This window comes from Numida meleagris, chromosome 11 (assembly GCF_002078875.1).
Source record: "Numida meleagris isolate 19003 breed g44 Domestic line chromosome 11, NumMel1.0, whole genome shotgun sequence".
Taxonomy (NCBI): Eukaryota; Metazoa; Chordata; class Aves; order Galliformes; family Numididae; genus Numida; species Numida meleagris.
In genome coordinates this window covers 19,603,979-19,743,995 of record NC_034419.1, presented here as the reverse complement: position 1 = coordinate 19,743,995, position 140,017 = coordinate 19,603,979, and the positions used below count along the sequence as shown (strand labels likewise).

The window sequence follows — 140,017 nt, the reverse complement described above, 5'->3', positions numbered from 1 at the left end:
CTTCAGAAGCTGGGAAGCATGAAGAAGGCTTCTGTCTGAGTGCTGCAATCCATAAAGATCAAATGTGGTGCTGCATCTTGGAGTGCTCTGGGTTTTCTTGTTTTGGGGTTTGGTGTGTGTAATGCAGTGAACGATGACAAAAGAGGCTGGTGCATGCAGCCTGGTATCAGGGAGGTGTTGAACTGGCAGCTTTTTAAATATGATTTTTTGCTGTTCTGACTGTGCAGAATGTATTGTCAGGAAGTAGCAAACAAACTGCAGATTCAAATTTTACTTCAGGTGAAAAAGCAAGAGCAAACAGCTTCCCATGGAGTCAGTGACCTTCAGAAAGGAATAGGTAGTTTTCTTTGGTCTCGGTTAGCCTTGTAGCCAGGTGCTGCTGTGTCACAAGCCTCAGTTAACAGTGAGCTGTATTTCCCCCACGTTTATTAAATATTGAAGAGGAAACAGTAAGGACTTAGAGACCGATCTCTGATGCAAATAGAAGATAATTCTTTTCAAGTTGTTGCAATTAGCTTTCCCTTGTGTTGTGACTCCAGCATTTTGGGGAAAGAAAAAAAAACAAAAAAAAACCACCCAGAAATACAGGGTGCTGATGTTATGCCTTTGCCATAGATGGATGTTGGCCTGAGGTTTCTTATCTGCAGAAGACCTTGAGAAATTGTATCCTGTTGCTGTTGTGTTGGAAGCATATATGTCTAATCACATTTGTTTAATATACTTGTTATATTCCTCTGGGAAGACCTGGATCTCCTATACTGGGATGTGTACTTGCTGCATTCATCAGTTTCCATAATGGAAGCGATGCACAGGTGGCTCTTAGGCACAGCTATGTTGGAAATGCAGAGATGAAGTGCTTCAGACAACAGTGAAGACAGAGGACAGTAAGAAAGAATGTTTTTTATTTACATTCCATGTTTCATTTTGATAGATCTGTGTACTCTGCGTCTTGGTATCTGTAACATCAGGCTAATACATCACCTCTTGAGAGCTGGGGAGAGGAATAATTAAGATAGGGAACTGCGTTCTTGCCTTCTTCATCAGATCTGGGCAGTTTGCTGTCACCGTAGTTGGAAGAAGCTTTTGACATTGGGTAATGGAGATGCTGCCAGCAATGTGTGTGCTGCCATCAGTACGACATGTCTCTAGGTGGAGTTCAGGAATCATGGTTTTCTTAATGGAAATATTGAGAAGAGCTGATTTTGGTATTCACTTAATCCAGTGTTAGGTATGGACCAGGACTCTGTTGCCTTGTTCTGCTGGGTACCCGCTCTCTCCTCCCTTCAGTGCAGCCATCTCATTGTAGTTGCACTGCATACAGTTTCCCTTCAGATGCCAGAAGGCACGTGCCACATGCTGGTCCATTGCCTGTGCTGCAGCAGCTGCCCTTCCTACATTGCTGCTGCTTGCATGTTAAGTTTGCTGCTTCGAGCAACATTATGGGTTAAGTGTAGGAGTGCCTTTGCAGCACTTAGGGCTGAGCAGCAGGCTGTTTGAACAGGAAAGTAATCTGTGGGGCCAACTCTTTTGCATAGCTCTCTAGCAAGAGTAATATTAGCTATGTGTATGTTACATTAAAAAGGCTTAAATAAGGGAACAGTATGTCAAGAGATTATATGTGGGAATGACAGAGAAATGCGTTCATAGGAAACATGAATCCTGCTGTTGTGAAAAGTTTATCTTTTACTATAAAATGTTGTTGAATCAACTTTGAAATACCGGTTACAGTCACACTGTGCTGTATCTTCAGAAAACACAACTGAAAAGTAAAAAGAAGTGACGGTTGTGCTCAAGTGCATGAACCCTTTAGTCTAAATATGTTGTGGTGACTTGCATGTTAGCTTTTAGCAGAGAAAAATCACTTGAGAAAGGGGTGAGTCCTTGCTCACAGTACAGCAGTTTTGTGCAGAGTGGTCATGGAGAGATGGTTGTCCTCCCACACTCCAGACATGGGTTTGCTCTGTTGCTTTACAAGTCAAATTTAACTTGCAATCTGAACAGTCAACTCTTTTCTTTATTAATGAATATGTAAGATGCAATAATAGTCTCTATTTATTAGTTAGCAGCTTCAAGCATGAGAAAAATAACTGTACTCTCTGGGAAGTGTTAGCAGTAGTTTTGTCTGTAAGTTAATGAGATGTAATTTGAACATCCTGGGGAAACCAGAATGTGTTTATAAAGGGAAGGGAAAAAAATCATTTTACATAGTTATTTTCAGATAAAAGCTTGTGTAAACTTGTTTCTAAATCTATCCTCTCCTCCCAGTCCCTATACTTAACTTTTTGTTCAGCTTTACCTCATTTCCTATCCTTATTATTGTAACTTCTGGCCTGATTGGCAGTCTGCACTTGATTAAAAGTCTGCAGCTGCTAAAATAAACATCCATTAATATTATTCTGGCCATATTTTTGCTGTGTCGTCCTCTTTCACCTTAAAAATCAGGTTCCTGCAAGCCCCTGTGTATAGTTCAGTTCCTTCCTATTTTTCTGTTCAGATTGTGTTATTCATTCCTGTGGACTTGCCTTGCCCATAATGCCGTCATTGTCGTCCTGTTTACTCAGCTAGCACTGCTGATTTTCTTCTTGACTAATCTGTAGCTTTGGAAAACCGTTACTGAATTGGACTACCAGGCTTTACTCTTTTTGCATTCAAAAATTTACTTTCTCAAAATTTTGTGAATTCAAGGTTAAGAAGGTGAGGTCTTTGACAGCAAGTGGGCTTTAAAAAGAACAGAAGAAGGCATAGATGTATTGTGACATGTTGCTCTGCTGAGGTTGGTGGCTAGCCCTCCTGCCCCTTCTTAGTGATCTGCCGTCTCTTCCCCTTTCTACAGTGTGCAGATGCGCTGGCCACTCATTCCTCAGCAGGAATGCTGAGAGCCACATGTGTTGCCCCAGGTTGGCAGAGGTAACGTGAGTGCAAATGTTTTAGTAATCATCACTCATCATTGTTTAACTGCTATGAGTAAGGTGTAAAGCCATTTCCTCTTGGTGTTACCAGTGTTGGTTCCTTGTTCCAGTTGTTATCTTAGACTGGCAAAGAGATTGGATTGGATTTCCTTATTGTATTTTTTCAGGGCCATTTTTCATTTTTGCTTTCTCATTGCATTTTTTTTCCCATAGCTAGGATGTTCTTCTCACCATCTTGAGAATTAATTGCCTGAAAGCAAAGATTGTTTATGTCTTTCAGAAATCCTAATTATGATCTAACCATTGAGCTGCAGGAAAATACACAGCGAGACTTCCTTGAGCTGTCCATCTGTTCTTATGCTTTCCTTAGCCAGTTTTGATTGTGTTTGGATTTAGGCACTGCTCAAAACTGTCAACAATGACCAGCAGTTTTCTGTGAATGAGTAAAATGCAAAGCTGCTGTGATTTCTGAAGATTTGGTCAGCCTATAAAATTCTGCAGGATAACTGCATGGTGTGTCACAAGGAATCATGCTGGACCTCTTCTTCATTGTTTTTCCTTTGTATTCTTGTTGGCACCAAAGCCAAGGCAGAAGGTGTTTTACATAGCATGGGAGCATGTGTGCATACTGGGCACTTGCTGTGGGAGGTGGCAGGCTGTAGTTCTCTCTTCTGTGAATCCACACGTGAGTGATCTGTTGTGTTTCTAGGGGTGGTTCAGTGCAGTAATATTTGCCTCTTCTGTTGGTCTTCAGTCTAGAGGTGAATGAGCAGAAATCTTCTCCCTTACATCTGCTATTACATCTAGATCAAGAGACTAGATCAACCTAGACACAGGATTTGCAATGGTATAAACATACATTTTGCCATGAATAGTGAACCAAAGAGTTGGTAGTATCAAATGTGTGGCAGTTTTGCAGCAGGCTGATAAGAAGGGTTATAAGCCCAAGCTTTTATTACCTTCATAGACACATCAGAAAGTGTAATATGTGGTTGTGGAGTCTCCATCCTGGGAAATGCTCAGAAACCACCTAGCAGTCTGTACTGGGTGGAAATTTGGACAACCTCAACCAGTCTGTGAATTTGTAACATCCCTATAAGAAGCAAAGCATTAGAAAAAACTGCCATAACCATGGATAATAAATGACTTACGACACTACCAGAGTAATTTCTAGTATTTTTTTTTCCTTAATTCAGGATCCGCAATAGATTTTGCAGTATTCTGTCTTTATAGTGTCCCTACAGGATCCAGTTCACTGTCTACTCTCCTGACAGTAGGGCTGACAGCACCTTGACAAAATGTCTGAAGAATCATGTGCTGCATGTTTTATGCAGGGGAGGTGACGTATGACTATCGAATGCCAATTACATTTAATTTCATATGTTGAATATGCCTCTTAGTAATTCATAATGTTTATATGCGTCTTCACTATACCTCACAGGGATTCTATGCATGGTTTCATAAAAACAAGTATATTTAAATGGTTTAATGCAGATGTAAAATCATATTGTGGCCTAATGGAGGTCAATTTTGCACTGTGCAAATAGTGAAGTGGAGGGAAGTGAGGGAAAACACGGGGCCAAATACGTGTAATTACGGGAAACTGAGGTTAACACCTCTGTTTTTGTATCAAGAGTTGAGGTTTCTCTATAGCTGTTTTCTGTCAGATTCTCAGTCTCATACCTCTTAAAAATACAGCTCTCTATAAAGTGCAGGACTCCTGGAACTAATGTGAAATTTGAGCTTGTTTCTAATGCAGCAGAAACTGCAGCAGCATCCAGAATATTGATTCTGCTCCATGTGACCCATGGTTAGTTGAGCAGATGTTTGTCTTCTGCAGTTTGACTCCCTGCCTTAAAGAATAAAAGCTATTCTGCTCCTTTTGAATCCTCAAAATAAGAAATGTTACCACAAACATACCGGAGTGGAAACAAGAAAGATAAAAATAAATGTAAAGAATCATTTGTTTTAAGTGATCTCAAGGCCCTTTGGTGCAGATATCTTCCTGCTCATAGAATTTTTTGAATCTCAAGGGACTTGATCCTGAACTTTATCAAGATATGTGTTCTAAATCTACTTAGTGCAATTTGCCATCTATTTGGTTTTAGAAAGAAAAATGGTATACAGTATTCCACGTTGACATATGCAGGAATAAGCTCATTGGAAATATGAGAATTTAGTACGTTCCATTCACAAGCTATGGTTTACAGCAAAGTAGGAAGGAAGAAAAACCAACAGACTCCTTTTCTCTGGCATTTGGTTTCTCCATCAGAAGCAAATAATGAACAAACTTTGTGCAGAACAGAGTGTGACACTGCAGAGTACCTCTGACCCAGCTGCTCCAAACATAAGAGAAAATGTCCCAAGTAACAGCAATGGTAATTCTCTCCAGCAGATGTGACTGACCCCTTAATGGGGTGCCACAGAGCACATGCCTGCTGTAGGATCATGGACTTGTGACTTTTTGAAAAAGTTGAGTATTAAGAGGTAGGAACTCCTAGCTTTTTATTTCTTTTGATGCAGCTGAAAATCAATCATCAGTGTTTCTTGTTTACAAAATTACTTTATAATGGCAATGAAATGGCTTACCCAGCTGGACATCAGCTGCCGGAGATCAGTTTCACTGATTTGTAACTACTATCAGATTATTTTTAGAACTACATCTTGGCATTTCTGTGAGTAGTTCTTCCAGGCTTACAAGAGTGAAATCACAAAATATCCGTTCTCTTTGTTGAAGTGTTTTTAAAAATTTATTAGAGCAAGCAACAACAAAAAGTGAAGTCTTCTGGTACAGAACCTCTCATGACTGTGTTTGCATGGGAGCCTGCATCAATTTTAACACTCGAGTATGATATTTTCCAGAAGAATTTTGATCCTATTTTAAAGTAGTGCTCTCCAGTTCCAAGATCCACTGTTTTTTATCTTTGTTTTTATTCTCTAGAGATTTCAAGAGCTGTTCTGTTTGTCTGCATCGGTTTGTGGGTATTCTTTTTTTCCCTTAAAGCTTACCTTTTTGGCACAGAAAATATAATTCCAAAAGTGCCTTAAAACAACCTTTCAATTTGGTGTTCAGACCCACTACTGAGCATATCAGGGTAGGAAGTAAATAGCTTTGTATCCAGCTGAAAATATAAGGAGACTCAGGATAGGTCAAAAGTAATTACCTACCCCAAGCATGTAGCTAATAGTTTTAATAAACACCTAGCATGTTGTGGGAGTTCAAAGGACAAGCAATGGGGCCTCACTCACCGCCTCCGCTCAGGACGGCGGCTCCGTGCCTCACCATGGGCCCACAGCCCTGGCTGGGAGGGTGCAGGCCAGGCCCATGGGTTGTGGTGCTGGCGCAGGCCTACCAGGCACTGTAAGCTGGCAGACATGGTCAGCATGAAAGGCGATCTTTCTTTTTTCTCCACTCTGATTTATTCCCACAAGGTGTTTTAATTACAGGTCTATTTAGTAAGAAGTCTCTTATGTCTGTCACTGCAGACTGCTGTCCCCATACTGCTGCCTGAGGCAGGAGGTTTCTGTCCCCTGCTGTGGCCCTCCTGCAGCACCCGCAGCACACTGTGCCAGCGCTGTCACATCTCCAGGCAGGGAATCCAAGGTACACAGCTTTCTAATTATATTACTTGCAATACTTTAACTACAGCAGGGTGGGACAAACACCCAAAATTTTTAGCAATAAGTTTATACTACGATGCAGTGCTCAGTCACTGAGAGATGACTAATGGGCATCTCGGAAGCTGCCCAGCACCCTTCCAGGGCTGCTCTCGGCTCTTAGGGTCCCCATTCCCTTCTCACCTTGCCCTATGTACTTCTATACCAAGTAGCACAGCGCTTTGCAGTCATGCTTTTAAATCTCCACAGGAGGGAGGAGAGAGCAGGAGCAGAGTATCTCCCTGAAGCAGACCTGTTGAAAGTGCTGCTGTTTGCCTCAGCCAGCTGCCCAGTTTGTTCTCAAACAATCAAAGAATGAGCAGAGAAAAACTTTGTAAAATCCTGAAGTGGTTTCTATAGAAGGGTGACACATCTGAAATAAACGCTCGTGTCTAATCTTCATCAAAGCCAAAAGGCAAAAACATAGGTTCTGTGTGGGCAGTGATTGTGAAACAGACATGTAGGAATGCTTGTACAGAAGGGAAGACTTGATGACTTTGGAAGTGCTGGAGGTTCAATGGGGAGGAGGAGAAAGAAGAGAGGTCCTCCGTGACTCCGTCTGATACGTGCCTCAGTGCCACAGCAGCCTCCAGCTCCCTGCTGGTGGGCAGCCGGTAGGCCTGCCTGTTTGTACTGACTCAGGGTACTACCAAACTGTATTGCAACGGAGAATTTCTGATTGGACTGTAATGCCTATTTATATACAAACATTGGCCATTACAATATGTTGTTTACCAGCGTACTTTCAGGACAGATTGCCAGTCATCCTCAATCAATAATGCGTCACAGCACTTCCTGGTATGCTGAGGGACCTGATTGTGCTGAGTCTTCCCTTCCCAAAGCCCCAGTTCAGATCCAGAACAGAGCTCTGTACAGTACTTTGCTTTTTAATTGGAAAAAGCTGCTCTTGTTCATCCAGAGTAATGTCCACACAGCTGATAATTCTAAAAATAATTAACCCAGGATGTTTTATTCTACCACAGCTCTTCCCATTTATTTTCTGTCATGAGTATAGGAAAACAACCCGAGAAGATACGCTGAAGTTAGTTGACTTTAAAAGGGGGAAAGAGAACGTTTCTGCAGACTTTTTCCTCCCACAAAATTCTTGTCTGAAAGGATAGGGTATACTGTTGGTGTAATCTATAATTATTCACAGATGTTAATTAGACCCAACTTGCAGTAAATTAAGCTGGTAGAAACTGCTTATTGCAAAGTGGTGTTGAAGTCCCATTTAGTTCCTCAGCACTGGAGTGTTCCAGCTTTAGCTTGGAGCCAATCTGTGTCATGGATGAGCTCCCAGCCACTGGGGTCGACAGTACTGGGCATGGGATCAGGCACTCACCTGCATTACTAAGATCAAAAGAGCTGCTGTATGAAACAAAGGGTTACTTCAAATTACTTTTTTTTTTTTTTTTAAGCATCAAATTGGTGGTTCTATTTCTTTTATCAGCTTTTAATACTAACATTTACTTCTTGAGTAGATACAGGTCTTCACAAATAAGTTGGTAGCTTTCTTTTTGAGAAGTCAACTCATTTTGTGAGGCAATTAAGAGGAATAATAAGATTGTGGTGGTGTACTGAATAAAGAAGCCTGCAGTGTGCTGCTTTTGCAGCTTAGGGCAAGCTGGGAAAGTAGAAAATGGAGCAGTGTACTACTGCTCATAAGGATCTGCTGACAGGAAGCTAAGTGCTGCCACGTGGAATTGGTGGGTACTGTCTAGATTGAGCATGCTTGATGCACGCAGATCTTTGTTTCCTTCCAGACCGTAGGAAGACACTGGATCAGTGACAAGCTGAATTCCTCTAGAAAATGTCAGCTGAGTGTTCCATGCATCCAGTTGGTTCCTCTTGGTGAGACAGCAGAGAGTCCCAGTGCCAAGCTGCTGGGAAGGACCCTCGCTGCACACAGCGTGCAGTGCTGCTGGGCTGCGGGGTGCTCACTTCAGTGCAGGGAATAGTGAACGTAAAATGTTGGAACTGGAGAGAGGAATGCAATCAATTCTGATACTTGTTGTTATTTTGGAAAGCATATATTCACCAGACAGATACGGTAATGTGTTCTGCATTTGGGGCTGAGCTCTGAACCATCTCGTAGCCGTGTATGTAAAATAGCTGGGGTGTTGCCCAGTGCTTTGATCTGGCTGCTGGCTCCAAGGAGACAAATAGGTAGCACTAACACTTGTCTGCCGGACACGTAGGGAGAGCATGGACCAGCCTGTTTATCCAGCATGCTACAGAGCTCCTTACTGCATTTGCAAAAGGCAAAACATGTACTTGCTTTTGCATCCTTAAAGAGAGGTGGTACAATAAGAGACATCATGTTAGAGTCTGCTTTTCAGAATACCGCTAAGCTATAGTAAGCACAGCTGTCCTGTAGATGAGCAGGTTCTGGGAACGCGACCTGGAACCAAAAGTGAAATTGTTTTTAACTGGACGAGTCCTAAGAATAAACAGGGAGAGGGAGGCGCGTCCTCCCCCCGCCCCGCCGAGCAGCCTGCGGGCCGGGCCGTGCCGAGAGGGCCGCGTGGTGTTTGTTTCCCTGGCACTGGCGGGTGCGCGACCCGCAGGCACTGCTGCTGCCCGTTTCCGCTCGGCCGAGGGCCTTTCTCGGAACCGGGCTTCCCCCACCCGCCCGGGGCTGCCCGGCCGCTGTACCTTAGGCCGCCGGGCCAGATGGGCCACCGCCTCCGCGGCGGGGCGGGCGCTGCAGCCGGGCGGGGCGGGCCGGGGCCAGGTGGGGCGCCGCGGCGGCGGCGGAGCCATGCACTGGGAGCGAGCGCTGCTGCTCCGCACGGCCAAGGTACCGGGGCCGTGGGGCGAGTTGGGCTCGGGGCTCGGCGGGGCCGTGGTTAGTGGCGCCGAATGAACCGCATCGGAGAACGGAAGGTATCACGGCTCGGCTGGACTGCTTTTTTTTTTTTTTTAATCCCAGTCGAGGGAAAAACTTCAGCGCTTACTCTGGTTCCTTTGCATAGTTCCTTTGTGGTGAATAGTTCAACTCTTATTAGAAAAAAAAATCGTCCTTTAAAACTCATTGCCTGTTCTCCTCGCACTTGTAGGCACCCACTCGCTCCTGTTATTGCTAGCGGCATGCACTGCGTGCTGAGAACCTGACTCAGAGTTTGTTTTAAGCACTGACCTTAGTAGATCCTTTGCTTTTCTGATAACTTTCGTTACTGTCTTGCTTTCTTGAAAATACATAAAGCACTGAGAATAACTTGGACTCGCTGAATACTTGAGCTGCATAGTTTTTCTCTTTCACAGTTGCCTTCTCTCCCTTCCTGTTCCATTGCTGTCTGAGCTGTAGCTACACGTCAAAACTTTGTAGATACCGGCCTGCAAACCTGGATTCTCCATCTTGCTTTGTGTCTGGCTCTTTGGCTGCTCAAGGCCTCTGAGCTGACTTAAGCATTTGAGAGTCTGCCCGTTTCCTCATCTTTTGTTGGATGTCTGTAGAACGCATGAAGCTTATGTTTTACCTGTAGAAGATCAGTTTATTGATGCTGTACCCTAGCCAGCTGAACACAGGTGCATTTTTGCAGAATTACATCCACTTGTCAATTTGATTGGTACAAAAAAGGACAGATTTCTGCATTAGTAAAGCTGGACTTCAGTGCTCATGTTTATCTCTCTCCTCCTTGTCTAGATTGAGCGACTGGAAGTCAGCAGCCTAGCACAGACCTCCAGTGCAGTGGCCTCAAGCACTGATGGCAGCATCAACGCAGACTCTGTTGATGGCACCCCAGATCCTCAGCGTACAAAAGCAGCCATCACACATCTGCAGCAGAAGATACTGAAGCTGACCGAGCAGATCAAAATCGAACAAACAGCCCGTGATGACAATGTGGCAGAGTACCTGAAGCTAGCCAACAATGCGGACAAGCAGCAGAGTGCCCGCATTAAGCAAGTGTTTGAGAAGAAAAATCAAAAGTCTGCCCAGACGATCTTGCAGCTGCAGAAGAAGCTAGAACATTACCATCGAAAGCTGCGAGAAATTGAACAAAATGGAATCCCTCGGCAGCCAAAGGATGTCTTCAGGGATATGCATCAGGGATTGAAAGATGTTGGAGCGAAAGTCTCTGGCTTCAGTGAGGGAGTAGTAGACAGTGTTAAAGGCGGGCTTTCCAGTTTCTCCCAAGCCACGCATTCAGCAGCAGGAGCTGTGGTTTCCAAACCCCGGGAGATTGCCTCTCTCATCAGGAACAAGTTTGGGAGTGCAGACAATATTGCTAATCTGAAAGACTCCTTAGAAGAAGGCCAGGAAGATGGGACAGGAGGCAAGGCTCTAGGTGTTATCCAGAACTTTCAGTCAAGCCCAAAATATGGCAGTGAAGAGGACTGCTCCAGTGCTACTTCAGGCTCAGTGGGAGCCAACAGCACAACAGGGGGCCCTGTGGGAGCTTCCAGCTCCAAAACAAACACTCTGGATATGCAGAGCTCAGGGTTTGATGCAATATTACATGAGATTCAAGAAATTCGAGAGACACAGGCAAGACTGGAAGAGTCATTTGAGGACCTTAAGGTTCGCTATCAGAGGGATTACTCATTAATAATGCAGACTTTGCAGGAGGAGCGGTACAGGTAAGTACTTTTTTATTAGTTTCCATATTAAGTACTGTGACTGTAGAGCATGAGAGTCCTGGAGAGTAGTACTCGGCAGCCTGGTTCAGGTGCGATGCTCTGCGGTCAGTTGGGGATTTTGGTCTCCTAATATTGTCTTTTGTAAATATCCTTATTCTACTGCTCATTTTCCTCTCTCTACTAGAAAGGAATAGCGAGAATAAAGGTCATTTCATGCTTTTTTCATCATAAAAAGTCAAGCCAAAGAAGTTTAGAAAGGTGTCCCTCGGAAACAGGAGTACATTGATTACTGTTAGCCAGGCAATGCTTTGCCCATTGAAAAGCCTGTGAAGGTCTGGGGCAAGGCAGGGTTCAGGAGGATTCCAAGTGAACACTATTCTGACCCTGACCCCTCCAATGCTAAGAGCTGCATCTACAAGGGAAAAGTATATTCAGCTTTCTTAGGCTCTATAAAAAGGCATGCTCTTGCCCTTATACCAAAATTAGAATTTACATTCTTGGCTCTGCTCTACAGTGGCAAAGTTCAAATAAATTAAGGTAAATGAAATGTTAGCTGATGGCAGTGTTCTTGTCATGGAGGTAACATGGCTCTGGAGGTGGACCAACTCCATGCTTTGGTCAGCCTTTGCTTTGCTGGAAGGATTGGGGATGCAGTGAGGCTGCTGCCACACTGCCAGTCCCCAGCAATGCTCCCCAACATCCACAGGAGCAGGAGAAGGGAACAGCTAGAGGCTGCCTCTCTGCCAGCCCCCCCAGGACACCACAGCCTAAATTCAGTGTGGGTCTTCTACTGCACTTTAAAAACTTTAAATGAAAAATGTGAGGGACCCAGCTCCTCATTCTGATGGAGGACAGCAGGCTTTTGTGAAAAGCTTGTTTGCGGCCTTCATCACTCAGACCAGACTGCAAAGCACAGCCTATGAAGCTCAGCACAGCTGCTGGGTTTGGGGACAGGATCTCTGAAATACTCTGTGCCATTTGCTGCCTTGATTTGGTTTGCTCCGTGCTATGTAGTCACTCTACAGATTTTTAGACATGCTGGTGCCAGATCATTGGAAAAACATTTGAAAAGGCTTAGCCTGCTGGGATCTTGTAGTGACAGAAAGGTTTCTGTGTGTTTTGCAAAGCTTGGCTAGACAAAGCCAAACCAACATCACTTTCTAATCCCACATTGCCACAGTCAGCAATTTGACTGAAACCAGAGCCCAGCACAGCAACTTTGCTTCCTAGTACCTCACTGTCATCAGGTCACATTGCGAAGCAAAGGGGAGTTAGATCTACCGCTCCACAGCAGAGAGGGGTCTTGTTGTCTGGTGCTGTGTGGGTTGTTGTTTTCCACATACAGCAGCAGCCATTCACAGTGGAAAGCTATATGCAAGCACTATGCAGCTGAAGGAGTGGCCTGAAACTACAACAAAAGACCTTGGTTGAGGACTAATGTATGTTGGCAGCTAAATGGACTACTTATTCCCTGACAGCGTTCAGCAAGGTACACATTGGTCCTTCTGTGAGTCCAGCATGAAGACCTCCCCTGAGGGTGAGCCTAGCATCTACCCACTAAGGCAGCCTGGAGTGAAGAGCTTTCAGGAGAGTCTGTATTTGATTTATACAGACATAAAAAATGTAGCGATTGAGACTTGCCATTTGGAAAGCTGATGCAAATTAGTTGAAGGTGAGACCTCTAGAGAGGACTGGTTGAACTACGCTAAGTGCTCTTGCCTCTGCAGGCTTTCAGAGATGAGTAGGTAGCACAAGGAGTGCAGAGATTAAACACATTGAGAGAAATTGGACGAGTCTAGATTCTTGTTTGATAGTCTCCATCTCTTAAAATATTGGGAAGATAAAAGCCAGGAGGGTGATGTGATGTGTGAGGGCAGAGAGGATGCTCCTGCCCTGTGTGGGAAGGCTGGCACTCTGGCCAGTAGCCCTTTCTTTTCTTCAGAAAAAAAGGAAATATGGAAATGGAAGCTGACGTTCAAGGCTGGGGATTCAAACTAATCATAACCTGCCTTTAAAAGCTATTAATGCCTCATAACTCTGCTGTGTTTCTGGATGCTTTCAAGAACGAGCACTGAGTCCTGGTTTGAGTTTTTAAAAATACGTATTTTAGAGAAGCCTTCGCTTATAGGTCTACAAGGAGTATTTGTATTGTGTCTGGAAACTGGAACAAAGCAGATGCTGTGATGTTTTTTCACCCAGTATTGGTCCATTTCCTTGTTCTTAGATTTTCTGCTTTTCTGCAGGTTCTAGTCTGTTTTACCTTCATGCTCATTTTGTTTCTGCTTATCAGCCAGGGCCTGCCTCACAGGTGTTCCCCCACCTGCTCCATTTGCCTCCTGTCCTCACTTCCAGCTCTCTCTGTCAGCGCTGCTCTCTGTCAGCCATCTCCGCAGGCCCTGCTGGTGCAGCCACTCCAGCCCTTGGCCCACAGGTTGCTGGGCCAGCCTGGCAGCACCCAGGGGCACATGTTGGCGAAGCGTGGCCCCACAAGTCGTGGAGGAAGGAGGACTCTGGCCTGCACCTTCGCATTCATCGTGTTGCCTCCACGCTGGGAACAGGCCCTGGAGCAGCCTGCAGCTTATCTCAGCAGTTGGAAGGTGGCAGTTGTTTACTGATACGTGCAGGGACTTTCTGTGCTATTCAGACTGACATAAAGTTCCTGCTGAGTGTTTTCATCTTTCTTGTCCCTTCAGGAACCTGTTTGTACACAGTGAAAACATGAGCTCACACGCTTGGAGTGTGGCCAGGCTGAGGTCTTGGGCTTCTTCCCAGCCCAGCATCCTTGGAAAGTGTGTTCCAATCCCCCATGTTCCTGTCAGAGAAATCTGCCAGCCGAAATGCTGGGAGCTCACACTGTCCTTTTTGTTGTCATTTAATTGTTGGGTTTCAGTCTGTTCTCATTTGTTTTAAAATAGATCAAATGTGCTAAAACTCTGGGACTGGAGGATTGAACAGTATAAGCCAGGGCAACAAATGCTGTGTGCTTGGCATAGAAGGATGTTCACCCAGGTATGAAGCACTGAGACGTTCCCACAAAGCCATTTTCTCTCACCAGAAGAGGTCTTGGAGCTGAAAGCACAGCATAAATAGTGGCACAGGGAGCACAGCTCTGTGTCACCCCTCGTGTATTGCTTAGATAGAAGTCTTGGAACATACTGCTAATAGCTAGTGCTTTTAGCTATATTGCTCTGCTGTTGGAAGCAGTGTGTTCAGCAGCATGAAAAACATATTTGAGAAATAAAAGTCAGGTGACATTCTGTAGGACATAGCCCCTCCCCCCGCACAAAAATATTATCCTGAGAGATGTTTGAAGAGAGAGATATTAAACTCAGTTCAGTGTGTACTGTAAAGATCTTTTAGCATTGGTTCAGTCCGTTTCTTCGCTTGCCAGAGCACACACTGAACATAAGCAAAATGTCTTCATCATGGCTCTCCTATGCATATGCTGTATTAGCTGTGTATTTTGCAGCTATTAAAATGCTTGAAATGCCTCAAAGCTCTTCAAAAATGAGATAGTTGTCATTCTTAGTAATTTTCAAGTCAGTTCCCTGATTTCCAAATAACGAGCCTCAGAAAATATGTGGAAATCTGACATGGCTTTTCCAAACCAGGTGTTTCCATGTGCTTTACTTCGTCCAAGCACCCCAGCAGCATCCCAGCTGCCTTCCGTATGAGCGTCTTTGATGATGAAGTAAATGCAACAGTTGTCTATTACGTAGAAAAGTTTCTGTGTTATAGCTTGTCAGTCTAGACTGTAGTAATTTTAAGGAGGGGTTTCACACTGATAAATTAGAGATAAATTAATTCTTAGACTTTAACGAGGAATTTTCAGTACCTGGAATGCAGTGTGATTTGACCAGCTGAAGTACTGCTGTTTGCACACTGGCGCTTGTAGAATGGGAAGTTCTTGGCAGATGTCTTGTCCCTTTCATTTTTGTGATACCTCAGAATTAAATCCAAACCATCCTTCAACAGAAGAATTGTATCTTCAGACCCTCGGAGTCGAGTGAATCCCTCTTAGCTTTTCAGACTTGAACAGCTGTGTAAAACAGAATGGGGGAAAAAAAAACAACAAAACCACATTTTCTAATTTGTAGATAATGAGACAAGGAATGAAAAGGAGATGAACGGAGGAATTTCAAAAATAAGTGATTGTTATTATTATTAGCCCAGTTCTGCCAGTTGCCTAACACATGGTTTCTGTCTGTGAAAAAGCTCAGGTGGTTCTTGGGTGCAGACTTCAAAAGCTCTTGAGTCAGGCAGCTGGGAAACTGGAGCAAGCCAGCAGGCTGCTCTCTGTGCTGTGCAGCCAGCCTTGTGCCAGTCATATTGAACTCCTAACTGTACGGGTTTGGAGGGTTTCCTTATGTTTCCTGTATACAGGTAGATTTGAACTTACTAAAACACAGTTATTTCTTTTTAAAGAAACAGAATTTAAGCTGCCTGGCAACAGCTGTTTTGTGAAGGGTGTTTATGTAGGAATAGGTTAAAATATATAATCATGACGTTTTCAGAAATGGCCTTTTTATGTAAAAACCCACTGGAGGTTTTTAAAATACATTAACAAATGGAATATGTTTCAAGTAATTTGTGCTGCCTTTGGACTCCTGAGTGAGTTTAGTTGTGCTTTCTTGGTTGATGGCAGGATTTTTTATTTTTTTTTTAAATGAGGTGGAAACAAATGGCAACGTTAATTATCCGGGCTCCTCCTTCATTAGCCAGTCTTCACCTGGTTGCTCTCATGCTCAGGAGCTTGTAGTTCCTGGGAAACCAGTTCCTTCGTGTGCCCTGCTGCAGTGGTACAGCGGCAGCCCTGGCACCTCCTGGGTCAGCTGGTGGCTGTCTGGGGCTCACTGCTGCTCAGCCACTTGTTGAAAACTGTTCTGCTGTGCTCAACTCCTCCTTTTTACTTTAAGTGGTTATTACATTGGGACTGTGAATGAAAATTCTCTTTAGACATTTCAGTTAAAAATAAAAACCCAAAGGCATTGTTAAATACTAGCTTATGCATACAGATTCTGAATATTTAGCTTGTGAAGCACCAAAAAGCCTGTGGGAGAAAAAAAAATCAGGATTTACGTTTTAGTTTCAGAACTTGTACTTAAATGTTCGTTTATAGGGAAATACTGCTTATTTGTTTTATGCATGTATATACGTACATCAATTAAATTAGGATGGGGTCAGAGGGGTACAGAAATTAATGAATTTTCTGCGTTGAATTGCTTACAAATTTCTCAGCTAGTAGTATCAAGAGTAGATGATAACAGCTGTACTTTAAACTTTTTCCAAGCTGTTACAGTGAGCACATAGTCAGTGGAAATCAGAGTGGGAAGAACACGGTTGCCGCAGTAGTTGTACCTGTACCTTACTTGCCATCAGAGCATTGCTGATAACGGACCAGGAATGAGGAAGCAGCGGGGAGCACAGAGGAGAAGGCTGGTGTGTTTAATGACTGGCTGTTCCTCACCCCTGGGCTAAGCTCTCTTCATGTTTACCTTTTGGAAACAAGACAAATAGTTGCCTGATTTTTAAAAGGTATTGAAACATAAGTTGCTTGTAAAGGGCTTGAAATTCCAACAGTGAAGTGCTGCATACAAATACAAAGTATCCCTAATGTATTGTGAAAGTTCTGAAATAATGTGAAGCTATTGCTGAAGCCCATTTAAAACTTCAGTGAGAAACAAAGCTTTCTCAGAGATGTCATGACTCCTTTTTTTGTGCAGCCCTCTTCTGCCAGACTGCTCTCAGTCTGCTCACCATAACAAACCGAAAAATAAGCCTGCAGTTCAGTGATTCATGTGCCCTTCTTGTAAGTAATGCAGTGGTCTTTGCTAGTTCAGCTGAATCATTCACAAGGGATTAAAAATACGTCAATAAATCAGACCTCCATGCAATCTCATGTATAAAGACTAATGTGCTATCATGTTCTCCAAGGCATCAGTTGCAAATAATTTCATTGACATTTTTATTCCAATTACTTTTCCAAGGGTAGAGGAAAATGCTTAAGAGTTTATAGTATTAGAAGGGAACTTATTCTGGTTAAAACAAAAGTTTGGAGAATAAATATGCTAATTTTGAACTTGATTTCTTCCATCGCTTGACAATTGTCATTTCACCTCTCTGCTTGTTTTTCCCTGGCTTAAAACAAGACTAATGCTATCTTAACTGGTAGAAGGGCTTTCTTGAATTCCCACTGGGAGGGCCTCATGTTGTTTATAAAGCAGTCTTCTGTAGGCACAGTCATTTTTGAATAACAGGTCTGTGGTATTCACTACTCAATTGTTACTGGTCTAACAGTTGCCTTCCTCCTCTCAATAAAGCTGCTGTACCATGTCATCTCATTTCTAGATGTGAAAGACTTGAAGAGCAGCTAAATGACCTGACCGAGCTCCATCAGAATGAGATCCTGAATCTGAAACAGGAGCTGGCCAGCATGGAGGAGAAAATTGCCTATCAGTCTTATGAGCGAGCCCGGGACATCCAGGTGGGTGACAGAAATGGGAGCACTCAAGTCCAGTCTTCCACCAGCTCCCTCAGGAACTGATTGTGAAATACTTCTTTGACTTAATATTTGTTTTAAATCACTGTAGATTTATTGCTAAACTTTACACTAAGGATTTCTGTAAGGTCTTTTTTCAGTCTCTGACCCTCAGGTATCTTCCCAAATAATTATTTTGTAATGAAAGGCTGTGCACTTTCAGTGAGCAAATTCATCCTGAGGGGACCTCCACTTGTTCAGAGAAGAGTTTTGAAATGAGTGATAGCACAGTGGAAGCCTGCATCCACTTTTCATACTGGCTCTATTTGCAGGGTTTTGTTTGGGTATTGGAAACTAATGGGCACTGATCTGAAGTTTGTTTTTTTTTTTTTTTTTTTTTTTTACAATAGTGTCCCAATGAACTCATCTAGGATGCATTTCTGTGCCACAAACTTTAGAGCAGCCACCAAAGATGTCTCAGGAAAAATACAGCTGGCTTTGCATATCTGCTGCATTTTTTCAGGAAACAGTTATTTCTGTTGGTTTGCCCAAATACAGAGATATTTTAAAAAGAAAGGTTCCTTCAATGTTTTAAGGACCAAAGCTAAGGAAACAGAGTCTGTGCAGTGGGAGGGTCCAAGTAGGCACAGAGCAAAGACCTGGGCAATGATCTGAGCTTTGTCAAGGCCTATTCAGAAACAAATCTGTCCTCTGTTTTAAATTCTTGTTGTCTTTGAATTAGCACGCATCCCAGAATAGATAACTGAGATGAGATATTTATAACATGAGTGGAAAACTGTAGGTTCTCCCTCTGGGGAGACTACTCTGAAGGAGTCCCAGCCAGGTGAGTGCCTCTGCAGACAAGGCACGCCTGGCTCGTGGCACATGAGCTTGTCTCTCACCCACTCGCTGCCCGTTGGCAGAGGGTGCTCTGGCCAGGTCTGGCAGCAGCCCGCAGCTACTCCTCCTGGTTGCCAACTGGGAGGAGCCCCAGCCCTGCATCCTCGGAGCCTTCCCTGGGCTTGTTCAGCTCACTAACCAAGCAGGATGCAGCTGAGCTTTTTCAGTTAGTCATTGCTGTTGAGTTAGTTTTGTGCCAGGTTGAATAGAGGGTTGAACAAGGGGGCCAGATGAGCACAAACCAGAGGAAGGAAGTGCTGGAAAAGAGAGGTTCTGGGAACACACAAAATGAGGGAGGAGGAGTGCTGTCAGAACAGAGTGCCTTCATCCCCTCAGGGGTCTCTTGAAACTGAAACTGAGCTGAGCAGCCCTCTGGGCAGCCCTCCTTTCAAGCAGGTGAAGGCTGTACGCTTGCAGAGGGCTCAGTGTCCTCCTCCCTATGGATCCATCCACAAAACAGGAAGGATGGTAAGGCCTCTGCCCTCTTTACATGCAAGGGCAGACAGCTTACGTGCAAAGTGTTGTGACGAAGCCTGGCTTCTGCCAAAGCTGTCACCTTACTCCTTCAAGCCATTCTCAGGGAAGTGAGGTCACACGGTGTCTGACACACTGCTGCACTTAGTTGACGAGGACTCCTCAATCACATGAAGCAGCACCTCCTCCTGCTGCAGGATATGAAATCAGCGTCATGACTTATATCCTGCAGAAGGTGCACGAGAAAGGCGGTCCTGCTTTGGTCTGGTCACTAAGATGAGAACCCTGGGCTGCTGCAGGGTCAACCTGCTGGGTGCTGGAACCAAGCGGTGTGTTCTTGTCTACAGGAGGCCCTGGAAGCATGCCAGACCCGCATCTCCAAGATGGAGCTACAGCAGCAGCAGCAGCAGGTAGTGCAGCTGGAGGGTCTGGAGAATGCCACAGCCAGGAACCTGCTGGGGAAGTTCATCAATATCCTCCTGGCTGTTATGGCCGTCCTCCTTGTCTTCGTCTCCACTGTGGCCAACTGTGTCGTGCCCCTCATGAAAACTCGCAATAGGACGTTCAGCACTTTATTCATAGTGGTTTTCATTGCCTTTTTGTGGAAGCACTGGGATGCCATCTCTGGCTACTTGGAACGGTTCTTGTCTCCCCCCAGATGATGCCATGAGGAATCGGCTGCGTCGCCCCCTCCCAGCACGCTTGGTGAGCAAGCGTGGCAAAGATTAGTCAGCAACTACTCCGCTGAAGTTTTAAAGTGTCTGAGTGAATTTGTTTACATTTAGGATAACGTTTTTTCTCTGCGAGATGCATTGCAATAGTATTTTTTAGATTTTATTCAAGAACTCTTTTTGGCGAGAATCCCGGATAATTTTTATGTAGCATGGTTCTCTTTGGATGCAAATCTTAAGATTCTTTAAAGTGTACAAAATAAGTAAATAAAATACAGAAATTTGGAGCATACCAATGGGCAATTTAAACTGTGGCTTGAACTACTGTACTAAACCTGTCAGGAAGAGGAAAATGTGATTAACTTAAGATGAGCAAAACTAAATGTAGTGCACACAGCCTTGAGGGATGGTACCACAGCAAACCTGTAACACTAAACTTTTACTGTGAAGTCTGCTCACATTCCATGTCCAAATGTATGGGTTCTGAGTGGTTTCTTTTCTTAACAAGAAAACAAAACAATGCGTGGATCTCTTTCCCAACTCAGCATCTGGGTTTGCCATTTGTGCTAACCTGATTTAACAGTGACTTTCTATAAGGCTGGTTAACTTTGCTAAGCATATGAAGTGGAAGCCTCATGCCATGTACAGTAACTGCACAGTTGTGCTACAGTATTCTGAAGTAGTCCTTGAAACACTTATCTTTAAGCAAAGCCCTTGGTCGCACTTTTAAGGTTTTTTTTTAATGTATGTATATTCACAGATTAAACAAAAAAAAATCCAAACAGCATACTTGAAGAGTGTTATACTCAAACTCTCAGTGCTTCCTTATTGTTTCTAATAGGATTTTATTATTATTATTATTATTATTATTATTGGGTTGTTGTTGGTTTTGTTTTTTTTTTTGAAGGGGTTGGGAGGGTCATTACTTTTTTTTTTCCTTTTAAATAAAGAAGTGATGTTTTTAAATGAAGAAATGCGTGAATAATTGTAAGCTGTCTTGTCCTGAAACAGTTTTGAGGAGGGCAGAAGGTAGTTTCTCGTGCCAGCCTGTCTGGAACACAGTGCTGTTCATATGCCATGTATCTGTCCTCCTGTGCACACAGACGCAGCATCAGGAAGAACGTCTATCCTCTCCGCACGTTCTCGTCAGGCAGGTGTTTGTTTCTTTTTCCAAATGTGAAAGAGAAGATGTTTATATTTCTCATTTCAACATCATCTCTCATTCCTGGCCTTGGGATAAGAATAGGGAATTTCTTTTTACACCTTCCTAGGCAACAGACAGATTCTTTCAAGAAAAGAAATGCTGAATTGACAGTCTGCTTACAGGAATGATTGCCTCAGAAATATCCCCGATTCAGTTTTTAAATAAGCTCCTAAAAAGTGAAACCAAAGTTTTCCTCCTGTCAGGCTCTAATAATATCATCTGTGTAGAGATTTTGTAGACTGTATCTGTGTAGTGTGCCATAGACAGCATCCTCTTCTTCGTCTGCGAGGGCAAGCACTTGCTGTAGGTACCTTTTCAAAGCTCTGAAGGAAATGTCAGCTTCATCTGTAACTGCCCAGGCCCAGCAACACTGCTGTTGCTGATGGATGTTGGTACTAGCAGGCAAGGCTGTGTGTCCAAGGAATCTGGATTCGCTCTTGTTTTTTTTTTTTAATTTGGTGCCCCTTTCTAGCGTAACAGTGTCAAGATACAGCTTCCATCTCCATGAAATGTCAAAAGACTGCAGGACTCTCTTTCAGCACCATTTATGGTGTTTACTCAGATCTTGCTGTTTTTCCAGGTTTATGTTCTCTCTAGGAACTAAATGTTGCTCAGGTGCCCTAGACCAGTTGAGATCATACATATACATACATGGAACATGTGCATTATATATACTATATTTGTATATGTGTATATGTGTGTATGTATATATGTATATATATGTGTATATATATATATATATATATATATATATAATATATGCCGTGATGCAAATTCTGGACTCTTGAGAGATTCCCCTGAACTAGGCTAACTGATTGCTGGCCGAGGCAAGCCCTCCACAGTTCACCCATCCTTCAGAGATTCTTTGATTTTTTCCATACTCACAGAAAACTCAGGTACCCCCTCCAGGGATCGCAGAACACCTGCCTTTGTCACCGCATGCACTAATCCGCTCCTATTGTACTTAAAACACAAATTGCCAATTGCAACTTACTCAAGCCAAAAAGAATCATTCTTCTCACAGAGCTGCAGACAGAGCAAAGGTTGCATAAATGTTCCCTCTCTGAGCCGTTCTTCTAGCTCAAGTGAAACTGCATTCTGTTTACCATCCTTATCTGGCTGGTACAGATTACACGGATAATCATCTCTCATTAGGTAGGTTTTGTCAGAAACAACAGCATGGATCACAGTAAGAAACAATTTGGTACATAACTGAAAAGTGTTGTTGCCTTTATTTGTGGTACCTGGCCTCTGTTCTCCTCGGTTTTGGTCACTCAAAAAGAGCTCACGGTAGGTTTTCCTGTGGTCAAAGCAGGAGGCAATTGGAAGCCAATGGATTTGGAGGCTCAGTGCCACTCATCTGTAGTATCTGAAGGAAATGATTTGTCTCTCTTCTTTATATCCTAATTTCATTTAGCGTCTCAACTGTGTCACTTTCGGTAAACGCCATTTGCTAATTTGCCAGGTGTAGGCTTGACAGAATCTTATCACCTCAAAACTGTTTGGCGAAGGCCATGTGTATATGGTTCTAGACAATGTCTGTCTGTCTGTCTCTTTCTCTCTCGACACTTTTTTCCATTCCAGAAAGTCATCTGCAGTAATGCCACATATGATGCTGCATCCACTTTCCTTATCCTAACAGGACTGCCATGTGTTTTGCCTTTTGCATTAGCAGAATGTTTTGGGGCTTTCCTCCCTTTTCCATTTGAAGGTCTGTGACAATTTCTGATAGATTAACAAGGATTCTATTATTGGAAATGTGATTCTAGCTTTATGGCTCCCTTTCCCTGTAAGTGGCTGTGTTTGCTTTCTTGATGAAGCATTCCTGGATGATGCGTAGAAGAGTATCCGCTGTGGATGTGGGTGTGCATGTGTGAGTACTTTATGGACCTTCCTTACAGATGTACGCTATTTTAGTGACCGTCTCTGAGTTGCAGAATGTTTCCCTAAACATTTCATATTTGGAGTTGGAACAATTCTGAAATTATTTGAGTATGTTTAGCACATATCAACTTGGCATATGAAAAGGGCAGAATATAATGGACTGTGTTAGTTGGAAAAGCAGCAGCTCTTCAGAGAAATTCTAGGGTTCTAGTGAGGTTCATCTGTTTTTCCCTATTTGTTTTCTCAATGTAAAAAAAAAAAAAAAGCCGTCGATGCAAAAAATAACTGGTTTTGATTTTACGAGTTTCCTTTTCCTCTCAGCTTCATTAGTTTAGTTTAATGATACTGAGCATGCTCACAGCAGTGATTTCATTGGTTTATTCCAGTCCTGTGAGTTTTTAGGGTCTGATCAGATTAATTATTGAGTTCTGTACGTGTTGCACTGGGACAGAAAAGCACTGTCTTTCAGCTTTGACAAATATGCATTTTTTAAAATTAAACAAAATGGCAGCATTATAACAAAATAAGCCAAGCTACAAAGGGGTCCGAGATTGGGTAGTTCTGACAGTTCTTAAGTGAATTCTGAATGTGGCTAAAGAGTTAAAACCCTGTGTGTCTGTGTCGTGTATGCCAGGTGGTATAGTGGTAGGCAATTGACTTAGCTGTAAGTGTGTTTTAAAAGTGTAAAAAAATAAACAGGAAAACTCACTTGCACGGATTGAAGAGTACAGAAATGACACTTGTGAACGTAACACTGTAGTTTGTAGATCTTAAGCTGCTAATTGTTGAGAGAGATTTACATTTGTCTTGTCTGATTGTTGCAGATTTATCTGTGACACTTTTACTGTATATAAAAAAAAAAATTAAATAAAGACCTCAGCTATTAACACTGGACTAATCTGAACGTTTCCATGGGGCTGCGGGAGGGGAGTGGAGAAAAATAAGGAGGTGGGGAGAGGGTGGAAAGTGCGTTGAGCCCTAATAGCTCAAGTTTGATCAAGCCCTTCCCTAAGAGTTTCAAGTTTGATCAAGTTCTCCATAAAGCTTCTTAGCAAGCTTCATCCTGTGGTCAGCCATGGTGAGAATGAATGGGCCATCCTGTGCAGCACCACATGCTCCATCCTCCAAGACGCCGGCGGTTCAGGACAGCCGCTGGGCAGGGGCACTGTGGCTCCCATGAGTACCAGACCCATCCGTGCACCTCTCGGTCTGTGTTTACACTCCTGGCCTGCAGAGCTCAAGGCTCAGCTTGGAGGTGGGTGCTAAGAGGTGACTCGCCCAAGACGTGCTGCCTATCTTCAGAGAGCCGGTACGGATCCTGGCTGTAGGCCGGACTGCGCCAGTGGGGAGAGGGCTGGGGCTGGGGCTGGCTCTCACATGTTTGGTTCTTTTCTTCATGGGTTGGCAGGATGAGCTCAACACTAACCTGCACATGCAAAGGGGAGTGCACTTGTGGCCACAGCTGTGCTTCACGTGGGGCTTGTGATGGAGCAGGCCCTGACTGCATCTTGGCTTTGAAGAGGAAAAAAGCATCTGGAAGGACCATATGCACTGACCAGAACCTATTCCCTCTTCCTCTGAGGAAAGGTGAGAGCCTATACAATGTGGGCTGGGCCACCACAGTAAATGTAAAAGTGTTGTCTACCGATTGTCATACTGTTTTTCAATTCTTCAGTATTTGTACAAGCTGGGAGTGGACAGATCTCTCACTGATGTGGAGAAAACACTCGGTCCTATTAGGTTTGGTGAGCTGCCTCAGGAGGATGAAACCAAGGGAATGGTGACAACATTAAGGGGAAAGAGTTCTGTTTTCACACACACACACACACACACACACACACAAGTAAAAGCAGCAAAAGATGAAAAAGCAGAAATGGCAGTTATTTCTCCCCACAGTATCCCTGCAACTAGAAGGCAAATCCAGCAGCTCATGGACGGAGCAAGCGCTTGGAGCTGCTGTTTCTGGAACTTTCTGACTCAAGATTGGACGGAGGTGTTGGCTGTGAGGTTCAGTGTTTCTGCATTCTTTCGGGGATCACCTGATAGGGGCTGGTTATGGAACCTATTGCGCGTGGCTCCAGATGAACAGGAGGGCATAAGGACTAAGGTTGAAAGCAGTGGTTTTCTACCCCCAGGTCAACAGTTCCGATCCTGTCATTTAGAGGGCTGGGAGCCATCACTCAGCTCTTTGTTAGCCCGTGGGAAGTAGTTTAACAGCTCCACTCAGGTCCCGGGGAGCAAACAGGAACGTAGCAAGGGTGTGAGCTTCGCCGAGTGTTGCCCTGGGAGTGGAGAAGTGTGCGACCTCTGACTGGAGGGTGCGCTCCTTTGGGTCAGACGGCAGCTCGCGCCCAGCGGCGGCCACGGTGATGAGAACGGGAGAGCAGGCAGCGCAGAGCAGCAGCGCGCTGCACATCGCCACGTGTTTCTCCAGCCACACCCCACAGAAACGCGAGATCTGGGTCCGGACAACTCCCACGGACGCTGACCTTTAGGTGGCGTCGCGTGGGGCTCTGCTGGCGCAGGTGGGCGGGCCGAGGGCGAGAACCCGGAGCCGAGTGGGCGCCTGCGGGGAGAACGCCCGCGCACGTGGGGGGTGGCAGGAAAACCCGGGCTCACGCGGGCAGCGCCACGCGCCGGGACGCGCCCCTGTGGGAATCTGCGCAGCAGCGCCGCCCGGCGGTCACCCCGCGCCATCACACACCGCCAGGCGGCTCCAACGCGCGGGACGGGCGCGGTGGCGGCCAGGACGAGAAGACCCCTCCGCGCTGCAGGGCGCGGGCGGCATAACAGGACTTACGCTGAAGCACCTGGGCCCCGGGTGCCCAAGACTCGAGCGGGGATGTGAACCATTCTCACTTCAGTTATTTTAAAACTAAAAGATTGTAATCGTTCTAATCTGATCTACGTTCATCTGAAAAAAAAAAAAAAACAGGCACAAATCCATATTGCAGCCCGCCCGTAGATATGGATGCTGCCGGGGCAGGCCGGGGAGCGGCGGAGCGGCCTGCCCGCGAGGCCTCTGATCGTGCGGGTGCGCCGCCTTCGGTCTCTGGCGCCACCTGGCGGCCGCGCGGCGGCACCGCGCCCTGTCCCGCGCCGCCTTGCACGGCCCCGCACAGCCCCGCGCTGCCGGTCCCCGGCCCGACGCTGCCGCTTCGTCCCCGCAGAGCACGCGGGATTGAGGCTCAACCGAAGGCCCCGGCCCGCTCGAGGGTGCCGACGCCGTGCCGCTGTTTCCTCGGGCTGGGCTCTGGCGCAGCCCTGCCCGTACCAGTGCCCAGCTCGTGGCTGGGCTGCGGGCAACACCTGCGGCGGCGGTCAAAGAACTCGAGCTACTTCCGTTGTGCGTTCCCCTCCCGTGACTGCGGTCGCTGCAGAAGTACCGCGGCGGTCGCTGTGCACGCACCCGTGTGCACGCGGGTCCGGGAAGGGCCCCGCTGCAGCCCCGTGGAAGCTGCTCCGCGCGTGGCGGTGCCCCGAACGCGGCTCTCCCGACGCGGTGAGGCACGGCCGCGGTTGTGACCGCAGGGAGAGTCACTTGCCTGATCCCGAGCTTTCCTCTTCTCTCAAAGCGTGCCTGGGGTCTCCTAAGAAGTGGCGGCGCGCTGCTCCCTGCCTCACCCGACACAGCCGGACCGGGCCGGCCCCGCGCTGCGTGCATGCCTGCCCTAGGGCTGGCCCCGTGCGGCCGTGTCCTGCTTCAGACAGTGCATATAAAGGCGCCCTTGTTGCGGTGCAGGACGGGCTCCCGGTAAAAAAGGAGAAAAATCATGAGACTGGAAGGTTCTCTGGGGACAGGATGGAGAATGCACAGAACAACGGCCACCTTCATAGAGCCCCATGTCCTGCCGCGGCTGGGAAGGAGGAACCCTCTCTGTGGTGTGGGGCTTGGGGCGGCAGCGAGTGTGTGGGGCTGCAGGGATGCTGTAAGGCTGTGCAGCCCCAGGATGCTCTCTCCTGTCAGCAGAATGCCCCTCATCTCCCTGCCATGTCCCTCACCCCAGGTGCTCCTTACTGCTAGTGCCTTCTGCCAGGTGCTCGCAATGCCACTAATTAATGAGGACAAAGCCAGCACCTCAGTGTGGGAGGTGGCACTGCGTCCAGGGCGAGGATGGGGTTCAACTGGGGCTGCAAAATTGGTAGGAGCCACCTTTGACAGGGCACTGGTGGGGAAACACCTCATAACAAGACACATCCCTCTGAACTCATGGTGTAGTGCGATGACCAGAGAGCCCCAGTCCCGGTGGCAGCACCCAAGCAGCCCTGGTTGTGCTCCAGGAGGCTCTCCAGCCAGGGCTTCACCCCTTGGGCTCATGGGCAGAGCTGCTCTATTTGCCACACTTTCCATTTCTGCTACTTGTGGCCATCCCTGCAGACCAACACCAGCTGCAACTTCTAAAGATGCCATTCTCATTCACCACCAGCAGCTCCAGCTCTGACTCACTTCCTTTCCCACCCCGCACTGTATTTTGGCCGGTGCTCGAGGAAGTTCCACTGTGACCAGCCACAAGCACACTCTGGACATGTCCTCCAGCAGGAACATGTCGCGTAACGCTGGGTAATGCACACCGCTGAAGCTCAGGCTCTGTGTGTGCCCCCATAAACCCTATCTCTGCCCCTTGCCACTTCGTAGGAGCAAGCCCACGAGGATCAGTTCTTGTATTCATTTCTTTCTTCTTATTGCTGGCACTCAGCTTGTCTGCCCTGCCTTGGAGTGTTTGATTTTTGTCCGGAGCACCTGGAAACACTCAACGTTTCAGACAATGCAGGTTGTTGTCACCACATAGTTCACCCATTGCTGCTGCACTTTCAGAGAAGGATGATCTGGGCAGGTCCTGGGGAGGGCTGCATGTTTTACACCAAGGAAGCCCCTAACACTCTCTGAGCTTTGGCTAAGGATGCACCAATGAATCCTCAGGGCCTCCTGCCCAGTGGCCTGGAAGAGCAGCCCTCCCCCAGCCCAGCACCGAGCTAGAGTGGCACATCTGAGGGGACAGACCACAGCTCTGGGAACTGGGCCCTGAGCCATTTGGGCCACCGGCCTGCAGCCAGGCTGCCCCCATGTGAGGGCTGCACCACTGCCCAGGGTGCGGGGCAGGCTCAGACTGCCCGTGTTGGTGCCCCTGTGGCACAGCAGGAGCGTCCCCACTGCTCCCAGAGCCGCAGAGTGGGAGTGGTTCCGAGGAACACGCCACCCGGCACACTCCTGTCCTTCAGGCTGGGACATGGAGTGGATCTTGTCACATTCAGAAAGAATCCCATGAAGCCTGGTTCCTTTTTCACCCTGATTTACTATCGTCTTTCGCAAGCTCTGTCTTTTGGTTCCTCTGGCACTGCCAGCCATGGCTACTGCTGTTGATTTGATAATATATCTAATCTGGCTTTCTTGAGAGCGGCCATACCTCAGAGCTGCTGTTCTCCTGCTGGAGCCATCTTCCTTCCTCGTGCTCTTTCTCTCTTTCCCAGCTGGGGCCAATCTGTCTGGGAAATAGTCCAATTTGCTTCCATCTGATGGGAGCAGATCCCAGCTCCATTCCCTTCATCTACGCCGGAGTTGAAATCAGCCAAGGTCATTATTCTGAAATCACTCATTTTCCTCCTCTGCATTTTTACTGCTGCTTTTTCCCCTCTGCGCTGGGCCAGGTGGAGAGTGGAGGCACTGCTGAAGATCCCTTTCCCCTTGGGGTCTGCCCTCTGTGGGTTTGGTCCCTAACAGCACCCCAGCCCCAGTGAGATGTGCCCCAGTTTGTAGCCTCTCACGTGGCCTCAGGAGCACAGGACAGTGCTGGCAGAGCTCAGATCAGGAGGGCCCAGTCCAGGCCGCAGCTGCTCCGCAGTGCTTGGCACCTCCACCATGCGCTGCCCCAGGGCTGCGAGAGGTGCATTGCCACAGGAGCTCCATGCTCCCCCTGAGCTCCATGCCCAGTGCTTCCCTGCTGCAGGCCCACTGCAGAGTGCTATCTCCCACAGAGCTCCCAGTGATGGGCATAGGCCAGCCCAAGTTGCTGGGGGTCACTGGGGGCTGCTGTGCCCAACACTAGGTTCACACCTTCATGGCCCCGAGCAGTCACACCAGGAGTCCCCACTTGCACCTCAGAGCTCATTTGAGCCCAGGGCTTAAACACACGGGAGATGGGCTGTCCCCAGAGCATAGGGTTGCATGGTGCTGAGGCCTGCATCTGCTCTTAGCTGCCCCGTGCACTGCTGTTGGCTGGGGCTTTGTGGACATATCCGGCATTAAACAGTCAGAGCCCAGCTGTCAGCCCCAGGAAGCACCATCAGACGTGACCACAAGATGCTGCTTGCACCTGGCTCCAAAGCACAACTGAGCTGAGGGGTGTGCAGCTCCTTGGGCAGGTAGTCCTGCACCAGGTGCATCCTGCACTGCTGCAGGCATGCGGCAAGCTGCAGGGGATGCCCTCCTTGCAGCGGGTCTGTGCTGGGAGTCAGCTCGCCATCACTTCCCAGGGATCTGGAGCCAGTAGAGCTGAGGGAGCGCTCCCAGCTCTGCAAGGTGGCACGGCTGTGGGGCACTGGCTCTGAGGGCTGAGGGGGGTGGGTCGGGCCCTGCAGGGGTGGGCTCAGCAGACGCATCCCTGCCTGTGGGTGGGCGCTGGGTAGCTGCTGTCTGGGGGGCTTTAAGCGGTAAGCTTGTAAACAGAGTGCTCTGTATTTGTAAACAATGAATGCAAACTCTGGCGGAGCCCAGCCCTCCCAAAGGAGACAATAGCAGGGCGTGGGGTGAGGAAAGCAGGGCGGGGTGCCTGGGTGCCTGTGCCCACTGAAGCGCTGAGGGGGCTCCATGCTGCCCATGGAGGAATCGCGTGCAAAATGGTCACTGAGCCTCTTGTAGTGTGATGGTGGTGAAAAGAGAATCGCTGCTGAACTGTGTCATTTATAGAGCCACAACATTAATTAACTGTGATTGATAAGCCACTGCCAGAATGAACTATGCTGTGGGCTTATCCGTATAATCCCCGTTTGTGTGTTTAAAGACTGATAGAAGAGCCAAAAAAACCACATCCAGATGAAAAGATAAGGCTGAAGATGCATGGTGATGTCTTGGAAATCTAATTTAGTGTAGAAAATATCCCTTTTAAAAATACATTATTGGCTGCTGGCAAGTGACAGCCGCTCGGCCTTCACGTGCTCCAGATGAATTGAGCCAAGTTGTGTCAGAGCTTTTCTGAGAGCACCGCCTGTGCCGCTAACCAGGCTCCTTCCCAGCATGCTGCCTGCATAAAATCTGCATGGCCGTTTTGCGATGGGGCTTGTCAACAAAGCCTACATCTGGGTCGTGAATCACTTCCACTTGTCACGTGAGCTGGTTTCACACCAATATCTCTGGAGGAAAAGTGCTGGAGGGTTGGGGGAGGCAGGGGTGGGGATGTCAGATGCAATCCCCCCACCCTGGTTCCTGATGGAAATGTTTCTCCCCCTCTACCAGCTAATGAGTGGTTCTAATGTAATAGAATGGAGTGAAGTGGCCGACATAAAGTGCACGTATTCTGTTTTCGCATCTGAGCCTAACATGTCCACGAGTCATAGTCTGAAATGATTGGGGGTGTTAGCGGTCACACAGCCTGACATTTTGCCAAAAGGTCTCTTTTGTCTCTTCTCTGAAGTGTGAAAATGAGGGATGCTATTTCTTGTGTTCTGTAACAACAGAGGCTTAAGGGGCTGCTGAGGCTTAAGGAGCCATTAGATGAGGGAAACCGGAGAAGGAAGAAGATGGAGGAGGAGGATGAGAACACCACCACCCACCAACAAAACTCAGACTCCTGATAATCACACAAATGTTGGACCTCTAGGGATGCTTAATGGAATACATCTTAGGGAGTACCTGAAAAAATGCCATGGAGATTTCCCAGCCCAGACTTCATACCATCTCTTGTATCCTTTACCAGGATGATCTTGAAAACTCAGTTTGATTTTGCTTGGTTTTATATTTATTTATTCAGTTGTCATTAATATCAATGAAAATGAAACTACCCACCCCTGACTGAGTTCCCTTGGCACTCAGTTGAAGTATACAATTATGCAAAACAGCCAGACTCCCACTACACATTCTCCCAGGCTGCGAAACACAAACCAAACATCAGCCCCTCCACGGAGACAAATTACTCACCCACCAGAAGAATTACTCACTGTGGACAAGGAGACTTTTACAAGGTTGATTTAAGTGTGCAGATGAATGTTACAGCTGGTGAGAGTTCATCAGTCAATGAATGTGCAGCAAAGGAAGAAAAAAAGAGGAGATAAGGAGATGCAGATTTGTTTCTGAGTGGAAGCGGTCCTGCATTGCGCTGCTCGGACTGAGTACCCCATTCTTTGCCTTTCTCGGGTCAGGAAGGTATTTGATCATATGCTAAAGTTTACGCTCTCGATTGTCCCTAACAAAAGTAACCATTTTTCTTAAATACAGTCACATTGCCAGACACCTTGCAAAGAAGGCTCTGCTTCCCAAGAGAGGAGCAAAGAGTGAAAAGGTGTAATACCAACGCCTTTTTCTGACACTCTCAGAGTGCTCCCTTTCTTTCCATGCTACACACAGAACCAGGGATGTAGACAGCCATCTGGCTGTTCTGTGGCTGCTGACACTGGCCAGCATCAGGGCTGGTTAACACGCTCTCAAACCATCCTCTCCTGGTCCTGAGCAGCCGCTCCAACCCTTCAGCTCTTCCCTGCACGTCACAGATCTGGCCTTGTGACAAGCAGCTCCCCACAGCAGCCATGCTGCAATTCTGGTAAACAACATATGTGGTGATGTGCTGCTGTAAAGGCATGGTATGCTTTTGCATCACTGCTCCTTCTGCACAGACCTGCTGCAGAGCAGAGCCCACCTGTTGGCAGCAGAAATGCAGAGGCCAACGCTGCATCTGTGCACGTGCCGTGGCTGCAGAGCACCGCAGTCCTCTGGCCAAGGGTGCTCAGACCCCACCGGAGCAGAGCACACCCGGGCACCCAGCTGCGTGCCTCCAGCAGGCGGCCTTCCCGGGCTCTGGTGGCCCTTCCCCTGAGTGCCGCATGGGCGCAGTGTTAACCCAAACCGCGGCGGGACGGCTTCCCCAGCTACTGGGCATTTCCTAAACCTCTTGGTTCCGCAATTGTTTCCTGGGATGCTTCCTCCTACCCTTCTCCTGTCTGTCCGCACTGAGCACGTGAGCAGAGCGAGGAGCTGGACTCTCCCACCAAGCACACGTTGGCTTCTTTGGTTTGGGAACAAGAACTACAGCCGGTTGTTGGGATTCAGTCTCGGTGTGACACAGATGCAAAGTTTCATGCAGTGAGTGGAGTGGCAGAGGAGACCAATTGTACTGCCCTCTTTCCCCATCTGTTGTGTGGGATCAGAGCTGTTAGAGCTGCAGCTCTAACAGTGCAAGACCCCAGCATGGGTACAGAAGCGATGGCCACTGGTTCCCCGCGGTTGCCTGGGAGCTGGGACGCAGTGCTCCCCCTAAGCGCAGCCTCACACATGCTCCTGCCTTTCTTCCTTTGCCAGCCCAACAGAGTAGAGAGAAGGAAAGAAAACAGGTTTGCTAATAGTGCCAATCTGGAGGCAAGAGGTGCGTTTACATTCCAGACCTGGCACAAATGTCCAGCTGCAGAAGTCCCAAGCAAGGCGACAGCCAGCAAATGAAAGAAGCCAGACAATTGCAGCCATTTTTCTGCCTTGTTTTCACTGAAGTAATTCAGACAAAGCCAACTGTGTTACTTGGATTCTCTAAGGTATAATTTAGGCATGAGATGTTTACAATCAACTCTCATTTGCATCAGCTGGGAGGAAGGCATGGGTTCTGTTGGATATTCCATGGGGTGGGTTAATGGCTAGTTTAACCACTAATATTTGTTCAACCTTCTGCATCTGAGCAGCCACCAGCTGGGCCCTGCCACTCGTGCCTCTTCGCTTACTCTGCGGATTTCATGCAAGCAGCAGGACAGTGCGGCAGGGCCCCGCAAGTGTGGCTTCAATTTTGCTGAGCAGAATTAGTGCTGGAGATGGGTTGTTTGACTGAAGGCCCTATGAACGCTGGGTCTACTGGGAATAACATGCACTTCCTTTCTGCAGTCCCGAGAATGACCTCAAAGAAAAATCCTGTTTCTGTGGGCCACCCTGTCGTCCCTGCTATTGAGCGGCTGAGTGAATAGCATGATGGAATCACTGGCACCGCCTGTGGGATAGGAAACATTGGTGAACTTGGGGTCTGTTTCAAGGTGTGTTTGGATCCAAGATACAGGATGTCTCAGGAGCGGAGGCAAGCAAACTATGCATTCAGAGCAGCACAGAGGGTTACGAGTTTTATTCTACACACAGAGGCCTCCACTTAGATAACCCTAGTAAGCAGCAAGCAGAAACTCGCTAAGCAAGTGCACTATTACTTACTGACCCTTGAGAGACAGTGGAACACCGAGTAGGAGCAGGAGAAGGACCATGCCGGCAGTGGATGCAATAGGCAGTGCCAGCTTCAGGAGGCACTTTTCCTCTCCCCCATCGCAGCCTCTCTCCTGCTTTGATTCTCCCCAGGGTCTGCAGGGTTTGTTCCATTGCACGCTGTACCCGCACAGCCTACGCGTGATACAGAGCCCAAGTGGAACACCTGCTTGCAAAACATGTTCTTTCAAAGCAAGATAAACTACCAAGGTCATCTCTCTCTACAGAGCAAGATATTTGTGGCTACAGCCAAAAACACCTCCCTTAAAACTGTCAGAATACTTCGTTCCATCCCAGGATCATTCTTTGGTCAGGGGCCTTTAGGTCCTCGACACGGCCTGGCCCCCAGGCTCCTTCCTTGAACGCTGTGCAGAGGAGGCCAGATGCTTCTCGACAAGGCTGGAGAGAGTGGGGCAATTGATTGACAGCTTTGATTGAAACCAGAAGCAAGTTTTGCTTTTTTTTTTAAACCCAGGCTTAAATAGACATCACTTAGAAGAACAACACTGATCCGAAGATAAACCCAGTGCATTAGAAGACCTTGAAGGTGAAAAGTATTATTAAGAGGGTTAAAGGAGTCTGCCCTCTGTGACAAGCCATTCTCTATGAGGACAGAGAGCATCGAGAGGGAGATAAGGAGATTATGAGGTTGGATTTCAGGTTATGGAGACCTCGGTGCCTTGCTTCATCCTGAGTCACTCTGTGGGCTACAAGTGGGAGCCTACCATGTGCCAGATGCAGTGGGTCGGTGCCACTCACATGGCTCTGGGATCCGGCCCAAAGCCATCGCTAACTCTTGTGTGCCAGTGGCTCCCAAGGTGGGAGCAATGTTGGATGTTCAGCTGCCTGGCCTGGAGGCTGGCAGGAAGGGAAAGCCCCATATTTCCTGACAAGTCCCCCAGCAAGACATGTGCTCTTCTGCCCTAACCCATCCTGCCAGCTGCTGGCCAAGGCACCAAGAGGAGCAAGGGCATGGGGCCACATCATGCCTGGTGGGAACTAAGCAGCTGAGTGTGCTGCAGCGCTGCAGGTGGGGTCACGGCTGCAGCTGCAGGGGGACACAGAAGCTGCCAGAGCCTGGTTTGTGCCGGTCCTGGTGAACAAAGATCCATGCCACCTGCACCTGAGGCTGCCACCTCCAGCACAGAGCCAGCACCTGCAGCTCGTTAGTAATGATGAGCTTTAACATTAAAAAACAAGGGTGATCTCTTCAGGTGAACTCCATGAATTTGAGGGTTGTTGCCATTTTGGTAGCCTTCCCAGGGCTAGGCAGGCTGCAGTGCAATGAAGCCACTGTCCTGCACTCAAAGGTAGGCAGCTGCATCATTTGCACTAAGCTCAGGTTGGATGGCAGTGTTGTTTGCGTGATTCGTTCTGCCCTCCTGGGGGTAGAAGATCCTGAGAGAGGGGCATCCCCTGTGGTAACCACAGCCCCTGAAATATGCCTGTATACAATGGGACATGTGGATGTGAAAATAGCAAAAAGGTCACTGCTTAGCTAGAAGATGGAGTAGCTGATGTTCAGGTGACAGAAGTATTCCAGTTTCTATCTGTATGGTGTTTACATGTTAAGGAAGAGAGAGTTTTGAAAGGTGATTTTAATTATTTAGGCTGTTTGTTTGCCTCTCCTTTTTCCCTTTCCCAGCCGTACCAGCAGGTTGCCCCATCTCTTTGCTGTACCACTCCTGCTGTGCAGGTTCAGGGACGCAGTCACTGGTGGGTGCAGCAGTGAGGTGCCCATTCTGCCAGGCTACCCCAGTAAGCCAAAGACAAAGCTGTTTTCACTGCTATAAAACGTCACATGAATGTTTATACTGGTATGCCATTTTCAACCTTTGCATATTTTACAAGATTGATCTTTGTAGTGAGTTCACATGCAAATATATTTCTGTGCACATGGGCATGCATATTATATGCTGTCTCTCTGCAGTCTGAACTGCCTGAGAGCTCTCTGTCTTGGAGCTTTTCTGCTACAAAATCCAAAATGCTACAACTGGTCCAATATAGGACTTGCTGATACTTTAAATGTGTACTTGCATCTGTCTTTTTTTTTTTTTTTAGGTATGAATGTGTATGGTACATACGTGTGAGATTTTTACATTTTGGCTTAAGGTTAATGGATGTGTTGACTGCATGTAAGAAATGTGTAAACCTCTGAGACTGTCGGGGCCACCAGGGAAATTTCAAGAATGAGATTGCACTGTTTACGTTATGTCCAAAAATATACAACACCAGATGACACCCCACTGGTGACACTACAGTGACAGACAGCTATTAGTGTCAATGCAAAACACACGCTGTTGGACTCCACATACCATAGATTTATCTCAAAGTTGCAGAGAGTAGGCCTCTGCAAGGTACAGGTATGCAAGTGTTTTAGGTTACCTAGTAAAAAGTAGTGGATGAGTGATTTGTAACTATGTTTGCTGATAAGATACCTGGTGCCTCTATTCCAGCACCAGGCCACAGTGAGAGGACTGAGGGACACGATCAGTCCCTGAGGAGAATGAAGAGGTCGAGGAGGACAGGAGGGCCTCCTCCAACAGGTGTTGTTTGCCCTTGTGTGGGGTGGCATGGTCATGTTCTGGGCAGAGTTTGAGTCCAGGCAGGGCACAGGGCAGGGTCTGGCAGATGATGGTTGGCTGGTGGGGATCTCTGGGCCTCAGGCACAGGACTGGGTGAAGGTCAGGGCACTGGAGGTTGTGGCCAGGGTTGGAGATAATGCCAGGAGGGCCCCGGCAGGATCAGGGTCAAAGGTGATGATGAGCCCGGTTTATATCAAGCCGTGATAGTCACTGATAGGGTAAGTTATTTAGGTGGTGCTGTGGGGCGATCTGAACAGGGCTCCCAGCTGGGGCTGGCTGATGAGAGGGGGCTGAGGGTCAGGCTAGCAGAGCTGTGAGCAGTGTTACAGCTGGGTGCAGGAGCTACAGGACCGTGCCTGGGGCTGGACTAGCAAGGGCTGGGCACCTAACCCGCAGCTAGAGCAACTTACAGCTGGAAGCTGGAGCTGACCACACAGGAGCTTACGGATTCGCATGGCCCTGGGTCCCACAGTAGCTGCTGGGCAGTGCTTAGTGCAGCAGTGGCCTCACGGGGCTCAGTGCAGGGCTCGCTGCAGGCAGGTGGCTGCAGCTGCATGGTGCCAACGTGGTGCGGGCTGTGCAGCTGGCAGGGCTGCAGGGCCAGGACGTCCCTGGGGCTGACCAGGGTCTGCTCCGTGCGGCACAGTGGAGAGCAGAGGTGCCAGGAGCTGGGCACGCCAAATGGAGTTGACTCAGAGCTCAATGACATGGTACGTCCCTTAAAGCAATGTGAGATGTTAATCAAAATGCATGGGTTTGTACTGAGGTGTGCAAAGCAAATGATATCTGTACAGTTAAACAAATTTCAGTCCTTCCATTACGTGCTTTTAAATGAGCATCAACACTAAATCCTGAACAAGGTCTGCAAACGTGGGAGAGAGCAGTGCTGAAGCTACTGAGGTAAGTCAGATTTCTTTGAATTAACAAAGGGGAGTGCAGACTGCAGTAATGAATTTATGGCCTGATGGTTATACTGTGGGAAAGAGGAGAAGGATTTAAATCCCTATTAAGCTTAAGCTGCATTTTAGTGCAGCCAGCCCTTCAGCAGTACGCAGTTAGAAATGCAGTCTGTCAAACCCCGCTGACATATTTTGGGAATAGATATTTCCTCTAATTGAAAGCAATTGTGTTGTAAGCCTTCCTCCCTTCCCTTTTGTTTTCATTAACGGGTAGCGGTGGCCTGTCTGCCTGAGCACGTATTGAGCAACTGCTCACTGGAAAGTCAGCATATTGCGAGGGGAGCAGCACGATCCTCCTCACTTCATAAGGAAAAGTTTCCTGCGGGCGCTGGCAAGGGCTCCTGAACAAAGCGGGCAGGGCTGGCTCCGCTCCGCCTCGGGGTCTCTAGCGCGGCCAGCACGGGGCCTCACACGCCAGCCCCGCGTACAGACCAGGCCCGCTTCCAGCGCTGCCCTGCTTTGTTGGGAGCAATCAGCCCAGCCCTCACCGCGAATCCCACGCGAGGATGCTCTGCTTTATGTTGCGCTCGCTTCCTCTGCTGGGAGCCAAGCGCTGCATCCCACGCTGCTGGAGCTCGGTCAGGAGCAGCAGGGCTGGGCTGGCGGCCCGACGCGGTCCGGCAGTGCCGCGCCTTCCCAGCAGCACGAGGCCGGCCCGGGCGAGGGCTGCCAGCACCGGGGCTGTCCCCGGCCACTCCGAGCCGAGCAGCGCCCGTGCCCCCGGCCGGCTCCGACGGCGGCGACGTGCAATGACGGGGCGCGGGCAGGGAGGGAGGCTGAGGCCGGAGGGGCGTCACCACTGAGCGTCACCGCTGCCAGCCACAGGGAAACCTCTCGCAGAGCGCAGCTGGGCATTTGGGGCGATGGGCGTTTGGGGCCCTGGCCACATCGCCAGCCCCGGTGGGTGCGGGCAGCGAGCACTGAGCCAGTTCTGAGCTTCGGAGAAATTACCGAAGACAAGCAGCAGGTCACGCGAGGACCCGCAGGAGGGAGGAGCCTGGGACCTCTGCATCCTGACGGACAGCCCCACCTGTACAACCAAAACTCCGTTCCACTCACAGTGCGAGTGTCAATTCCCAGCACAGGCTGCAGAAAACAGGGTTTTTTATTGCCTTGTGACAAACCTCTTTGTCTGGAGGATCCTGTCATTATGTGCGTATGAACTTTCACCAGCGCCGAATCCATCACTCACCCAGCAGGGACCTCCTCGTGCTCCAGCCTCTGCACAGCTCTCTCTGGAGGCAAATCCCTCACGATGCGCGCCAGCCGCCGCGCGCCGCCGACAAGGTTATGGCTGCGTTACATACTCAGCTCTATATTATGCTGGGAAAGGTTCATCTCTGAAAACAAAGAGGGTAAGGAAAAAAGCATGACTCTCCTCAGAAGGCACAGCACGTCCCATAAATGCCTCCCGCCCTCACTTGGGCTGGCAGCCGGTGGCACCGTGGCGGCAGAGCACACGAGTGTCATTCCTGCTGCAGCCACCTGCAGTGGAGCCTCAGCCCTCACCACCGCTTGTGCTGAAAGGATGTTTGGGAACGGACCTTGCCTTAATCTTTCTGCTAGGCACCTAGCAGAATCCCCATGTGCCAAATCAGTAGTAATAAGAGTAATGACAGCCTAACCTCCTTCTCCATGAGCTGCAATACAGTGCATGCAATACAGATCAGTAACAACAAAATGGGAGCAGTCCATGTTCATCCAAAGACTCACTGAGGATTGCCAGTCAGGTTTGTTTCCACACTCTTTGTTATTTCTGAGTGCCCTGAGGTGTGTCTGAGCGCTCTGCTGCCACATCCAGCTCGATGCCAGCAGGCACTAACACCAGGCTGGCAAGGTAGGCAGAGCTGGCGAGCACCAGGTGAGAGCAGTGATTAGGGCTGCTCTGGAGCAGGCAGTGAGTTCTATGTCTAAGTGCATCTCTGATTCCCTTTGGTTCCCTTGGTGCATGGCACCAGGGCAGCCCTGCCTTGCCCAAAGCCCCCGGCCTCACCTCAGCTCCTCCTGCAGCCTCTGGGGTGAGAGAAGTACGGCTGCTGTGCCCCTGCTGTGGCCCAAAGCAGCTATCCCTTTTCCATTGTTACATATTTGAGAGGCAAAATGTAGGAGAAATGCTAAGTCATGGCCAGAACCAGTGATGGAGCATCTGGTGGGAAGGCAGGGCCAGCCCAGGGGAGCTCAGGTGCATGCAATGTGTCTGAGTGACCAGGAGGGGTGAAGCCAGGATGCACCCCTTCCCAGCCCTCATTTAAGGGTTGGCAGTGGAGGTGAGGGTATTTCTCTGGAGATCCCTGTGTACCTGAGGCCTTCCAAAGGTAAGAAGTTTTTCTTTCTTTGTTTCTGTATCCATGGCTGCTGCATTTGGACTTCTTCTCCTTTGCTGCAGCCTAGGATCGTGCCACTCTGCTATTATTGCTGTACTTGCCAAGTGTAATGCTATAATGTTATAGAAAGTGTCTGCTGAACGCTGGTGAATGTGCCCTATCTTCTCCTGCCAGCCTGCCCTGCCATCATTTTAAAAACGAACAAAAGCTCCACTTGGAGGCACAGCAGGAGGAAGCTCAGCAGGACTGAGCACTGCCTGGCCTGGAGCAGCGCACGTCCTGACCCGAGCGGTCCTTGTGCGCCCATCCTGGGCTCAGCTCAGCTCTCAGCTGCTGTGTCTGACCCCGCTCACCATGTGCAGCTCTCCTCCAGATCCATGGGCAGTTACCTTGCAGGAAAACCCCACCAAATATGTAGGTATTTATGCTCCCTGTGGTAAAGCGCTCAGATCCCGTTTTTGTCAGTGTTGAGTCAATATAACGTGAGCAATGGCATGAGTACCTCATGCTTCCCCTAAAGGGAAACTATTCTCGTGTAAATATATTTATTAATAATTGAAGTGTTTCTGAGTTCTGACGCACATGGCCCCCTCCCCTGCAGAGGCAGCTGAAAGCTGTTATCTTTGGTCCTGCACAGGGGTCGCATGGGAGGGGATTTGGGGGGTGATGGTCTATTACAGGAGGCAGAGGTTCAATTGTGATGCTTTTTTTCTTTCCTTCCTGAACAAAAGAAAAATAATGGTGAGAACTGTGTATGAGAGATTCAAACCCTTTACTGCTCCATTAGGAGTATTATCCTGAAATACTCTAACAGCCCAGATAATAGGGTGGAAAATCATTTCTGGAAAATATTCCTCTCAAAGCATCTTACCAGAGGATTGCTTCCTAACAGCAAAGAAATCTTTGTCAAACAATCCTTCAATACCACAAATATTTGGGCTTTAATTGTATCAGTGTAGATAACAGCTCAGCATAGGAAATGGGCAGCGGGGCTCCCGGGGGGATTTCTCTCTGACAAAGCCAGGGCTGGATACCTTGGGCAAGTCACACGTTTCTCTGTGCTCTTTGGCCTACATATACATATGTTTTAAAGTGACTGTAATCTGGAACCTAATTTGATGTGCTTTAAAAGGCCGATTTCTCATGGAATATGCTCTGCTATCAGGATAAGCAGCCATAAGGAATCCCAAAATAGGCAGATTAAGGGTTTGGGCTTGTGGAGGTTTATTTCTATGTAATTAAAGACGTGATCACATTTAAATATTTCTAACTTGTAGTTTTAAAAAGACCAAACAACTGGGAGCCCCACATTCACAACTAGCTAATAACTCTACTAATTACTGACATGATCAGCAGAGACAACGAGTTAGATAGGGTGAAAGCACAGCATTTAATTCAATGCACATTTTTGGTGGACGTGGCGTGGCTGAGGCAGCTGTGTATTAACCAGTGCTCTGATGAGGGTGAGGAGGACCGGAAGGGGGTGAGGGAAATTGGCAGGTGTAGAAATGAGATTAGACAACAACAGAGGATTTTCCTCTCCGGAACAGAAGTAGTGCAGAATCCCCATCAGCTTCGCTAACGTGTTTTGTATAAATGGAAATAAGCACCGCGAGGAGGGGCAGGGCGGCGCGGCACGGCACGGCACGGCCAGGGGGCAAGACGAGCGAGCTCCGTGCCGCGCTCCCCGGCAGCCGTGGCCACACGCCAGCCTCGGTTTGCCAGCCCTGCGTTAAGTGCTGCCGGCTGCCTGTGGGCGGCGAGGTGCCCCTGCTCCCGGGTCACCCGTGCCTTAGCAGCGGTACAGCTGTCGCTGTACGGCGAAAGCAAAACCTCAGTCTTCCCTTGGGCGTCCCTTTGCTCAGCTCTCCGCGGGCGCTGTGCTCGGACGAGGACGCGTACCCGCAGCCATTCCTGCCCCCAGATCTGCTGCTGCTTCGGCTACCGGCAGCCGCGGGGTGGGTGGCACGGCCCTCGTCAGGGTACGGCGGCGCCCACCTGTGCCACCCGCACCCGTCTGTGGCGCCCGAGGAGCCGCCGTCCCTCCGTGCGGGGCCTCGCTCGTTTCCCACCTACAAGAAGACGAGCACGGCGCGTGGGCGTCTGCCGCGGCCCCAGGCCCTCCCGCCCCAGCGGATCTCTGCAGAGCCCCCGGCTCCGAGCATCCCCTTCGCGTGCCCCGGGCGGGGGAAGAAGCGCGGAGGTGCAGCTTTACACCTTCAGCCGCCCAAGCAGAGCGTTCCCACGGAGATAAGGGAGGGTGGGTCAGAGGCTGCGCTATCTCGGAGCCGTTTCCCCCGCTGTGGGTTTTCAGTGGGTGGAATTCGGGAGTATTGACGCTTCTTTCTCCTTTTTCTTCCCACAGTTAAAAAAGAGCCCGATGGAGGGCAGAGGAGATGCGCGGTCCTACTCTGAACTCTTGTGTTTGGCAACGCGCGGGCAAAGCTTTCTCCGGGGGTGGGGCGGTGCTCCCCGAGGCGGCTGCCGGCCTTCGGCAAAACCGAGCCGAGCCGGGGCAGCGGCGGCGTGCCGGGGCCCCACTTCTCCCCAGGGCTCCCCTGCCCGGATGGGACGGGTCCGACAGCCCCCAGCCCTGCGGCCGCGCTGCGGGGAGGCGCGGAGCCCCGGGCGTTCTCGACTCCGTTCGTCCGCTTCGTGCGCCGCCCACCCCGGGCTCGGGCACCGCGACCGCAGGGCGGGGGAGGCGGCCGGGAGCGGCGGGGCCACGTCCCCTCCCGCTCGCCGCGCCGCTGGGAAAGGGCTGCTCCAAAAGCCCCCCCACTCCTGCGCGAAAACGGATGGGAAAAGGCGGGGAGGGCGGAGAAGAGCCGCCGCCGAGGCAGAGGGCCACCGCGTTTGCGCCTCTGCCCGGTGCGGGGAAGACATCCGCAACTTAATCACGTTCACATGACAAACCCCAAATAAGAAAGAAGTGAGGAACGCCAAGAAGGGCGGAGACGGGGGCGGGCGGAGGGAGGGAGGCGCGGCCGTGAGCGCGCCCCGCCGCGCAGCGCCGCGCACCACCGCGGCCGCCACTTCCCGCGGGCGTCGCTCGGCGGCGGGCGTGCTGCCCCCGCAGGAAGCGGCCCGGCCCCTCCCGCCGCTCGCCGCGGGCTCATGCAGTGTGCGGCGCGGCGGGATGGGCACGGGGACGGGGATGGAGCCGGCGGCGAGCGCTGAGCCGCGGCCCCTCGCGCTGCTCCCACTGCTGCTGCCGCCGCCGCTGCTGCTGCTGCTGCTGCTGCCCGGTCGCGCCGCCGGCCTGGAGGTGCAGCGCAAGTTCCTCTCGCCCACCCCCACCAACAACTTCGCGCTGGACGGCCCCGGATCCCGCGTCTACCTGGCGGCGGTCAACCGCCTCTTCCAGCTGTCGGGGGGCGAGCTGGCGCTGCAGGCGGAGGCGGCGGTGGGGCCGGTGCTGGACAGCCCGCTGTGCCACGCGCCGCAGCTGCCGCAGGCCTCCTGCGAGCACCCCAAGGTGCTCACCAACAACTACAACAAGATCCTGCAGCCCGATCCCGAGCAGGGCGTGCTCGTCGTCTGCGGCTCCATCTACCAGGGCCTCTGCCAGCTCCGCAGCATGGCCAACATCTCGGCGGTGGCCGTGCGCTTCCCGCCGGGCGGCAGCGACCCGCTGGCCGTGTTCCCCAGCATGCTGAATGTGGCCGCCAACCACCCCAACGCCTCCACCGTGGGGCTGCTGCTGCGGCGGGGCGGCGGGGAGGGCGCGCGCCTGCTGGTGGCCGCCACCTACACGGGCTTCGGCAGCCCCTTCTTCCCCCGCAACAGCAGCCTGGAGGACCACCGCTTCGAGAACACGCCGGAGATCGCCATCCGCGCCCTCAACGCGCGCGGCGACCTGGCCAAGCTCTTCACCTTCGACATCAACCCCTCCGACGACAACATCTTCAAGATCAAGCAGGTCGCCAAGGCGCGCCACAAGCTCAGCTTCGTTCGCGCCTTCCTGCAGCGCGCCGCCCGCCGCCCCTACGCCTACCTGGCACTCAACAGCGAGGCCAACGCGGTCGACAAAGAGAGCCCCTCGCACAGCCTGCTGGCCCGCATCTGCCTGGGCGACGCGGCCGAGGCCACGCTCAACGGCAGCGGCGAGCCCAAGAAGCTGACCGAGTCCTACATCCAGCTGGGGCTGCGCTGCGGCGGCGCCGCCGACGCCTTCACCCGCCTCGTGTCGGTGTTCCCGGCGCGGGCGGCCTGGGGGGGCCCCGCCGAGGAGGAGCTGCTCTTCGGCGTCTTCGAGCGAGCCGGGGCGGGCGGAGGGCGGCCGCACTCCGCGCTCTGCGTCTTCCGCTTCGCCGAGATCGAGGAGACGATCCGCGCCGCGCGCAACTCCTGTTTCGTGAGCCCGGCCGCGGGCATGGTGACGGTGTTGGACAGCGTGGTGCAGGGCACCGGGCCCGCCTGCGAGAAGAGGAACATCCAGGTGGGGCTGCGCGGGCACCTGCCGGCACGGGGGGGCGAGCGGCTGCGGGTTGGGACGGGACGGGCCGGGCTGTGGGACGCGCTGTGCTGCGCTGTGCTGCGGTCCGGCCGCCTGCAACTGGAGGGCGGCGGCCCCACCCGTCCCGTTGGGCACCGCCGCTGCCGGGCGCCCCGATGGCTGCGTCCGAGCCGGGCGGGCTCCTTCCTCCCGTAGCCGAGTTTGCGCTGGAGGAGAGGAGAGAGAGTGCGCGGCGCGGCTCTGACCGCTGCGCCGGGAGAGGGTTTGATTCCCACGGTCCTCGTCCCCAGCGGACGAACCCGCGGTGACTCATGGCTCTGCGCGCTCCCGGCGCTGGCGGCTGCGCTGCGCGGCTGGGGATGCGGATCGCGGAGCACCGCCAACGGCAGCCGCTCTCTTCCCACGGGCCGGTCCTGCGCGCACCGGCGGCCGTCCTTCGTTTGGGGTAAAAGTTTGCTGTGGTCACAATTTGTTACCGAGTGAACGAAAACGTGAAGGCCAGATAAAGACGTCTGTTTTCCCTTTCACTAAGGATGTATAATGCTTTGGGGAAAAAAAAAAAAGAGGAAAAAAGGGCTGTTTTAACACTGCATTTTTCCCGCCCTCTGGGAAGGATGCATAACTCAACTCCATCAAAGATCGTAAAAACATCTGTTTGATTTCAAAAGCAAGATCGAGTATTTGGGCTGAGGCTTCTCTGAGCAATGCCAGTGGCAAAGAGAAAGGTTTCCCATGGTAACCAAAGTGTTTAGTGTGGCATCTCCATGCTGTGTTAAAGTATGTAGTCTTAATGCACTGGTTCATGGACCTGCTCTGGCAAAGTTGAATAGTTTTTCCCTGGTGGCAAACTACAAGCTGCCTGACAGCCAGGGAATCTGGTAGCTATCCTGTCTCCTGAGTTTGTACCGCTAAGACTCAGTTCATAAAGCTCTGGGAGCCCAGTCTCCAAGTCCTGGCATGGTCACGGCTCTCCAAGGAGCCACGGGCAGTCAGGAATCCCATCCACAGCGCAGGAGGCACTCATGGGTCTCACTGGCCGTGGCTGCAGCTCAGTGCCAGCTCAGCACCTCACCGGGCTGCGGCAGCTCCATCAGATGGGCTGAGAGGAGGTGGGAACTCTGCGGACGTAGTGGCTCTGTTTTAATTGAACCTCAACAGCTGAGACGCCTGGTTCCCCAGAGCTTCTGTGGCGCTCATGCACAGTCAGAAAAAGGCTGTATTTTTCTAATTTTTGTTTAGTAAGGGAAGTAATTCCAACATATGAACATTTACGATACCAAGTGAGGTGTTCAAACAGCTCATTCCTAAGAGATTCAGCAGTGAAATGGGAATTCTCTCCATCTCTGGATCTGTCCCATGCTGTTGCCCTGAGGTGTGCTCCTGGCCGCTTCCCACCAAGTGCTGTGTGGGCTGAGGATGACCTGGAGGATGTGGCAGTTCCTCCCGTAGAGGCAGTGTGCCGCTGAGGTCTATGCCGGGAGGGGTGGCTGTCAGGTGCGTGCTGGAAAGTGCTGAGCCTCCAGTCCTGTAGAAGCCAGCAGACATCTGCTGTGCACAGCTCTGCGGTGAGATCGGGCTGCAAGGAAACTTGTTTACATGGAGACAGCCGCAGGGCTGGTGGGCAGGGAAGCTGGGCTCTGGCCCTCACCGGCACTGGTGTGGCCCTGCTGTCCCCCAGCAGTCATGTCACCGTATGCCCTGGTCTCCTGATTTGAGGCACACTCCTGTATTTATTACTCTTATTCAGAAGCCTAACTCACGTGGAATGGAAGATTACATTTGTAAAGCTACTTTGAGATCCTTTGAAGTCAAGTATGGCAGGGTATAAATGAAGCATACTATTAATATTCGTTCACGGCTAATATTTCTACGCTTTCCACTTATTTGAAGCATATTCCTCTAAAAGCGCTGACCAAGCCTACTGAAGCCTTCCTACCGGGCAGAGAGACTGCCTTTCACTTGTTTTGCCTTATTTTTTTTTGCCTTTTCCTTACTCATCAGAATTGCCAGCAGGTTAACAAGCAGTTCTTATTTTCAAGTCCTAGAGTGGCAGTGTCAAGGGTTGTAGTGTTGTGTTTCTTTGTGGTGCAAAAATCTAACGTCAATTTCTGCCTTGAAGACAAGGAGATACTCTGATACATTTTGTGTCCCGGCCCTGGGAATGCAGCAGGAAAATGTTTTAAAGCGCGCTGGTTCAGCTGTGCAGAGCCACATCTGGCTGCCTTCCCATGGTGAGCTCTGCCTTTTCGCCCATGAGCGGGTTCCCAAGTTTTCCTTTGTGCATGACTGATAGGTGCCGCGGTGTTATCAGAATTGCGGTTCATTAGCTCTTCCTGCAGTCTGGGTGGTTGGGGTTTAAGCTCCTTCTGGAAAAAAAATAAATCTAATGATGGCCTGATTAATTCTGAATAGGCATTGGGCTGAAGTAGCCGGTTGGTACTAATAGGAGCACGGCTGTTAGGCATAATGCTGTGTGAAAGGAAAATCATTGCCCCCCTGTGTGCAGTTCTGTCTAATTGAATGCTCCTCTCCTGCAGCACCCCGCCTGGTGCAGCCGGGGCTGAGAGATGGGTGTGGGTGCTGCAGTGGCACTGCGGGGCTCTGTGCCAGGATATGTGCGGAGCAGCACGGTGTCGGTCCGGGGCGGCTGGTGGCTCTCAGGGAGCACCACAGAAAAGTCAGCGAGAGGTGAATGGCAGCAGCAGCTCTGGGGAAGGAGGGTGCCTCAGGGAAGGGTTTGGTTTGGTTGCGCTCCTGCTGTGCCAAGAGTGAGCGGGTGAGCTCTGGGATTGCTTTCCCACAACAGAAATAGCTTTCTGTGAGGAAGTTTGTATCAAATAGTGGGCTGCTCTCTAACACGTTGCTACAGGGAACCCCTGTGTGAAGGCATGGCTGCTGCCACTGCCGGGGAGCCTGGGTCAGACCACCTGAGCCGCGGGAGGGAGGAGGAACGCAGACGCCCATCAGCGCCTGTCCACAAACCCACAGCACCCACTGAGTGTGCCCCGTGGGTTGGGCCTGGCCTGCCGCACCCTGCAACCCCCTGAGAGGCAGCGAGAGGAGGCAGAGTGGTGCTTGTTAGGGTTAGATGTGCTACCCAGGGATCTGCATCTCTCCTGGGAAATGCTGGACCCCGCAACTCCAAAAAGGCTGAAAATGCTGTTTGCTTCCTGTGCTGAAGAACTCGGGCATGGCGGCATGGGATAACAATGTGTTTCAGTGCGAATTCTCGAGTTTCTGGCTCTGTGGCTTTGTGTCAGATCCTGCATGCTTGTAAAGCACAGTGCTCTGTGGTGCGCTGATGAGATACCACCAGTGAGCTTTGCTGTGAGGGGTGGTTAAATAAAACCAGCTCCTTGGCAGACTGTGCAAACAGCCAGTGCCTGTGTGCTCGGGCAGGGGACAGCAGTCTGAAACCAGTACAGAAACGTTCCCAAAGAAAAGCTCATATCCACATGGGAATATGACAAAGCATCCACCGCCATCCAAACACTGCAACGTCTCCGTGGGACTCGGTTTTATAGGAGCTGAGCCACTTTGAAGTGCTGGTTTATACTAATTTAGAAATTCCAAACATGAAAATAAATGTGATCTAATCTTCCATCTACTCACAGAAATCTGGAGGATTACCCACAGAGAGGAAACTGGAAATTGGCACTTAAATTTGTGCATTAGGAGTGAGGAGGAGCTCCTGCAGCAGACTGGGGTGCTGCTGTTGGCAGAAGGAGCTGCACGTGGAGCTGCTGCGATCGCCCGCATGGAGCGCGGTGTCACACAGCGTTGCACCATGGTGCTGTGCTGTGACCTCTGCCTGCTGCTGACGTCCCACGAGCAGTCACACCCTGCCTGTCCCCATTTCCATCCCAGCCTCCCTGGCCTGAGCAGCCGCAGCCGAAGGGAACTCTGCACCTGTGGGCGCTTGGGTCAGAGCGGAACCGTACTGAGCTTTGCGCAGCTTTACAGGACGTCAGAGGAGATGAGTGGGGATGAGGGCAGGGGTGAGTGGGGCACCTATGGGTGTGGATGGGTGCTACAAAAACACCTCACCCCGCCTCCTAGCTCCTGGTGGGCATCTATTTAGACTTGTAGGCAACAGCAAACTTGCGACGTTCCAGTCCGACGGCCTCTGCCAGCAAGTCTCTGGAAACACAGTAAGGCTGAGCCCCGAGCCCCCAGCTGTGGTAATTTACTGCAAACACAGGGCAAGCCAGAACCTGTGGTGGTTGGAAGAAGTCAATTAGAAGCACCTGAGTGCTGCCTCACGCTACCTACAGTAGTGCAGCCTGGCCCAATGGGCTGGCACTTGTAGCCACCAGCAGCAGGGCTGTGTGTGCATGACCGGGCCTTGGCACGCACTCACAGCACCGAGGTGATGGAGGGCATTAAAGCTCCCAGCCACTGTCTGCAGGACAGGGTGTGGCAGGAGGAGACCTGGCCCAGGCACTTCCTGCAGGGCTTTGCTTTTATTTATTTTTATTTTTATTTTTATTTTTATTTTTATTTTTATTTTTATTTTTATTTTTATTTTTATTTTTATTTTTATTTTTATTTTTATTTTTATTTATTGCTGGATTGGTAAAGAGAAGGTTGCAGTCCTTGTTTTCCTTTCAAGTGGGAATGTAACACCTTGCAGTAAGTGGAGGAGGTGGCAGACTGTCAGCAGCAATCTCCCACTTTGGAGAGAGTGGCAGAATTTATTTCTGAGTGGAGGAACAGCGCTGGGTCGCGCACATGGGCAGCAGCTCTGCAGGATGCTGTGTGCCAAGAGTACCTGCATCTGACCAAGCTGGGAAGAGCCCACGTGGATGTGTTGTGCTGATATGGCCACCTGTCCCAAAGCTGTGATGGTTGTGCCTCACGGCCTGCCAGGCATCAACAGGGCTTGTCCTTGTGGGGAGCACACGGAAGCTCCGGTACAGACCTGTGCTGGGGGCTGGAACTGCAGTGTCCTGCTTTGTCCTCCCATCGCAGCATGACCTTGAGCAGCAGCGGCCTTGTGGGGCTTGGCTGCTGCTGGAGCTGGGCTGCCCCAACTGCGGGTCACTGCTCTCACAAGGTGCCAGTGGCTTAAGTGTTCTTAGTGGCACTGGAGCACTGGCATTTCAGTTCTAACCCAGAAGCAACATTGCCTTGAAACCTGGGTTCTACGTGTACATACCTCTCTGCTATTTGAAGGACATTTAGGATTTGTGTTCCTCTTTCTGTTTCATCTCTGTTTAAAGTATTATGGTGTATCATATTCCTCACTTCTGGAGGAAAACCACTCCAGCCCTCAGGTTTTCATCCCGCTGTTTGCTGGCCACCGCCAACCTTTAACGGGCTGTGAGCTGCCGGAGGACAGGAGCCATCTCTGGTGGATATCCCAGAGACAGCGAGCTGCTGAAACATGGAGTGTGCTAGAAAACATCTGTGCAGAGCTATTGCTTTAGGAAGGAGCTGGTAAAAGTTTATAGTACAATGAGAAAGAGCACTCAGTAAAGAAAGGGAGATGTGGAGGGTGAAGGCCTTTTAATGCAGCATAAAATAGCTACCAGAGACGTTGTACCCATCATCCTTCAGTATTTCTCACAGACCAGGGTTGGGCTGGAAGCAGTGCAGAGGCACTGATGCTATGTGCTGCTGCACAGGGTTCTGGGGCTACTGTGTGGCAGAAGGAGAAGGTGGTGGAGCAGTGCTGGGGGTGTCCGCACCTCGCAGCAGCTGACACTTGGGTTCCCTCTGCGCTGTCCTCTGGGATCCTGGGGTGAGGGGCACGCATCCCTGCAGGGACAGACCGTGCCCCCCGGGGCTGGGGCCTGAGGGCCCTGCCTGGAGCAGGCTGCTCTGGAGCGAGGGCTGAGGAAGGGCTTTGTGCCTTTTGGAGAGGTTGGTATTGTGCTGCCAGTCCCTGGCATCTCTGAGCTGTAGTGTCATGTGCTGAGGTTTGGTGTCACAGTGAGTTGCAAGATGCGGTGGATCTTCCCAAATAGTTTTGGAAGTGTCAGTTTATGCAGATCTCGAAGACAGCAGAAAAAAACCCATAAAACTGGAGAGAAAGAGAAACCCTTCTGTGCTTTGACCAAATAAGAGAGGTCCTCAATTGCTGAATCCAATAGGACAAATTTTGAAATCATTCTCCTAATTGCAAATAACCTTGCCATTAAATAGGCCTTGCAGAGAAGATGGGGATATGCAATCCTGGCAAGTAAAAAGCACAGTGCTTTCAGAGAGGTGCCTGGAGAAGGCGTTTTGGGTTACACCAATGCTGTCTCTGCAGCTGCGTGTCCGGAGATGCAGACCTTAGTCCCTTCTCACTTTCTGTAACCATCCATCCAACTTGTTACTTGGATTTCCTTAGTCCCAAAAATGCAGGCGGAGGTTTCTGCCTCATGTGCAGGAGTGTAAAGGCGTGCCTGTGAGCAGCATGTGTCTCTTGCAGCATGGTTTTTCTAGAGTGGGGGCAATGCTGAGTGTGGGAGGAGCGCCCAGGTTTTACTGAAGATGTGTAAAAGAAGAATGAAATTCTGCTCATTATCTCAGTGCTTAATTGATTTGGCAGAACTAATTAGAATACAGTGAAACATTTACTATAAGCTATTGCTGACTGAAATAGATTTGAACTGACACATGCCAAAGGCTGATGGTGTTAGGTAGAAGTTGTTACCCTAATGGATGCTTTTTTCAGCACAGCCGCGCAGAGCTGTGTAGATGTGAAGTGCTGAGTGTGAGCAGCAGCTATAAGGAAAAGTAACCTCTGATGATCGAGCGGCCAAACTGCTCAGCCCAGGCTCCTTCCTGTGGAAAGGAGCTCAGATATTTTGAAATTGGCTCCTGAATCCAAAGCCGAGCATAAATGAGAAATACAGCTCGAGTGGTGGAAGGGATCCTCTCCCAAGGAAAGAGCAGCTCATAACATACAGTCTGAATAAAGCAGATGTCTTATTCCCAGTAATTTAGCAAGGACCTTCAGCCGGGCTCAGCAGCCAGATGCCCAAGGGCAAAGGCAGTAGGTGATGGTTTCTCCTCCATGTCCCTGCAGAGCAGGGCAGGGGAGCAGCACCCCCAGCGGGGGGATCTGACAGCCACGCGCCCTCCGTCTGCTCTGGCACTCGCTGCTCTGACTGTGACAGCCTCTCTGTTGTTCGTTAATCCTGCTGCCTGCCCCCTTCCATGGGGATTTGGTTGTTTAATCTGCAGCACTGTATTCAGTGCAGGATGAGGACCAGTGCTATAAGCCTGGCTGGCCTTCCTGGTGGCACCAAGGAGGTGCAGTTTGCAGCCTGTGTTTCTCTGCTTCTTGTAGTGTGTGGGGCTATGGTGCAGGGGCATGGTGTTGTCTTGGGGTGGGTGTGGGGTGAGTGCTGCACAGAGCTGGGCATGGTGGGCTGCTGGCGACCTTCCACCTCCTGTGCCAGCAGTGGGGCCCTGGGGTCAGCCCTCCCTCCTCTTGAAACCAGCGAGAGGCAGCACTGGTGACATTGGCACCTCTTGCTTCTCCTTGTAACAAACCCTGACCGATTCTTGTGCAGCTGCAGAGCAGATGTAAGGGGATGAGAAGTCCCAGGAGAATGGCTTGTCCACGATGCTTGTTGCACCCTGCCTTTCCCATGGCGATTGTCACTGTGCTCACCTGGTTTCACTCATTGTTTGCTCTGCTTCCTTGAGCTGGGGGACGCTACTCTGAACTCTGCGGTTGTCACACCCTGAGTGACACTGCAGATGTCAGGAGCTGGCAGGAAGGAGTCAGGAGTGAGGAGAGTGGAGAATGAGGAAAATAAAAGCTTTCCTGAAAAAAAAAAATAAAAGAAGAAGAAAAGAGGCTAAAAAAACTGCTAGGCATCAGGAGCTGTGCAGGAGCCAAAGGGATGCTGTTTGGTGTGGGGGTGACATTTGTCTGCTGCAGAGGGCAGGAACTGGGGAACTGATACAGTCATTTATGTCTGTGCAACAAATTCTGCATCTATTCTGCTGGCTGCCGCTGGCTTTGGTACAGTGAATGCTCGTTTGTCAAGGGAATGGTGATTCATGGGGGTTTGACAGAGGGAATCTGTTGATAGCTTTTCATAAGCAATTACTGCAATTCAACAAGCCGTTAACTTTCCCAACTCATGGCTGGAAAGCTGCTGGGGAGGAGCAGCCTGGGCTGTGAGCAGATCTGGTGGAGCTGAGTGTTACCCACATGCTGCAAGGGCACAACAGCACAAGGAATGTTCCCTGCAAAACATGGGGCAAAGCCATCACCGAGTGGGGCAGGAGCTGGGGGCTGGGGTCCCGTGGCAGCAGCTTGAGGGCTGTCAGCCCTGTGCTGCTGGTCCCAGGGCACAAACGGGCGCAGGGGTGAGCAGAGGTGTTCCAAGAGCTGCACGTGGCCTCTTGCATGCTTCAGACCTTGGGGATAACACCTGGGCAGATATTACCTGCCGGCAGTGGTGCTGTGCCAGGTACGGCACTGTGGGGCAGGTGGCATCGCGCAGAGTGCAGCAGCGCTGCTTCCTTGCTGTCAAGACTTGCAGGCTGTGTAAACAGCAAAACCAGGTGCAAATTTCATCTTAAGCCTTTTTTAAGGACATCTGTGATGCTGTGGGGATGCTGATTGCTCAGTGTGTGTGATTAGTGCAAGTGCAGTGAGATTAATTTTATGGGTGATGCTCGGCCCAAGTGCCCCCACTGGTCAGGAGTGCACTGATTTGCCTTATTGACTAAAACCATGGTGGGAAGTCACAGGAGCTGAGAATGGCCTTTGCAGCAGCACCACAATTAGAGACCGCTTATGTTTCAAGTGCCTGAACAGTGGAGTCCTCTTCGGAGGATGACATTTTCCTCCAGGCATCCTACAGGCCTGTTTCTGACAGCTCTGGTTGCAACACTCTGGCAGATAAACGCATGATTGTGTGTACAAACTGCTGGCGGTGCCGAGAGCACTCTGCCGTGAATAGCTGTGCCTGGGGAGGGGCACTGGCCGAGCCCAGTGCTGCTGGACACAGACCAACACTTGTGCTTTCTGTCCTTGCAGTGCAGCTGAGAGCTGCACTCTCCGTTGTGGTGTCCATGCAATATCTCCACATTGGTTGTTAGCTTCTCTCCCTGTTCAACTCTGAATCCGTGCCCTGCTATTCTCTTTGGACATATCCAAATTATTTTTGGTGTTCTGTCTGCAGTCAGAGATTTCCCTGAGTCATGTGTACATGTTCATAAGAGCCCAGTGGTTTATGTTGAGGAAGACGGGAGATAAGGCTAGAGCCCTTTTATCACAGAATGTAATGGCCTGAAAATGTCAGTTGTGTGGAAGCAACTGCCAAATTTTGAGCCTATAAAGACGGTTCTAAGTCCCACAAATCAACAAGTTTGGAGCGGATTATCGGATGCTGGCTGTGTCATTTTCCCAGGACTCCAGGCATGTTGGGAGCCAACACTTTAATCCACTCTGATACGATGCTCGAAGGGGTGGGCGCTCTCCTGCTGCTGCCGCACTGCGAAGTGTTCAGCGGCTCTGCGGTGCAGTGAGGAAGAGTTTTCTGCTGAAAGCAGAAGCTATACAGCTTTTTTCTGGTTTTGATTCAGAAATAAACTCCATCTTTACTTGAGAACTATTTTTAAGGTCACAAAGACAGGATACAGAAATCAGTACATTTCATAGATTTCCTGAGCGCTGCCTCACCACTCCTCTTCCTCCTTCTGTTTCCAGCAGACTTCCTTCCGAAACTGACATCCTGTGAGCCTGCCTCTGGGGTGCAGCACGGGGCTGGGGCCTGGTAATGGAAGGCCTGGTACGGTACATTGCTTCCTTGGTTGGTACTGGTTTGGGCCTGGGATAAGGGGCTGAACTTGCACCACGAACACAGCCGAGCGCCTGAGCTCTGATGTGACTGGAGATCGTTTATCTCTGCCCTGCTTTGGCTTTCTGGTCACTCTTGGGTTAATCTGACAACCCTCATCTTAGATGTTGCTCCTTGGTTTGCATTAATTTGCAGCAGTTTTGCAGTGCTGTAGGAATTCCAAGCATGCCCTGCTCGGCACAGCTCAGCCTGGCTGGCTGGGTGCTGGTAGCAGCTTGCGCCCGGGTGGCTCCTGCGAGGCACAAGAGTGGTGTGGCCGAATAGCTTGGGTGTGGAAGGAGCTGAGTCTTACCTCCCCCAGCACTTCTGTGAGTTACTGAGGACAGCAGTGTAGCAGAAAAATGGTAGAAACACAGTAAATACTTGTGGGATTATTTGGAAATGCAGGTGACAGAAAGGTACTGGCTTGGGAAGAAAACTTCTGTTCCTCCTTTACTCGCTGCAGTGTAGGTCAGGTTGGTTTAAGATGGAGCAAAATTTCACCCATTCTGTATCAAGAATCCTCTCCAGCACAACTTCAAAGTGAAATTTCCCAAGCTGCAGTGATTATGTAGTGTGATTGTCTGGTGCCTGCATGAGGATGTGACTTGGTCATATCCTGTTTACCCTAAAATGACGGAGCGAAAATATCTCCTTGGTGCTGCAGTTTACAGACAGAAGCGGCATATTGTGTCACTCCACCCGGGAGCCCAAGTGAGGGAAACACCATCTGTCTCCTCCTGTCCTTCAGAAGAGCTGATGTCATCAACAGAAAGGTGTTTTAGAGGAAGGATGTCTGTGACCAAAATAATGCTTGGCCTGCTTTACAATAGTTACATCCTGTTTACCACAAGAAACACTTTACGTTTATATTGGGTCTGTAAACGTGATTTATAAACAGGTGGAGGTGACAGATAAGGAACTTCCATTGGCTGCAGCCGTCTGCACGCAGCCCAGTCCCACTGCGCCCCACGAGGCTGCTGCAGCGACACGGCCCCGGAGACCAGCAGAAGGAGCCCATGGAGCTTCAGTTCGCAGGCATTGGTAATGAGTAGTGAAGAGGAGCTGGGAATGTATCCCCAGGATAAATCAGTAAAACCAAGTGCCTTTCTAAAAGTTTGGTGAGTGAAAGAGACCATTAAATCAGAAAAATGAATGGCTTGCCATACTCTGCACAGAGCAGAAAGAAATTGTGTTGCCCAGTTACAGAGAGAAACATATACACTTGAGAATTTGGGCTGCAGTTTTATTTTTTAATGGAATGAAATGCCGTCAAACTGCAAAACACATTTAGCAGTCGCTTGCGTCCGCCACTTGATCCTTTCGTCTCGCTCCCATTCGCGCCAGGCAGCAGCTCCGGGTGCATCCATCCCTGCGGGGCTGTGCTCGCTGCGTCCCCCAGACCGGCAGCCGAAGCCAGTCCGGGGCGGGGGGCTCTGAGGCGGGAGCTGCAGACAGCGGGATGTGATCACAGGAATTCAGGTACTGGTGCACTCAGCCCAGGAAGGAAGGGATGTGCCAGACAGGCCAGTCATCAGCTTCTGCCTGATAGAAGCACGCAGTCCGGTATCCCCGCATTTGTTCTGCCTCGATGCCACTCCTGGTTACTGTTCTGGGTGGGATATCCACAGTATGGCTGATTTCAGCAGGGCATGAAACGTGCGTGGCGCCGGGCTGCAGACTGAGCTCCATCGGCACTGCCCGGCACGGTGTGTGTGCCTCTTGCAGGCAGGGCCGTGGTTGCCACTGCTCCTTGGCTGGCACCAGCCTGCACATACCCACGCTTGTTGGCCTGTAGCTGTGTGCCAGCGCCTGTGAGGGTGACAGCTCAATTGCAGCTTTCGAGATGAGCCTGAAACGACGCTGCAGCTGATGTGGTAATGGTCCTCACCGTGCCTGTCACTGAGCGGCGCCGGCTGTCCCCACAGTGCTTCTTCACAGCTGCCGTGGGAGCGACAGCAGGTAGATGGTCGGCAGCCAGACTGCTGTGGTATTCAGACGCTGCTGAATCCATTCACGTCGTCTGAGCAGAAATTATAAGGAGAATCTCAGAGGACACAGGGTGAGAGCAGTCATAAATCTTGGCTACATCTTGACGGGGAAGGAGAAATATGAAGCGTCGGTCTGCTTGGTAGATGCTGCTATCACACAGCAGTGCCGCTAATTAATTTAGCGCAGGGTGGTCAGGTCGGTTGTGTGCTGTGGGCTGTGGACGCCAAATATCCGCTCACAGACTGCATTCGTAGATAAGGACTCCTTACCATTTGTTCTCCGCCATCGCTCTTTCACACCTGACATGGGTGCAGAGCCGCGGTACCGACCTGGTGGCTCCTGCGGCAGTGCCAGGCACCCAGCTCCACGGGAGGGCTTTCTGCCAGGACTGCAGCTCCTGGCCCCACGATACCTTCGGTTCAGCCAGTGTAAAGCAACCACCTGACAAAAGAAGCTGGAGGTAGATAACGAGTGTCTTGTGAGTGGCTGCAGCCCCGTGTTTCCCTGCTTGGTGGCGAGGTGCTTTCTGTGGGCCTGGCGGTTTGTCCCAGCCGAGTCCTGGCGGGCAGGAGCTGCTGTGCTGTGCCACTGACGTGTGTGTGTCCCTGCAGCTGCAGCCGGAGCAGCTGGACTGTGGAGCGGCACACCTGCAGCACCCGCTGGCCATCGTGAACCCCGTCACTGCCACCCCCGTCTTCACCTACAATGGCCTCACTGCCGTGGCGGTCGCCAGCGTCAACAACTACACCGTGGTGTTCCTGGGCACTGCCAGCGGAGGACTCCTGAAGGCAAGTGTGGGAGTGGGTGTGCAGGGTGGCCGCTGCCGGTGCGGCTGGCCCACGATGGGAAGTGCATGTTACCAGGTTTCTCTTAGCACCTGCTTTCATTTGGCAATAAAGAGGTAATTGGATGCTGCTGTGCTATGCATAGTGACGTGCACTGCCTGGTGACTGGTGGCTGTTAATTACCGTTCAAGGCTGCCGCTCGAGCAGGATGTACTTGATGAGACCTGTGCTGAAAATGTTATTGTGCAGCATTTAATTATTAACGGCTCTTCTAATAAACTTTCCCTGTGAGCTGAGGGCCTTCGAGGGCTCCATGTGGGCAGGGGAGCACCAGGCGGTACCTCACTGAGTCCTGTGCAGGTGTGCATCACTGTGCCTGGTGGAGCCAAGGTGTTGATTTTACACCACGTTCCAAAGGCAACGCAGAGCAGCACAGTGCCTGGAGCCAGGAGGCAAGCTGGGGTTTCAGTAACTTCAGGGCTTGAAGTTTGCCAAAAGAAGTTTTGATTCCAGCCAGACACAACAGTTTGGTGTGTTCTTAGCATCAAAAGTCCATAGAGGAGGAGGGGGGAAGCCCTGGAGGCGAAGCATGGCTGACAGATAGCTGCTGTGTGTCAGTCCAGAGCAAGCAGTGCTTTATGTGGACTACAGGATCAGAATGCTTAGGGAGAAGAAAACGGATCCCATATCTTCCCTCGCTTCCAGTGCTCCCGGCAGAAGTGTGGGAGGGATCAGAGGGAATGGCTGCTCTGACTCCTGCCTGAAGTGGCTGTTGGAGCGGGCACCCCGTCAGGTGCTGGGCTAGGGGAGTGCATGCCACATGCAGTGCAGCGCATTCATGCAGCGCTGACAGCTCTCCTTCCATTGCCATTGCAGAGCAAGCAGCCTTATCTACCGAGCCTCCATTAGGGAGAGGCTCCTGGCTCCCCTTTGCTGGGATAATTTGCTCAGATAGCTCTAATCTAATTCTGCAACACAGCTGCATAACCAGAAGCCCTTTTACCTTCGGGGTCCTTGTTATTTGGCATGGGATACAAGATACTTTGCGTGAGTTATCACTTAGATTTGCTGCCTGAGAAAAGACAGCAAAGGGGCAGAAAATAGTGCTTGGCCAGCTCCTGCCAGCAGCAATTATGGCTGCCAGGGAATGGGGAATTAATCAGATAGTCTGCAGGCGGGCATCTCACAGGGCCATTATCTGTGCCATGGCCAGCAAAGTCATTAAGGGAGCAGCAGCTCCATGTGGTGCAGGGCAGGGTCCGGGCAGAATGAATGTGGGATAACTGCGCTCGGAGAGAGGGAGCTGGGGCAGCACCTGGGAGCAGCGGGTGCTGGAGGAGAGCTCAGCGAGGAGGGAAAGGGTGGCACAGAGCTGAGGTGGGCACCAGGGCTTGGTTCCTGTGCGCTGTGGGTGATCGCAGGCAAACTGTTCGGCTCCGAGTAGCCACGTTTTGAAAGTGACAATGGTAGCTCCCTTCTTTCTCTGTGGCTGCTCGCACGGGAAGCACTCTGCATTCAGCCTGTGCTAGCTGTCTGACCAGGACGTGTCAGTGCAGCTCTAGTGCAAGAATTAATTAATCCTATGTTAATTAATTAATCCAGACTTTAGAGAGAACAGGTGTGCTTGGTCCCTCCAATTACTGCCTCCCTAGCAAGGAGGTAGGAATTTTCCTCACTCCCTTTCAGTTTTAAGCTGAAAAGTGACTGTCATGCAAAATTGTGTGGCCTTATTGTTATTTCCTCTGAGCAATGCCACATTTAATTTGCTGAGTTCTCAAGTCAAATGCCAAGACATTCTGGGATCAGAAAAGCAGGCTGACACTGTGCAGCCTTTTCCATTGCTGCCGGTGGCTCGCGGGTGGTTACTTAGGCAAGGTGGGTTCAGCTCTCTTGCTGCAGCTGCTGTGGTCCCCTGGAGTCAGCAGGGATAAAAGCTTCCAGCCACGAATGACACACTTATGTTCAGATAAGCAGGGAGTAGGGAATGCCACGTTACATGTCCGCATTGCTGATTTCTGCTGCTTTTCATTAAGCCCTAGAAGTGAAATGTTCTTTGTAACAAAAATGCACGTATGTATGTCGTGAGGGCTGGAGGCTGATGCTGCTTACATCAGGGTGCAGCGAGAGCAGTGCTCGGCGCGTGCCCTTGTGGTGCTGACATGGGAACGGCCTCGCAGCCATGTAGCCAGGCAGTGCTGCAGGCAGGCCCTGAGGCTGTACGTGTTCCAGGAGGTCCATCACTTCAGATAGAGGGACTGAGGGGCGGGAGGTGTGTTCAGCACGAGGCATTTCTCCTGGTGGAGTGGCTTCCCTGTGCCACAGAGCTGGCTTTGCCATAAAGCTCTGTGTCTGCAAACTGTAAAGCACTTAAAGGTCTGCAGCACTTGAAGATATGGAATGCCTTTAGATACCCTCTTGATTCTTGTTCATAACTGAGGAAAAATAATCTCCTCTCTGTAGTGTTTGAGAAATGGTCTCAGTGAGTGGCTTCTTCTCACTACAGATTAACCTGGATGGTGCCATGAGGGTTGTCAGCAGGAGATCCATCTCAGTGGCTTATGGGGAGCCTGTCCACCCCGTCATGCAGTTCGACCCCTCTGATCCCACCTACCTCTATCTGATGACGTCCTATCAGGTGAGCTCTGCATTCACTGCCCATTAAACAGCGTGTCTCACCTTGCCTTGAGCACTGAGCTGAGAGCAGGAAGGAGCATTATGATGTGCTGCAATGCTGATATGCAGAGTAGAAGAAGCTGGGGGCTTTGGCTGCTGTCGTAGCACCCCTCCGTCCTTCCTAATGCTGTGCCCACGCCTGCCATGCTGCTGGCAGCAGTCCTGCAGTGGATGGGTTCACCTGCTCCATTTCCTCCATGCCTCCACCCTGAGCAGTGCAGTGAGGCTGGGGCCAGCACGCTGGGATGAGGGTGGTGGGCAGTGGGCTGTGGTTCTCTCCCTGCTGCTGTGTCCGTGTGCAGTGGTGAGGTGTGGGCTGGGTCTCTGTGCCTTCTGGCTGGGCAGCAAGCCGTGCGTTGTGGTTTGCTGGCCATGTTTCTGGAGCAGTGTGAGTTCGAACACACACAAGCCTTTTCCCTGCCTTGTGATGATTCGCTACTGTCTGGGGCAGGGAGTATTCCCGTTACTCACATTGGCTTTCCTTTCTTTGTAGTGGTGAGATGAAAGGAAGAGTGAAAGATATCTAAACTGATCCCACTTGTGGGAGTGTGGAGATAAGCCGAGGCTGTTCTTTATAGAAAACTGAGAATTATGGGATGTGGTCTGTGCAGAGGCTTTGGGGAGCCCCAGCAGAAAGGCTGCCTGCCAGGAGGGCTCTGCAGAGGCAGCTCCTGCACAGCCGCCGGCGGAGCGGGGATGGGGCTGTGTGAGCCTGCAGCAGGTAGGAACAGACGGGCTTGTCTCCCTCAAGTGAGCAGGGGAGGAAGATGAGAGCTGAGCACTCCGGGCTCTGGTGATTTGTCCTGAATTACATTTTAATCTGTTGATGTGCAGATGCACAACCACAAACGATATGTGTTGCATTTATATTTCTAAGCCCTAATTCCCCGCAGATCGGTCATTATCATTTCACGAAACACACCCAGGATGCCTCTCCGGCTGATACTTCTGACTTTCTCCTCTCAGCTCTCAGGCTGTGCTGAGGACATTATTCCTGACCGGATAAAGCTCCGAGAGCAGCACCTGCTCTGCTCTTGTCTGCTCATTGCTTTCCCAACAAACCAAACACGTTAATATGCCAGTGGACGTGGGGAGGCTCCCGGGGAGCAGAGCATGGCCAGGGCACTCCTGTTTTAGGCCTCTGAGTCACCAAACTTGGTTTTTCCTTCCAAATGTTCAGAAATTGAAGGAGGAAAAGGCAGAAACTAATGTACACTTTCCCTTCAAGTGTGCCTGCAGAGCAAGCCTGCAATAGAACTGTGATCTCTTTAGAAACTAAGGTTTTCAAGTGTTGCTTTCAGGTGTTGCTTTCTGGTCAGTTTGTAAATAACCAAATACCATTCGGCCATGTTAAGAAAGGAGCTCTCTGCAAGCCTGAGGAGCTTTTCAAAGCCAAGGATAAGCCACGAAACCAGCCCCAGCCATCTCCTCTGAGGCAGTGGAGAGGTGTCATGTCACTCCCCATCACTTCCCCATCACTTCCCCATCACACATTGGTGTGGAGGAGGAGCAGCCCAGCCCCACATGGCCATGGCACCATGCCGGTCCGGTCACGCTGCCTCCAGTGCCTGCTGTGTGCTGGTGGCTGCAGCAGTGCTGGGCTCTGTGCCTTGCTGCTGGCCGCACCACCACAGCCAGGTGCAGCATTTCTGTGGTGTTGTGAAACATTTGGATGCAACCATGCTGTTGTTGTGCAGATGACACGAGTGAAGGTGGCTGCCTGTGAGCAGTATTCGACGTGTGCGGAGTGCCTGGCTGCAGCCGACGCGTACTGTGGGTGGTGCACGATGGAGACCAGGTAGGACCTGTTGTGTCCTGACGTGGGGTGGCAACAACTTTGGCCCTTGAGGCCACAGATGGGCATTGTTGGTGGCTTTGTATTTCCACCAGTCTTTGTTTTGCCCTCACAAAACAAATACTTTTAAGACCAATCACATATGCCCTCCTATGAGATGCACTTTTGAGCCAGCATGTAACAGCAGTGGTATTGCTACGCTGCAGGTAGCTGCCAGTGCAAGGAACGTCTTGCAGGCATCCAGCCATGGGACTGCCAGCCGCAATGCCCTGCTAGAGAATGTCTATGGCCCTTGCAATTATTAGTTATGAGTAGGAGACAATGCTCAAACAGAAGTTTACAAATTTAGACTGGATATTTACAGGCTGAAGTCAGACAAAATTTTACCTTTCCTTCCCTGTTCTCGTCTGAGCATGGCCCGCTCTCACTTTCCGTGAAACCCAGTGGTGCTGGTGGAAGCAGTGGCTCTTATCATGGCACCAGGTGCTCAAATGTGGAAGCAGAGCTTTCTCTTTAACTGGATGGATGGAGGAAAAAGGTGCAGACACAGGATTTTCTCAGGCTCTTAGGTCACTGAGGTGTCAATGTATTTATCAACTGTTTTGAAGATAATCAAGCACCGATTGTTCCCCTGTGTCCTGCAGGTGCTCTCTGCAGCATGAGTGCATGAACTTCACAGAAGCCAATTTCTGGGCGAGTGCGAGCGAAGGAGTGCAGCAGTGCCCTTCCATGACCATTTTGGAGCCTGAGATTAATATCGACAAAGAGAACCCGGTAGGTTTGATGTTATACTGCGTTCACAATGAGCAGCATCCCATGGGATGGTGTGCAGGGGCTGGGCAGGCAGGAGCTGCGGGCACATTATGTCAGCTGATAATGCACCAGCTAGAGTGTTTTTAGAGCTCAAAATGCACAAAATGGAGGCAAACAGCTATCTGTGCGCTTGTTTTGGCATTGCTAGCCTATGAGAGCCTTGTGAAGCACTGACAAATGCTAAATATGATTTTCTAAGCAAATAACTGATTTTTTTTTCCCCAATCGTAGGTCCTGATAATACAAATAAATGGGACTATCCCAAACCTAAACGGAACAAACATTTCATGTGATTATGGAAATAATACCCACACGGTAGCCAGAGTTGCTGGAGATTATGCAAACCAATTTATTTATTGCAGTTTACTTCCACGCGAGAAATACCCTGCATTTCCAGCCGGCCAAGGTATGTGAAGTAAAATAAGCTCAGCCCATTCTTGCCACTGCCATGGAAATAGATTTTCATTGGCCTTTTTTCCCTGGTTGTATGTGCAGATAATGCATATGGAGAAAAAAGACGCAAGCTGTTTCTGTTTCGTAGGGCGTATGACTTTAAAGTGTGGACATTCCAACATCTTAACACGAATTGACAATATTTCAAACCTGTCAATTTTTGTTGTAAACAGTGGGATTTAAAAGTTAATTCCCATGCTTATTGTATTGAGATTTATCTGGTTGGAGTTTCTGCGTTAGAGTCAGTAAGTACCAAAACAAAAAAGGTTTAGCCCTATGGAAAGGAGAGCAGACATGTACCTAAAGATAGTTTAGAAACTCTAACCCTGTTTATGCCACGAAAGGCCAGTCTGACATCTTCCAGTATTCCCCGTTTTCAGACGCGGCCGCAATCTGATGCCCACCCGCGGCGCAGCCCAGCTCTGGCTGGCAGCAGCCCAGCCTTGCACCCGAGCTCCCCGGAGCTGAACGCCCAGGGACAGAGACAGCTCCGCTTCATAGCTCCTCTGCAAAGTTTGATGCTTCCTTCCAGACTCGAGTGTTACATTTCTATCTTTCAAGCTTAGAGTGAATGCCCTATTGAAGATGTCTGACTTCAGTAGGAGAAGAATTAGCTAGTTCTTTTGAAAGTCCTACTTTTCATAAGCAAGTTTATAAAGCTGCATTGTTTTTCTCTCTAGCTATCCAAAGAATGGAAGATTATTAACTGTTTTGTATTGTTAGTTACAGCAATGTCCAGATGAATTTCTGGAATCCAGTGCACTGATTTATTGTACATATTCTGAAAGAGGCATTGTTTCTTGCCCCTCTGCTTATATGGCAAAATTACGGGGGAAAAAAAAAAAAGAAGCAATTTTTGTGTGGGGGGGAATCTAGCATAGCAGCACAATGTAGCCAAAAAAGGGATCTCCGCTCTTTCTCCGGGTTTGTTGTCATGGGGAAAGTGAATGGGGGTTTAAAACACGTTAACCAACATGTTTTAATTACCACATTTTTTTTTTTTAAGATATTATTTAGCACCTACTGTAAGCGAAGACAACAATTAACTCCCTAGTTAATGCTCACACAACACACTGCAATTTTCTGCTGAAATTTGCAATGTTCTTTTGGCTAGGGTGTTGTAAAGTGTTGATTTAAGAGGGAAGGGTTTGAAGTCAGAGGGCACAAGCTGAATGGTCCGAGCTCTAAAATGCAGCTTAGAGGAAGCCCTAGAGAAAACAAATCAGATTTAGCTGTTGTTTTCCCAAGGGCCTGTCTTGTCTTCTAAGAGTGAGCTCAAAGGAGCGAGGCTCTTGCAACCCAGTGTTCTTTGGCTTGTTTCTCTCAGACCATGTGACTGTTGAAACAGCTCTCCGGGTCAACGGCAAAAATATTATCCAGGCCAATTTCACCATCTACGATTGCGAAAGAACTGGAGACATTTACCCAAAGAGAGCGTGAGTGATCCATGTTTGCGTGCGGTGCTGCTGCCCGGGGCTGTGCTGGGGCGAGCGGTGGCTGGCGTGGGCAGGATGCTGGCGGCTCTGGTGCCTGCGTCTCCTGCTCCTGTGCACTAGGGAAACGGGGACGAATCCGGCAAATTGAGGACAGAAACGTGTGCCCAGGTGGTGAAGGCCTCCAGCCTGGGGTTAATTGGGTGAGCGCAGCCCCTGCCAGCCCGATGCTGGGGGACTGGGCAGGATTTGGCATGAAGGTGGCTGCTGTGCTGCCAGGGACTTACAGAGGAGGGTCCTAGCGGCATCTCAAGCCATCTGGACGTGCTGGCTTTTTTAAACAAGAATAATATTTCTGTATGAGACTTGTTCTGTTAACCCTCAGGCAGCCAAGCCAGCCTCCCTCACAGCACATTGGGGAGGGTGGCTCTGTGCATGTCCCCAGCCTGCTCAGGTGGAAGGAGAGAAAACGCCAGTGCCGGCAGTGGGAGGGTTTTTCCTGGGCACATTAAAGGTTGAACAGTCTGTGAAGATTTATTGTGTGACTCCGGCTCAGCTCTGCTGACACCCCCACATCTGCTTTTCACTCCACACCTTTGGCATTGCAGGTGCACCAGCTGTCTCTCAACCAAGTGGAAGTGTTACTGGTGCCCCTCCAGGTACATGTGTGTCTCCAACGGCTCATGGTGTGAGGACGCGCTGCAGATGAGGGTAAGGCCTGGCAGATGTTGCTGCTTTATGAGATCTTCCCATGCTGCCCCATTGTTGCTGTCATCTTCCTTCTTCCTCTGGGGGATGCAGGCTGATGGCCTTGGTTTAGCTGTGATGTGTGGGCCATGCTGTGCTGTGCTGTGCTGGACCATGGCTCCTCCTGGCTCCCCAGCCACCAGCCCAGAGCCCTGTGTGTGCTGGGGACAAGAGGGCTCAACTCCTTGGAGGCGTCACAGCTTCCATCCCTTGACTCTACATCACTTTGCAGGTCCGGAGCAATGCTGCTATTTGTCTGTGTCCTGGGATGCCTGGATCTGAGTACTAACATGAATGTAGCAATTCAGTTAGCTTTGACTTGGCCTTTGTGGTATGTCAGTAATTTGCTAGAGCACCACTGGCAGTACTCATCTGAAGGAGAAAATCGCCCCTTTCCTTTTCTGGGTTAGCTTTTGCTAACCCAGAGCCTCAATGTGTTCCCACTTCTGAAATTTAAATTGAAGTTAATTCAAATAGAATTGGCTTTTTAGTGATCAATCTGCCATAGACGCAGGCCAAGCTTTCGCACTGTAAATCAAATCTTTTACAGTGGAGTGCTGAGCCCCATCTCAGCTCCTCCAGAGCTCCCTGTGCTCGCTGTGCCGGTTGTTCAGCCCCACCAGACCCAGCAGGGTGCTCCAAGAGCCCGAGTGGGACGGGCAGACACTACAGCACATGGCAACCCAACGCAGTCCTGCCTGATGGGAGAACAATATGGAATGTTTCCTGCCACTGCTGGGTCGCAGCTGGTGAATTGTACCCTGGGAAGGCAGGACGTATTTCTTCTGCTTTGTGAATTGTTTCTGAATGGATTGTGCTTTCTTGTAAATGCCGTAGCTGTTTATAATGAGCAGTTTAGGAAAGCGCCCTTCGTTTAGCGAATGTCCTGTTTTGTAACATATCTGGTGTTTTATCTTGCTGTCTGGATGGGGGCTGAGCAGCGAGCCGCGGTCTGGCCAGGCACTGCGCTGGTTTGGGCACAGTCCCCTTCTGTCTACGACCTTCCTGAGAGCTCTCCCGGGGAGCAGCCTGCAGGGGAAGGTGCTCTGTAGCCCTGGAAACGTGGCTTCTCATGCTGCAGTCTGAGCTGTCAGTAAATAAACCGTTACTGGTGTGGTTGCACCTGCAAACAGGTCTGCCGGGAAGCCAGCATCACACTGGCTTCATCCACGGCGTCTTGAACACTCAGACCCTTCACCCTGCTCCAGACGTGAACAATGTACTCAGCTGGAAGGCTCTGTTTCTACCTTCTGATGAACAGCGGGAGAAAGGACTGCAAGGTGACGAGTTAATCAGTCCTATAAAGTGTATTTATCTAGCAAGCCGTGCCAGCTGCTGTGACATGCAAAGACGCACCAGGCCATAGTCGTGTTAGCATGAACTTCCAGCTGCAGCCCCCCTGCTTTTATTTTAACTCTTTAGGTTCAGCTCAAAGAAGCCTGGGACTGAAATCTCTTTCAGCTTTGCTCTGTTGTTTTAATTCTCCTTGCACGTGCATCTCTGTTATTTTGTCTCCTTGTTTAGGTGGCACCCAGTGTGCCTGATGAAGACGAGTGCCCCACTAAGAGGCGAGGCATGCTTCCCGCAGCCACACTTGCACTTGCACAGCTCCCTGCTCTCTCCTGCCCGATGTGGGGAGGGTGGGCAGCCCTGCTCCGTGTGTGCCCCATGGCACAGAGCAGGAGCAGCAGTGCCGTCAGCAGCGGGCTCAGTGCAGGCGAGCAGGAAATCTTGCCTCTTGAAAATTATTCTGCATAATGGCCCAAATATTTTGTTGTCTTTTACCCCAATGGCTCCACTGTCAAAGGCATTAATCTGGATATACCCTGGGGCGGTGGAGAAGCTAGCTTCATTTTTGCTGTAGTTTTGCGGTGTAATTTACATGTTGTGAGAGAACAGGATGGGCTTGTCATACAGATTTTAATTCTGAGTCAGCTCCGATATCTGAGCCATCAGTTTAAAGTGAGAACAAAACTGGGGGACAGATGACCTTTTAAAATCATTTTTCAGCTTCATTTAGGCCTTTCATTGCAGCTGTCCTCCTGCTGCAGTCCCCTTCCCAAAGCCCCCTGCAGCCCATTATACCCGTTCCTCTGCATGTGCATGCACGCAAGCCCCCACACTTTTGAAATAACAACGTGCAGGAGGGAGACTGCAGAAAGGGAAATCCCTGCAGGGGCTGCAGAAGCACGTGCGGCAGTGGATGAGGCATCAGCTCCCAGCTATCATGCCCACAGAGCTGCCTTCATGGGCTTCACTGCACCCCTCTAGTGTCACTCCAGCTCCAGCTCCTACCACTTGGGTGTGTGCAATGAGTGAGTTGCCCGGACTGGCAGTGGGGAAGTGCATGCAGAGTTGTGCTTTGGCAAGGAGTACATCTGTCCCGGTGCAGAGGGATGGGACCCCTGGCTGGGGCTGTCAGGGCTGGCAGGCTGGACATGGAGCTGGTGGCCCAGGGAGGAAGGTTCCACACGGTGCTGCCAGTCACTGTGTCACAGTGCCATTTTGGTATTTTACTTTCATGAGTTGCAGTGTCATAGAATCATAGAATGGCTTGGCTTGGAAAGGACCCTAAGGTTCGTTAAGTTCCAACCCCCCTGCCACAGGCAGGGCCACCAACCTCCAGATCTGGTACTAGATCAGGCTGCCCAGGGCCCCATCCAACCCGGTCCTGAGCACCTCCAGGGATGGAGCATACACAGCCTCTCTGGGCAGCCTGTTCCAGCACCTCACCACTCTCTCTGTGAAGAACTTCCCCCCCTTTCAATCTAAACCATCCCTCCTTGAGCTTAAAATCTTTCCCCCTTGTCCTATCACTATCTACCCAAGTAAAAAGTTGATTCCCCTCCTTATTATAATCCCCTTTTAAATACTGGAAGACTGCAGTGAGGTCTCCCCACAGCCTTCTTTTCTCCAGGCTGAACAAGCCCAGCTTCCTCAGCCTGTCTTCGTAGGGGAGGTGCTCCAGCCCTCTGATCATCTTCATGGCCTCCTCTGGACCCTTTCCAACAGTTCCACATCTTTCCTGTATTGGGGGCCCCAGACCTGGACGCAGTACTGCAGATGGGGCCTCATGAGGGCAGAGTAGAGAGGGACAATTGCCTCCCTGTCCCTGCTGGCCACCCCTCTTCTGATGGAGAACAGTGTCATCTGACTTTAAAGGTTTAGTGGAACTAATTTTAGGTGCTTTGATGTTTTCTCCGGCCTTGTCATTGCAGATGCTCAGAATGCACCCTCTAACCTCCCTTTTTTCCTTCCTTTGTCTGTGACAGAAGAAAATTGACTGCCCACAGATTGTACCAGCCCTGATGGACCCGATGCCCACAGGAATGCCACAAGACATCACGATCACACTGGCCAACACGATGTTCTCTGAGGTAGATGAGATTCTAGAGGGAATGGGAAGGCTCAGATGAGCCAACCTGGTGATCTGAGCTGGGATGGGATTGACTGCAGGGCGTCCGAGTGCAGGCTGGACGATGGCCCAGGCCCATGCGTTTGCTTCTGGCGGTCACCACAGACCCATTTTTTTGTGTGAAGAAGTCCTTTCTGTAAAGTTTTCTGGCATGCAAATTGCAGTACAGCAAAAAGTGGGACTGGACATCCAGTGCTGCTTTCTGAGATGTTCGTACCATGAGGATTCAGAGGAATTTGGGCTAGGAAAGTGGGGCACTGGGAAAACATGTGACTGAGCTCTGGTATTTGTAGAAGAGTGCTCTGTCATTTCAGGTCAAGTCTTCAATAGGGCCCCCGGGGCTGATTTGCAGCGTGCATATGGAGGGTGCCCACACGCCAGGCAGCCAGGGGACTCCTCTTCCTCGAGAAGAAACCCTTTGAGAAAGGGTTTGGAAGGATGGGAGGAGCTGTGTGACCCAGTGAGCAGCCCTGGCCCAGCCTGCGCTGCCGCTTCCTGCGTGAGGTCCGGCCTTTGTGAGCACGGATGTGCTCCTCTGCAATCAGCAAAAAAGGGCAAGAAATCCTTTTTCCTCTGTGGATGCTGGAGGTGGCTGGAGAGGAAGCCATACCACGTGTAACCTGATAGGAAATGAAGTCAGCAGGAAAGGGGCTGAGGCTCCTCCATCCCCAGGGGTGGCTGCTGGGGCTCCGCTTCCTCTCGCCACCATCTGCGGGGCCGTCCTGCAGCACCACCGGGATCCCTTCCTGCCAAGAGTGGGCCAGGTTTGCTGCACAACGAGGTTCCCCTTCCCCTCTCTGCCAGGACGCTGCTGATTTCTTTGATCTCTGTTATCAGATCTGTCCTTTTTAAAAGAGCAGTTAGACCTCAGTAGCAGCAGAGCAGCAGCCTGTTTGGAGATAGGAGTTCAACCTGACGGATGGGGCACAACAGTAACTTGAGGCTGGATATCATCCCTCATGTTATCAGTAAAGCAGCACCAAAAATCTGCCTTTGAACATCTTCCCAGCTGGATCCTCATTTGAATTAGGGAGCTACTTGGTGCAGCTGCTGGGAGCAGAAGAAAGTTGGCTTTGAGCCCAGGTTGCTGTCGGTGCCTGGTCTGGTGCAGGGGCGGCTGCAGGGAATGCACTGGCCCTCAGTGTGTGACAGGCCAAGCTCTGAGCGATGGTCCGAGGCTGTGGCAGGGCCTGGGCCATGGCTCTGGGCTGTGACAGGGCTGCCCCATGCCAGTGTGCCCACAGCAGCATACAGGGCATGCAGGAGCCAGGCAGCTCTGCTGACCACACTAATAGAGCAGGATTAGCCAGGAGCAGAGCCCGGTCCCACTGGTGGTGTTTGGCTATAATTTCTCTGACCATTGTGCAGCCCAAGCACTCATGGCAGAAGCTAAGGAAGTCACAACACTTGTTGCATACATCAAAGGTGGTGAACTACAGAGCATGCTTGTTGTGGTCCTTCAGCCGTTGTCTTCCCTTCCCCAGGAGACGGCCCTGGAGTGCCATTTTGAGACGGAGAGGACGTTTGAAGCTCGCTGGGTGAACTCCTCCGCCGTGGAATGTGTCCACGTGCTGGTGAGTCGGGGTGCGCCTGAGAGCCCCCAGTGCTGCAGAGCAGGGCCAGAGCTGGGAGAACTTCCCCTGACCCCCCACAGGGTGATTGAGACCCTCTCCTCTCCTCCTGCCCCGCTCTTCCTGGTGAAGGAGCACAAAGCAAGTTAGTGCCCCAAGCAGGGGCTCGCTGCGTGCTGCTGGCGTGGCCCTGCTCTGCTGGGGCTTTGGGAAGGAGCTGCCTGGTTCATCTTGTTAAATGGAAAAGTTCAGTAACACAGACGAAATTCTGGCCACTTTCCGGTGTTGCTGATTCTGCTGATTTACTTCTGAAATAGGATTTGGTCTGAGAAAATGCTCAGGCGCTCACCAAAGAGCGGTGTGCAGTTTCTGCAGGACAAAGTGCTTTTCTGAAGCGCAGCAAACGTTTGGGCTTCTGCCAGTGGGAATATTGAGAGGCTGGAGCAGAGTGCTTCCCCTTCCCATCACCTGCAAACCCTGTATTGTGGCCCAGCACTGAACATGTGCAGGCTGGCCGGTCTTTTAATTGTCCTGTTTCTACTAAAAATGTCATCAAAGCGGAGCTCAGCTCTCACTACTGTGTGTGCTGTGCCTGTTTGCCTTTTATTGAGACCTCAGCAAAACAACTGAAAGAGAAAATACCCTTCCCCTTCTTTCCTTCTGCTACTGATGAGACCGTGCTGTACTGAGAAGCAGTGCTAAGAGGAGCAACAAGCAGAGTGTTAGTCAGTGTGATGTGCACATGTAACCTTGTGTTTTACTGAATGTCCTTAGCTTTTGTTCATTGGTTTTTCCCGCAGCTCCACACATCAGAAAAAAGCCATCTCTTCCCAATAAACCTTCAGCTGAAGGACAGACCAAAAAGATTTATCGACAATCCAGAGAAGATGACAGGTTTGAGTTGAAAATATTTTTATTCTGCTCTCATCTGCTCAGTGTGAATGATCCTAAAATCCTGGCAAAGTTTATGGGTTCAGGAGAGATATCATGGCTCAGGTGGGCATAACCCTTCTCTTTTTCTCTGGCACATGCAGAAAGCACGTTTACCCAGACTTGTGTGCATGCAGACGTGTGCACAGAAACCAGACAGACGTGCACTCCCTTTATACCCAGGCAAGCTCAAGCCCTGTCCTTGAGTGTGTTGCTGGCCTCCTGCAGTGCGTGGGATGGAGTGTGTGGGGGCTTGGCCGCAGGAGGACAGGGGGGTCCCAGGTCAGCAGAGGCATGTGTCCTGAGCAGATAAGGGATGGGGAAGGGCCCTGTCATGTGCTTGCCCAGGGCTGTGGCATCAAAGTTCAGCATGCTGTAAAAATTGAGCCTTTTTTCTTCTCCTGTGCTGAGAAAGAATAAAATGTGTAAATGCATTTCACCCATCCCGCTCTCTGTCGCTGGGAAGAATGCTTAGATTCCTAAAAAAGCCCTTGCTACATCAGCAAACTGGAAGGCAAAAAGTCAAATGAGAAATGCACCCAAAACAAGGCATTTAGATAGGACAAGCCCAGCCCAGCCAGCAGCTTGCACAACCCCTGCCTGGCCAGGGACCCGCTCTACTCCTGGCTCCATGCTATTGCTGTGTGCAGCATCTTCGGGACCCTTTTGCTCTTGCTAGTGCTCGCAGGTCTAGTACAAGGTACTGATCTGTGCTAGACGCAAAGGAGAACTAGATCCTTAAATACGAGATTATCTTTGGAGAGGCTGTAGTATGTCAAAAGACATTAGTACCATCAATCAGTGACCTTGGATAAAAAGGTTTCCCCATAGTAAATCCCAGTGTATAAAGGAGATGCATCTTGCAAAGCTTTTGAAATATCCACATAAGCATGAGCCATGGTTTCCTTGCAGAAAGAAGAAAGTGTCTTTTTTTTTTTTTTTTTTTTTTTTTAAATACAGGGGGTAAGAGATTTGATACGGAGAAGGAGATTGGAGCTAAGATCATTTTGATTTGCAGCAGAGGATTGTTAATTCCACACGTGCTGCTGGGAGCAGGAAGGCAGCGCAGAGAGCGGAATCCACATCTCCTCCTGCAGGAGAAGGGATCGGCTTCTGTGGCCTGTACTGACATCAGTTTGAATTTGCCAGAGTATTTTGAGTCCTGTGGGACTGCTGTAGTTTCCTGGCTCCTCCTTGCCTTGAGCAGATAGATGTAGCTGAACTGGGAGGCACTTGCAAGCAGAGGTGAAGACCTGCTTGGCCTATATAATTGTGTCTTTTATACTGAATTTAATGGAATTACTGTTGTTTTCTGGTGTTTCCTAATATTTATTAGCCTTTATTGTAAACCGTGTTTTGGTGACTCACTTAAGGAATTCCAGCTGGCTGCTGCTGGGTGGAAGGCCAACCAGTGTAACTCGCTGGTAGGCGCAAACCAAAGTGAGATAAGCTCAGCTTTCTGTGGAGAATGGGAGTTCCTTGGTGCCAGTGGCGTTTCACTGGGATAAGCACAGGCAGACTGATGAGGGCTGAGAGTCTCGTTAGTTGTTTATGAAGCACTTTGAGATCCTCCTGTGAGCGTGTCACACATGAGTGTTGCTTTATTTTATGTTCTTCTGCAAACTCTCCTCTGGGGAAAAGGGTGTGAAGGCAACGTTTCCTGAATGTTTCTGGCTGTTTATCTCAGCGGATACCCACACTCCAGTGGCAGGAGGCTTTGGGATGGAAAGGAAGCATAACCTATGGCACCGGCTAATGAGGAGGTGAAAGTCTTGTAGGAAAACGATTTGGAAGCTGATCTGATCTGATCTGAAGGGAGAAGTTGATGAAGAGAGTCTGTGATCACCGGGTGGAAAGGAAGGGCAATGTAAACATTGTACAAAGCATTGTAACAATCACATTTTTGTCCCGGAGCGTGGAAGCAATGTGATTGCTGTGCTAACGGGATAGAGCCAGCCTTGCCAAGCAGCTTCCTATGTGGATGTAGAGAATTGGAAACATGTAGCACAAATTGACAAAAGGTTCTGAGTTTGGGTGTTTGTTTTTCAAAGGGAGGAGAAAAGGAAAAGAAAGTGCTAAATTATATTGCAGTGATAACAAGCACCCAGTCCTCCTGGGAAATCTGCAGGATAGCAGCCAAACGCCACCTCGTCTTTGCTGTGTGTGCAGGCACTTCTGCTGTTCCACTGGATTTCAGCTGTTAGTGGGCTTAATGTAGCCGTGGGTGCTTTCGTTACTGCCTAAAGTTAAGCAGAGCTATGAAATCGTCGGGCCCAGAAGCTCACATTTTCCATTGTCTCTTGTGGTCTAGTGGAGGTGTACAACTGCGCGACAGGAAGTACTGACTGCTCCCAGTGCCTGGGCAGGGAGGACCTGGGACACCGGTGCATCTGGAGCGAGAGCAGCTCCAGCTGCAGGCTGAGCACCGAGTCCCCCCTGGCCTCAGATGTGTGTCCAGCTCCTGAGATTAAGAAGGTGAGACTCGAAGGCAGCGCGGGAGGGCGTGCGTGGCAGGGCAGGTGCTGGCTGTGCTGTCCCTGACTGGGGGCTGTGCTGTAGCCCTGACACAAGGCAGGGTCAAGACCAGTGCTGAATTATTCACTGAGCTTTTATGCTGTTGAGTCACCTGAAAATAGAAAACTGCATTACAAAATCATCTTGCTAGTGACAAGATTCAATCTTCTTCATGATAGCGGGTAAAACAACAACAGCACAATCAAAATGTACTAGAGGTCCTGGGGTTGGTAAAGCAAGAAGGATTTGTAGGACTAGCTGAAGGATTCTTATCAGAAATAGCATTTAATGGAGTACAGCTGAAAGATGAATGTGAGCCCTATCTCCAGACACATGTGCTCTGCAGTTCTGCTGAGATTAATAGTGGTGGAGAGGCCTTTGGCATTATGCATTTTGAAACAAGTTTTATTTAAATTGCAGTTGAATTAATGTTTGGGGAGATATTTGGATCAGGAGTTCTGCTTAGAGAGATGGTGTGAGTCAAAAAATTTGTCCCCAATGAGTAGAAAAGAAACTAAATGGAGCAAATCTTAAAGCAAGCTCACTAGGAAAAAAAGAGGAGGCTTGAGAGGGAAAACAGCTAATGTGGCCATCACAGTACAGGGTTTCTGTTCTTGGGAGGCATGTGGTGATACCTGCTCAACAACCATGTGCTGTGCAGAGGGACTGCAGGGACCCCCACTGCCTACCTCCTCCTTCTTGTCACCGTGGGAGAGAGCCGCTCCTCTGTGAGCCACTCCTTCCCTAATGCACATGAAGCATTATCAGTGCCTTGCCAGAAAATAATGGAAGGAAACCACAGTTCAGGTTGCAAAGCACCATGGAACTCTCTTGCTGTTTCCTTAGTAGATGGTAAATCCAAAATCTCTGGAGCCACACAAGCAAACAAGGCCTCACAGAGCCCTCCTGCAGGCATGGAGCATTGCGGTGGGTGAGGGAGGGCACTGAGCCCAGTGCTGGTCGGTGGCTGGCCCTGGGTGGGGAAGGCGCTGCCACGCGTGGCTGACGCTGGGGCGTGCTGGCAGCAGCCTCGGGATGTGGCCTCACCAAGCACACTCTGGTACTGGTTGGTGTCACCAGGCGGTTTACAATTGCACTGCTGCAGTTTGCCATTGCATTTGCAAAGGGAAAAGACACATTTCAGAACTGGAGGGATTTATCTAACCCATTTGATGATGAAATCATACTGGCTGTTTCCTCTTCATCGCAGTGTGAGGTCAGCAAGTGCCAGGTGAAAAGCCAGTGGTGGCAGGAGATGGATAGGGAGCACCTTTCTTGAGTCGTTGGACACGTCCTTTGTCACCAGCTGCAGGGATGCTAGCCAGATGTCCCTTTTTTTCTTTTGTCTTGAAAGACCCAGCTGCATATAAAAACGCAGTGGCAGGACTGTCTCTTCCCAGCACACTTACACCCCTCCTCTGGGTTTCCATGTCTCCGGGTTTGTCTCTATCCCACCTCCATGTGGAGAGGAGGGATGATCTTTCATCCTAGATGTGTTTGCAGCCGGAGTAACTCCTGGCCAAGCCCCAGTACCAAAGCTGCCCAGAATTGTGACACTTTCTTGTTTGCAAAGCTGCAGCATGGGCAGCGTGGTGGTGGCACTGCAGGGAGCTGCAGCGTGAGCGGTGGGTTGGCCCTCTTCACCAAGACCAAGGGAACATGGATGCAGGCATGGGGACAGTTCAGGGCCCAAAGCGAGGAGCTGCAGGGGGATCTCCTCCAACCTCTTCCTTGGTGCCGCAGATCGAGCCACTGCGTGGGCCGATGGAGGGGGGTACCCTGCTGACCATCCGAGGGAGGAACCTGGGCCGCCGCTTCAATGACATCCGCGGGGCCGTCAGGATAGGGAGCGTGCCCTGCGTGCCTCTGCCCGACAGATACGTCGTCTCCGAGACGTGAGTGCCAGGGAGGGGATGAGGCGGGACGGCTGCGATGGACGGTTTGGCCGCAGTGGCCCTGGGGGTGGCTGGGGCGCAGGATGGCCGGGCTGGGAGCAGTGCCCAGCGCTGCAGGAAGGGCCGCGGCTCTGCCCAGCACTGCACAAACCTTCTGGCCTGCAGGATCGTGTGCCAGACCGGGGCGGCTCAGGAGACGTTTGCTGATGTGGTAACAGTTAACATCAGCCGGGAAGGGAAGTCTCGGGAGCGGTACTCCTATATGGTGAGTAACTGCCTTGTGGAGGCTTCTGTGGTGACTCTCATGCTTATGTTCCTCGAACCCCTTAAAACAATCCTTGATCCTCCAAGACCCCAGGCTGCCTTAAGAAAGAGGTTCTATGGCAAAACTTGTCAGAGTCCATGAAGAGCAGCTGAAGTGTTTTCTTACCTTTAGTTACCTGAACAACATCAGCAAACCCGGGCTTGAGAGCGCAAAGCAGGACTGCAGCCAGGGTGTCACAGTGCACAGTTTGCATCAAGAAATCTGGCTTTCATTCTCAACTCTTGAGATGGTTCCTCACTTGCCCTACTTCTATCTGTCTCTCCTGCTATACAAAAGGAGTTCGTTTTTCTTCCTCCTCTTTTGCGAAAGAGCTGCTGCGACCTGTGAGATTTTATACAAATTGCAAAGTCTCTTGCTCTGTAAGCTAGGTACCATGAATTCACATTGCTCAGAACTGATGTTTTTTTCTGCAGAGATTGTCTTAGTTTTCACACGAGAAGCCTGTGTAGGGATTAGACTGGAACTAACCCCGTGTCATTCTGAAAAGAAAAGCCCTTTATAGCTTTGTACTGTGCCACTGCACAGAAATGACTTTCATCACTATAAACCTAAAATAAATCCATGCAGCTCTTTCTTACAAGCACCCTCATCTCTGGCTAGACGCAATTCATGAGTAGCCCCACGCATCCAGGGCAAACACAGCGGGATGGGTGCCAAGAGCATGCTACTTACTTGAAGTCTGTGCTCATGCTGTTGCTTTTGCTGGGGAAGAATAGACTATACTGCAGTCTAGTGGCTTGAGGGAAGACTTGAACCACAGGAAATGGCATTTGATTCCTGGTAGTTGTTGTGAGGAATTTAGGACAGGATCGTGGAGCACCATCCCTCACGCTTGTAGCTGGTGGTGTGTTCAGTGTTCAGGTTGCCACAGACAGCCGTGGCTGGCAGCAGTCATCAGGGAGGGAGCTGGGGAGGGGAAGGCATGGCCAGAGCTGGCTCAGTGCAAGTTCCTGGAGGGCGATTGCTGTTGGACACATTCCCACAGTTTGCAGAAATTCCTGTTCACATCCAAAACATCTCGGAGATGGTGCAGTGCGGTACAAATGGGATACCCCCCTGTAAGTAACCTGGGGTTTGGGATTTCTGGGGCCTGAGTCATCAGGATGTGTGTGCTGCATCTAGCAAAGGCATCCCATCACCTGCTGCCGCACCAATTGTTTTGTTGACAAAGGGAGAAGGACTTGAAGGGTGGAAAAAGCTCAGCAGCTTCTTAGCGTGCAAGGAAAAACTCCCTCAGGAAGCACCTGTAAAAGCACCAAATAAACTAAGAAAAGCAACAGCCAGTCTGTGAACTCAAGCCCAGCCTGTGCCAGATCCCGGCAGGCTGATGGTGAAGGCAGCTGCTCCTGGGGAACAGGGACTGGAGGTGTCTTCTGCAGCACCATGCAGCAGAAAGCTGTCTTGTGTCTGTGTGCATCAGCCTGCTCAGCCTTTCTCTCAGCAGAGTTTGGACAACAGATGAGATGATGCCCTGCTCTGTGTGCATGTAGACTGCATTGCACAAAGCTGACGTCAGTAAGATCTGAGCGTGAGCATTAATATCAGTTTACCTAAAGAAGACTAAAGGACTGCTAGAACAGCCTTTCCAAAGAAGTACTGGTTCTTTGTAAAATACCAACACTTGGTGTTGGTATTGATGATATGTCCTTCAGAGTCACTGTTAGACATATCTAGGAGAGTTTGGCTGCAACTCTGATGAGGAGGAGGGAGAAATGCGTTCCAGAGACTTTTCCAGGGCATTCTAGTGGGCTCTGGATAATCTGAATTTGCCCAATGAGCTGAATTTGCAAAGGTTGTGATGGAAGCAGTCAGTGCTGGCAGTATGCCGGGAGCAGCAGCCACTGGCTGTTGCTGAGGAAAAGAACTGGAGGGCTTTGGGGAGCGGGAATAATCCTCTCTGTTGTTGTAGCCGCACACTTGAATGCGTAGGTTTGGGGCCAAGGGCAGGAGACAGCTGCCTACAGACGCTCAGAGAAATACAAATTAACAAAATGAATCTCATGGAAGGGGGTAATGATCAGAAACAACAGAGGAAGCGGCTGGAGAAGCAGTGTGAGTGTAGGACAAGGGCAAGGATAGCTATTAATAATCATGTTTGTGCAGCTGAGATTGACAGGGAAGGAGATCCGCGCCAGGCGGGGCAGAGCAGCTCACCCACGAGCGCTGCAGCCGCCTCTGGGTGATTCTTCTCCGCAGCTGCAGTGGACAGTGGACGGGGCGCAGCGGTGAGCAGGCTGTGGCCACACTCCACAGCCCTGAGGTCTGGTGCCTCCAGGGTCTGGGAGTGTTTGACAGGGGATTACCAAGTCCGTTTATGCATGGATCTTGAAGTAATTACTTGCTGTGCCCTCGGTGTCCTATCCAAGCCCCAGCAGGAAGGTTGCCCAGATGACTCTCCTGGGGCAGTGCGGTGACGTGCAGGCTCAGCACTGCATTAGTCATCAGAGCCTCAGGCTCATGAGTCTCAGGGAGATTTCCAGGGGCTGCAAATGCAGATAACAAACATGGTAATTTCTGCTGAAAATGGCGAGAGGCAAAGTAACTTCCCCCTTAGTTTCTGTGGCCTCAGGAGACTGGGATTTGAAGCTTAAGGTTAAGAGCAGATTTGATATTCAGTTATCTCGAATCAGGTGGCTGTTTTCACAGATCTTAAGGCCATCGTCCAACAGGGCTTTAACATTGGCTTCGGATTGAGGAGCAGATGGATCTGAAGGGCAGAAATGGTGGGAATTGCAATAAATGACAGATTTCCTTTCCTGATGCATCATGAGTTGCCTCCCAGCTCTGGACCCTGCATTGGAATTCTCAAGAGAGTGGTGGCATCCTGGGCTCCAGTTTGGACTCGTGTCATTTATACCAGGAACCTTGGGACTGTTGAAACATGAAGATTTTGTACCGTCTCACTCCTCAGTGCTTATGCCTCTCTCCTTGTTCAGAAACCAAGCTGGCCAAAGCTTTTACTGTGCTGCTGTTTGAGAGCCTGGCAACGCTGGATGCTTAAATTTACTGCAGCAATTACCATGTGCACTATGGAGCATCCAATTTACCAGGCTAGAAGACTATTGAGAAATGTCTCCTCTGTTTCTAGCTTCCCGTGGTGCGGTCCATAGCTCCTCAGAATGGCCCAAAGGCTGGAGGGACCAGAGTGACCATCAGAGGCAGCTGGCTGGACGTGGGCTCTGAGCTCCGCGTTCTCGTCAACAGCTCCAAGCAGTGCACGGACCTCAGGTGGGAACGGGTCTGCCTGGTACTGAACTAGTGACAAGAACTGAGGTGCTGGAAAGATGATAGCATCCCCAGTAGGTCAGGAGGAGCTGGATTTTGGGTGGGGGGCACTGCATGCTACTGCTAGCATAGGATCCCTGCCCAGCCAAGGTCCTGTAGCTGCTGAAGCCTGCCGGTTCCTGTACTGTCACTGGGGAGAAGTCGGAGCCTGCCCTTTTTCTGTTGACTATATGGGAAATTAGTCTGGCAGCCTGGGATAGCGTATGCTCAGAATTGTGTACGTGGGTAACAAAGTTAATAGGCGTGTGACTTGAGACTCCTTCCTGGCTGTCTCCTCTTTGGGGAGCTCAGGTCCCTGGTGCCCGCCCCCTGCTCTGCTGCCCCTGGCTTTTTGCAGCTCACCCTGCCTCTCCCTGTGCAGCCGCAATGACAGCACCATCACCTGCACCATGCCATCTGCGGAGCTCACCACGGCCGTGCGAGTCTGCGTCCAGTTCGAGAACAGGTCTTGTGCTGGCTACAACATCATGTTCAAGTACGAGAAGAACCCAGTAGTAACAGACATCAACCCAAAAAAGAGCCAAATTAGGTGAGATCCCCCTCTAACGGAGACCACTGAGTCTACCAGGATCTGTCCTTCCTTTTCTGGCTTTTGTTGAAATTTTGCAGAATGCAAATGTGAACGTTGCACCCTCATCACAGAACTGATTGGAATATCCTAGTGTGTAGCCCATTGCAGGCAGTGTGAGCTCTCTGCTCTGAGCCACCCCAGCACAGAGCAGCTCCCAGGCACATCGCATGCCCAGAGCCTCAGCAGTATCAAAACACAGCCAGGAGGTAGCATATGTTATCTGGGCCCTGCAGTGTGCTGCTGCAGCATCATGACTTCCATTTCAGAGCAGGCTCATGATGTCTGCATCTGCCTGCAAAGGAGAGGGTTGGCCCCAGGCTGGGAGGAGAGAATCTGGCAGGGAGGAAGGGCTTTCTGCTGGGTCTGGCCCATTGCCTTGCAAACATGTACAGAAATGGCATTGAAAGCACTGTCTGGGTGATGCAGGGCAACCCAGCTCTGGAGCAGAAGAGGTCTCACACACTAGGACGGGCTGTAGTTCATTTCAGTGCACACTGGACATGGGAGAAGGTCAGCTGTGGTGCTTGTACTGTCTGCACCTGGTACGTGCTTTAGGTAGTTCCAGATGGAGGGATCTGTGAGACCCAAAGATTTTTCTTGTCAATAAAACTTTTGGAGAATAGGCTGTAATTTGTTATTTCATTATTCAGTGTTCCCCAAGGCCACCGTATTTCATTTCTAAAGCGTGTTGCTTTTAATTTCACATCTCTTCATGGAGCTCCCTGGCTCCTGTTCCTTTGGTGAAATCCCACCTTCCTCAGCCGCGGAGGCTGGCAAACCTGGCTGACCAAGACATCTGAGAAACCAGTGCCAGTGCCCCCAGGACAGCAATGAGAGCAGCATGCTCAGGGCACGCAGCAGGCTCTGACAGTCTGCTCCCCTTGGAGCAGAGCTGTGCCTCGGCATTCCCAAACACAGAGCCAAAGATGCAGGCTGTGGGAAAGCTAATAACAAGGCACAGCAGTGACTCAGCCAACCTCAGCTCCCAGCCAGCTTGTGAACTATGCTGAGTGGCAAGAGCAGTATCTAAACACAGAGACAGTGAAAGAATGTCACTGCCCATAGTCACAAGGGAAACCGCTGGGGTATTTCTCCATCACCTTAGTCTGCTTTCTCAATATACACATCAGTCTCCACATTTCAGACCACTGAGAGACAGTAGCCTCTCCTCAGACTGCTTGGTCACTTGTGTATTCTGACTGCTCTGGTGTTGGTGGAGTGTTGGCCATGAAGGGTCAGTAAGCTGTGTAAAGATTCAACTAGAGCTGATTTATCTTGGAGCGTTGCTGAAATGGTCAGTGTAAGCAAAGTTTAAAGTAGAACAGAAGTTGTGAACTAGTTTGCAGGCACGACAGGAGCTTAGTTAGAGACTTGGATTTACGAAGTTGTACCTACAGCACTGTAAAAGATTTCTTAGGGTCTTGGACCAAAGCTCACTGAACGTATTGTAGTCTGGAGATAATAGGGTTTGTGAATCCTGACTGTTTCCTGACAGATACCCCAAACTTTGGGTGTGATATGGAGGAAGAGAAAAGTAAATTCAGGGGATAGCTTCTAGTGTCCAGAGCAGAAGAGCTGTTGCTTATTCTCCAGCCCTTGTTTTGGCTAGCAGTCTTGTGTGCATCGGGGCCCTTTTGTTGCTGTCACTAATTGGCTACACGTTGAGGCCCAAATTTCACATTCCACAGGCAGCAGAGCTGAAACACAAAACAATTTTCAAGTTTTGATCCAAATTTAAGGTGACTGGGAGATGCAGGATCCATGTCAACCTCACAAGGAGTCTCTTCACTCCCCAGGAGGAGTTCTCCTTGGGGCAGGGAAAGGGAATATCCACTTGTCCCTGCTTTGAGTGGTCAGGTTAGCCCTTTATGACACTGGTGGCCTGGGCAATGCGCTCTGTACCCTGAGCATGCAGAGGCAGGCTGCTCCTCTGGGCAGAGAGCAGGGAACGGTCTGCTGCTTCTGGAAGAGGCCAGCCCTTTCTACCAGGGCAGCTGCTCCTCCTCCCTTCCGTCATATCACAGTAGCAGTGTGGATGCTTGTGGCAAGTAAGAGAAGGTTTTTGGCTTTTGGGTTACGTATTCTGCTCAGACAACTGGGAAAAATCCCTGGGAAAATGACAGGAGGTGAGACCCAGCCGTTGCACCTTGACACTTTGTGTCAAGGGCACCTTTTCTGCAATCATCCTCTCTTTCTTCCCATCTCTTCAAAGTGGGGGCAGGATCATCACACTGGAAGGAAGAGGCTTTGAGCTGGTCCAGAATGTCTCCATGGTGGTCCGTGCCATTGGCAGAGAGCAAACGGTGGGTGTCCTCCTGGATGTCACCTGGTAATGGGGAGCAGGGATTCTGGGTGAGAGCACTCAGATGCCTTTTCTGACACGTGCTCTCCTGCTTCCAGACCTGTAAGGTTCACACCGACACTGTGATCACCTGCCCTTCTCCAGCTGCCTCCAACGTCACTGCTGGGAGCAAGCCCGCTCCCGTCGATTTCTACCTCAATGGCCGCCTCTACACAGATGATCGCCCAGCTCTGGATGACGAGATGTACCCGGAGGAGGCCCTGCACATCAGCAAGTTCAGTCTGGAGTACTACGCTGACCCCCAGTTCTTCACAGCCAAGAAGGAGAAGTGGATCAAGCACCATCCCGGCGAGCCCTTGACACTGGTTATACACGTAAGAGAGCGGTATTTACAACTCTGCTCCTTCGGGGTGCTGCCTGCTTCTCGCTGGGAAGCTCTTCAGTCCTATGGAGCAGTGCAGCGTCTGTCTGCAGATGCAGTGGGGAGAAAGGAGGTGGGCGAGGACGGGAGCAGCAGGAGTCATACTCAGGCAGCTCGCACGTGGCCTGCTGCCTCCGCCTGCTGCTCGCCAGGAGATTGCAGCCAGTTGGTCCTGGTGGTGCCCACTAAGACATGAACACGGGGAGCTGCATTTTGGGGATGTCATAGCAAGGAGCTAAATAAAATGCTGGATGTATGGAAAAGAACAACAGTGCACTGGCATAAAGTCAGGCAGGTACTCCAGAAGGCCCTGACAATAGATATTCATTCCTGCAGAAACAAGATGCATCTTCACTTTTGGCTGCTGAGTTCAGTTCAGTTAACAAGGAAGTTGGGGTATGGCAGTTCAGAGGGGCTTAGACAATGCGCAGCACTAATTGAAAGGCCGTTGTTCGTTGCAGGATATCCTTACTGCTTGCAACGTGCTCCACAGGCGCTCTCCCCGTCTCAGTCCCCACAGCCGCATCCCCTCACTGTCTCCTCTGTTGTATATCCTTCCCCCTCCCAGGTGGGCGTTCAGATCCTTATCTATGGCGCTGAGCCAGGGCAGATCAAAAGCAGATCTTCCCAGATTCCACGAGGGGCTTGTTCATCCCATATGCCATGCTGAGTGAGGAATGGGAAAGAGGAAAGATGGGAACGGTCCAATTCTGGCTTTCCTGTGGAGTGCTGGAAGAATGTTCTTGGAGAGAGAGAGTGCTCTCAGCTCTGAAAAACCAGCAGGGTTTTAGGAAATATAAAGGAAATAAAGGAAATTTAGGAAGTATAAGGGAAAATAAAGCAGGAAAAGCCACTGCCATGCCGGCTGCCATGCAGGAGACTGACATCCTTGTTTTATTTTTGTCTTTAGAAAGAGCCTGACAACCTGGGCCTGGAGAGCAGTGAGTACCAGGTGAAAATTGGCCTTTTCTCGTGTGAGATCCAGATTGTTTCGGACAAAGTCATTCATTGCTCTGTCAATGAGTCGCTGAGCACCTCGGAAAGACAGCTGCCTGTGACGGTGAGTGCCGGCAGCCCAGAGGCCGTGCTTGCTGGGCGGCAGGGCTCTGCGCTGCAGACTCCGTGTGCCAGGGAGCTGTATGCACAGGCAGGGCCGTGGCATCACAGCTGCCCAGGCCCACTGACAGCAGCTGCTGGAAAGCTGTGTGGGCAGAAGGATGGGCAGAGCGTGCATTGCCTGCAGCGTCTCAGGGCTTCCCGTGCCCGGGGACGGCGTGCTGAGGCTGCCTGGCGTCGTGGATGCTGAGGGGCTGCCACGTGCGCGGCCGTCAGGTGCTGAGTTGTGATTTGTGAGTGGGGATTTGTCAGTTCTTGTAAGGCCCTGTGAAATCCCAGGCAGGTGATGTTTTTTGTCACTTGCAGTAATTTTCTTTCTGGCCCTTGTGAAATGCGTTTGGGGATTTCCACACAGTTGACGGTCATCTGGCCTCTTTTGCCCAGCAGAAGAGCTGCGTGTGGAGATGAAGACCCAAACCTCACTGCGGTGCAACAAGCCGCTGGAGATGGAGGGGTGCTCGGGCCTGGGGAGTCTTGAGTTGCTTCCCAGGGTCACACTGCCCTGGGGCCAAGCACAGCGACGTGCCACCAGTGCGCTGGAGGGTTTTCCACTGTCCTGGCTGCAGTTCATTGTGTGTGAGATTCAGCTGCAAACTGAAAACGTGGAAATGCAGAAGTAGGAGGATTTCCTAAGTCATCTGAATGGAAATTTTAAATAGGGCAATTTTGTTTTTTAATGAGAACTGAGAAACAGGGAAATTCCTTTGGGAATAAAAGGGAATTTTTGAGCTTGCTAGTTTGGGTTTGATGTAAGCCATTTAGGGTAAGTCCTAGTAAGTCTTCAGGAAGCAGGGGAATGACACCCAGCACTGCAGTACTGCATAGCTATTGAGTGTGCCGGCAGCTAAACAACCAGCTTGTGTTCATCTCTGTGTGCCCTTACCAAACCTTCATATGTGGCTGGAGTTACCATGTGCTGGCTTTTTGTAGGTCACAGCTGCCTTTATAACACAATTCTAATAGCTTTGGTAGCACGGGGCCAGGCTCACACAGTGTCCCCACCTGATCTGCACCACTGACGGTTATCAGGACCTGCAGAAGTCCCACTGCTCACTGGCTGATGCAAATTCTTCTGGTGAGCTGATACGCCTGCTGTGACTGCCAGGATTCTGCTATTTGCTGTTGTAGCTCTGCAGTGATGGGAGCGGGATTCAGCAGCCCTCTGCACGTCCCGCTGCTGGTCTGTGTCCTGGTTGGGGGCCTGATGGTGCCCTCAGGGTGGCTGTGCTTGCAGGCTGAGGGGGTGGGAGCTGGCTGGGGCCACGCAGCGGAGCCGAGGAGGGGGCTTGTGGGCTGTGGGGTCTGTAGGTCAGGGCGGTGTTTGGGGCCATGCTGGGTCCTGCTGCCCAGGTCCTGCCTGGCTCTGGCCATCCCCACTGATCTCTGCACTAATCCACAGCCTCATTAATTCCACTTACCAAAATTATATTGAATTAACTGTAGAAGTAAATGAGAGAAGGCTGCTGGGGCTTCAAGTCCACTTTTGTCTGTGACCACACTATTCAGACACAAAGCTGAGCAGTGGATGTGGGACTGCTGCTCTGGCAGACGTGAGTCAGCAGCAGCACCTGGGCCCAGATATGCTGCAGTGTCCCTCAACATGCACCTTTCCTGGATGTGCTCCATGACACAGATGTAACTGTAAGATCCTTCTGTCTCTTCTCCACCTTGCTTCCACTTTTTGCTCAAGCTTCTCTCACTTCCTATTCCTGTAGGGAAGTGAAACTCATTTCCAGAAGTGAAAGACTGTAGTGTCATGAGTTTTCCTTATCAGATGGTGCTGTTGAACGCTTTCATCCCAGGGGCGTGGAGGACCTTTTTTAAGCTGTGCTGAGTAGACTTGCCAGCTGCCCGTGGTCCCTTCCCTTATGGCAACAGGAGACCGAGGCCCTGGGCTTGGCTGGTTTCTGCTCAGTGCCCCGGGCAGAGCAGAGCCAGCCCTCCTGACAGCTGTCCTCTGCTTTAACCTCAAGATCATCACTAGTCTCAAGTCGCAATTGTTATTTATTTTTATTCCCTTACTCTATTTGCATTTCAAAAACTTTTGGGTTTCTTCACCCCCGTTTTCCTGAGCAGCAGCTTTCTGCCTGTGGAGAAAGGAGAGTGCAGCTGGGACTGAGGCTGTTCCGAGGCACAGCAGGGCTGGGTGATCAGTGGAAGTGGTTTCCCGGTTGCGGCAGTACAGCAGTACTTGTGTTACCATCCCCTCTCCAGGACGGGGCTGTCCCATGTCCTGGGTGCATGTGGCGATGCCGCAGTGTGGGCTGAAGCCTGCGGCTCTGCCCCCAGAAGCTGCAGTGGCACTGATGGTGCTGAGGTGGGCACGGTGCCGCAGGCGGCATGGGCAGCCATGGCTTCCCACCAGGGCTCACAGGGAGGGAGCTGGACTGCTCTGACACACACGAAGGCCCACGAGCTGGCAGTGAAGGCACGGCCTGGCCTCCCTGGGAAGTCCGCTGTGCTGAGCCGTGGTGAGGTCTGTCCAGCACTGCCCATGTCCCTCCTCACTCCACCTCTGAGCCCCCAGCCTAATGCTGCTCGTCTCTCGCTTATCCCTCCTTCTCCCTCTGCAGATCCAAGTTGGAAAGTTCAACTACACAATTGCAATGCTGCACCTCGGCGGAGGAGAGACTGCCATCATCGTCTCCATTGTCATCTGCAGCATCCTGCTGGTCCTCTCTGTCGTAGGTAAGGGAGCAAGACAGTGAGTTTCCAGGCTGTGTCAAGGTTTTTCTTATTGTATGTGGAGGGGTGGCAATGGTTCACTCTCATGTTAGGACACCTCTGAGTGCTGCCGTTCTGATCCGGAGGCAGCAAGTAGCCACTCTTTGTGTGGGACCACGCCAGCCCCCGAGATTGAAGCTTACTGCAGTGTGGAGATTTTTGTTGGCTGAATCCGTGGTTTTTCTGTTGTTTGAGACTATAATGTTTAAAATTAACATCACCCTTTTTCCCCAAGCTCTTCTTAATAGTATTAAGTAGGCATTCGTAGGCATGGCTGTCCCACAGCAGAGATTGGTCTGACCCAGCAGTCACAGCCAGCAGTGGGTGCCTGCCACAGAGCCTTAGCAGCAGAGCTGGAGCAGGCACAACAATTTGCTAAGCTCACTGGAAGCTGCACAGTGCACCTGTATCCTCTGGCTGGCTTCTTTCTGTTGCATGCTCAGAATAACTGCACAGCAAGAAACTCATTATTTCACAACAAATGAGGTGTTTCTAATAGGCATTTAATTTATTTTTAATAAAGGTTATAAAGCACAGTTTTTTAAATGTGCCAGTAGTCATTGGAAACATATTTCTGGAGGCATGGGAAGAATGTCAAACATGAACACTGTAATGCAGGTAGTAAACCTCTTAAAATCTGTAATCATTAATCAGCCAGGATTCACTAATATAACAGTTTATCTAAAGATAGACAGCCCAGACATAAACTGAAGATGACAGTGAAAGCATGATCGTTAAATTCCAGCTGGTTTTACTTATTTACAGATAATAGCCAGCTGCCCAATCAGTGCCAGTTTTGTTGTAGGTGTTAAGCTAACGCTGAAGTTAGCTTTCTGCATTCATGTTAATAGAGGACCACTCTGGTCCTGGCTTCAGCTGCTCCTAGTGTCCTGGTCCAGCAGGCTCATTCCCTTCCTCTCCTCCAGCTCTCTTTGTGTTTTGCACAAAGAGCCGCAGAGCAGAGCGCTACTGGCAGAAAACCCTGCTCCAGATGGAGGAGATGGAGTCGCAGATCCGAGAGGAAATCCGCAAAGGTAAGCCACTGGTACTGGGCAGTGTGGAGGAGCCCAGACTGGGAGGGAGATGTCAGAATAACAGAGTTGAAGCCGTTCACCTTCTCCTTTCTAGCAATCTATAGAATTACTTACAGAAAGTTTTCTGTCATTGCCGTTTTTCTTCATCAGGATGTGTGCGTGAGTGGGAGTGTGGCTCTGCCCTTGTCTTGCTGCCTGATTTGGGTGAGACACTTAGCTTTGGTGCCACCGATATCCATGTCTCAGGGTTAATGGCCCTTGGCCACATGGAAGGCTGCTTGAAGGCCACACTAATCTTTAATGTGCAACAAAAATTGCAGCACACTCCTGCTGGAGCAGTGGGAGAAGCAAACCAAGCGTCTACATTTGCTGTCTGCTAAGTACATCATTGTGCTGCTGGTGTAGAAATCTGCCTGCAGAACCAGAGCCCAGGGCTGGTGTCCTGGAGGTGGGGGAGGTTTTCTCTCTGTAAGTGCTGCAAAACGTGATGTGTAGTGCTGACAGGTAAACCCTGAAAGTGGTCTGCTCCACCAGAAGACCCTGCTTCAGCCCACTCAAGGGAGAAGACCCGAGAAGACAGAGGAGACATGCAGCGTGTTTGCCTCAGCTGGTAGATTATCAGAGCTCTTACCATCTATGGGTCTCTTTGCCTAAGGTTTTGCAGAGCTGCAGACAGACATGACAGATCTGACCAAGGAGCTGAACCGCAGCCAAGGGATCCCGTTCCTGGAGTACAAGCACTTTGTGACCCGGACGTTCTTCCCCAAAGTAAGGCCATTCTGCATTTCACGGGCACCTAATCACTGCAATTCCTTCCTAACTAGATCGGGGCTCTGCTCTTCCTCTGCCAAAGGGTTATTACAGTGTAACAAAATCATTCCTCTGTTATATATTTAGATGTCATATATTTCAGCCTTAATCATCATCAGCACTGGAGCCACAGCACCCGGGGTGCGAAGCAAGGTCAGGATGCTCGGGATGGCTGGAGCCTGGCAGAGCTGGGAGGCAGACGAAGCGCAGCTCTGGGTGCCGCGTTAGCTCACCAGCATGGTGCTGCTGGACGTCCTCCTCTGAAAGCTGTGTCTCTCACATGAGGAGTTCTGTGCTGGGGATGCTCCATTCTCCCCGAAGGCTTCAGCTGCAACCTGCTGTCTGCTGGGAGAAAGCTGATGGTGAATGGCATCTCCCATCAGTGCTCAGGGAAAGGTGGCTTTATGTTCCACGCAGCATGCCACCAAGGATTTTCAGCTGCACTGCCACTTCTCAGAGCTCATTAGATGTCTCTGTCTCTCTCTTTGTTCCACCTCCCCCAGCGGATGGGCATGTGGTGCCCACTGCACGATGCCCCTCGGGCACACGATCTGGGTCTGTCTGCTCAGAGCCCTCCCCCAGGGCAGCACCAGATGTGCTGGTGCCACGATTCGCTTCACCAGCTGCTCTGCCGTGTTGCTGTGTGCCGCTAACCGTGGCCGTATTTCACCCCTGAGGCTGTTGCATTTTGGTGGTGAGGAGTGAGAGGATGATTTATAACTGCAGAGTGTTTCATTACAAGTTACTACTCAGGTTTTTAAGCTACACAATCTCTATATATCTGCACACCAGGCTCTTTAAGATTCAGGCTGCTATATGAGTGTTAGAGATTTAAACGTTTTTCCCATCTGTTTCTGAAGTTACATACGTTAAGACACCCAGTACTTCTTTATTTTGACTTTCTCTTTTATAATGCTTTCTCTTCTGGGGTTTTCTAGCTGTCAAATTAGTCTAGTTGCAGTCTCCCCATCCTAACAGCCCCGTGTCTGGCTCAGACATCTGCCTCCCCTTATTCTTGTGGTGTTTGCTCATTCAAGGCACTCTTGGAAAGTGTGTAAAGGCTTTATAAACCATTCCAGTGCATTTCTTTGTAATGGGTGGTCTCCAGGCCCAAAGATGTTTCTCTCTCTCATTCCCTTGTGGCACGTGGCACGTGAGGAGGTCTCTGGGCCTCTGCTGATGGCTGTGTTTGGTTGTGTTGCAGTGTTCCTCACTCTATGAGGAGTGCTACGTTCTGCCTTCCCAGCAGCTCAGCTCCCAGGTGGGCTCCCAGGTCCAGGAAACCCATCCGCTTCTGGTGGGGGAATGGAAAGTGAGTAACCCACTAACAAAACAAATGTTCTTCAGTGGTTGCTAACCATACTCGTGTGTGTTGACAGTGTCATGCATTTTCTTGTGGTGTGTGGGGAATGCTTGATTACTCAAAACAATTAACACATACCAGCGTTGGATCAGCTTTTACTGGTTGGAGAAGAGAGATCTGTGAAATTCTGCTCTCGCATGAAGAAGCCCTGTCCCAAGGCCCCCCCCCCCCCCCCAGCTTCACTGTGGGCTTTCTTCCTAATTGTACCATAGTGTATGTCACCTTCAGTTCCATGCGTGGTTCTTCATAAATGAGATTAATTACAAGTGAGGACTCACTATGAGCTGTTGTTGTCCCAGAGCTGGGTTTTGGATGAACAAGAGTCAGGAACTGAAGAATCAGCAAGTCATTTAGGTTGAAGGGAGATCTGCTTACAGCAGCTCCAACTAGATCAGGTTTCTGAGGGCCTTGTCTGGCTTCATGTTGAGATATCTTCAAGGATGGAAATCCCACAGCCTCTCAGGGCTCTTTTTCCGGTGCCTGATGACCATAAAAGTGGAAACTTTCTTCCTTATATTTAATTAGTGTCCCACAGTCCAGCCCCAGCTGGGGTCCCTTGCCTCTTATCCTATCACTGTACCCACAGAGAAGAGCCTAGCTCTGTCTTCTCTACCCTGCCACGGTGCAGCTGAAGACTGCAGGAAGTTATCGCCTTCTTATGGCCAAATAAGCAGCAGCTCTCTCTGTTTCTCCTTGTACACAACTGCCCCTTAATTGTTTGGCACCCTCTGCTGTATTTGCTCTGGTTTGACAACGTCCACCTGGCAGTGGGGAGCCCAACACTGGGCACATTACTCTAGTTGGTCTCACAGGTGCTGAATAGAGAGGGGCAGTGACCTGGTGGCTGTGCTGCTTCTGATGCAGCCCAGGATGCAGTCGTGCCTTTGCCAGGAAAGCAGTCTGGCTGGTGCCAAGCAGAGGGAGCATGGAGGCCTCAGAACAGTGCTCTGTGCTTAGCAGGGACATCCTTGCAGTCAGGTAGAATAAAAGTTGGGGGGGCTGAAACAAGCAGTGTTTTTCTCATTCTGCTTTCTATTTTTTTTCTCTAGATCCCTGAAAGCTGCAGACCCAATATGGAAGAAGGAATCTCACTGTTCTCTACATTGCTCAACAACAAGCACTTTCTCATCGTTTTTGTCCATGCTCTTGAACAACAGAAGGACTTTGCTGTAAGGGACAGGTATGACCTCCAGCAGACTGAGGAGGCACGCTGGCAGCCAGCTCATCTGACTGAGGGTCTGTGTGCCCCACAGGAAGCTCAGTGGCGTGACTGCTGCCTCGCAGTCTCTGCTCTGAAGGGTGGCTCTGTGGCTCCTGCCTGGTCCCATGAGGCTGCCAAGGAGGCAGTTGAGCGCGTCTCTTGTCCTACATGGACATTTTCCACAGGGCTGTGGTTTTCAGGCACTGATCATCCATGCTAAATTTCAACCAAAGACCTGGCAGCTGGACAAGACTGATTTATTCCTAAACTCTAAGCTCTAAGGGATCCAGCTGCTATCTAGAGCTGTGCATTGCAGCTAAAGGTTACAACTGGCCTCTCAGTTTTCCTTTAAAAGTGAGCAGCCAAAAACCTTCTCCATTTTCCTGCAAAGCACCAAAAGGTGCAACGCGTGACCTGTTCTTGCAGTTTATATTCCTGAACACGTATGGTTTACCAGTAAGAGTGTGTGAGCTGACCTGAGGTTCGGCAGCACAGAAAGAGCATGTGGAGTTTAGCACCACTGAGGGAGTCTGCAGAATCTGTCACAAATGCTGCCTTCGTGTTTTTTATGCTAGTTAACAATTTAGTCGTGTTGCCTCAGTGCTTAAGTCATACACAGTTCTGTTTTTCAGGTGTAACCTGGCCTCCCTGCTTACTATCGCATTGCATGGGAAACTGGAATATTACACCAGCATCATGAAGGACCTCCTTGTGGATCTAATAGATGCTTCAGCTTCCAAAAACCCCAAGCTGATGCTGAGGAGAACTGAATCTGTGGTAGAGAAGATGCTCACCAACTGGATGTCCATCTGCATGTACAGTTATCTCAGAGTAAGAGAACCAGATGAGTGTATTGTTGCGTGCAGGGGTAACAAGGGGCATGTGAGTCCGCTGAGGACCTAAATACTTGCCAGTTATGCCAGTTGCCTCGTCACTAATGGTTGACAAGCTCCAACAGATTGAAAGTTCAAGCGTAAAAAAGCACCTGGAAGTTTGCTTGCTTCTGGTGACTTGATGGGATCGGGCTTTGCAGCAGGCTTCCTAGTGTGGCCTGCTTTTGGTAAGGCCAGGGCACTAACTAGCATTTATTACTATGGTTGAGAAGGGAACCACAGGGGAATTGGAAAATAACCACAATAGCTTGAGGTTTGGAGAACAGTTCCAACTGTTTGTTGTTTTCTCTGACCAGCTCGGATAGCCTTACTGATGGTTGCCAGCTAGTTCAGCATTTTGCTTGAGCACAGGACCCCAGGAGGGGATCGTGGCGTGGGGCAGGAAGGCTGCTGGGCTGTCAGTGCTCATTTGGGTTGGGGCTTCTTGTGCTGGGCATGTCCTCGCAGTGCCACAGTGCCCAGGTGGTCTTAGCGGGAGAGAGGGATGTCCAGAAGCCTGTCTTCCTGCAGTAACCAAAAAGGAATATATTTGGCATCTCAGAGCGTCTCCATCTGCTCAGTGCTTTATCTCCAATGCTTGCCAGCTCTGGTTGGAATTTCTCAGAAGAGTTGAGCAATAACATAATTGATTCCACGGCAGCTAATTGGAGGACACCCCATTATACCCACAAGGGAAAGCCTGGAAAAGGCCTTTAGAAAAATCTCTTTTTCAAAGTGTTTGCTGTAGTCACAGAAGCAATACTGCATTGTCTTCATACATATCATAATGTCTTCTGAACACAGCTGAAGATCACTTTTTGTTCTAAAGCTTGTGGCTTTGTAGTTCTTAATCTTTCATTTTAGCTCACATAATTATGAACTATAATGAAAGAAAAGTCACAGGAACAAGGAGGGCTGCCTGTGCCAATGGAGCATGGCTTTCCAGCCTGTCAGAGAAAAAAAGAGTGAATTAGTGATTTTTTTTTTTAATCTTTCAGTTTTGTGCCTGTAGCTTAACCACTGGGGGGGAAAAGTGCTGATCTCTTCTCTTGGAGAGTAGAGTCCTCATATGAGGCATCTGATCCAGCTCTGGTTCTGCTAAAAATGGACATTGTGCAAGAAGGCTTTCTCAGGAAAAAAAAAAAAAAAAGGGGGAAAGAAGGTTAATTCTTATCACACAGGCTGGGGACATGGGCACTTTACAGAGCTAATTATCAGTGACGCAGCCCCCGAGCGCCTGCAGCACCCCTCCTGTGGCTGTGGCAGTCCAGGTGCCCGTGCAGAGCTGGGGCCAGGGCCAGGGCTGGGGCTGCCTGTGACGAGCAGGGCTGGTGCCAGCCGTGAGCTGAAGCCATGCAGACATCAGGGTGGCATGGTCAGGGAGATGATGAAACGAGGGCCTAGCCAGGCTAGAATCGTAGGATGACAGAAGTTCTCGAGTTAGAAGGAGCCTGCAGCAATCATCGAGTTCAGCTCCTGCCTCCACACAGCAGCACCCAAACCCCATGTTTGAGAGTGGTGTCCAAATGCTCCCTGAGCTCCGGTAGCATGGGGCTTCCCTGAGGAGCCTGTTCTGTGCCACTGCCCTCCGGTGGAGAGCCTTTCCCCAACACCCAGGCTGACCCTTCCTTGATGCAGCTCCGTGCTATCTTGGCATGGACAGTAAATATTTGCCGTAACAGAGTGCAGTGAAGATTTGATTTCCAAGAGCCTTGCACATCACGTGCTCGTGGTGGAGGTGGGGGACCTCAATGGAGGAAAAGCTGCTGGCTGCTGATGGGGGGAGGAAGAAGCCCTGTCTGTCCCTGCAGGAGGGGGCTCCAAACGGGTGCAGGCTGCTGCGCAGGGACGGAGGGCTCTCAGCAGTCTGAGCAGAACCGCTGCCTTCCACAATGCAAAAGCCAAGTGCAGAGCCATTGAAGCTCTCCCTGCGCACAGACTGCTTCTAGCTCAGGGCAGCAACTTGAGTATTAGTGACAGTCAGGCACCACCCATGTGCCTTGTACCCCTCTGGGTCAAACTGTTGCCTTCAGAGAGGCATTCCTTGGTTAAAAAGAGTCTCCTGCATGCCTGCAGCACTGTGCTGTCAGACGGGTGACGATGGGTCTGGTTCTCATTCCTGAATGATCTCCATTAATCACAACATCTATTCAAAACAGCTGCTGCAAAGGTCCCTGCCATTGTTCAGTGGAAAAATTCCAAGAGCTTGTATTTTCCCTTGTAAGTCAACGCTACATGCTCGAAACATTTGTTTCATATTAATGCTGTGACTAGCAGTCCATCCACTTGTGTTTTGGGCAAAAAATGATTTGAAGGAGCTGTCTTCAGCTGGGAAGAAGAGGCAGGCCACAGCCACTCACAGCTGCACATCTGGAGGGCACCTGAAAGCAGAGGGGTTGCCCCTCTGAAAGGTGACAGCATCCAGGAGCTGTCATGGAAGGCAGCAGGAGACTTGCTCCTTGGGGTTGGAATGAGAGAGGGCTTGAAAACTTGCAGCATTTGCACGACCGATGCAGATCTTGGTTTCTGCAAAACTGTGTGAGAATCACCGATAAGATGATCTGTATCTGCACTTTCCGCTTCAATGGAAAGTGCTGTGAACTGCCTCCCCTGTGCAATACCTCAGCACTGTTCTGCCCAGCCCTCCTGGGACGAGGGGGACTGGTGGCTGAGTGAAAGCCAAGGCTCTGGGATACAGCGCTTAGATCTGGGTCCAAGCTTCCCAAAGTTTTGCATGGGTGATGGAGCTGGGATTGTATTTGTCACATTACACAAATAGGTAATCACCCCCAAATTAGCTGGCACCTGCGAGAAGCAGCTGCTTTCTGTGTTTTCCTCACGCCAGCCTCACCAGGACTTATTTGAAATGACCGTAGGGTGTTCCCAGAGGACATCTCTGATGACTTGGCCTTGTTAATGGAGCAGTGATGCTGAATCCAGTCTGTGCTCTGAGCCGTTTTCCCAAGCGCGCTGAACCTTCGCCTCCCACGCTCCCCGTGCGTGAAGCAGCCCAAGCAGTGCCAGCCAGAGCTGCGCGCTCCATTGCTACGAGTGTATTGCATGCCCCGGGTAGCTTTAAGGGCCTGTAACAGTTCAGTCAAAAATGAAAATGAAGTCTCATTAAAATACATTCACAGTGGGAGGAAGAAAAAGGCCCCAGAGTGTGGTTTTTTAAAATAATTTTTGCCCTGAATCAGCACTGATCTCTCCTGGTTAGACTTCCTTTCTCCCAAGTAGCCAGCTCCAGAGACACTGTTGGTTTGTTTCCAAATGCGTTTTCCGAACAATGCTCGTGGTTTCCAGGCCCGCCCTTTTATCTGCAGCCCCTGCCTGCCAGCCCTTCTTTCCCCTCATTGAAACTTGCAGTCTGATTAGCGCTTCTGCAGATTTCCATAGCGTCCCACAGTTCCTGGGTCTGAAAGCCAAGAAGACAAACAGAAATAGCATCTCGCAGGCTGAGCTGCCATTTGGTTCCTCTGCAGCACGTCCTGAGGACAGAGCTGGTTCATTCACACTATGCTGGGTCTGAGCACCCACGGCATGGGCTGCCCCTCTGCACTCAGCGCATTCACAGGACGGTGCCACCTGGTCGGTGCTGGCTCCAGGGAGCGCTGCTGGCTCCAGGCAGTGAGGAGCCCCGGTACGAGTGGGACTCGCTGGGCTCTGTGTCGTGGTCTTCAGCCTCCTCCCTTCCCACTGTGGCTGGAGCTGTGTCCAGGAGCAGTTTCCCCAGCGGGACGGGGCAGGCTCCAGACCCGGCACTGGATCTCGGGGTGGTCCCCCTGCACGTCTGAGCACTGTGACACAGGCACCGTGCCTGCTCAGGGCTGTTGCTGCAGCCTGTCAGCACCCCTTGCACTGGACTGGTGCAGCAGTGCTCCCGTTCTCATCGCGCAAGTGGTGGAAGCAAGGAGTGAGTCCTGGGCATGTCTGTGTCAGCATAACCCCTGCCTGCTGGCTCACCGTGCCACCTTTCCCTCAGACACTGACTTTTTGTTACTTTCTGCATTTTGCTTATGGTCCTCAGCTCCTTCGCCCCACAGCTTCACATGTGTCTGTGCCTTCCTTCAGCACTGCAGCTCTGCTGCAGAGCTCTTGCGCTTCTGCATGCTCAGAGGGAGCGTTGCAGGAAGTCCTTACATCCCAGCAGGAGAACCAGGGACCTGCCCCACGTTCATAGCAGCCCTGCCCTGGGAAAATAAAGTGTGTGCACCGTGGCACAGATGGTGTGTGCCCACCCACAGCCCTGCTGCAGCCCAAACGCTGAAGGCAGCCGAATCAAAATTGACATCGAGCTAATTGCTTCAGCAATTATAAGGCAATTAGAATAAAAGAATCACCGAGTCTTAATTAAGAAGCAGATTGAACAGGATTTAGCAGCTCCTAGCTGAGAAATACCAAAACCATCCAATATCTGTTGTCTTGAGCAGGATTTCAGATGGCAGGGGTGGCTGCGCAAGGGTGTGATGGTCGGAACGTACAGGAATGTGCAGTAATTTGCATTTGCCTCATCTGAAGGAAATTGCACATGAACATTAGGGAGAATGGGATGTACTCCAGTACTGACGTGTTTTTTAAGAAAATAACTTGTGTTTTATTTGCACATCAGTGTAACAGACATAAGTGGATCAGAAATCTGGCACTACACCATGTCACTGAACCGCGTCACAAATTGCTGGGCCCTGTTAGGCTCCTTGTTCTTGTTGCAGCACTGTCACAATTCACAGTTCTCCTATAAGATGAAGTTTGACAAATGTAACGAGTTAGCTGCCATGTTTGCTCGTTGTTGCATGGGAACAGCGTGGTTGACTCTGATCTTTCTCTTTTGCTGCGATCAGGGCTCTGCTGCGGTATGAGAAGTATGAGCGCTGCTTCCCAGAGCCACAGGCTGCACAGTGGCCTCACTCCCACAGATCTCAATGGCAAACCAGGCAGCGCAAAGAGGACGTCAGCCAGCACCTTTACGAGGAAGCTGGCACCCACGTGTCCCTCTAAACCTGGGTTTCTGTGCAGTGCCTGCCCTGGATGCACCTCCAGGTTCAGTGCTGACATGGGCTTCTCTCCCTTTCCCCAGGAGACGGTTGGAGAGCCATTCTTCCTGCTGATCTGTGCCATCAAGCAGCAGATTAACAAAGGCTCCATCGATGCCATCACTGGGAAGGCCAGGTACACCCTCAACGAGGAGTGGCTCCTGCGGGAGAACATCGAGGCGAAGCCAAGGGTGAGTACCCGAGGTGGGGTGGCCCAGAGGGGACTCATGCCTCAGTGAGAGTTAGTGCCTGTTGCACCTTGCTGCCGCAGGGCTTCCACTGCAGAATATGACTCGTGGTGACTGCTGGTTTGCACGTCCAGCCTTTGTGATCACCAGCGTGGCTCTGGTTAGAGGTGGAGGGAGGCAGGGAGACACAGAATTCAGAAGATGCCTTTCCAGAGCCTGGGTCAAACCCTGCTTCCAATTACCTGGCATAAATCTGCAGCAGTTCTGCTGAAGTCCATGGGTTGCCCCAGACGTGCATCGCTGTAACACAGAGCAGGCTCCAGCTCCACATCCTCTCCGATTCCTGTTACCGACTGACCTGTAAATTTACAGCACAGACAAGAGGGGTTAGCAGCAGGGCGCACAGTATTGGCTTTCCCGGCAGAAATGGTAATTTTGTGTGTCTGAGCAGGAGCAGTGCAGATGCTTCCTACTTTGTGAGAAGAGGAGCAAAATGACGGGCCGAGCATTGGAGGAAGGTGACCATCTGCAGGGCTGGTGCTAACTCACTGGCAGTCCCTTGCAGTGCTGGTAACTGAACCTCTGCTTTAAAAAACAGCCACTCAGCATACAATGTGAAAAATCATCTTCAGTTAATGCTATGGCAAAAATCCGGCTTCATCTGTGCACTGACATTGTTCTCATCACCAAGGGAGCTGGCTGTGTGTCCTGATACCAGAGAGCAGTGTTAGCGAGGAACCTGTGGGCTGTGAGAATCCCAGCCGTCAGGCTCACATTTATGGGTGTCCTTCCCAGAAGCAACTGTGCTCACAGCAGCACTGCTCCTGGCCTCTGCACAGCATCATGACCGCAGCTTGCAGATCAAGTAGCTGGCTGTGCTCGCAGATGAACAGAGGCACAGAGGCCTCCAGTTCATGTGCGTCAAGGAGAGGAGGGCAGAGGCAGGGCAGGGGCTGCCTTGGGTCGGCTCTGTGCACGTGGCATTGGGCTAGGCGGAGCGCGTGAGGAGAGGAGGTGCCTGTGCTCCGCATTGCTCCTCATCTGACTGGCAGGGGAGCAGCTCTCAAAGAGGGTTTTTGTACAAAGAGTCATTCTCATTACCCCACAGCTTTGTCCTTCGACTGGCAGAAGCCGGGTGTCCCCAGGGCGTGAGTGGTGTCTGTGGCAGCTCAAAGCCCCTTACAGCTGACGATCCACTGTTCAGGTCCCTTCTTCAGCAGGGTATTGGATGCTGGTGGTGGTGAATGCTCACGCAGCACCAGACTCGCTCTTTAGCATGCTCAAAGCTTGTTTACACCAGAGAGCTCAGCCCGTTGCGTCAGGCAGAGGAGGGCAGTGAGCCCTGGCAGCCCCATCAGTGACCGGTCAGAGCTGAGAATGGTGGCGGTGGGGGCTGACCTCCTTCCTGCCTCCAGAGGTGGTCTCTGCACATCAAGGCTCGGGCCCATTAGCAGGGCAGCAGGAGAGCAGGGCGCAGCGTTGCTCCCTGTGTCCTATTGGCTCCATCAATAAATTGAATCTTTCAGTTGCCGGGGGCCATAAATCAGCACTTTTGCTAGCAGTAAATTGTAGATGACAGCCTTTGTTCATCCTGACTTCAGCCCCAGAGCTCTGCGCATCCGTGTGAACCTCACTCACCCTTAATGCGTCTTCTGCCCGCAGAACCTCAACGTCTCCTTCCAAGGCTGCGGGATGGACTCCCTGAGCGTCAGGGCCATGGACACAGACACGCTCAGCCAAGTGAAGGAGAAGATCCTGGAGGCCTTCTGCAAGAATGTCCCCTACTCCCAGTGGCCGAGAGTGGAGGACGTCGACCTCGGTAGGTGTGCTGGCCATGCCTACCTGCAGATGAGGGAGCTGATGTTGCACACCAGCCCCTGGGGTCTCTTGCAGGGTGCTGGGTGGAGGAGCACTGGTGAGAGGGCAGGCTCGAGACAGCCTTCTCCTGAGGGTGGTCTTTGTAATAAGTGATGGGTCCGGACCCTGCTGGACAGGAGGGAGCTGTGTCACTAGAAAGAAGCCTTAGAAAAGCTTGAGCTGAGCAGAAGGGTGCTTGGATTTCCACTCTTTGAAGCCTAGTGTTAATCCTAGGAGTGAATGTATCCTCTAAAACTCTCTTGGGCCTGCATATGGCTCATTAATGTACCTCTCCACGAGCAGCTATAAATGAGCCCACGGACGCCTGTCTGGCCATGGGTTTGGCTGTGTTACTTATCTACCTTGTGGCCAACCCCTTATTGTAGAATTTAAGAAGGATCCAAGCAGAGTGCTGGGAGGAGGAAACTACACTGGCCTCATGCCTGTGTGCCATGCGGGGCTGTGGCTAAGTGCCAGAGGGTGTCCTCCTGGAGGGTCTGCTGGCTGGGACAGCATCAGGCCCCACTCCTCTCCCCGGTGCCTGGGGCAAGTCCCCCTGTCCCCACTGGCTCTGCCTCTCAGGAGACACCACTGACCCCCGTGCGCAGCCCCACGGTGCCTCGGCTGCGGGGTGCTCCCAGAAGCAGGTCCCAGGTGCCGGGCTGCCTGCTCACCTCTGCCCTCCCCACAGAGTGGTTTGCCACCAGCACTGACAGCTACATCCTCCGGGACCTTGACGACACCTCGGTGGTGGAGGATGGCAGGAAGAAACTCAACACGTTGGCGCATTACAAGGTAAACCTGTGGGCATTGCAGAAAAGCTCTGCTTCCTCAGAGCCTGTCTGGCCCCAGGGGCGAGTGGCAGTTCCCCCTCCAAAAACAGGACTATCGGGGCCAAGCAGGAAGGTTGCCATAGCTCCATGAGAGCTTCCGGGGAATAGACATCTGCCCTGGCGAGAAGCTTGTTAATATTGCAACACACTGAAACTAATTAAACACTCTTCATGCAAAACAAGTTATTACTGACAACAGAAAGAACGGGGGAAAAAAAAAAAAGCTCCTATTTCCAATGGCCTCAGCTCAGCTGATCGGTATCACCCAGCTCTTGGGCCGTGCCCTGCTGTCGCTGGAGCCGCTGCTGCCCTCAGAGCATGGCGGGGATGCTGCTGAGGAGTGGAGGCCAAAACATGGGGCAATGTGGTGAAGCGAATTGTTCTCTTGACCAGTTTTCCTTTTAAATCTAAATGAAACCAGAGAGTTTATTTGGTTTCCCCATTCCCCGCTATGCCTGGAAGCATAATCCTCACTAGTCTGTAACAGCGCATGGAAAATCAAAGCTGCGTGCTGATTAGCGTTATTATTTGTGCGGCAGCAGTGCCGCTCCTGGCATGGTGCCCGCTGTGCTGGGAGCCGGGCGCAGAACAAAGAGCAGCCCCTGCCCTGTGGCCTGCGGGTTCCTGCTCCCCTCTGGGAAGAGCCAAGCAGCGCCTGCACAGCTCAGTGCCCTTTCTTCTTCAAGTTACCTGCTGTAGGTGTGCCAAAACTTTATCTTGGATACATGTATTTGCCCAATTCCCATTGGATTTGAGGTCATCACCGTGTTGTATTTGCACTTAAAAAAGCCTCTCCCAGTAGGGCAGCACGCTGCTGCCAGTTCCCACGCCGGGGAGCAGGGGCAGGGCAGTGGTGGGGTGTCCATGGCTGGCATCGGGTCCCCAGGGCCGGGAGCTGCCAGGCGCTCACCAGCGGCCGCGCTTCCCTCTGCAGATCCCCGAAGGCGCGTCCCTGGCCATGAGTCTGTCGGACAAGAAGGACGGCACACTGAGCAGAGGTAAGGCCCGTTCCCTGCGGCAGCAGCACCTGCATGTTTTGAGGGTGGCTTTGAGGTGATGCTGAGAACTGGCAGCCGTGTTCCCCAGGCCCTGCAGTGTGGTGCAGCACGATGTGATTCCATGCTGAGAGGGATGCTGAGATCACTGGGAGCAGAAACCCTGGCTGGGCACTGGTGCTTCTTGGGGATAGCAAACACGTGTCCTGATGTGGGTGGAGTCTTCTGACTGAGCTGTTGTATCTCTCTTGCTCTTCACAGTGAAGGATTTGGACACCGAGAAGTACTTCCACTTAGTGAGTATCCTTCCTGCTCGCCACATGGCCGTGGGCATGGCTGTGCTGCACCGTGTGGCTGCTGGGGCAGTGCCTTGCAGCAGCATGGGGTATCCGGGTGCTTACCCTAGTCTGGTTGTCATCTATGTTACAACACCTGCCCTTACGAAGACTGCCCATTAACAGAGCGAGGGCGCTGCTGCTGTCACTTGGGCACAAGATGGGTGAACCATCCCTGGAGGTGCCTGAGGTCATGGATGGGGCTGTGGGCAGCCTGAGCTGGTGGGGGGCAGCCAGTCCATGGCAGGGCTGGGGCTGGCGGGGCTTTCAGATCTCTTACAACCAATCCATTCTTAGATTTTATGGGGCTGAACACGGTCTGCGGCAAAGAGGAGCTGCCCTGCAGCCAGGGCCATGCTGCAGCAATAGCAGAGGTGTTGTGATTTGAGCTGGCCGAGACCAGCAGGGCTGGGGCAGGAGGTGGGGCAGACAGCCCCCGGACCCGCGCTCACCTCGGTGGCAGGACATGACCCCCAGAAGTTGGTACCCTGAAAACTGCTGGGAGTGAAGGTGGCCGGTGGGGCTGTGTGTGTGGCGATCTTTCTTTTCACCTGCAGGGAAGTCTCTGGGCTCCTGTTTTTTTCAGTGTTTGTGATGAAAGAAAAGAAAATCTTTTCAGCCTCAGTGATACTGACTTAATTCATCTCCGTGGGCTGAAGCATCAGATGTGATGAACAGGCTGGATCAGCAGTCATTAGTTCTCTTCACAGAGGCCCTAATTGGAGCAGAAAGGTTATCTGTAGAAAAGCTTTAGCACTGTGGGACATAATAAAAAATTACCGAGACAGCACAGTGATTGTTGTGGCCTGATCCAGCCGTCAGCAGCCAGAGTTCAGCACCGTGATCTGAGCGTGGAGCCACGCTGCCAGGAGCGTCCCGCGGCCTCGGAGGAGTCACCGCGCAGGAGCTGCTGGCACCCTGCCCCTTCCCAGGGCCGCGGAGATTTATTAGTTCCTGCCCGTGCACCGCTCCAAATCGACGAAGTGCTAAACGCCGCTAAAAGCCGTTATGAGAAAAAGTGTTACAGACAACAACAGTATTTTATAGCTCGGGTTTTTTTCTCTGCTAAATTTTCCATGCTCAGATGGAGTACAAACACACAATGCATGCACGCATATACACAGAGCGAGGAGGGAGAGGGGACAGGAAACCGAATGTGCACATCTGAAACAATGCCAAGATGTACTTAAATGGCTTGCTAGGTCATTATAGGAGGGTAATTAACTGACCTGACCAGCAGAATATTTATTTTTGTTTTTAAAAAGGCCAGAGTAGGAATATTGGCTGATTGTTCTTGCATTTTTTCCAAACCTAAGAAAAGCTGCTTTCCGTGGAAGCCTTCTGCTTTGTTTCTGGGAACCTAAACTGCAGCCACACAGGAGCACTTCACAGAGGCCAGAAAGGCAAACAGGCTGACTTACCCAGGGAGGCTGCTTGTTTCGTTTCCTTTGTCTAGATTGAGAGAGACAATGAAGAGAGCAAAAGAGACAAATGCCAGAAAAACTGACCATTATGAATTACTTTTTTAAAGCCATATAAGGCTGTATTTATAACACGGTAACTGCTTTTTAATTGGATTCTATATGAGGTTGAAATTCTATAGTTAAAGGAAAATTCAGTGTGACACATCCAGGGAGGAGTGTTCTGAACATATGTTTTGTGTTGGACCAGGTTCTCCCAACCGATGAATCAGTGGAGCATAAGAAGTCCCACAGACAGAGCCATAGGAAGAAAGTCCTGCCAGAGATCTACCTGACCAGGCTGCTCTCTACAAAGGTAAGAGGTGGGGACGCTTTTGCTTACAGCAACTGGGATTGTTGCCTGTGGTCTGTAGCGAGAAGCCTGATTTAAGTCAGGACTGCTGCAGGGCCAGTCACTCCCAAGGGGCTTTAGGACCCATCTCTCCTGAATGTTTGGAGAGGCTCCAATGGGGCTGCTGGGCTGCGCTGGCTCCTTGCTTCCTCTGCTTCCCAGCTCTCCCTGAGAGCAGCACTGCTGCAGGAGATCCCCGAGTGCGGGTCTGGCATCTCCAGACATGAAAGGATGCTGACAGCCTCAGGGCTCACAGTGCGCGATTCAGACCTGAGCCCATCTCCCACTGGGTGATCCTGCTGGGAAGAGGGATGGAAGAGGAATGTCTGTGCGGCCTTAATTCAGATTTGCACTTCCCCACTCACTGCGAGTGCTCAGCTCCAGCAGTTGGGCTCCCAGACCATCTTTAGTCTCAGCATGGTGCTTCACTGGAGCAGAGATCACAAGGATGGCCAGCAGTCTCCAGGCTTTTTTGTATTTACTGTGCAGAACAATCACAGATGCGAGATCCCAGCAGTAAGAAAGAAAATCTCAATGCCAAAAGAAATTAAACCCAAATGCGAGCTAATTATATCACTATGCACAAACAAACCTTTCCCTCCTTGCTTCAGCATCCCCTCCCTCTCGTGGCTTATCCAGCTGGCAGCCATGTACTTCCCCTGGTGCACACAGTCACAGCCCCTCGCGCTATTTTCGGGGTTCAGGTGCTGCTGCTTTCTGTAGCCCCCACTGCATGTGCTTGTCCCACAGGGCACGCTGCAGAAGTTCCTGGACGACTTGTTCAAAGCCATTCTCAGCATCCGAGATGACAAGCCGCCTGTGGCCGTGAAGTATTTCTTTGACTTTCTAGAGGAGCAAGCAGAGAAAAGAGGGATCACAGACCCTGACACCATGCACATCTGGAAGACCAACAGGTTTGGAAGAGAAGGCCTCTTCTTTCCTTCCTTTCTTCTCTAAGGAGCAACAGCTGCAAAGCTTTGGTGTCCTGCATTAACCACCAGGCTGCTAGAAGCAGAACCAATGAGGGCCATGAAAAACAGGGAGGGGCTGAAAGATGAGAGCAAACATAGGCTGGAGAGCTCTGAACAAACACAGAGCTCTGGGGAGTGCAGAGCTGGAAGAGGAGGCACAGGCAGATAAAGGGCGGAAGGAATGGGCACAGTAATACACATAATTAAGGAGAAACAGAAGAGGGAGTGGATGAGAGGATACAGCAAAGATGTAAGCTGTAAGCACTGAAGGATATGAGAAAGATTCCAAAATCACATCCGGTCTTAAAAACCACACAGATTTTAAAATCCGCACCTGGCTCCTTTTCATTTGATTTCCAGCTTTCCAAACCCTGGGGACCCTTTTCCTGACTTATCTCTGACACCAAGCTGAGGCTGCCCGGTGCTCGGCACCCCAGGAGCTGGTGCTGTGGCAGCGTTCTGCCGGGGAACACGGCACCAGGGGCAGCCAGCAGCAATGCTGAGGGATGTGCTGAGCAGGAACGGCACGGGAGGGTCACAGTGAAGGGGGGACAGAGCAGGGGAGAGAATAGCGGGTGAGGCTGGAGGCAGCACGGTGGAGAGGCACCGCACTTCTGAGGCAGCAGGGGCAGTAACTCCAGCACAACGTGAAAAACAAAAAACGATTTGCCTGGGATAGCAGGTGTGCAGACATGATGTGTGGACTGCAGCTCTGCCTAGCCTTCATTACCTTAATTGCCAGTAGAGCAAAGACCTGTACAGATTTTACTCCCCAGCTGCTGAGGAGGGATAGTCGTCAGGGCAAGCAATGTACGGTGTGGCCAAAGGGGCACTGAAGCAACTGGAGAAGAAAATGATGAGAGAGCAGAAAAATTATATATGAAATGTATTTCGTGGGGCAGGCTTACCAGCAAAACCAGATGATGGTTAGTGTCAGGGAAAATGGAAAAGGAGCTGACACTGTCACTACAAAACTGCAAGTGAGGAAGCCGGACTGAAAAGCTCACACAGCAGAAGGGCTCGTGCCCCTCCTGCAGGACACCCAACCCACAGCTGCTGGAGGAGTGGGGGCAAACGCCTGGGTAGGGCTGTACATGGAGCCTGAGCAAGTGCTTGCCCATCAAGCTAGGCAGAGGAACGTGCACTGCCAGGAGGTGATTAAAGAACAGAACCTTGCTCCTCATTTTTTCCCTCTTTTATTCACATTCTGTCATCATCTTTCTGCATTTCCTCTCTCCCTGTGGAAATTCACCCAGCGTGTGTTCCTGGCCTGTTTCCTCCACAGCCTGCCTCTGAGGTTTTGGGTCAACATCCTGAAGAACCCCCAGTTTGTCTTCGACATCGACAAGACCGACCACATCGACGCCTGTCTCTCTGTGATCGCCCAGGCCTTCATTGATGCCTGCTCCCTGTCCGACCTGCAGCTGGGCAAGGTACAGCCTGGAGGGGACACTGCACCGCGGCTCCGGCCAGCGAGGCACAAAGCAGCGTGGGTGGGAGGGGGCTGTCAGAGATGGCCTGGTCCCGGGTGTGGGCTGTGAGCCGCATACTCAGTTTCATGCTGTTGAGGTCTGAATGTGTCTAAGGATGAGTTGTCCTCTCCTCCCTCCTGCTCCGGGCACATGCTCGCTGCTTTCCCTCTACCTTGGCTGAGTGTGGTGTTGACATTCGAAACTTCCTGACACTGTAAGCTTTTTAGCAAATGTTGTAAAAGACCCCTCGCCCCAGAGCTGGGTGCGTGAAGTAGGGGCCCTTGCGGCGAGGGAGCAGCACTGCTCAGCACGTCCCCAGGAAGCCCCTCCTGGGAGAGATTAACTGGGAGGAAAACGTAATGAGTGCTTGATTTTTGTTTGTTTGGGTTTGGGACTTTTTTTGCAAGTGTTACGAAACACCTTCAATCTGTCCTTGTCAAGCTGCTGGTGAGGGGAAGAGGGGTCAGCAGGAGTCAGACAGCAGATGGAAACATTTTTCAGGAATACAATAGTGTAAGTGAAGGAACTGTTGAGTAATGCAGGGAAAAGAAACCCTCAGCACGAAAATCAGCCTACATATACATGCTCTAGACCACTGGATTGTCCAGGCTCTTCCCCTGGATACAGGGTGTCAGTAGTGCCACTTCTGATACAGCAAACGTGAAAGCAGATTCACTCCGCACACCTACAGAGTGTAAGCAGTTAATAAAACACTCATCTCTTCCTAATACAGGGAGGACAAACCAGACACAGATTTAGAAAACAACCCAGGAAGGAGGCAGCATGGGTTTCTGTTGTGTTTCTAAGGGGAAAAAAAAATGCTGTAAGCAGGCTCTGTAACTTGGTTATATTCCTGCAATGCCTTGTCATTGGGTTTGAAAGTAAACTGCTTTGGGGCCTGGTGCCCATTTCCCCTGCAGCCTTCCCACATATTGCCACAGCAGCTTGCAGTTACCCCTGGCTTCCTTATTTACTGCTTGTACAGCAGGAGATGCTGTCTCCATGGCTAGAACCCTGCTGGGCTTGTTTTGTCTGCAGTGCCTTCCTCCCCCTCTCCACCTGCCAGCACCAGGGAGCGTGTCAGGGCAAGGGGACACACTGATCTTCTTCCTCTCCTGTCCCAGCACCTGGGGCTTCTTTTCCCTTTGGGTTACAGAGCTGGAGTCAGGCAGGTTCATTCCCAGGGTAATGATGTCAGCGGGACAGCATTGCCTCGAGGTTAGAATCCTTCATGCTTGTGTTAGCAAGGAGTGCAAGTGGGGTTATGCCTGTGCTGGTACCACCCGCTCATATGGCTGGGAGGTTAAGAATGCTTTGTCCAAGCAGACATTAATCAAGAAAACTCTCAGTATTTTCTGTTAATTACTTTCCATGCACTCAATATAGGTCAGATGGGCCGAGTTAGCCAATGCAAAATAAATCAAAGCTACATTAAAAATCCAAGAGCAACATTTCAACTGACAAAGTTCAGCTTTGTTCTTTGGTTTAAATCAAGCTGGCTGCTCAAGAGACCAGAGTGACGCGTTCAGAAGCCCATCCTTCATTACCACTTTCCACATGTGCCATGGAGCACAAGTGCATTATCTAACACAGTGGTGGTACACGCATTTGCAGAGCACCGCCTGCAGCAAACCACCCCCCGGCCCCACGCTCGCTTTTCAGCCTGTCCTTGCTGCAATTGTAACGCACTCAGTGAGACCACCATTGCTGGCATAGAAGCCAGGAAGGCAGGCGGGGGACGGCCGCACGCAGAGGGTGCTGCGGCTCCGCACCAGGTGGGGATGGCCCGCAGCACTGATGTGCTCTGCAAGCACCGCTGCCCTCAGCGGTTTGTGCCTCAGTGCCGTCCCACCACGTTCCTGTCTGCTTAAAGCCAGGCCCAGAGCTGTTTCCTGTGCCCAGCTGTAGCTGAAGGCCCCGTCTGACAGCCAGTGCTTCAGGCAGGCAGACAGGGTAAGAGGCTTTCAGTCAGAAACAATACGGCGTCTGATTTCGGTATCTTGCCCTCTCTCCAGGACTCCCCAACCAATAAATTGCTGTACGCCAAGGAGATCCCAGAGTACAGGAAGATCGTGCAGCGATACTACAAACAGATCCACGACATGCCGCCGCTCAGCGAGCAGGAGATGAACGCGCACCTGGCGGAGGAGTCGCGGGTGAGGCACCGGGCGGTGCTGGGACGCGGGGCTGAGCGGCTGCAGGCAGCTCCTGCTCGGGTGGGCGCTGGAGGGAGCGAACAAGAAGGGATGTTTTGCCTCAAACTTCCAGACACAAAATTCATCTGACCTAATTCCAAGCATCTTTAATGACTGCCAGAGCTGCAGTAAACATCCACGAATTTACTTGAAACTAACTAGGCTTTGGCACCATTGGGAGTTTTAAACAGAATGAAGTGCCAAAGAGCCAGGAATTTGGAAGAGGCTCTGCTGGCCCGCGGGTCCCCGGCCAGCTGGCCCCTGTGCCGCCAGCTTTCAGTGCTGGCCCCGAGTCCCAGGCAGCCCGCTGGCAGCTGGCAGTGCTCCCTGCCAGCCTGGTACCAGCTCAGGAGCTGGCAGCTGCGCTCCGGATCCCAGCCGTGCCAGCAGCGCACTGCGGCTCCCTCAGAACACAGCCATCTCCCCGCGGCAGTTCAGCCTCAGCTGCGCAGCATGCTTTTCCCTGGGTGTTCCTCCACCCAGCTCTGGTGCTGCCCCATCCTTCACAATGCCTTTGAGCACCAGAGGCTGATCAGGGCTACCAGCTGTGGTCACTTAAGGCTGAATCTATAAAGACTCAGTCCATTTTTGATGTAAGCAAATGCAGCTTCCGTAAATGAATAAGGCAAAGCCCAGCTGCATCAATTCAACAGGAATAAAAATAGCCAGTCTAAATCTTCTTTTAATCTTGCTAATGCCTGCAGATTGGGCTTGAACTTGCTTGATGTGTCAGGTTAACATATCTCCCCTATTTGTTCTGTCTTTTTAAAGAAATACCGGAACGAGTTCAACACAAACGTCGCCATGGCTGAGATATACAAATATGCCAAGAGATATCGCTCCCAGGTAGGCGAGTTTGGCTGTGCTCAGGCCTTGGACTACCTGCGGAGGGAATAACAGGAGGTGTTTTGTAACCAAGCAGTTAGATGCCTCGCAGAAAAGGGATTATTCTTCTTTGCATAATCCCATGCACATATGTAATACATGCACACAGGTGCATCTGCTCTCCTATCCCTTGGTTGATAACTTCGTAGAAGCAAAGGCCAGCCCTTCCCAACTGTTTTTAGTAGTGCTTGGCTGGGCAAGATTGGAGCAGGGCTGGCCGATGCGTGGACTGCTCCAATCCTCTGATGCTCGCAGGAAGCAGAGCACAGGGATGCAGTCCCCAGTAACTTACCCTCACTGCATCCCTCAGTACAGCCCTGGCTGTGACCCAGCACCCAGCCCACTGTGCCCGCTCTGTGCTAGGAGGTTCCTTGCAGGGTTTTCTGTTGCATTCTCTCCCTCTGCCTCAGTGTGAGAGCAGGGACTCAGCCAAGCCCTGCAGCACCTAGAGGGTGCAGGGCTGTGTCCCAGTACTAGGCTCTCCATACTGGCTCCAGCTGGGATTGAGGCATTATGGGGCAGGTGAGGGAGCAGGGCTGGCAGACAGGGCCCCATGCTGCCTGCCCCTCATGTGCCCACCTCTCCTGCAGATCGTGGCCGCCCTGGACTCCAACCCCACGACAAAGCGCACCCAGCTCCAGCACAAGTTTGAGCAAGTGATTGCACTCATGGAGGACAACATCTATGAGTGCTGCAGCGAAGCCTAGGCTGACTGCAGCCTGGGAAGTGACCTCTAGAGTACACTGCTGTAGGGAACCTGCCTTGACCGTGGAGACACCTCGGGCCATGTCCATGAGGGTCTTTCCCAAACCAGCCTTGTGGCAGTGGTGGGCCTTGCCTGCAGCCAGAGAGCTCCCTCACGTATCAAGAAGCCACAAGACACCCTTCGTGCAGCTAGAAAACCGTCTGGTCAACACTGTGGCACCCATAACTTACTGCTGTTGCAAGCCAGAAATGGAGACGTGACACCCACGGCGAGCTCAGTTCACCACTTCTCAGTAATTAGTTCCTGAGCAGCTGGCTCCCCACATCCCTGTCTGCATTCCTCATGGACAAGACCAGGCTGCAGAAGCCATAACAAAAGGGCAGCCTCAGGGAGTAACAAGCAGAGATGGCATAGGCCATCAGAGCAATGGCAGCGCTCTCTCCATTCCACACCATCCCTCCGACATCTGCATTTCTGACACCATGAACAATCAGCTGTTCACTATCTGCTGCATTCTGTGTATTTTTGTGCCTTTTAATTTTTTGTATTGTATGTGCAAACATAACCACTCCTTCATTTGAGATTTGGGCAACCCAGGGAACTGGGGGTGAGTTAAAGCAGTTGCTTCCTACATAGCTGGGGAATGCTGAAAGCACTTTATCCCCTAACAATAACAGCTGTTAGCTGGCTGGAGGGAGCACATTGCATGTTGGTGTGGGAAAGACTGTTCTGCCTTCCCCTAGTTCCCTGACCTAAGTTCAGTGAAGTGCAGTGTGCAGTGGGGTATGCAGATAGCCCCTAACGACCCACCTGCCAGGCAGCTGGGCACAGACATCGCTTCTACCTGCAAGCAGAAGAGCAGACACCAGTGGGTAAGGGAAGGACCTCTGCCCCTCACTCTGCTCTCCCCACCCTACTGGCTGCGTACACAGCTGTGGTGCTGACTTGAGCTCACATCACCAGAACAGTCTGCTCTGACAGAGCAGAACTGAGCCACATTCAGGGTAGAAGATCCAGACATCATCCTTCCTCCCTCGGCCCCACGTTCTCTGGTATCTCACTACGATCATCACCTAAAGCAGGCCAGCGCTGCAGAGGGCTGTTCCTAAAGCAGCTTGCTTTGCTTGCCTTGCAGCCAGCACACCATGGTTACTACCCAAGAGCAACAAGAGTGGTTTTGCGACATGTTCAGTTTGTCAGCCCATAAAGGCAAGCAGCCCATCCTCGTCCCCATGGTAGCAAGATGCTCTCACTCACACAAGCCAGCATAGCAGGTCAGGCATCACAAGCTGCAAACAGAGGTAGGGAAGTGTCACACTCCCCATACTGGTGTCAACAAGCAGAGTTCCACTGCAGAGACAAACAACTTATCTGAGACCCAGGAACTCCGCTGTCATCCTGCAGCATCTGCTGGGGCCCATCCCAGCTTGGCATCCATTTCCTCTCTGCTGGCAGCTTCTGTTCTGCAGCCAGGACAGCCATGACTCCGCTGGTCTTCTCCAGCATCACTCAGGCCCCTCTTCAGAGGCTGGCCTACATGTCTGAAGCCAGCATTCCCTGCAGACAAAGGCAACCTGCCCATGACAGCTAAACCTAGCTGTAGCTGTAGGCACCACATTTCCAAACTGCCAAACATATATTAAAAAAAAGTGACTACCTCACTCTAGGCAAGGTCTCAAGGTGAGCCTCCATTACTCATCCAGCTGGCAAGGATGCAACCTGGTCCAAACTCCTCCTGGGTGACTTACTGCCATGGGCAGGTTGTCCCACCCCATCATTTCCAATAACACCACATCTGTCAGAAGTTAGAGCATCAGAGTTGTGTATGTGTATATAGATATCTATTTTAAAACAAATTATAGACTTTATCCAGTATGTCAAAAGGGGATAGGGAGGGGAGGGAAAGGGAAAGAAAAGAGGATTTGTTTTGCTTTTTTTTTTTTTTAAAGAAAAAAAGAGAACTACAGAAAAAGTACATACACTGTAGAGGTTTCAATGTCTTTGCTGAGGATGTGGTTACAGAATAGAAACTAATAATGTAGCTGGGCTACATTTTATTTTGAAAGTGATTTTCACAAAAAAAATAATCTTGATTTTTTTTTCTTTAGAAACTGTGAATAGTTGCCATAGATATAGACAGGCCCAGCACAGGGAAGGTGAGAGAGAAGGACCAGCGTAGTAAAGAACGTTGGGCTTGGCTGGAGGTGAAGAAAGGGCCATGGAGCAATAGCCCCATGTCATTACAGGAAAAGGACACAAGTGAGCCAGTGGTGAGTGTGATTTGACTCCAGGTGATGTGACTGGGCCAGGCATTGGGGTCTATTGCTTTCTTATTTAATTTTTTCCAAAGCAGAAAAAAAGCTACAACCATTCTAAAGAGATAATCTTAAAAGAGGAGAAGCTTGAGGGTTTGTAGTGTTGCCTTGAACCCCTGAGCCCTTTGTAACATGTTTTTAAACTTTGGCATGTGTTGTGGGTATAGTGCCCTTACCTGCTGTGTAGTGGAAGTGGCAGACTCTTGGAGAAACCTATCTTTGTAATAAAACAAGGTGCTGAAACCCTGTGTAGTGAAGTTCTTGTTCCTGGTACACACAGAGGACACCTGACACTGAGAGGCTATCCCTTGCCTAAGGCACCTTTCTCTCACACAGACCATGCAAATTGCTGCACTCCTCCAGCACAGGAACATGGGGAGGCAAGCACTGCCAGGTGCTGCAGCCAGCTCCACCACGCAGCTCCGCAGTGCTTGGGGTCAGCAGCTCAGCAAGAACCATCTTGTTTCCAGATGGGACAGGTCTTATCCTCTCCGGGCTGCAGCAATTCACCATTCCTGCCTAGCATGTTCCACAGGTCCCAGCGGAAAAGGAACTGATGCAGAAGGTAGAACAGCCATGTGAGGACCTGAACAAACAGCAGCCACGTGCACCAGGACCAGCACCACCACACCAACCCCTGGGGCCGGGCACCCTTCTGCTGCCAGGAGCAGACTTGTGGGCCAGCTGCGCCTTCTCCCAGCAACAGGGAACCCAGTGCCTGCTCTGCGCTGCCACAGCCCTCGAGGCTTCTGGCCTCAGCAGCGTGACACCACCACAGCCTGCAGGGCTCGATAACCATGGCATTGCTGAAATCCTCTCACTTCTGCCTTCCAGTAAAAACTGCTCTTCCTGGACGGCATAGGCATTTTCCTACATTAAAGTTGATTCTTAGTAAAGCTAAATCCAGTCACTTAGTGATACGGCCTCTCGAGGAGCCTTGTGTTTTATATTCAGTGCCTGGTGAGAGAGGACACAGCTCCTGCCCTGTTAAGGTGCTGGCAAGCAGTGATTAGTGAGTTTAACTGCCACTGAAGGTGCAGCTGAGCTCTGCTGGGTTACTGCTGCAGTATCCCTCGCCCTGACCCTGGGGAACGTGAGTTCAGATTCATTAAAGATGCATCAACATGGCCAAGGCTGAAGTTTAAAAGTAGTTAGTTTGCTCAGCTCTTGCTTAAGCCCCACAGCAAGGCCAGAAGCCTTGGAGGGCATTGGCAAAGCCAGCTGAAGATTAACTAAATCCTCTTTAGGAAGAGAGTTTTACTTCCACTTACTTTCTCCCACCCAGGAGGACTGTCAACCTTTGCATTATCAGACTGACCTTCAGAAGGGCTCTGTTCTGCACAGAGCAGGAGAAATTCAGGCATTTGAAACTATCATATGAAAGCTTTCATACATTGGCCAACAGAAGCTAGCAAGACAGGTTTGGGGGTGGGTACTGTGCACAGACAGATAACAAGAGCATAAGAATCCTACACTCCGCTGCAAACACCCCAAGCTCCTTTTTAAGCCCTAAAGCACTTCAGTCTTCCTCTTTAATGTAGGTGGAGCTTAGGCAGCACCAGCTACCACTGCGGACCACAAATGCATCCATCTCTGCTGCCCTGGCACTGCTGTAATCTGAGCTCAGCCAGGCATTAGCACAAGGGCAGCTGGGAGGGCATGGGGCCAGACACATACCCCACACCAAGGCAATGGGAGTCACAGCCCCACTCTAGCAGGACTGGTCAAACCTGAGCTTCCCAGGGCCCAGGGATTGTCACCATATCGAGTCTCACCACAGCCCAGAGCCCTCTGCATGGGCATCACCTGGCACTGGGGCTCACCACCAGCCTGCATGTAGTCCTTCAGAGCCACCCCCGCACTGCTGGAGGGCCCTTCACAGAAGCCAACAGCTCACCAGCGCTCCATAAGTCTGCATGCCATCCCATCCTACACGGGGCAAGGCTGGACTCTGGATTCACCCAGGGCTGGAGGATGTTGGCCTTGGGAGACAGGCATGCAGGGCAGGAGTTGTGCTATTCCATGACTCAGACAACCTTTATTAGTAGTGGATGAACAGGGAGTTAACACCTGGGAAATAAAACCACCTCCTACCCCAAAGCCCAAGGTTGGCTGAGGGATGGTGCTGTGCTGTCAAAGTCCTGGGGCCCCTATGACACCTTCCTGCCAGGGGCTGCCTCCTGTGCTCTGGCCTCCTCCCTCTGGCTGGCACCCAGGGCTGCCTGAGGCTTCCTTGCCCTGCCTTTACCTCCCTTGTTCGAGGCAGCTTCCTGGGCCTCCTCAGGCACCTTCCCTTTGCTCTTAGCTGCTGGGGTCTTTTGGGGTCTCTTCACACCAGCACCTGCAGAGCGGTCACCACTGTCCCCTCGCACACCCTTGGCAGCCGGAACTGCAGGGGGCCCCGACCGCCCTTTGGCAGGGGCCCGGGGGGCCTTCACTCCATCCTTCCTGGGCTTCACCACCACTGCTGGCTGGGCCTGGAGGGGAGAGAGCGCTTCAGGCTGCTGCCATGCCAACCCCACGGCTTGGGCACAGCGCTGGCATGCCCCAGCCTTGTCACAGAGCCATACTCACATCTGCAGGCTTTGCCCTTGGCTGCTTCTTCACTGCTTTTGGCTTCTCCTTGGCAGCGCCTGCAGAGAAGGTGCAGATCATCAGCACAGGCAGGGCACCTGACGGGGGCGGTGCGCCCCAGACCGCCTCCCATTACCTTGCCCTCTATCGTTCTGCACCACCGCAGGGGCTCGGGCAGCCTTGGCAGCCGCTCTGAGTCCCAGCTTCGGGGCTGGTCCCTCCCCGGGATCCTCCTGGCTCGGCTTCTGCTTCTGCTGCAGCTTCTTAGGAGCGAGCTGGGGGCGAGGGATGGGCAAGGCGTGGGAGCACCCGGTCCCAGTCCCAGCCCCGCGTCCAGCAGCCCCGCTCACCTTGAAGCGCCCCGTGGCCCCCAGGGCAGAGGAGTTGTGGGGCCGCACCAGGAACCCGCGGCTCAGCCCGGTCGCCAGCGCCCGCTTCAGCAGATACTTAAGGCGCACGGGGTCCACCGCGGGGTACTTGGCCAGGATGAAGCGCTTGATGGCGACGACCGAGGTGCCCTTCTGCCCGCCCTGCGCCTGCAGCGCTTCGAGCACCATGTGCAGCGTGGGCGGGTGCCGGCCCCGCCGGCCCTGGGCGAGCAGGCTGGAGAGCCGTGCAGCGCCGGCGGCTTTGGCTGCGAGAGGAACAAAACGGCAGCGTGAGGCGAAGGTGCTCACAGCCCCGAGGGCCGCAGCCCTCAAAAGCCAAACAGCGTCACCACGCTCATTCCCAGCAAAGGCAACCGCGCTGCCTGCACCCTGCAGCCCCCGACCTGGCTGGGGCTCCATGGCAGCACAGCTCCCAGGCACCAGGTGCAACAACCTCAGCCCTATTCTCAGGTCCACCTCACCTGCAGCTAATTTATCTGATTCAGCACGGTAACGGCGAGGGCTGGTTGGCAGCTGCTAATTGCTGGGTCCCTGCCACAGTGGGCACAAGTGAGCCCGAGTGCTCCTGCCCCAATCTTCCTGAGAGGCTGAAAGGAGAAAGAATGCTCTGAGCAGACGGTTAAAGATGAACAGGAGATGGGGTGGCAGCCCCAGGCACGCAGTGTGAAGCCCCTCTAAGTGCTGGGTGGTGTACCGTGGGCTGGGTGGGGCTCCTGTAGCTCACACCTCATTTGGCCCTGCCCGCTGCGTGCTGCCATGCTCAGAGGACAGCTCTCCCAGCCCCACGTGCCCCCTCCGCAGGGCCAGCACCACGACACAGGTCCCACAGGGCCTGGCTCACCACTGGTGGCAGAGCCATGTCACTGAGCAGTCACCAAGCACCGTGTGGCTCTGCGGAGCGCGGCCTCGACGAGCAATAAGCACCCAGTCCTTCCTCTTCTTCCCTCCAAAACCAGCCCTCAGATTTGAAGTACATGAATCAGACATCAGCCTAAACACTGAATTATTCATAAACCGCTAATCTTCAGATTTCACTGAATATGCAGAAGTATCGATAAAAAAAATAATGAGAGAATTGTACTTGCAAATTGCTCTTTATTAAAGATTTAACTTGCATGGGTTCTGTATGTTCGTTATTAGACCTTGCAAAGCTGCATAGGATTAGAAATCAGAGAGGATAATAATGTACAAAAATAGTTTCAAATGTTGATAACACTGAACAGCAAGAAAAACATCTTATTTGTATAACTGAGCTAAAAATAAAAATGAAGAACACTGCTACAATTGCAATATGCCATCTTGTAGTGCCTGGAACATATGCCGGTGTCTGCACCATATGCTCCCATGTCTTGCCTGCTCTAACACAGAGGAAGCTCAGCAATGCACCAATCCGTCCTCAAAAGCACGAGCACCGGCCAAAGCCTCCTACGTGGGCTGATGCTGAGCTGGGCTGCAGCTGACAAGGGGGTGTGCGGGAGGGCAGGGGGTCTGCGGGTGTCTGGGAGGGAAGGGCCGCGTCCTGCTGAGGGGCACCGAGTGGGACTGGCATGGGCAAACACAGAGCATGGTGTGGTGCTGGGTGGAGGGAGAGAGTGCCGAGCTCTTCCCAAGCACACCCAGCCACAGCGGCACCCAGCTGTGCCGTGCTGTGCCGCCTGTTCATGGGTGGGACCTGCACCATCACCTCTGCAGCACGGAGGGCACGCGTGCACCAAAACCCACCCATCATCCCAGAGGTGTTGCGGTGCCCTTCTGAGGTGCTCGGGCAGGGCCAGGCGCGGCACTTTGAGCAGTGGGCACCTGGCAGTGCTTGGCCTGCCTCAGCGCAGCACAGCAGTGCCCAGTGGCTGCTGGTGGCTGCCAGGCTCTGTCTGCAGCAGTGAAGCCAGGAGGGGGCTCAGCCTCTGCCCCACCGAGGCCTCATGTTGGGGTGAGGGAGGTGGCAGTGGCTCCGCTGTGCCCGGGCTTTGCAGGGCCTGCATGGTGCAACAGGTGTGAGCTCTCAGTGAATCAACAGAGAGAGAAGCACGGAGTTATGCCAGTGGAGGAGCTAAGCTTTTGCATTTTAATTACAAAACCGTGTACATTTTCACAGCCTTGTTCCCAGGGTTCCTATTGTTAGGAGAGCAGCCCGCCCCGCAGGGCTGTGCTGAAGCGGGCAGGCGCTGGCAGTGGGCAAGGTTGGTGCAGTGGGGCCTACGCAGGGGACACCTGGCTGGTGGAGACGGAGGAGGTCTCTGTCTTTCCAGCAGACGTGTCCTCATCGCCCAGTGGGTTCTTGCCGCAGCAGAGGGTTGTGATCATGCAGTTACGGAACTGGAAGAGAGGGGAGGCATTGTGGTGAGGGCAGGGGGCTGCCTTCATGCTGGGCCCAGAGCCGGGAGTGGTGAGAGAGAGCCCAGCAGTGCCATGGGCACTGTCCAGCAGAAGGACCACCGCAGCAGGAGCAGCAAGTGCAGGTACAGCTCCCATGTGCTGTAGTGGGAACTGCATGGGAACCTCCAGCATGGCCACACCAGGGGCACTGTGCTGGTGAAGTCTCCCTCCCAGCATTCAGGGTTAGGGGAGGCAGCCCCAGCTGCTCTGCTGGGCCAGTGTGCACATCGCTCAGGTGGGTGTCTGCATCAACGAGACCTGCACAATGCGAAGGAGTGAGCTGCACTTCACTCTCCTGCACACCAGCACACAGTACCTGGAATGCCCCCTTGCGGCTCGTGGTGTGCTGGAGGTGTGGGAGCTCCCCATGGCTGTTACAAAGAGAAACACTACAGAGGCAGTCAGCTGGCAGTTACCTGTTTGTTCATTACGATGTAGATCACGGGATTGTAGATGGCAGAGCTCTTGGCAAAGAATGCCGGGATGGTCATGAAGATGGGCCCAAAGTCTGAGCCCTGGTTGGTAAAGATGTAGAAAGCGACGCTGGCATAGGGAACCCAGCAGATGAGGAAGGCAATGACCATGATGATCACCATGCGGGTCACTTCCTTCTCTGCCTTTTGGGTGGTGGCAGACTCCTGCTGCTGGGCGGCAGCCTGCGGGCAGAGTGGGGGGGTGATGGAGCCGGGAGGGCTTGGTCTGCATGGGGCGCAGGGCCCGGGGGGCACCGGGCCCTTCTGTCACCATGTGGAGCCTGGCACAGCTCCCACCCCCTGGGCAGCACCCACCTCCTTCACAGTGCAGACCAGGTTCCCGTAGCAGAAGAAGATGACGGTCAGTGGGATCGTGAAGTGGACCACGAACATGTAGACGACAAAGGATTCGTTGTTGATCTCCGGCTTCAGCGTGTAGTAGTCGATCCCGCACGAGCACTGCATGCCCTCGGGGATGTACCTGCGAGCACGCGGGGCGGTCAGCGCCGGCAGAGCTGCCCACAGCCTGCGCTCCACACCCAGGCCCCTCCCTACCGTGACCAGCCGAACAGCGGGGGAGCTGCGCACGCCAAGGCCATGATCCAGGAGAACGCAACCCCCATGATGGCGTGGTTCTCCCCGAAGCGGAAGTTGCTCATGGGCTTACAGACCACGACGTATCGTTCCACGGCCAGGACGACGAGTGACCAGAGAGCGATTTCACCTGCACCAGGGAGAGAGGGATGGAGATACGGGGACCTCGAGCAGTGGGAGGACAAAGGCATACCATATCTGGCACGAGGAAGACCCCTATCAGCAGTGAACTTCCACCCAGCATTCCGAAGCAGAACGGAACAGAGGACGACTACTGGTGTGGTGGGAGGGCATCAGAAGGTGCCTCCAGACCCCTAGCAGTAACCACCGTGCTGCTGTGCTTTGAGATCCACCTCTTGACCCTGCCCTCCTCCCGCTCAGCACTGCACCCATGCGCACACAGCCCCGATCTGAGCTGCAGCTCTGCCCCCGGGTTCTGCTCGCCGCACAGCTTCCCAGGTCACCCGTGTCTGGGGGCCCGACCCCACCAACAGCTGCCCGGTGTGCGGCTGTGAGCTGAGCCGGATGGAGGAGGCCGTACTCAGACACACCGCCCTTATTTAACACCTGTTAGTCACCGGCTGGCTGGGCTGCACCTCTGCACGCCGCCTCGCAGCAATAGCGCTCAGCCCGTGCAACAGAACAGACTGTCACCTCTCCTGTCAGAAAGCGAGCCAAAAGGGTGTGCAAATCCAGCAGCCTCACAATCTGCTGCTGGCTACTTTTCGTGGCTACGCTGTTGTTCTCAGGAGACTGAACAGGTGGCCACCAAAATAAGGCTTAAAAAAAGAAGCGTCATTTGCCACTTTCTTCACCTCCCACCCTGAAGCACTGCAGACACCGCAGGCCACAGCAGCAGCAGGGCCTGGCAGACACTGCTCTTCCTTCCAAGAGCATCTGGGCATTCTCCCGCCCAGTCCTAAAATCTGGGGGAATTTCTGTCAGAAGATTTTTGAAAATGTGGAGAACTCACCACCCAGTGTAGCAAAGAAGCCTTCGATGTAGCACCCTGTTACTCCAAAGACAAAGTACCCGTTCATCGAGGTGTACATGGTGGTGGTGAAGCCTCCAAAGACCATGAAGAGGTCAGCAACCGCCAGGTTCAGGAGGATGTAATTTAGAGGCGTCCGGAGTTTCTTGTGCTGGATGGTGACATACAGCGTGAGGAAGTTGATGGGGAAGCCGAGCAGGATCAGCATGAACATGTAGGCAGCCAGCGCCGAGAACTTCCAGGGCTCAGCCAGGTAGTACTGGGGGTACTCGAAGGGGCTCCGCACCACCCCGGTCTTGTTGGACATGGGCACGTAGAAGTCTTGGCCTTCCGTCCCGTTCATGGCTGCGGTTTGTGAGGTGCCTTTCAGTCACACTCGGTGCCGGTTTTTGTGCGTGGGGGAATCTCCCCTGCAGTTGGGCTCCCGCTGCCCAGCCTTCGCCGTCACCCCGGGGAGAAGCAGCTACGCTCACCGCTGTAGGGCGTCCCTTATAAAGTGCCCCCTGGTGTAAGCTCCAGGCATTGGTGTCAGCGCGATTAGGGCTTAGAGAGTTATTAATCATAATCATCCAGGGGTAATTGGCTTTTCTGGGTAGGTATTAAGGTGACACCTGTTTCTGCCCCACGCTGTCATTGCTGAAGACCATGGTTCATGGTCATACATAAACAGCTAGCTCTGCACCACACCGCTTGTGTGGGGGCCCAAACCAGAGGGCAGTCCCACCAGCACGGCCTCGCTCCCCAGCACGCTGTGCCACTCCCCGAGGGCTGAGCACCCGGTGCCTGGGCCCAAGGCGCTCACTGCACACTGTGTTCCGGGCTGCACGCCTGCAGCCCATGCTGCCCATGCCCCACGGAGTGCCCCGTCAGCCTGTCACAGGCCGCACCACCCAACAGTTCGAAATGCCTCAGTTTACCCACAGAGTGGTATGGGAAACAGGACACGTTATCTCCGAGTCCCCAGGCAGAGAGTGCCAGAGAAAGACAAAGCACACAGGATCCTTCTTGCAGTTGCCCTCAACCAAAGCAAACAGGAGTGAAGTTTGTGGTTCAGAACCTTCTGGCCGTGGGTTTGGGCTGCAGCGGTGGCTGGGCTGGATGGGCTTGGTGCAGTCCCTGTGTGACAGAGGCCTGCTCTTAAAGCAGGACAGCAGGGCTGTTACAGCAGCCCGTCCCCGTCACAGCTGCCATGCTCAGGGGTAGGCTGGTGAAAGGGTGAGCTTGGCAGCATGACCATCAGCAGCCCTTCTTCTGTGCGCTCTCAGCCATCTACTTGTTCCGTTGCAAAATTTGTCTGGGAAGGTTTGAACAATGCAGTGAAGCACTGATCCTGCTAGCAGGTTTCCAGTTGTATCACCTCCTCTGTTCCTGGCTTTATATGCAGTTTGCATCATGTCAATTACACTGGTAGCACCTAAAAAATAGCCTCGTCCATTTGTCTTGGACAGATATCATTCTGCCTTGATCCAGAGAAGGGTCATGGACAAGGCACAAGTTCTGAGCTGAAGCCAACACTCAGCCTCTTATTCTGGTGACAGACATCTTCAGTCTCCCTGAAACCTTTCAAAAGTGATGAATTCCATATAAATGGGCATTAGAGCTGCAGGGGAAGCTGTCGTTGGAGCCTCCCATGTCCTCAGTGTCTCTGTCTCCCTACTTGATGTGCCCAGTGTTGCTTGGAACATTCTTTGTGCTGTCATCCAAAATCCGTGAAGAAAACTTGTGTCAGCCAGCAGCTGTTAGATGCTACCTGGTTTTAACTTCTCAGAAACAATGGGACAGCACATGCAGCAAGGGGAACAAAGCGGAGCCTACCATAAAGGATCTCTTTGCTGGACAAGGTTATTCTTTATAGGTCACACCACTGTGATTAATCTTTCAACTTCCAAAGCTATTTGCCCCCATCTCTTCCCTTTTTTGCATCCTCTGTTTATCACCTTTCTCATTATGTCAGTGTTATTCTCAACATGAGTACTGTTCCAAGTCGGCATGCCAGTACCAGGAAAAGACTGCTCAGCCCTTGGCAGGGGCAGGGCTATGGCAGGACCTGAGCATCTCCACAGCAATTGCATTTCAGGCTGCAGCCAGGGAGCTGGGCTGACCTTTCCTTGCAGCCAAGAGCGCAGGAGAGGTACCTGAGTGCTCCATGCAGCGCAGAGGGGGATGCACCAGGCTCGCAGGTGAGAGACAAGCCCTTGCTTGTGCCACCTTGGCCTTAGTAAACCAGCTTCAATTCTTGCCATGTTTTTACCAGTGTTCCCTGCAGGTTATTTCAGTGCAAGCAAAACAGTTCAAAAGGGAAAAGCAGAAAGCTTTGTGTTCTCTTCAAAGGGAAGACCAAGCAGAGAAACCTTTCCTCTACACAGAGGCCGTCTCACAGAAGCGCTGACGGCCGGAAGCGCTGCTGCCACTGAGAGCCTGGCTTCCCATAGCTGAAGGTGGGCCTCGATTGCCCTGCACAGCCACAAAAGTCCTCCTGCCATCAGTGTGCAAATGCCACCTCCTCACACATACTCTGCTTGTTCTAAGTCCCTCCCAATTAACTTTTCACGTGTTGCCAAGGCCGGAGAAGTGCCTCTAGCTAATTGCAGATGCAGATGTTCGTATCTGTACCTGGGCATGTAAGATTACAGGTTTATCTTCCCAATACACAAATACGCCACGTCAAGCTCTGATGCAATAAGCCCCTGCTGAGGTTAGCAGTTGCTGTTCTGAGCTTAGAGCCTGGCATGCGTCACTGCAGAAGTCCAGCAGTGGGAAAGGCGAGCGGTGAGCGGTGACAAGGTAGGGGTGCAGGGCAAACGGAAGAGAACTATCGGTGAACCACTCACAAAAGGTTCAGAGAAAGGCTTCGTGGTGGGACTCCTGCACATCCAGGGACTTGTCATCACGAAGTCACAGGAAGCTTCAGTGGCACAAGGCATCTTGGAGCTGGCACATCTTTCCAATTTACGAGATGCGTGGAATACAGCCTGGAAAAGCCCAGCACTCTTTTCAAACCTAGACTGTATTCACGAAAAATTTCAAAATAAATAAATAGATGAAGCTTCCTTGTTTGATCCATCTTGTCTCTGTGTAATTACAAACCTTGTCTATTTATTTTTATAATTTTTCATTCCTACTAGCTCTGCAAAGCCAGCTCATTTCTGGGAGAATGAGCTGAATTCCATTCTGGCTCACATATCAAACAGCATTGTTTATCAATGTCAGTTGCAACGTCTTTATTGCAAACAGTGATATATGAGTCAGAAAGCAGACAAGCGCTAATTAGAACAGAATGTTTTTAAAGTGGTAAATTAAGCAAATTTGGTCAGGAACTATTGAGGGACTCAGAAACCCTGTAGTGCCATTTCATAGAATCACAGCATGGTTGGGTCGGAAGGGTCCTCACAGCCCCCAGCCCCACCCTGCCACGGGCTGGCTGCCCCCCAGCTCAGGCTGCCCCGGGCCCATCCATGGCCTCGGGCACCCACAGCGCTGGGTGGCACTGCCGCGGCCTCACCACCCTCACGGTAAAAAATTTCTTCCCAGAAGCTGATCTAAGAACACCACCTTTTACTTTAAAGCCTTTACCCTTTGTCCAGTCACTACACTCCCTGACAGAGCCCCTCCCCATGTCTCCTGCAGGTCTTCTTTAGGTACTGGGAGGCCACAGTGAGGTCTCCCCGGTCTTCTCTTCTCCAGACCTAATAACTCCAGCTCTCAGCCTTGCTCCATAGCAGAGGTGCTCCAGCCCCTGAGCATCCTCACGGCTCCTCTGGCCCCAGTCCAACAGCTCTGTGTCCTTCTGATGTTGGGGGCCCCAGAGCTGAACACAGCACTGCAGGTGGGGCCTCACAAGACCGCAGATTTCAAAGCGTCACTTTCCAGAGGAACTCGAGCAGACACTGACGTCACATGCAAAGTGCTGTTGTTTACACGGTAGCTGTTTTACCAGCAGCCACCAATCTCAGCTAATAGTTTAATACAATAAAGTAAAATACAATTTCCCATTTAAGACAAAGAGAGGCTTGTGGCAGAGAGGATGTCATAACAACAAAACTTATGCCGACAAGGGCACAATTTAAACTGGATTAAAGTCAAGAAACCGATCACTTCTCCATTCAAACCCATCCCAGCTGGTTACCCATACAAATTCTCAAGTTCTTGCAGAACAACTCAGTGAAGACCCTCAAGAGATTCAATTATACAGGGGTACTTCCACGTACTGGGCCTGGCTGGAATGGAGTTAGCATTCTTCAGAGCAGCCCATGTGGTGCCATGCTTTGGATTTGCAACTAAAAACAGTCTTGATAAAACATCAGTGTTTTAGCTACTGTTGAGCACTGCTGGCAGTGTTGAGGGTTTCTGTTCCCCAGTTCGCTGCCCAGCAGTGGGACAGAGGAGGACGAGAAGCTGGGAGGGTACACAGCCAGGGCTGCTGACCTGAGGGGTGTTCCATGCCCGATGACATCATGCTCATCTGCCCACGGAACCATGACTCACATTGAGGCCCTGCTTTCCAGGCAGTGGCTGGACATCTGCCCGCCATGGGGAAGTAATGAATAAATTTGTCATTGCTTTGCTTGCAAACATAGCTTTGCTTATGAAATACCTTTGTCTTGACCCACAAGCTTTTCCACTTTGGCTCTTTTGATTCTCTCCTGTTCTGTCAGGGTGGGTGGGAAGTTAGCAAACAACCGCATGGGGGCTTAGCTGCTGCCTGGGATGGAACTGCTACATTTGGTTAAACAGACGGGTTATTAAAATCCCCTCAGTCTCAGCACTTAGTTGGCAACAGTAAAAAAAAAAAATTGGAAGGAAGGTCCATCGCCTCCCACCTCCTTACTTTGCTTCCCATGGCTCTGGCATGAAGCAGCGCTGGGAAAATGCTGATCAGAAATACTCCTTCAGCACATCACCTCTGCCAGTCAGCATGACGGTCAATGGAGCTGCACTAGCTCAGACAGGCACGTGTCTGCCCACACCACAAAGGTACACTCAGATCACACCACAAGAGCTGAAATGACGCCAGTATTCCTGGGAGCTATCCCATGATTTTACTAACATAGCATCACTAACGATTTTCTTCTCAGCAGACGAAGAACTCTCCCATCCTTAGGTACAGAGGAGGAACTGTGGGAAGCACTGGCTGTCTACGAGTCCTCGACTTGCTTTGATATTCCTGCCTGGCAACCTAATACTTTTAAGCAAGCAAATATACTCAGTTTAGCCCATTAGGTCAGTGGCTTTTCTTTCATTAATGGTAAACACACTGATGTGACTAGAATCAGCAGTGTGTTAGCAGACAGATAAGGAACTTATGTCTGGGTATCTCAGTTAACATGAAATAGGTATTTCCATGTTCAACCTGTTATTTTGGATTTTAAAAAGCACGAGTTCTACACAGGTTAAAAGGTAATTTTGAGACAAACAGTACTGAAAAATAGTCCCATTTATTTGAAGTTCTGTCAATAACAGGTATACATTAAGGAGAAAATTTTTAAGTTCTAACACAAGTTGGAGTAAAAGCAATCACGTGGGTTAATTTGATCCTAGAAACATTCCTGTAAAAATCTGTGGCAGTTCAGCTGCTCATCTGGGACATATAGAGGACATTCACCAAAACAGACATTTCCATTAAAAAGAAAAAAGGTTAAATTTCCTTCAACTCAGTTCCACTCACGTCCAAAATAGAATAAGATGACAACTAAGTTGTTAGGAAACCTAAGAACGTAACAAGAGCCTTGCCAAGTCGATAGGGAAGTCTCTCAGCTGAGGTATAAGATTGTTTTTCTTCATTGGTTTGACTCATCTATTCTCCTTCGACAGAATGGACAACAGTTATGCTGGAGTACGAGAAGCTCATAGTCTTCTGTGTGAAACATCTATGAACAAGAAACAGATTGAGGGACATGTTAGCCTCTGACTAGCTCAAAGAAAGTGTAACTAATTTCAAAGGGGTTTCTGACACCTTCTGAAGCTACTATTACACAAGAATTGGCTTTCTTGCTTCCAGTTGCTCGTCAGAGCTATAACCCAGAATATAGCAGCAAATATTGCACAGACCACTGCCAATGTAGTTGACGATGCTCAAACCAATCAATTTCTTTTGCAGAGGAAAGGATGAAAATTGGAGAGCGTGTAACCAAATGAGACTGAATTCCAGGATTTCAGAAAGCCATTCTTGAGAGGGAAAGAATTACTAGAGGGACTGAACCAAAAGCCAGCTGAGTTTACTGAGTGACTGCCTCCTAGATCAGACGGAATGTCAGAGGGGCAGAGAGAAAGGAATAAATACAAATCACCATTTGCTGTCCAGCTGAGGTTTGCCCGAGTCGCTGTGACTACTACTGCCAGTGCAGCTTCTCAACCCTTTCTTCCCAAACTCAGCTACCTCAAGGTTTTAGGAATGCAGCCATTTCTCTGTGTATCACATTGCTTATTTTGTTTTCCATTGCCTTCTGTCTCTACATCATTCATTAATTTGCTAAATATATTTCAAAGTACGGCATATCAATTATTTGAATTTTCAGCTGATTTCTGAGGTGCTGTGGGCTTTGGGGCTTTTTAATCCTCTCAGTGAAAAGTACCTGAAAACACGATGGACACATGGTAATGGAGGCATCGGGCAGCAGGGAACGGTAGTACTGCCATCGCAGCGGCTTGGGCCAGCGTTTAATCAGGACGTCCCTCCGACTCATTGACTGGAGAACGGCACGATTCACAATCACAGGAACAAATTCTGAGCCGCCTTGCTGCAGGTAAGAAGGTTTAAAAAGAATTACTGTTACCAACCGCAAAGTCCTCTGAGGATTAGTAAGGTCTTGTGAAATGCAAAGTACAATTCTGTAGAATAAGCCAACACAGAACTGGCCTGAGTCTGGTTCTAACCTCGCTGTTGGTTTTAGGAACAGCTTCAGTGAGAGCAGCATCCAGCCACACCTCTAACCTGTTCTCCGTGCATTTCTGTTACACGTTAACACAACTCCTTGCAAATATCGCTTGTGCTCAGAGGCATGTATTAAAACCTCACAGTAATGAGTGTTTTACGGCTCTACTGCCTAGACACAGAAAGAGCCAGGGAAGACACTGCACAATGATAAAACTGAATTCCAGGAACATTTACTTTAAGAGCTTTGTATGTGCCTGTTCCTCAGGGCATTTCCCAGCAGAGGAAACATTTTGATTTTATTTATTTATTTTAAGACAGGAGTTATCATCTCATAAATCCCCTTCCCTCTCAAGTTCTGGCCCTCTCTCCTAGAGCCTTGCATTGTATCTCTCTTGTGGGAGTCTAAATCACACATTCACACTAGAAGAGCAGCATGCACTAAGTCAAAATTTCCTCTGGATTCCTACTGGGAGCAAGAAATAAATGACTGCAAGATGCAGGTACGGCTCTTACCTCAAAGCTCAGTTTTGCTGTAAAGGGATCATCATCTTCAATAATAACTGTGCTGTCATCAAGCCTCAGACTCTGTGCAGCTAGATACATTTCTTAAGGAAGAACTAGAGTTCCTCTAAGATTAGCCGTCCCCACTGTACCTAGCGCTCACAGAAAAATATAACCTCATTTAGCAGGACTGGTATCCTTGTTGTTCCAGAGGGTCAAAGTATTCTCAAACTGCTACACGGCCCACACTATTACAGAACATACTGGAGAGAGGCTCGTTCTGATTACAGTAACCACAGAATTTTATCACTGCAACTGCTGTAGAACAGCAACATTGACTATAACCAAATATGACATCAGCTCTGCCTTATTTCCTGTTTGTCTGCTTCTGACACTGCAAAAAGCAAACGAAGCAACCTCTTTAAGTTACATTTCAAGTTGTTTTAGTTACAGACTGTGTTTTCTTGTGCACTGCCGTGCAGCTGGTACTGTACAGCCCCCACAACAACTGGGGGCTCTGGATGCCGAAACATTACAAAACAGATGGTTATGAAGGAAGTCCATGCTGGTTCCCCTTGTTAAGGAGAAAGCAGCCTCTGAAGCAAGCTGTTAATGGAAGGGAGTAACACACTATAGGTTCTCCCCACTCTCCACAGAAAGCAGTTACAACAGAATAGGTACAGTGTGGCATTCCACTGCTTAAAAGAATGATTTCACATGATTAGAAGCGTTTTTGTGATGAACAAGCTTTGCAAAAATATTACGTTAAAAGACCACTCTGGTTGTCACACTAATGTGAAAAGGAAATGCAACGTATGTTTTTTGTCATATGACAGAAAAAAAGCCCCCACACAAAAAAAGCAAAAAACAAAACAAAATAAAACAATTGTTGTTTCTTTTTTTCCTAAGAAAGGGACTGGAGACAGTTTTTAATCAGCAGGATACCATCACTCATCATCTCTTGCCATTTATTCCCTCTTTTGTTCAATCTTGGAGCTTCGAGATCAATGAGAGATACAGCTTCTTCATCCGTGATCCCATCTTCCAAGTAGAACTCAACCAGATGCAGTACTTCTAGAGGGCGTGAAAAACAGGGAGCATTGGATGCGCACGATGACAGAACAGCCTCCTAGAAAATACTGTGCCCTTAACGAAAATGAGCATCCTTCGGATTCTGGGATGCTGTTTTCCTCACATGTTCTCATGATGAAAAAAAAAACCAAACCCAACCCCAACACACTCTCAAAGGATGGCGCTGGTGCTAAACACTTTATACATTCAGGTTTCCACAACAAAGCAATGCTTTGCTGCTGCTATCATGCAGTGAAATCCAGCTATCCCTGGGACAAGAAGCAGTCACTCAGTCCCATCTAACAACAGCCAAAGGAAAGATTTGTTTGTCCAAACAACATTGCATGGGGAACAAATCGAGTACTGACTGACCCTGTTCACTTTAACATTTACCTACTTGAAAAGCACAACAAAATGTGAAACTCCAACTCACCATAGGAAGAAGCGGAGAAGACAAAAGGCTGCCTGCAGTTAATGCAGACGTTCCCTAAGTTATTTAGCAAAGGGTTGTTGGTAGAGCACCTATAGCACAAGGGCACAAGCTCCTGCAAAGACACACACGTAGCACGGTGATCGCAAACAGGTCAGCACAGTCAGTACTCTTGGTTTCAACTAAATATGAGTTCCTTAGGTTTACACCACTGACATTACATCAGTCCCTAACCTGAAGAAATACTGCTATGAAATCACATCCTTTAACATCTGAAAACACTTTCACATTAGAAATATCTGTCTTTGCCACTCTAACAATGAAATTTCCCCTTGTCTTTGTGGTAAGGAGCAGAATTTTGTATCAAACACACAGTGCCAAAAGAAGACGAAGAAAAGGTTACCGAAGAAATTTTTTTTTCTTCACAGATTTGGTCAAATTCAAGTTCTCCAATCAATTCACCTCTCTTATTTTCAAGAGCACAGTTATTTTAGGCCATTCTTAAGACTGTGTTTCTATTATTTCAGGAGGCCAGGTACACGTTCACTTGCACAATACAATTTATTTTTAGTGAGTACTCCATGAGACATGGCTTTACAGAGCACTGCAGAAATTCAGACTTCAGTTAAAGAAGAAAAGGTGATAAAATAAGACTTGAGGAAGGAAGGTCACCCAAGGGATAGGGGGAGGAGGGAAGGAGTGCTAGGAGTTGCGACAAATGAAAGTGACCTCCAGCTGCAGAAAGACACAAAGACCATGCAGAAAAAGGCTGGACAGAATTAATAGGCAGAGAGGAAGGTAGATAAAAGAGAGGAGAGGGAGGAGAGAAGCTGCCCATAAAGAAAGAACTGGTTTTAGTTTGTTCTCGGGAACAAAAGGAAGCCTGCCCTGAAGGATAACAATAAAAGGACTGTTTCCAGCAGAAATGTAATTCTAACACAGACCATAATAGGTTTCAGACTTTGTGTATATGGCAACTCAGATTCTTGAATAAGACTTGTATATTAATGATTAGCATGAAACTACTTACTTCGCTGTCATGAAATGGCTTGGATCGGATGGTCAGGCTGCCCAGCTCAACGGATTTCTGGAACCTAGCTGGGATCTGCAGTCCCTGTAACTTGTCGTAGGCATGACGAGCCAGTTTATATGCACCCAGAGCTTTACTCTGTTTTGCCAGGGCAAATAATGTGTTACTGTAATTAATTTAAGGAATAAAAATATGTATTCAGGAAAAAATACAATGTTCTTTCTAATCATAGAAGATGTGGAAGAGATATATTTCACACTGGTACTTTAAACTGTCCTTAACAAAATAAATGCATGTACGTAATTCCATTTAAACAAGTATATGTGAAAGGCCTATCAAAATGTCTGGAGGCAATCATAATTGAAGTAAGGAACTGACCCTACATTAATGCTGCTTGGTTAAATATTCTGACTTCCACACTGAAATTTGTTTTAGGTTGAATGGATTTTGCCCAGGCAAAAACAACAACACAAAACCCCACACTTCTTGGAACACCATCAGTGCACTGTCACCTGCTAAATACACACGATCTCACTGAGAAGAACGCAGCACGCGCTCTGTGTCAGTGACCAAGGGCCGCCTCTTTCATTAGCATGTATCAGTAACTGCTGTTCAGAAAGCTACCAATCACAACCATGACAAGGTATGTTAGGAAAGACATTTTGAAAGAATATGTAAGTGAGGAAGTTACTAAAAGGAAAGCAAACATCCCATCCAGAGCCATAACAGAAGCAAAACTGCCTTCCCTATGGCAGCTGGTGACCCTTTCTGTTGTCTTTTACAGACAGGCGTTTCTGCAGCGTTCACACAGGCCTTTTACGAGGTAACCTGATCTAGCTGTGGTGTCCCTGTTCACTGCAGGGGAGTTGGGCTACATGGCCTTCAGAGGTCCCTTCCAACTCCAAGGATTCTATGACTGTGATTCTGCTTCCAAAAGATGCAACACACGCTCACAAAGCCGCACAAATGTTAGGAGGAGGGACACCACATAGCTATAACAGCCTCAGACGAAGCAAAAGCGCCTGTTTTTCTCCCTCCTGCTCCTGTCTCAGCTCAGGATCCTTGCAACAACGCTGTCAAGATTCAGAGCCAGCATCCTGTTGGGATGACTAACACTCCTTGACAAAGTCACACATCATACAGGGTGGGTGGCTGAGAATTACATGTTAGTTGATTTGTACAGCTCTTCAAGACTATTAAAAAAAAAAAAAAAAAAGGTAGCGCAGTTAAAAACAATGGTTTGAAGGTGCTGATTATTTCCTTAGGGGCACAAGTCAATTTCCATTAGCTATAACCCACAGCTGAAACTGAACATACCCTGAAGTAGATCTCTGCACTGTGGCTTAACATCAATTACTCTTTTCGTGTACCTCAGCTTCTAGATTCTGGGCAGTGTTGGAAGGATACACTTTTGAGATCCCCAAGGGAGTCTCCTTTGTTAAGCTGTGAAGCAGAAACCTGGAAATATTGAAGAGTGTTTCAGGCAAGTGGAAACTGAAAGGCTCCTCCTGTGGAATTAAAAATAGAGACATTTCTAAGCCAGCAAACCAACAATTCATATCACTACACATCACAACACTAGGCATCCCAAGTATTGTCCTTCCTTCATGCAGCTGCAAAAAGAAGAGATGCTGACAGAACATACCAAGTGGATTTCACATGTTTAACACAAAAGTTCAAGCCTGTTACGCGCAGAAAAAGACAGAAAGGGATCCATGCAGCTAAAATAGAATCCTTACCAGGCTATTTAAAACCAGGGCATGAATAGTGTGCAGCCTCCACCACTGAAAGGTCTGAAATAGACTGACTAGCAGAGACCTCAGTTGCAGAGAGTCTTCTTTTGGGCAAGGGCATGGATCAGAGGGTTCTCATATGCCCCACAGAAGATATTTTCACCAACCGTGGGAGGAACATTACTATAATTGCTGGGAGCAGCAGGAGCTCCCCACTCAAGACTGCATGTCTTTTGGAGTAGTTTACATATATCATCACTGATAAGAGGTAACATGCTGTGAGAATCTCTACATGAGGGTGCCTTCTGTTAAAACCTGCTTTCCACAATTAAAGGAAGAATCTATTGCAGCCTGTAAAGGACTTGAGATCCAGGACGCTGGAACCAAACCAATACAGCCAGCAAAGCAAGGACAGGGGTGGAGGGTCAGCCATGATCATATCCTCTATGCACACACTGAGACAAACACAGATCTGCTAAAATGGCACTGCACTTTTTAAGAACTACGACAAGAGAAGTTTTTGTCCAGTACAACAGAAAGCAAAGAAATGTTGCTATACAGTATTACTAATCTACACTCTATTTAATCGTGTGAAGTCACTAAATGCTTGTTTATTTTTGGACTTCTGAAAGGAAAGCATTCAGGAATCATACACACACAACCTTTAAGGTAAATCTCTTACAGTATATCTTTGAATATAGTGATAGACATGGTAAACTTCTGCCAATTGCTGGAAGTGATGAAACTTCTGCAACATTTCAGTCTTCTGTTCTTCATTCTCTGTGGGAGGGAAAGGCACTAGAGTAAGCTCCCGAGGTAAACCTCTGAGACTGGGTGTGAAGAAAGCAATGTATTATGATACTCCCTAGAGAAGTACACACCAGTCCCAGTGTATCCCATCTACCTGTGCAAAACACGGGTTATACAGACTTGCTGTTTCGGGAACAAGTTTCTACTTCAAAAAAAAGTACGTTGAAATATAAGTGGCAATGGTTTTAATATAGCTAGATGCTACAGGTTAGGTAAAGGGAGAAAAGAGCAGCCGTGCATCACTGGAAAGCTCATTCATACCTTCAGAATTTACAAATAAAATGAGTTTTGGAACATTTCACAGATATTAAATACACTACTAAAAAAACTGGAACCATTTGCATCTCCATACAAGATCTCAGAGGCAACATATCAACACTCTCAGGTGAACTAAAAAGGAACTTACAGCACCGAGCAAAAGGCAGCACTATCGACCTCTGTATTCATTACCAAATTAGATCTCCTAAGCGCTGGCTCTACCTCTCTCCCAGAGAAATACACTCAGAAGACAAGATGATAGCTCATGAACACTCAGTTTTGTATTTGTTGGCAGAAACAATCTGTAAAATATCTGCTCTACCTACATTCAAGTACTAGGCAGACCCTACGCTCCCAAACCACCTGTCAGTGACCGGCACTTGGATCTTCCAACCTCTTCTCTAGCTGCAGCGTGCTGAGGGAAGCTACACGAGGATACGGGCTCTCAGGAGACACTATTTTGATTCCAGCCAGATTTCAAAACAAGGCCTACACATGCCGATGTTGTTGTTTTGCTCATCTGTTTTACATCAGCGCATGGGAAAACCAGGGGACTACAAAAATAGCACAAGCCAAAACTATGCACTGTATAAAAGAAAAAAACAGCGACGGAGTTGCAGCAATGCTATCACAATTCAGCAGTTGTCTGTCTACATGCACAAGAAGGTAAAAATATAAGCCTTTCAGTTACTTACCTCGGGCTATATCTAAACACTGCATGGAAAGCATCCAATAATAATAGGCTGCATCGTTAAATCGGCTTTCAACCACAGCATTGTGTGTTAGCTGCTCCAGCACTCTCACAGCTTCTCTCTGCCTGCCAGCCTTGTGGAATGCTACAAAGAAGGCCAAAACAAAGAGGATTTTACAGTGTGATTATATCAATTAGCTGAAATTAATGTTTTTAAATTAAGAGCGGTCTATTCAGCCAATATCAAATCATCTATTCAGGGCAGGATGAAAGGGATTATACACTGGTATTTTTCTACTTGAAAGCAGCAGCACTAATGGAACACAAGTTGCAGCTGTAGGTGTTTTGTGGCTTTTGCACTGTCTCGGAGGCTCCTGAGCTGCTNCTGTTGTGCTCGTGCTGCGTATTGAAGCTTGCTTGTCGTGCAGTGTTTGCTGGATGTGTTTTCCTTGACTATTTCTGGTGTTTTTGTTGTTGTTTATTCCTTTTTGATATAGAAAAGAGCAAAAGCACAACAATCATTAGGTCTGTATGCAAGCAACTGCAATCTCTAAATGCTGCAGATCACACCCGCATCTAAAACTACAATAAGTTAAAATTAGCGTGCTAGTCAGTAACGCCGAATATTTTAAAAGACTATACTATTTATTATATCCTTCTAGCACTCGTTAACAGCTCCTTCAGTGAACCTCAGAAGCCAGTATAAAGTTAGATTCTGAGTTCTCACTTGGTATAAACGCATTTGGCAAACAGTGCTTTCATACAGGGTAATAAAGGAGCAAAATCAAATACAATAAAGATAACACGATTGCCTCCTGACTTAAGCCAGCTCCGATAAAGCCATGTTCTCACATACCCACACAGTGATCTCTTGCTCACCCAATTTTGCTGAATTTGTATTAGCCAAGACACAACAGCACAGAGCTTTGTGGAACAAGCTGGGAACAATACACGTATATTCACAGATCTGTACATGCAAACCACTCAGCTGCTGAAATGTTTAGCGCCGAGACACGCAGCCCAGTTCTGTATGGAGACAGCTCACGGCTGGCATGCTCTCTAGCTTGGCCTTGTCAGCAAACACAGTTACACTCTTAGATCCCAGCTGGCTCTGGAAACAGCAGATGCAAAAGTCACGTGGAGCTGCACCTGAGTAAAGCAACTACTGCAAACATGCCGGCTCCACATGGAGCTTGCTTCAACCCCTCCCTATCCCTGGCACTGCTTACAAGTAAAATTTTGAAGCCTGTCCACAAGATAGAAGACTGGCAGTTCTCTTTAAGTAATTGTATAAGCCTAACAGCATCCATGAAAACTCTTAAAGATGAAAATTTTACTTGTACAAAGCGAACGTTACCTAGACATAAGGCAAAACTCTTATTTCCACTCCAGTTTGTAAGGTACCTTCTACACTTCGAATCTTATTGGGATAAAAGTATTAACAAAACACAGTTCAGCTTTTAAGCCAAGTGTCATGCTCAGCTATGCAATGAGATGGAAAATCTGGAACTATATTTGGATGCCATTCCTGATAGGTCTGTCACACCTTGCAGTTAAAAAAGGAGACCTCCAGATACTTTATTTTTAACACAGGTATGAAGATATTGATTCTACTTGTTTTTGAACCCACAGATAAGAAACTCTCCAGGGCAAAGACAGCATATTCTGCATTGGAAAAGTAGAGAGGATATTTTGAGTGTCCAGGGCTCCATCAGAAAGTCTTACCTTTTTGGGCTTCTTCAAATCTATCATTCTCTGCTAGCCACTGAGCATACGGGACATAGACCTCATCTTTGAACTCAGGATGCTTTTCACTCAAAGCAAATGCCTGGGGTACATAACAAAGTCATTTTTAGGATACTGCATGGTTTAAACAGTTAAAGGATTTAGAATATTTCATGTGATCAACCCTTCAGCTCTAAGTAAATTCACAATAAAAACACACAGAGTAAAGATTGTAATCCATCTCTTCTCCAGTATGAAACTAATGTATTTTAAAATAAAAAAAGCAGTCAACAACAAAGGGAAAGCTACGCATGGTAACAGTGTGTCTTACAAACTAGTGAAACTTGCATGTGTGTACATCGAGGAAATTTGGTAGGGTTCACAGCAGAAGACAAAAATATTTTCATTTTTACTGAATATATCTTCTAAAGAGATTGAAGCAACACCATCGATGCAGTTTAGATTTGCTTCCTGCACTCACTAACTGGTCAGTAAAGGACCAAGCCTGCAGTTTTCCAAAGCACCTGTATAATTTAGGGGGGAAGTGGATTGTCAGTTCTAGAAGCACTTTGAAAACCCTTCCTTAGGAAGCTACCTCTGTCAAAACTTAACCTTGAAGAAGTAAGAACAGAATTAACGGTGACCACAGCTTTGAAGTATGTGATACTGACAGGCTCGTGTTTCCATGGAAATCCCAGAGAAGTCTGCAAAACTTCACCCAACAATAAATCCAGTTCATAAAGTGGCGTCCACACTACCAGAACAGATATCCACCAGGTCTAAATTACGCCTATGGTATGCTCACTCAGACATGTCCAGAACATGACGGAATTTCCCTCAGTACAATTACTGTTCATTCCTTCTAACAGTCGAGAAGCCTTCTGTGGATTTGCATAGGAAATGGGCAACTACACCTCAGGCAAAAAAGGTATGGGAAGCAAGACCAAGGAACATTCAGCCAGAACACTTGGAAAAAAGAAAAGAAACCCAACCAAGCAAAACAAACAGACAAACCATCACCACCCATTAAACTATCAGAAAACCAGCAAACAATAAGCGTACAAAATCAACTCTGCGCTCTGGGTCACGCTCTTCAGAAGCCTGCCTCCTCCTCGCCCCTCCCTCCACTCCAGTGGGGGATGCAGCAGACGCTTGTTGCCCCCCACCCGGCAGCAGCAGTTTTCAACACGGAACCAGAAGGCGTGCTTACTTCTTCCCAGCGGTGAGTCTCCACGTGGAGAGAGACCAACGCTTTCAGGTCACCGACCTTCATGTAGGTTTCTGCTGCATAGCCGGGGTTATCGAGTTTCTTAAAATAGAAGGCACATTTTGACAGAGGCTCACGCTCAGCTTTATCCAGTTTCCGAGCAATTTCTATTAACCTAGATGCAGTAAAAAAAGCCGGGTGTTTCAGGTTCAGCCTTACCACTTTACCTTTTGCTTAATACTGGAATAACCTCATTTTCCATCAGTGATTATTTAATACCATAGTAGTAATACCATGCAACACACTGCTGAAACAGTTGTTTCAGCAAACATTCAATATTATTTTTTTCTTTTATGAACTCAAAACCTGTTCCTACAATCCCTACTCGTGGGTGCAATTCCATGCTGCAGCAAACTGTCTGCAGCGGGTGTGCTCGGTCACGAAGACAGAGAGAAGCAGTAGGTCCCACATGACTAAGTCACATGGGACATGCTTCCCTAACCCTGACCTAAAAAAAGAGCCATAATAAATGTTACTCCACTTGCCACCCAGGAAAAACGAGGCAAGGGAATGCTGAGTCACCTGCACAAGCCTTTATTTCAACTCAGCAGAAGACACAAAACAGGAACTGCTGTAAATCAAGGAGAATTTGACCGGGACCAGAGTAGCCCAAGAATTTACCTCCTGGAATCCTGTGCCCGGTTGTCTCCCTTCCCTGCTAGTTTATCTCTCGCAGTTTAAAACAACAGAAATAGGCTACCACACAGAAGCACTGCTGTGATGACTGCTGTGAAAACCTTAAGGCATGCCTATTTTAGAAGACGTTCTCATAATACGGATTAACCCATTCACATTTTTTTACTGTTGTAATGCCCCCACACTCTAAACATATGCAACTTCACAAACATTTTAAATTGTAGGTGTGCTTCAAATACAGCTTATACTCTATTTGGTATAAACAAAGGTGCATATCAAACAGGTTTTGTCCTTTTGAAAAGTTATGCAGAATTCAGTTACACTGAATTGCAAGTTTCTATTATATTGAGATGAGGCTAAAACCCACATATCAACCCAGCCGTGGTCCCCACTGATCTCTATGGCCTTCATGTGCTCGCCTGCAGAAAGGTACATCTCCACAGCTGCTTTTGGCTCATTGATATTCTTGGCCCAATCTGCTTGTTTTTTTATTAGCATCTTTGTGTCTTTGGGGTCTCCGGATCGGAGAAAATCCTGAAATAGCACAATACAAAAACGTTTGCATTACTTTCTGGTCACAAACATCATTACATTTCAAATTCTCAAATACATAGGAGGTTTTTCTGATGAATATCATTATACCTCCTAAGGAAAGACATGGTGCATACAGAGCAACAGAAACCAGTGCCGCCTTTGGCAACTGATCATCAGGGGCCAATGTTTGGTAGGTACCAAGGGTAGTTTCCCATCCACAGAGTTAATTAAAAAAACAAGTGGCAGATTCTGGAAAGGCCAGGAAAGGGATGGCACGGATGCCTCCGAGGTAATCAGCAGCTTTCCAGTGAGTCAAGCAGGAAGGCATTTATCTGGTGGTCCTGTTTCAGCAGGTACAATCATGACTTCTGCAAGCCATCCAGGCACACGCCTTTCTCAAACAAAACAGTGTTGCTCTCAAAAAAACGGTAACGCAACAATTCCAAGTTTCTTTTGCAAGCCAGGAAGGTGCTGTTTGTTTCATTCTCAAAGATGACCCAACTCTGTGCTTACATAAGAATAGGACTTCCACTTAATCACATAAGCATCAGCATGCCCGCCCAGTTACAACTTAATTAAGGACGAAATCTCATTTTCTTCAAGTACCCTTGATAATTATATTACAGTACATCAAACAAGTTACTTTATGAGGAGGAATGACAGCTGCTCAAAAGAGTGACTCGGAATTCTGCACAGCAATGCGAACTGTAGCTCTGGATGCTGTGAAGCTGACCGTTTTGGAAGTACTGTTAATATATACTTCTGTACGTAATACTGTAGTACTGTTAATAGTTCAGCTTCTGCTGAACATGTTTTACCATTATATGGTAAACCATTATATGGTAAAACAGTATTCAATTTATTTCTTCATGAGAACAGAAAAATGCCAAGACAGTCTGAATCTTTGGAAGCAAATTCTCCAATATACTAGGCTAATACATTAGCTACTGTGGAAAATACATTACCATGGAAGAACTTAAACACTTGTTTAAATTTGAATTATGAAAGGAAAATATTTTTGTTACAATACAGAAGTGAGTTAAACACATGGTGCATTCACTTCCACTTCAGGAGACCAAAAAAGGACTCTTTGGTAAGATGACGGGAAAGAAACTGTCATGGAAACTAAAACTCTAGATTTTTAAGAAGAAAAATGACTGTGGATGACACTGTGTTCACAGTCAAAAAGTCATCCCCGGCGGTGTCTAAGAAAAAAAGCCACGAGCTACCCAGAACACAGCCTGCTACCTCAGCAACGGACTCTGAAGAAAACGGCTACCAATGCATGCAGATGGGAAAGAGCTGTGTTTTCCCCACAGATAAGCCACATGAACTTCAGACAATTAAGCTGGAATTCCAAACCAGCTTTTCATTCTCTCCTTTTATAGGATCACGCTTTCAAAACACTTGCAGGTACAGCAGTATTTCTGTATATAAATATTCAGTTGCAAACTATTACCTTGGCATAGTCAAACATGCGTAAATCAGAGTACATGTCTAGAGCCAAGCTTTCGTGCCCACTCTTTTTGTACAGCTTTGCTGCCTCGTGGAACTTTCCCTGGTAGGCATAAACATCTGCTAGGAACAACTCACTGAGGTTCTCTCCGTGCTTCTTTCGCTCCTGGGGAAAAAAAAAAATTAAAAAAAAGAGAGAGGAGAACATATTCCAGATGATCAGAGAGAAATGGCCATTAGAGCTGAATTTCAAGCTCAGATTTCAGCTGTTACTAAAACCTGCAACAGGATATGATAATGATACTTCCCCCACATTTCTAGAGAATTTATAATGAAAGGATTAAATCTTCTAATTAAAATTAGGAAGAGCAAAATTAAATGTCATAATACAAACCAAACTGATGAAAAATCATTGCTCTTGATTTCATACGGGAAAATGAACAAACACCATCATTATGCTGTGTTATTTAAAAAAAAAAAAAAAAAGGCACCTGATGGGTCCCTTATTTTCTGTTCCAGAAACTCGCTAGCATGCAATTAGGCTCAATTAACAGTAGGTGCGGGTGGGGGGAAAAACAAACATGAAAATAATTGCTAGCAACAAACATATTCACGAAGTATGTTAACGTGCCTCTGAATCAGAACTAGTGCCACCACCACTGCCACCACATGCAGGAGCTCCTGGTTTGAGGAGGAGCAGTCGCACCATGCACCTGCACAGAGCAGTGTCACACACAGACCCTCGGTGCGGATCAGCCAGGGGAGCAGCGCTGCATGGACACGTGTGTTTGTTCTACCCTCTATCATAGACATGCATTACTGTCCAGCTTTGTACGAAGGCATTATTCTTAGTAGTCTATTCTATATGAAAATATATAGCTATGAACTAAATTTGAAGAAAAGAGGCAAAAGCGTTCCACATGTATACAAATCCAATTCTCTGCTGCCAAAGGAGATTCAGCCATTGCAGCTTCTGGTCACACTTGGACTGGGCTGCTGTTGAAAGGTTCCCTTCAAAAACTTTGCTAAAACAATTAACAGAGCAATAGCTACACCATTTTTGAACGGGTTCGCAGAGGTCTGGCAGTTTGGTTTCCTACTTTCATCCCTTAGAAAAAAACGTGTCATTACGAAAAGAAAACCGCCATGTAACCAGAAGTGGCACTAGTTACACCCTTAGCAGCCTTGAAGGGAATCCAGTATCTCACAAGCAAAAGTAAGCAGTGATGGAGAACTCTCTTCAGAAGAAGTATTTTCACGTCTACAAGGAGAATCTTAATTAAACAGACTATAACATGATAGTTACACAATATTCTCAATGGATGCAGATCTGAAGAAGCACGCGTAGAAAAGGAACTTTTATTACCGATGAGAGAATGCTCTCATATATTTATCTACTCCCCCTCCCCCAAAAAATAGAAGAAAAAAGCAGCCAGGGGCATTCCTAACACAGAACTTTGTCCCGTGTTCGACCCCAAGAGAAGTTCAGCGCAGTCAGCAGAGGGCTGGCATTTTGACAGAGCCAGGACAGCTCCACAAAAATGTAAGACAAGGAATGGATTCTTTCAGAGAAGGTGTAAATCTAATTACCATGAAAAAGAGGAATTCTCTTTATGCCATCCTGACATAGATCTTCAAACTAAGCATTATCAAGTGGTCTTTGCAAAAGGATGAGAAGTGATGGCATGTCCTTTAATGTGCTCACGACAGATCGCTATTGTCTAGTGAAATTCTATCAAGAAGTGTGAAAAGAATGAGAAGTCCCGATTAGAGCAGAGCAAGAAGTATGGGATCCTAAATTCTATTTCCAGTTGTCACACACTTGTCATGAGACCTTCAGCTTGTCATTTTATTTCTCTGGGCCTGTTTCTGGCTCTGCAAGGAGGAGATAATAGTAATTAACTTCCTCCAGGGGGTAAGGAAGAGCTTAATTAACTCATGTTTATGAAGAATTCTGTACTAAGGTCCATTAGCATAGTAGCATTCTACCAATTATTAATTGAATATTGAATGCTTTTCTAGTTTTCCTGAAAGTTTTTAAGTTCTCCCACTGTGCGCTGTCCCACATCTGCGCGTTCTGCAGTAAGTTTCAGCCACGTGACCAGAGCTCAGGCTCCCTGCTCATCAGGGCTTTTCACTCCAAACACACACCCAGCAGTCAGAAGCACTAACGCAACAGACGTCTCTCCAGAACAGAGAGTACTTCATTCAGCACAGCGGGTCTTCTTACACTGCCCCTAATATTCTCTTACCTCAATGCTGCTGATCAGTTCTAAGTATCTAAGGTCTCGTATTCTGGTAAATGCCTAGTGAGAAGAAAAAGAAGAAAAGGAATTAACTAACTTGAAAAGCCAGGAAATCAACAGAACGTGGTAGCACATAAATCAATCTGTCTTCACACAAGTAGAACAGACAGAAATCTGCTGCTTTTTGTGTTGGTGCAGACCTTAACCCGATGGGCTCTTACTGCAGTGGGGGCCCCTCAGGTGTTACAATAAATAACTCAAGGGTCCGACCCAAAGGGCCGATCACTGAAACCAAACAGCAATGCTGGGCACCAGCAGGTACACACACATCAGTCCCTCAGGAAAAGCAAAATGCCTTTTACAATACCACATAATGTTATTCTGGCTATTGTACAGCTTTTCTAATTTAATGTAAGGCATGACACACGCACAAATTTAAAGTGACTGTTACAAGGTGCAGCACATAACTCACTGGAGTGCTGAAGCAGACTGCGTGTGATTCTAGTTTTTATACCATTCTGAGAATTCAGTCTAGAAGCAGCCCAGGGAGAAGAAAGCAAATCGGAAGATGATACTGTGAGACGGCGTAATATCTTTTGCAAATGGAGATAAGTGTGCAGCCCAAAGTCCCAAGCGGCAAAGTCACGTGCGAGTTACAGCAGCTTAGCATTTATTCTTGTCAGGCATCAAAAAAATAGAAATTTAACTCTTTAGACCATGTGCTTTACACTCCCAACCAAATTTGTGCTTAAGAGGGCACAGAATATTCTGCTTACACCAGATCGGACTAGAAACTGTGAGAGCCTTTAATGTCAAGAAGCTGCTTTTGTTCAAATTAATCCGCTCTAATTCTAAGAGGGCACTGCTTTAAAATTCCAAGGAGGCACTGAAAACTTCTTTTTAAGACCATCTATTTGCATAAAATCATCTACGAAACTGAAATTATTGCCAGTTTCCTTGCCTCCACTTTGGGAAAAAAAAGAAAAATGAGGCATTTAATGTCCTAAAAAAATGTATGTTATTAAGAGATGCCTATCATTACAGGCCATTCCCTGCCTATTTTTAGAATGTTTTGTCTTTCATACAATATTTATGACATTGAACTCAGTTTGCCCTCTCTTATTTGAGAAAAGATGCTGAAAGAAAACAGGGAAAGTATTTTACGCCAGAGAAAAAATGCATTCTTCAGTATATGCCCACCTATAGATTGCCCTTAAAAACAAGGCATTCCAGGTAGAAGGCGACGAAAAAGACAACGTGTCACATTGATGTCTTCAAAGCAAGCTAATGCACAGGTAACAATCAATATGAAATCCACGCATTTAAGCTAAGGTTATCTCCAACACTTAGTGGGGGAAAAACAAAGAATACAGACTTACAGTGCTAGGGAAGGAGAAGGGAAAATTTAGCT

The 140,017-nt window shown here is 50.0% G+C and overlaps 5 protein-coding genes across 15 annotated transcripts in view; 2 read left to right on the top strand and 3 right to left on the bottom strand.

Moving 5' to 3' along the window:
- TMCC1 (transmembrane and coiled-coil domain family 1) overlaps positions 1-23,650 on the top strand; it is a 118,193-nt gene extending 94,543 nt beyond the window's left edge. For 7 of the 9 annotated variants that reach the window (XM_021409919.1, XM_021409921.1, XM_021409918.1 and 4 more), the window contains 3 exons: positions 10,213-11,147; positions 17,496-17,631; positions 19,347-23,650. In XM_021409919.1, the coding sequence (XP_021265594.1) occupies positions 10,213-11,147; positions 17,496-17,631; positions 19,347-19,661 (1,386 nt within the window). In that variant the 3' untranslated portion in view covers positions 19,662-23,650. Of the gene's footprint in view, positions 1-9,300; positions 9,453-10,212; positions 11,148-17,495; positions 17,632-19,346 lie in introns of those variants that run through there. The other 2 variants (XM_021409924.1, XM_021409925.1) reach the window with 2 other exon arrangements.
- PLXND1 (plexin D1) lies at positions 42,115-110,191 on the top strand. The gene is made up of 36 exons (XM_021409221.1): positions 42,115-43,502; positions 55,918-56,094; positions 58,595-58,726; positions 60,462-60,562; positions 61,204-61,333; positions 61,604-61,778; positions 63,153-63,261; positions 63,867-63,969; positions 67,278-67,382; positions 68,905-68,994; positions 69,792-69,885; positions 72,233-72,396; positions 74,179-74,330; positions 74,496-74,595; positions 77,744-77,883; positions 78,302-78,469; positions 80,724-80,814; positions 80,912-81,187; positions 82,145-82,294; positions 84,924-85,038; positions 86,001-86,108; positions 86,764-86,876; positions 88,123-88,230; positions 89,331-89,461; positions 90,115-90,313; positions 95,429-95,575; positions 97,235-97,391; positions 98,121-98,224; positions 99,197-99,260; positions 99,519-99,553; positions 101,264-101,368; positions 102,155-102,318; positions 103,661-103,808; positions 105,863-106,003; positions 106,814-106,888; positions 107,518-110,191. The coding sequence occupies exons 1-36, from the start codon at positions 42,201-42,203 to the stop codon at positions 107,632-107,634; spliced, it is 5,790 nt and encodes a 1,929-aa protein (XP_021264896.1). The 5' UTR covers positions 42,115-42,200; the 3' UTR covers positions 107,635-110,191.
- Positions 111,310-113,376, bottom strand: LOC110404696 (histone H1oo). Of its 2 annotated transcripts, XM_021409224.1 has the most exons (5): positions 113,295-113,376; positions 112,873-113,156; positions 112,659-112,797; positions 112,523-112,581; positions 111,312-112,425 (listed from the first exon to the last, which is right to left on the bottom strand). In XM_021409224.1, the coding sequence occupies exons 1-5, from the start codon at positions 113,308-113,310 to the stop codon at positions 112,099-112,101; spliced, it is 825 nt and encodes a 274-aa protein (XP_021264899.1). In that variant the 5' UTR covers positions 113,311-113,376; the 3' UTR covers positions 111,312-112,098. The 2 variants fall into 2 exon arrangements, with proteins under 2 accessions (XP_021264898.1, XP_021264899.1); XM_021409223.1 differs by having other exon boundaries at positions 111,310-112,425; positions 112,659-113,156.
- On the bottom strand, positions 114,852-118,729 carry RHO (rhodopsin). Its single transcript, XM_021409943.1, has 5 exons — positions 117,328-118,729; positions 116,316-116,484; positions 116,076-116,241; positions 115,704-115,943; positions 114,852-115,227 (listed from the first exon to the last, which is right to left on the bottom strand). The coding sequence occupies exons 1-5, from the start codon at positions 117,686-117,688 to the stop codon at positions 115,108-115,110; spliced, it is 1,056 nt and encodes a 351-aa protein (XP_021265618.1). The 5' UTR covers positions 117,689-118,729; the 3' UTR covers positions 114,852-115,107.
- Positions 122,762-140,017, bottom strand: part of IFT122 (intraflagellar transport 122) — a 29,603-nt gene continuing 12,347 nt past the window's right edge. For both annotated transcript variants that reach the window (XM_021409470.1, XM_021409471.1), the window contains 14 exons: positions 138,613-138,666; positions 136,365-136,526; positions 134,739-134,905; positions 133,679-133,850; positions 132,469-132,571; positions 130,748-130,888; positions 129,667-129,764; positions 128,659-128,759; positions 127,252-127,417; positions 126,225-126,336; positions 125,666-125,794; positions 124,733-124,812; positions 123,918-124,082; positions 122,762-123,212 (listed from right to left, as the gene is read on the bottom strand). In XM_021409470.1, the coding sequence (XP_021265145.1) occupies positions 123,123-123,212; positions 123,918-124,082; positions 124,733-124,812; positions 125,666-125,794; positions 126,225-126,336; positions 127,252-127,417; positions 128,659-128,759; positions 129,667-129,764; positions 130,748-130,888; positions 132,469-132,571; positions 133,679-133,850; positions 134,739-134,905; positions 136,365-136,526; positions 138,613-138,666 (1,740 nt within the window). In that variant the 3' untranslated portion in view covers positions 122,762-123,122. The remainder of the gene's footprint in view (positions 123,213-123,917; positions 124,083-124,732; positions 124,813-125,665; positions 125,795-126,224; positions 126,337-127,251; positions 127,418-128,658; positions 128,760-129,666; positions 129,765-130,747; positions 130,889-132,468; positions 132,572-133,678; positions 133,851-134,738; positions 134,906-136,364; positions 136,527-138,612; positions 138,667-140,017) is intronic.

Coding starts and splice junctions, on each gene's coding strand:
- PLXND1 (XM_021409221.1), top strand. CDS start 42,201: ATGGGCACGGGGACGGGGATGGAGCCGGCGGCGAGCGCTGAGCCGCGG. Junction 56,095..58,594: donor CCAGCGGAGGACTCCTGAAG/GCAAGTGTGGGA, acceptor TTCTCACTACAG/ATTAACCTGGATGGTGCCAT. Junction 98,225..99,196: donor ACACGTTGGCGCATTACAAG/GTAAACCTGTGG, acceptor TTCCCTCTGCAG/ATCCCCGAAGGCGCGTCCCT.
- LOC110404696 (XM_021409223.1), bottom strand. Junction 112,582..112,658: donor GCAGAACGATAGAGGGCAAG/GTAATGGGAGGC, acceptor CCTTCTCTGCAG/GCGCTGCCAAGGAGAAGCCA. Junction 112,426..112,522: donor CAAGGGCAAAGCCTGCAGAT/GTGAGTATGGCT, acceptor TCTCCCCTCCAG/GCCCAGCCAGCAGTGGTGGT.
- RHO (XM_021409943.1), bottom strand. CDS start 117,688: ATGAACGGGACGGAAGGCCAAGACTTCTACGTGCCCATGTCCAACAAG. Junction 116,242..116,315: donor CCGCTGTTCGGCTGGTCACG/GTAGGGAGGGGC, acceptor GCGTGCTCGCAG/GTACATCCCCGAGGGCATGC. Junction 115,228..115,703: donor ACATCGTAATGAACAAACAG/GTAACTGCCAGC, acceptor CCTCTCTTCCAG/TTCCGTAACTGCATGATCAC.